The 144,179-nt window shown below is 36.4% G+C and overlaps 1 protein-coding gene and 1 pseudogene across 4 annotated transcripts; both read right to left on the bottom strand.

Annotated features, from left to right (window-relative positions):
- Positions 1-38,230: 38,230 nt before the first annotated feature.
- Itgb8 (integrin subunit beta 8) lies at positions 38,231-126,363 on the bottom strand. Of its 4 annotated transcripts, XM_063239240.1 has the most exons (15): positions 124,461-124,840; positions 124,160-124,302; positions 90,299-90,384; positions 84,894-85,068; positions 72,912-73,158; positions 71,855-72,020; positions 71,183-71,341; positions 62,389-62,484; positions 59,179-59,268; positions 53,883-54,017; positions 50,993-51,398; positions 48,334-48,559; positions 46,975-47,081; positions 43,742-43,905; positions 38,231-43,648 (listed from the first exon to the last, which is right to left on the bottom strand). In XM_063239240.1, exons 5-15 carry the CDS (start codon positions 73,136-73,138, stop codon positions 43,526-43,528), a joined length of 1,899 nt encoding a protein of 632 aa, XP_063095310.1. In that variant the 5' UTR covers positions 73,139-73,158; positions 84,894-85,068; positions 90,299-90,384; positions 124,160-124,302; positions 124,461-124,840; the 3' UTR covers positions 38,231-43,525. The 4 variants fall into 4 exon arrangements, with proteins under 4 accessions (XP_063095310.1, XP_063095298.1, XP_063095306.1 ...); XM_063239228.1 differs by lacking the exons at positions 124,160-124,302; positions 124,461-124,840 and adding an exon at positions 125,921-126,363; XM_063239236.1 differs by lacking the exons at positions 124,160-124,302; positions 124,461-124,840 and adding an exon at positions 125,925-126,159.
- On the bottom strand, positions 90,391-124,149 carry LOC134473762 (protein C3orf33-like; annotated as a pseudogene).
- Positions 126,364-144,179: the final 17,816 nt, after the last annotated feature.

The following is a 144,179-nucleotide window of genomic DNA, read 5'->3' as shown; positions in this document are numbered from 1 at the left end:
CCAGGTAACAGCCTACTGATCTATGTGGGATATTTTTGGATGTTCTAGCCTCAGAGTCAGCAGCTAGCTAAATAAAGCGTATAAGTGACCCTGGCCAGCACCTCAAGAAGCAGATAAATACCACCATTCAATGCTTAGGCTCCTGACACAGAATAAGTGTTTTAAATGTTAATAATTATGTAGCAATCATCAACTGAAAGAACAGTGTCAGTTCTTTTTTATCTACCTTACTCTTTTTACTTGCTGATTAGTGTTCAATTATGTGAATATGCGAGCATTTGTTTGATTAATCACTACTTAATGGATGTTTAGCTTATTTGCATCAATGACATTGCCATAGGCTCATATTTAACATTACCTTTATAAAATATCTTAATAAACAAATGTTCACTTATATCTCTGAATATTTCCTTAGTGTAATTTTTAGATATTTTTGAATCAGAGACTGGATGGTGTTTAAGGTTACTGACGATAGTAACACCCCTCTCCACCACAAGTAAGATCCTTTTGTTTTCCGGAATGGGCATACTGAAGGTAAGACAGAACATATTTAAGCACTGATAATCAGCTTAGCCTCTGTCCTGTTTATCTTAGCTAATCATTTACATTGAGAAATTGGAACATAATGATGAAGAAAAAGACAAACTTAAAAAGTATCTGTTGCAGTGAGGATCCACCAGGAACCAAGCATTATTGAAGCTGAAATTTATGTTTGACAATGTCCGTTAAAGAAACGGAAAGAGAGACTGTTAATTGGTACCTTTTTGAAGGGAACTTTTCAACATCTTAAGTCAAAGGTGCAAGTGTCATTTGATTTAGAAATTTCACTATGTAACTTACAAAAACTCTTGTATGTGGACCAAAGTAGAACATTTAGACTATTGCTCTTTGTAATGGCAAAGGAATTCTCTGTCAGTGGAAAAATGTTTGTATGCTGATGGAACAGTACTGATGGAATGGCTAATACAGATGTGCATCTCAACATCAATGAATTTCACAAGCTGATGGGGGAGAAAAAAGAAGAGACAGAAAAAGCAGGCTGTGATTGACTTCCTACTGTGTGAACCTGTTCACATCTAGTTTTGGAAACATGGAAAGTCCATGATGCGTGTTGTTTGGGACTGCATAACAGCATGAAGCAGAAGCACAAAAATGCACAGAAATAAATGGGGAATCCACAGTGGCTGTGCTATTAGAAAGTGAGGGGAATGTGGTCAGGAATCTACTTGTAGAAGTCTCCATAGTTCTGATAATGTGGAATTTCTTAACTTGGGAGATGGATATGTGTCTAGTTATTACATTTGTACAGATCTTTTAAATGCATTTTAAATACTTATACACTATTTTGAATTTTGCTTCAGTTTTTTGTTCTATTAGTACATGTTTTTTCCAGCCCATAGTGATTTCATTCATCAGGGGGAGTTGGTACTTGTGCTCAACATAGCTTAATTCTTTTGTTTTCATGGCCTTCCCCTCCTTTTTGCTCTATCTCTTGGTCCCCTTTCCTTTTGCAAAGGACCTTTCGTCCCCTCTTTCCTATTATCTTTCATTTTGCTCTATAATTTGTTTATATTTTGGGTTTTTCAGATAAGAAAACACGCAATATTGAAGCTCACGTTTCCAATTTACTTCACTTAGACTTACGACCTCAGGGTGAATTCTTTGTCCTAAAATGACTCATGTTTGTCCTTCTTTATGGCAGAATAGTAATCCACTGCATACAAGTACTATTTTCTTTATCCATTCATCTGTCAATATGCATACGGTGGGCAGATAATGGGAAGGTGACAATGCTCTTCTTGGTTTTGAGATGGGAAAATAAAAGTGGTGACTGGGGAATCCCCTGCCACACAAATGTTCAGTTCTTTGGTGTTTGGTCTCTGCTGAGTGATTGTGGAATCCCCAGTATTTTGGAAATGTTTAGGACGGTAAGAAAGTTTTCCAGTGGATAGGGCCTTTTCTTACTTCCTTTAAAGTACTTCCTGAGGTTTTTGTGTCATTACAGTGCATTTGTGGCTCATGTAGGAAATATTGTCATTGTTCATGTCTCTACCAGCTGAAGATCAATTCTTGGCAGAAATCAGTGAAGTGTGATGAACAGAACATGAATTACAAAGCTACATCATCATAGAACTGACTTTGGTTTCATGTCTTACATGTTGTACTTACTTAGGCAAGAGTTATATTACTCAACTATTCTGATTTATCGTAAAAAAAAAATCACAAGCAGTATGTTACATAATGTGCCTGTCACAGAGAGTCTCAGGGTTTCAGTTTTCCCCTTCTCTAATTTCTACATTCTTTTAATATCTGTAATCATAAAATTGAGTGATTGTATTTCAAAACCAGATTGAAAGACATATGTTGAAACCAAATCAAGTGTTGGCAGGATATTTGTTTTTTTCCTGGCTAAACATTCATGTAGTGTGCTGAAAAAGCCAATTAGGCCAATTAGAACACAAGACTCTTGGGTCTTGAGTGAGCTATTACTTGTGAAGTCAGAGGACTTTCCCCTCTGCACAGTAGAATGGTCTTCATTTATACTGAGTGTATGTCTTGGTATTTATGCCTTTTATTTGCAAATTTGTATTTGTGGTGAAAGTTTTCTTTCCTGAGAGCATTTAAATCAGAAGTTCATAGTTTAAGTGATCTTCAGAGACCATTTCAAAGTCGATCATGGCTACTGTTCCCAGTCTGTCTCTACACTGTCAGGACCCGCTAGGGGGAGTGTGATCCCTGGCAGTGCTCCACAAAAGACTTCTCCGATTCTTTGTCAGCAATCTCCTTTTCCTGTCTTTTCTCCTAGCTGCAAAGCCCAGGGAGGTTTCTTTTTTTAGTTGCCTCACTCTCTCAATTTGTCTTCTTCAGTCCTCAAGGCTGTTAAAACTTTATAAAGAAAACTTCGGAATTTAGAAGCCTGCTCGGCTTCTGCACCTGTTTGGCCCTGTTTCATCCTTCACTGCTGCTGTTTTGCTTTTATCCCCCTTTTAAAAGTGATTTTAATTATTTTCTCATTAACATAACTACTAGATAAGTAGTTTAATAAAACATGAAAAAGGTCAAGCTCCTTTGGTCTTGACAAATCTGAATGGTAATGAGTTGAATTCATTGGCTTTTTACATTTGCAATGAACTGAACAGAACCATTGCAGCACAAAAGCACTCTGCAAACTGAGACAGGGCAGGGAACAGAGAGAGAGAGAGAGAGAGAGAGAGAGAGAGAGAGAGAGAGAGAGAGAGAGAGAGAGAGGATGAAGAGGCATCACTCAGATAAACACAATTCCATTAGTTTGAGCGTCTTCCCCAACATTCTGGAAGGGCAACCTAGTCCTATTTGGCTTGTTAGTGCAGGGAATATATACCAATATTTCAGAGCACACACTTTTTTCTGTTTTGTATCCTCTGGTTGGAATATCATTTTGATCTAGATGTTTTGTTCTTTCTTCTTATTCTCTACATATTATTTAATGAACTGTGTCTTTCCACAGAAGGAAACTAATCATCAGGTGAAATTAAAGTACATTGAAGTTTCACATGTTTACATTAAAAAGCAATCTTCTCTGCATTTAAAAAAAAATAAAGGTAACTGTATTAAGCAAACTAGAGGAAATAATAAATAAATCTGTATAAAATTTATTTTTTCCCATAGTAAATGACAAAGAAGTGTTTTTTTGACAGATGTTTCTGTAGAGCAGAGATGACCATGAGCTAGAATGTTTAAGATTTTAGAAGTCATATCTTATTTTCAAAGGTCTTCTCTGTTTTTGCTTCTTACATGTACAGCTTCTTTTACAAATTCTGCCCACCTTTAACCACCTTCTTTGAAACTGACACATTTTCACAGTCTGCAGATATTCAAATAACATGCCTGAAAATGTTCCTGGTACATGGAAGGAATTCTGTAAATCTTAACTGATGAGAAACTTGTATATAATTAGTTCTACAGTAAAAACTAAAAGATTGATTTTGAGAGGTCTTGTGAAAGTGACATGTGTATTTTATTGGTGAGTTTTTGTATATATTTTGTTTTGAGGTTTTTTTTTTTTTTTTCTTTTTTATTGCTGACTTCTTCAGCTGATAATCAAGTGAAGGATTGGGAAATATTTCCATAGGAAATCATGACAAAATTTTCAAAGTAGGTTTTCCTAAATTATATAAACCTTTGTGTCAATCCTAGATGAATATTCTACCTCTGTGAAATTTACTGTTACTGTGACCCCCCTCCCCATTAAAGAAAGAACTGTATGGGTCAGATGGAGCAATTGGGATAAATTAGATGTTGATTGTAGTTCAAGAAAAAAGGACAAATTCCTTACCTTAATGAGAGACTTAGAGTGCAGAGTCTGTAATTAGATTTTTGGAGTTTCTTTTGTTTTAAATCTTATTTTATTTATTTTTTTATTTTAAAGAGATTAAGAGAAAACAGGACATAACAAAGCAGATCAGAACACAACAATGTAAGCAACACAGTATTTCACCAGAAGGCAACCCGTAATTAACAGTAACTACCATAATGTCTCTTTCTTTGAAATAGTTGAACATAACTTCATATATAATAGTATCAAACATCACAAAATAGATAAAACAATTTAAGAGAATAAAAGTATCACAGGGCATTCAGAACCAAATAACAGAAAATGAACAATGGCTACTATATTATCTCATTTTCCATAGAAAATTTGTTTATATGACCACACATAATACAATCCAATAAGATACAACATGATAGAACCAATGGAAACAGAAGAGCAAAAGCATGGTAGGACTTCAGAGTAAGATGATATTAAATCAGCACTGGCTATTATAGTGACTTATTTTCTTCAAAATAGCTGTTCATACCATCACACATAATAAAGTCAAACAAACTAGGATAAACCCACTCCAACTAATGAATGCAATCATTATAAGGTTTCAAAGCAATGTAATGGGGAATCATGATTACCATAAACTCTTATGTACTCTTAATATTTCTTACACTTAGGGAGACTATATGATATTTATATATGTGAGTTTGATTTATTTTGCTTATGAATATGGTCTCAAGTTGTGCCCATTTATTAATAAATATCTCAATGTGATTGTTCTTTACAGCTGAGTAGTATTCTATTGTATAAAAATACTCCAATTTTTTTGTCCATTCCTCAGTTGATAGACACTTAGGTTGTTTCCAAGATCTGGCTATTATAAATTGTGCTACTATAAACATGGGTGCATATATATCACTGTGGTATAATGTTTTCAGTTCTTCTGGGAATATGCCTAGAAGCGGAATAGCTGGGTTGAATGAGACTTCCAATTCCAGATGTTTGGGGAATCTCCAGTTTGACCTCCACAGTGGTTGCACCAGACTACACTGCCACCAACAGTGCAGGAGAGTTCCTTTTTCCCCACATCCTCTCTAGCATTTGTTGTTGTTAGTTTTCTTGATCCTGGCCATTCTTTCTGGCGTGAGATGGAATCTCAGTGGTGTTTTAATTTGCATTTCTCTAATGACTAATGGTGATGAACATTTTTTCATGTGTTTATTTGCCATTTGTATTTCTTCATCTGAGAACTGTGTATTCATCTGAGATGCACATTTTGGATTAGATCCTTAAATTTTGGGGATCTGATTTTTTTAATTCTTTATATGTTTTAGATAGAAGACCTTTGTTTGAGAAACAGTTCACTAAGGTTGTTTCCCAGTTTATAGGTTTTCTTTTCACTATGCTAGAGGTTTCTTTTGACGTGCAGAAACTTTTTAATAAGACATGAGCAGTGATAAGGGATATCCTTGTCTTATGCCTGATTTTAAGGTAAAGGCCTTCAGTTTTTGGCCAGTTAGTATGATGCTGGCTGTTGGTTTGTCATAGATGGCCTTTATCATATTTAGGTAAAGACCATGTATTCCAATTTTCTGTAAAGTTCTTGTCATGAATGAATGTTGGGCCTTATCAAGAGCTTTGTCTGCATCTATACAAATGATCATGTGATTCTTACTTTTGGCTTTATTGATATGGTGGATTGCATTTATTGATTTACGTATGTTGAACCATCCCTGCATGACTGGGATGAATCCCACTTGGTCATGGTGTATAATCTGCTTGATGATTTGCTGTATCCTATTTGCCAATATTTTATTGAGGATTTTTGCATTCATTAGGGAGATTGGCCTGTAGTTCTCTTTTTTAGTTGGGTCTTTCTCAGGTTTTGGTACTAGAGTAATATTTGCTTCCAGGAATGACTTAGGAAGGATTGCTTCCCTTTTGATTTCATTAAAGAGTTTGAGGAGTGTCAGCATTACGTCTTCTTTGTATTTCTTGTAGAATTCCACAGTGAATCCATCTGGGCCTGGGCTCTTCTTTGTAGATAAGGACTTAATTACATTTTCAATTTCATTAATCGAAACTGGGTTACATCTTCTTCATCTAGCTTTGGTACTTTGTATGTTTCTAGGAATCTGTCTACTTCTGTGTTATCAAACCTATGAGAGTAGAGATTTTTGAACAGGTGTTGATGATCTTCTGTATTTCTACAGAGTCTGTAGTGATTACACCTTTTTCATTCCTTATTACATGAATTAGAGCTTTTTCTTTTCTTTTTTAAATTAGGTTGCCTAAGGGCTTATCAATTTTATTTATTCTTTCAAAGAACAAACTCTTTGATTTCTTGATTCTTTCGATTGTTTTCTAAGTCTCTATTGCATTGATTTCTGTTCTGATTTTTATAATTTCCTCCATTCTTTTGGCTTAGACTTGACTTGCTCTTCTTTTTCTAGAAGTTTAAGGTGTAGCATCAGATTGTTTATTTGTATTCGTTCTGTTTTCCTGATGGAGAACTCAGTGCAATAAATTTTCCTCTGAGGACTGCTTTTATTGCATCCCACAGATTCTGGTAGGTTGTATTTGTATTTTTGTTTGTTTGTAGGTATTATTTAATTTCTTTTTCATTTCTCCTGTGACCCACTGATTGTATTATTCAATTTCCATGTGTTTGTGGGGTTTTTGCAGTTTCTTTTATCATTAATTTCTAGTTTCATGGCACTATGGTCTGATTATATGCATGGGATAATTTCAACTCTTTTGCATTTATTTAAATATGTTCTGTGGGATAGTATGTGGTCTATTTTAGAGAATGTCCCATGTACCACTGAGAAGAATGTATATTCAGATGTTTTTGCATGGAATACTCTGTATAGGTCTATCAAGTCCATTTGTTCACAGGTGTGATTCGGTTCTGTTATTTCTTTGCTGGTTTTCTGTCTGGTTGATCTGTCCCTTGGTGTCAATGATGTGTTAAGGTCTCCTGTTATAATTGTGTTATTGCTAATTTGATTTTTCATTTCTATTAATACTTGCTTTGTATAACAAGATGCTCTGGAATTTGGTGCATATATATTTAAGATTGTTATCTCTTCCTCTTGCAGTTTTCCCCTAACCAGTATGTAAATGACCTTCTTTATCTGTTTTGACCATTTTTGGTTTGAAGTTCACATTGTCTGTAAAGAGAATAGCTACTCCCGGTTTTTTTTTTTCGGTTCCTGTTGCATGAAGTATTGTTTTCCATCCTTTGACTTGCAGTTTGTGAATATCCTTTTGGGTTATATGGGTTTCTTGTATTTAGCATATGTTTGGATGTTGTTTCTTGATCCATTCTGCCAGTCTGTTTCTTTTAATTGGTGAGTTGAGACCATTTACATTAATGGTTAAAACTGTTATATATTGGTTTATGTAATCTGTTGCTTATTGTTTACATGTTATCTTTCTGCTGTTGCATCTTTATCTTTACATTTTGTTTAATTGTCTGTCTTGCTTAGTGTTTTTTTCCTATGTGTATCTAGTCGGTTTTTCAGTATTTTTTGCAGGGTTGGCTTGGTGATCTTGCAGTTCTTCAGCTGTTCTTTGTCATGGAAGTATCTTATTTCTCCATCCATTTTGAAGGACAGTTTTGCAGGATAAATCAGTCTAGGTTGGAAAGAATCAATGAATCAAAAGTTGGTTCTTTGAAATAATAAATAAAATTGACAAGCTCCTAGGCCACCTAATTTAAAAGAGGAAAGAAAAAGCTCTAATTCATGCAATAAAGAATGAAAAAGGGGAAATCACTACAGATTCTGTAGAAATACAGAAGATCATCATCTGTCTTTGAGATATGAAATTTTATTTTCACTTTCAATGAGGTGGCTTTGACAACTTGCAATGGAATTTTTGATTTCCTATATATCTCTTTGAATCTGCTTTATGTATTCTGTTTGTTTCTTATATTGTTCATCCAGGGAATCTATTTTTTTTTTTTTTGTTTTGTTCCTCTAATTTTTTAACTGTGTCTTCCTTAGATGTGTTCAGCATCTCTTTCATTACTTTTATCATTTCTTCTTTTACCTGAGAGATTATTTCTAGTTTGAATTCCTTTAAAGCTTCCCAGAGTTTCATCTTTATTTCAGCTGTTATTATTTCAGGTGTATTGCATGTATTTTCTTCTATGTCCATGGCTCCTAGGCTTTCTTGGGATGGGCTGGATGTTTGAGATTTCATTTTGGTCTTTCATTTTGTCATTTGCCCATATTTCATGTTCAAGTGTTGTTCCAAAGCTTCTCTGGGTGTGCTGGAAATCATCTCCTGTGTCCTGCGCTCTCTGGGACTCCTCTGGCATCACAGCTCCCTCCTTGGGCAGCGAGACCCGGATTAATAGAATGTTGCGGGGTGTGGCCCAGGCAGGTACAAAGCCTTCTCCAGCAGCACAGCTCCCCAGACCAAAAGAAGGCAACCAGGCGTGGCCTAGGCAGGCCTGAAACCTCCTCTGAAATGCTGCTCCCTCCTCGGGCGGGCGGTGGTGGCAGTGGCGAAGCTCCCCAGGCTGAAAGAAGGTCACTGGCACAGCCCAGGTAGGTCCCAAACCTCCTCCACAGTGCAACTCCCTCCTCTGTCTTTTTTTTATTTTAAAGAGAATAAAACCATTGTCAGTCACAGAGTCCAGAGTCCAATGATGAGGCATGCAGAGGCTGTCTACACACTGGAGGCCGAAGGATTTAATGCAAGGTCTGGAGTTCACCCTAGTGCCTTGTGCAAGTCCACATCAGCAGCCTGATGGGTCTGAGCCAGTAGACTGGAGGCTCTACGATGAAAGGCTGACGAGTCTATGCCGGAAAGCTGGAGTCTACACTGGAAGCCAGGAGACAAGGTCCAAACCAAAGGCGAAGACTGCAGCTTCTCCCCAGAATGAAATCTTTTTGTTTTAAATCTAAAAACTGAAATTTCGTTTAACTTCAGCAGTTGTGGGGTAGAAGATAATCATATCCCAGAAAATGAGAATGACCAATGTAGCTAACAGTAAGGAGATGAATAATGAAGCATGGTTCAAATGTATATATGAAATATTACATGGCCATTAAAATCAATATTAGATTAATATTTATTAAATGCAAGATGCTATAATGAAATAAAGTCTAAAAATCTAGGGAAAACATGGACTTAGGTGAAATAAGCTTAGTGAAATAAAATGTATGTCTGCATAGGAAAATAAAAATAAAACCAAACAATACTTCATAGTTTTATTACTGGAGACTTCAATAGTTTCATTATACTCATTTCCATTTCCTTAATTTTCTGGTATAAATATCATGTATGAAATGTCTAATACATATATCCGAATATCTCTTTATAGCTAATATTAACATATATAAAACATGTATAAATATATATGTGTGTGTATATATATATATATACACACACACACACACATATATATATATATATATATATATATATATGGGTATTTTATTTATTTATATATATGCATATATAAGCAAAGACCAAGGTTATATGCATATATAACCAAAGGAATAGTTCTCTGTGTATGACAGCTGCCTATTTCTTTAAAGTAGTCCTTCAGTCATATATATATAACTATTCCCACTACTAACACATACATAGATGAATTCTTCTTAGTGCTTTGCATATATTAACAGTCAATCTTCCTAACAGCATACTGGAAATAGCCTTACCTGAAAAGCTTTGCTCACTCTTTACCAGGGCCACTTTTGGGGATCATATTTACAGTTAAAACCTTGGGAGATAAGGCAGGATCTCCCTATGGGACATGAGGAAGGCTTGCTTTTAGGCTGCTGTAACGCAGCAACTTGCCCAGCCCCAGTTTCTACTTCTGTGATACATGCCGTGTGCAGGCATCTCTCTCAGCAAACCAGCAGCAATTTATTCTCTTGGTTTATGCTTTCCTAGAATTGTACAGCAATCCTGACAATGCTTTCTAACACCTATATTATCTCCTAATTCAAATGCTCTGTCTTTATGAAGACTTTTATTTTTGATTTTTTGATGAATAATACATAACATAAAAATTTACCATCTTAACCATTATCTTCATATTTCTGTGCAATTTTTCATCTTACAAAACCAAACCTGGCAAACAAGCCCCTATTCCCCTCTCCAAAGACCCTGGCATCCACTATTCTACTGTTTACTTCTATGGATTTGATTAATTTAGATACCTCTTGGGAGTGAAATCAGACAGTATTTTTATGATGGCTTTTTACTTAACATAATGATTTAAGACTCATCCACGATGTGTCATTGTTAAGACTGGATAATATGATGTTCTATGTATAAACCATACCTTCTCTATTTGTTCACTGATGGGCACTTGGGGTGCTTCCACCATTTGGCTACTGTGGTATGGGTGTTTGTAGGGCCTTTTAAAATTCTTCTTCTACTTTCTCCTTAAAGAGTTAATTTATGCCACTGGTACAGGAATGCAGGTTCCTCCTCTTCTGTGGTGTGACTCTGTTCACTCAGTGATAGACAAACAACTTTTAAGGACAGGCACAGACGAATTTGAGCATGATTCTTGTGGATGGCCAACTAGTTGTAAGATTCTAGAAAAGAATATTTAAACGACACGAAGGCCAGCCTCCATTTTTTCAAGTGTATTGAGAATTCAGCATTAGTTTTCATCAGAAAAATAGAAGTGAGCAATTGAAAATTGTTAGGTGAGTTGTGAACCAGATGGTCTTCTAAGGAAGACAAATGTTTAGAACCATCTGCCACAATTACTTCTGCATTTCGCATGCTAAAGTAAAACATCTGACGTGTGAAACCATGTGTGTGTTTAAAATGTTTACTAAACAAATTTCATGTTTTTGTTCGGGTTAATTGCCCTCTTGGATTTCTGAAGAAAACGCATGGTTAATCTGTATCATTTTTAGCTAATAAACTAATTTCTAGAAGTACTTTGCCTAAGAATTGCAAACACCATACATGGAAGACATAACCACCTTCATGGAGAGAATGATTTTTATAGTCTTTTTCATTCCAGTGAGTGTTTTTGTAAATTTTAACAGTTATCTGAAAATTCTATAGGGTGTAGTTTCCTATCTTGCTTTCAGAAGCAAACTTTAGTTTTGATACTGTACAATGTGAAAGTTTTGTAAAAAGGAGAGTAGCAAAAATTATACTACTTGAATTAGCGGATATTTTTAGTTCATATTTAAGTAATTATATGTATGTAAACTTCAGTAACCATCATGATAAGTGTTATTTAATTTGTAATAGGATGATTTGATTAAAGGAAAAGGATTAATGATACATAGGACGCTGGTTTATAGTATCTATAGCTAGGGACTAAATCATACAACATACAATATAAGCATTATATAACCTAGAAGACATTCAACATTGCAGAACACCTTCTGGTATAGTGTTATTTCACTTTTTCTAACCTGGTGAGTATTTTCTGATCATTGGTAATTTGTTTGATCTAACCTTCCCAATTTATAGGAGGTTTTGTGTATTATGAAAATCAGGCTCTGCATAAAAGTAGATTAGTCCTCCAAAATACAAAATATTTGTTGTAGGATACAAAGTCTGTGAGGTCTGCTCTAATATAGAGCCCCTTAGATGAATATCAAATGGAATTTCTTCTTTCCTAGAATCTTCATATACAATGTCATATTCAGAATTAAAAAGCAAGTTTATGACAAATTTTCATACCTTTTAGAAAGACAAAAAATTCAGTATAGTGAATTGAAGATAATATTTGCTAAATTATGTAACTTTCAGTTTGAACATAAGGGTATAAACTCATGTCAAAACTGAAATTAACTTCCAGGTAGCCTGTGTCAGCAAACTAGGACCTTCCACCATCAAACACATGCTAAGGCCTCAACTATGTGTTCGTCAGAAAAGTGTGTCTATCTGTCACCCATTAAATGTCTGTGTGAGAAAGAGAATATTTATAGGGAAACATTCTTGGCATAAGCAGCTATCTTAAAGTTAAGCTCCATGAAAACAGGGCCTTTTTATGAGTTGCTCAATGCCCTATCCCCAGAAACTAGAACATTATTTGCTCACAAAGCATCTGAATACAGAGAAATCAATACATAATTGCTCCTTGTGTAGAGGTCATTGCTAGGACAGTCATGATCCAAATCTCTTGGCTCTAGTTCCCATGCAAATCTCAAACTTGCCCATATTTTTGTCACTACCAATAAAACTATCTTCATTACTTGTCCTCACATCTATTCCGATTCCTTCTTTGGAAGTCAGATCTCCAAGATATCAGTGTTGAACCTGTAAATATTGTAACATTATATGGTAAAGAAGAATTAAGGTTGCAGATGGATGTAAGGTTGCTAATCAGTAGAATTCAAGATGGACAGGATTATTCTGGATCATCTAGTCAGGCTTAATGTAATCACAAAACCTTGTAGTAGAGGAATGCAGAAGAGAATTAGAGTGTTGTGATGTGAGACTTAGGGAGTAATTGCTGCATTTGACAGTCAGACAAGACCAGGATCACAGAAGGAATGTGAACAGCCTCTTAAAGTTACAAAAATGTAAGAACGTGGTTTCTATCCTACTAGAGCCTGCAGAAAAAAATGTGTCCATCGACGACTTGATTTTAGTCCAGTGAGACCCATTATAAACTAACAAACAACAGAATGTTAAGGTAATCAATGTATACGGTTGAAGTCATTACATTTGCAATAGTTTATACAGCAGCCATAGAACACTAATATATCCTCCTGATAGATTTCATCAACAGTAGCTCCCCACCCTGAACCCCTTGGCATAACATCTGAGCATCTGCTCATCCTTTTACAATGGAGACAGTGTTCCTTAGTGAACCCTACTGGAACTGAACTGCCTTGACTCCATGATCTTCTTCCCAGTTCGGCCTCAACCTTTGTCTATACTTCAGCCACTGCAGCCTTTCTGATTATGGTCTCTTCTATACAGGGCCTGTTATCCCTTCCCTCTTCAGTCTGTTTGTTCCTGCTCATCTTTCACTTTCTCAAGGAGGTATCTGTCAGCTGTGTACCCAGGTAAATTTCCAATGAGAAGCTGTCAGCACTGACTAGTGAGTCTTTATGATGTGTGGTTCTCAAAGCTGTGATTTCATTTTTGTTCATGATGATGCTTGGTTAAAGTGTGCAATGTTTCCTCTTTTCTCATTATACTTAGCACATATCAGCCACTTTAAATACTTTCAGGATGAATGAATGATTGAATGAAAGAAAGAATGAATGAGTGGAGCTGGATCTCCACAGATTAGGTTCCAGGGTTGTTTTGGGGTTTCCTCCTTAAAACATTACTTTCATGGAGAAGCATATTGTTATTCTCTTAATCAAAGGATACTGTAGAAAATAACCTCATAAAATCTGTAAACTGTGTTTCCTGTAGGGCTTTGGGTGAGAATTTTTTTTCCACTATGTTATTCAGTTTTCTTTATACCAAGTAATAAAAATAATTTATTTTTCATCCTGTTTTGGAATAACTTTGCTTTCCCAGAGTAATCTGTTTTTGTTTGGTAGTGGACACTAGGGGAGCGGCCCAAGTCCATGACCTTTAGGACCAAAGCACACATAACCCAGTTCCTGGGATAATTGACAGCTGATGACTTGCAGCTAAAGTCCCCTCCACCCCTCCCTGGCCCTCTGCTGAAGAGAGACACCTGGCCAACACCATCTCACTCCCAGGAACAGCCCGCATTCCTGATGGCCCAATCTGAGTGGTGGGGTGCAGGATATAAATACTTGTATTATCCAATTGAAACAACTTTGCAGAGTCACCCCACTTGAGCTTTGCTGAGGGGAGGGCTTTGTTTTATGGCCTCACAGCCTGACTCCTCTCTGCCCCTCTGGTTTTCTTCACCCCCACCCCCTTTCTGGTCTCCCTGTTGCTAATCCTAACAGCATACACCAGAAAACTTCCCTAGTACAATTCTCTCTCTCTGAATTTCCTTCCTGGACTACGTGCATGTGACTCATGACCTCATCTTTCTTCAAAACAGGAAGTGAATGATCATCCTCCCCCTTAACTTCACCTGAAAGCTAAGAAACACAACTAACGGAGCTCAGGTTGCTCACAACTCCGTATTTGCAGATTCTATTTAGAATGTCTATTTGCATGCCTGACTGTCTAAATGTTCTCTTTTATATTATGACATAATTTTATTGGTCCTATTCTGACTTTAATATGCCTCAACTTCTTTCTAAAGCAAGACAGGACTTCAGTGAACAAACACAACATATAAATAGGAATATACTGTTTGGAAAAGAAAGTAAACTACTAAGCACAAAGATTAAAAATTAAGGGCGCGTTGAAATTTCTTACATTAAGAGGAGACCTATGTGCCTTAGTATCAAGAATCTCAATTGTTCTGCCACTGGGGCAAAGTTATGATTGCTTTGAGTAATAACCAGACAGAAAAATGGGTGTGATTGTTCTTGTCCTTTCCTTTAAATCTACTTTCTGACTAAGAAGCAAGTTGGAACAAGAGAAAAGCTAGCTGTGAAATGGGAAATTCAAGAGTCATATGGTCCATAGATTAGTCAATTTTCCACATCTTCTTCCTCTTAGACAGCTGTCAGAAATTACCTCCATCACAATGACTTGACTCTCCATCATTTTAAGCCATCATCTCCTGAGAAATGATGCAGTGTTCAGCATTAAATTGCTCCTATAAAGTGGGTGTGACTCTTCTCAGTTCCTATTTTTTTTAAATTTTTTTATTATTTGGAAAGTAGTAAAAAACAACAAAACAAGACAGAACAAAGCCATTTGAGACAGTGCAGTGAAATTGGTACAGAACTTCACAGCAGTTACTGGGATAACAGTAATAGGTACCATAGTATGTCTTATTATCTTCACAATAGTTGTTCTTTCAATCAGGTATAGCAAAATCAAATGAAATAGAGAACATTATAGAACTTACCAAAACAGAATATTGAATAGAGCAATACAATTAATCAGAACAAAGCACAACAGTGATAAGAATGTTTGCCTTCAGAGATGGTAGAAGAAACACCCGCCCCATGTGCTATATTGCATATAGTCAACCTCTCAAGAGATGCTCAGACCTCTGACTCTCATTTGCTAATGGGGGGTGGGAGATGGGATGTTTGATTCTCAGTCCGTGTGCTGGTAGGCTCACTGCTGCTTACCGGAGAGGCGAGCTAAGTGCTTGTTTCCCAGCACCCTAAGTTCCAACATGGCACGGATCTCGGGAGACGCTGGGTGGTTCTTTCCCTGGGGCAGCTGCAGCTTGCCAGAGCCACGGCTGCTTATTAGAGAGGCCAGTCCCTTGCTTGGTTTCCCAGCGCCCTAAGTTCCAACATGGCATGGATCAGTTCAGTTTTAAACCTTTGTTGCAACCAAAGTTACCAGACAAAAAGTAGCATGTGAATTAGATACTATTTCAGTTGTTCACCTTTTTTCATGAGTCTGGGAGAGTTATCATTTTTTGGCAAGCAGCAAACATTGGTTTTGATGCTGTTTTTTTTGCTGAGATAAGTGAATTACATGGTATGCTAACATTCTCAAAGAACTGTTTCTTGATCCCACAGCAAAGACAGCTATGTTTTCAGATTTTATTTCCTCATTTGAAATTATATTTAAAAATACAAAATCAGAAACATGAGCTTCCTTGATAGTGGAGAGGAAAATGCCAGGAACTACTCTTAGAGTCAAGATCATTTCTGAGAACACTAAATCCCTTGATAAGAGCAGCCTTTATATAACTAAAGGCATAAGCTGTGCATTTCTCATCAAGAGAAAACTACTTTTTGCAGCCAAGAGTCTTTGTATGATATTTAATGTAGACTGTTAAAATCATATTTACCTGGGTAATTTCTGAATGTCCTAGTGGAGAAAAGATATGAAATGATTCTAGACATTCATTAGATTATTTAACTTACTTGTTAACTTACTTGTTTGCTATTGTATATTACAAATACAAATTAAGATGTTTCTATGAAAATAGTAGAAAATAGTTAAAATTTGTTTGTCATCAATTTACATATCCATAATATTTGTCTTTCAAACAGGACTGATCTAATAATATAAGCGAGCACAAAAGGCTAAATTGTATTTTAAAAATTACTTTTAAAATGCTATTTATTCGGATAATCATCCTAAGGAATGTGCCTTTTCTTAGAAGTAAAAGATTTTTTAAACAAACTTGGGAGATTAAGATAGTTGCTTAGCAAAGTTAAGGTAATGTTCAGAAACAACTTGCAAAAATAAATCCTGACATAACATCATCCTATGCCTTAGAAGATAGTAGAAAAAAGTGATAGCATAAGGGTTTTGACTTCTTTAACCTAATATCTTTAAAAAACACAATCCCCAATTTGCCTATACTATAAAATCACTAGGAGACTCAAAAATAGAGAGTGGAAAACAAAAAAAGAAAAGGCTTTGAAAAGAACCTAAGAGAAAGTTATTTGGGCCTGGTATGATTTCTATCTTTAAAAATGTCTTCAATCAATTTAGGGCTGCTGGCACTAACTTTGTCAAATGTCACAAATTTAATATTCTGTAAGATTGCCCTCATTTTAAACATAAACCACAAATTCAAGAAACCTTGAGATACTCTTATTTTTTCTTTAACCATCTGGCTGTTAATTCAGGGTGTTTTATTCTGCTGTCAATTTTCTAGAATAATTTAAAGAAGTTAAGAAAGCACTATACTTATATTTATACTTTTATTATTGTACAATGATATAAACCAAAACCACCCAAAGGAAAAGATGCATAAGGCACGGCCTGGGAGGGTTCCATACACAAGGCTTAGAGGATCCTCTCCCTGTGAGGTCAGGAAATACTGCCTTTCAAGTATATCTATGTGTGACACTCCACAGTGCTCTCCAGAAGGCTCATTCAAACTTTGGTGTTTGAAGTTTTATTGCAGTCTTATTACGTACACTTAATTGATTGGTCATATTGCTGAACTCGTTCTCCAGCCCTTCTCTTCTCCCCAGAGATTAGGATGATGTCATCTAGTTCAAAGCCACAACCGCTAAGTACATGATTGGTCTTTCTACCTGGGTAGACCCCAATCTTGCATCATCTCATTAGCATAAGCTATCAAAGAGCCTATTCTGAGTCATATCATGAACAGGTCTGGTCCGGACATTCTTATCATGCTTGAAATTTTAAGAGTTTGGAAAATACCTCCCAGGGTCCAAGAACTAAGGCCAGCCAAATCCTTCATTATGCAAAGGGGAAATAAAATATGACAGAGTTGCTTCTTAAATAAAAGTTTAACAGCTTCATAAATAAAAGAAATTTGACATAGTGTTTGAATTTTGGATTATTTTTTAATTATAATTGCATAAATTATTCTGCAGCACAAATGCTGTATGTATTTAATGAGTCAAACCTCACGGCAAATACAGTGCTAAGCATTCATCACACTTACTGGTAACAAAGACACATTTTGTAGAACTTTTGTATTTCTGAGCGTAGAATTTTCTTTATATAGAATGGCTCAAATTATCAGGACTGTACAAAATATGAAAGGTGTTTTAAAGACTTTCATTTTGATGCAGAACTGTCTTACTGTATAAATTTATCTGATTTTGAAAATTAAACCATTATTAAAATTATAGCTTCTTTTGTGTTAATTAGTACCTTACCCAAGAGTATGTTCTATTAAAAGACAATAAAAATTAGTATTTTCTAATCTATGTTTAAGGCAGAGAGATTTGCTCACTGGGTTTTAAGTTGAAATATTTATGATTAAATGTTTTTATAATGTTCATTCATTTACTTTATTTTGTTTCTAGTGTTATGGTTTAGGTCTGACCTGTTCCTCAGAAGAGGATGAGTGATAAGTGATGAGTTCATAGAGGAATCTGCTGTTAAGGGTTGAGGTGTGGTTGGAAGAGGTGGATCGCTAGGGGCATCACCTGGTAAGGTATGTTCTTGTTTCTGGCTCCTCCATTCTTTCTCTCTGCTTCTTGGATTCTTTGGATTGAGATGCTTCCTGCCATCATCCTGTTTCTTCAGGAAGCTTGTCTACCACTGTATGCCATTTCTTGCCTTGGCTTAACCCCAACCATGGACTGAGCCCTCTGAAAGTATGAGCAATATAAATCTCTGGCTCTTCAAATTGCAGGTGTCTGGTATTTTGCTCTAGCATCAGGAAGGCTGACCAATAAAGCTAAGAATGCCCTGTATGGAATATGAGATTTTAAAGGTTGAGTGTGTTGAAAGAGAGTGTTTCAGATAGTATTCACTTGGTTCAAATTAAAAAATATGTACTTCAGATTTTATATTTTAGAGTTTTTAAGTTTGATGCCTCAAGGTTTCTAAAACATGTTAATGTTATTTTATTTTCTAAAATGGTAATAATTCTGAATATTTCTGAATAATTTTATAAAGGCTTAGCTCTTCAGCTGTAAAAGGAAGTTTTGATCTTTAATCTAAATACTTCCTAGAGGTAATCATTTTCTTAGCCTTTTCAAGATTTCAGAAAGGAGGGGCTGGGGATTTAGCTCAGCGGCATCAGTGCCTGCCTTGCAAGCAGGCAGTCGTGAGTTCAATCCCTGGTACCAGGAAAAAGACAAAAAATAAAACAAAAAAAAAGATTTCAGAAAGGAACTTTTGTATGCACAGGCCCTAAATGTTTCCTCAAAATCCTCAGGAAGTTGATTTGCAGAGAGGTTTACCAATTAAAGAAAATTAAAATATAAAATACAGAAATTAGGTGTGCTTGGAAAAATCACTTCCATTAACTGACTATAAAACTTTCTATTTTTGTCTTTCTTCTTCCTTTCTTCCCTCTCCCTCCCTCCTTCTTTCCCTCCCTCCCTCCTTCTCTCCCTCCTTCCTTCCTTCTTTCTTTCCTTCCTTTCTCTTGCTCTCTCTGTCTTGTCTTTCTCTCTTTTTTGCATGTTCAATCATATGGCCCATGGCGAGAAAAATATTTTTGAGTTTACAGATACATGTTTCTTATTTGTTATTGAATTATTTGAAAAGCTACAATATTCTACCTAATGACATCTTGTTCTGATTTTGAAAAATAGGCATTCAATATTTGAATACAGTAGAATAAAAAATAATGAAGATATTTATTTTGTGTATGCTAAGCATTAAGAAAATGCTACATAATCTAATTGTGCAATAATCAAATCCAGAGTGTTCTACTATTTATATCCCAAGCATGCAGTTCTGAGCTATTCAGGAAATGTGTGGGTTTTGGGCCAAACTCTTTGTAAAAGCATTTGTCATTCAGTTCTTTCTTGTCATCGAGTGGATTGGAAGCAGTAGCCAGATCAAGACCTGGGAAAGGGCCAGTTTGATAAGAGGGAAGGTCACTTGAGACAGGGGTTTCCTTAATCTTTCTGCAAAAGGAGGACATCGTTCTTTGGCATTTTCTCAGCCAAGCTTTGCAGCTTTGTTCATAACCTAAAACCACAGGCCTAGAAATAAGACTCAGCTTTTTGTTTCACAATGATTGTCTCTTTTCCCTGCTAACTCAATACCATAATTAAGTGTCTGCCTAGAAAGAATATAGTAAATTATTTCACATTAATAAGAATGACTGATAAAAGCCAAAATATGTTCTTATACTTTAAAGAGACATTTTTGTTTAAAAGAATAAATACATAACAATAGAATTTATGAGAAAGGGAGAATGATCTTTTTTCAGATGATTAGGAAAAGGTTAGGGTTTTTAAAAAATATATTTGATATAATAAGTTATGAAAAATTACTTTAAGTCAATTTATATTAGTCAAAAGATAGAATGAGAAGAACTGTTGGGAATATTCTTTTTGAATAGCTAAAGGAAAACTAGGAATATATTTTTAAAATAGGAACATGGTCTCTGAATAAAGCTTCAACAATATATTGAGAGATATTAAAGAAAAATCAAATATATGGTGTTATAGAACATAGATTTATACAAGAAGTATATTTTTGTTTTCTAAAGAGGTCAATTCTTACTAAATTTTGATGCCCTAAGATAATTGACCAATAGAATTTTTTTGAGATGCTAGACTTGATGAAAAATTCTATGTTTTACTTGAAAAAATGACATGAGCTAAAAAAAAAAACAAAAAAAAAAAAAAAAAAACCTTTTTTTGTGATACTGGGGATTGAACTTGCTACCTTGTGCTTGCCAGGGAGGCTCTTATGTCATTGAGTTAAATCCCCAGCCCAACTAAAATATTCTTAAGAAAATATAAAAAGACCATGGTTAACTGCTATGGTTAGAATATTGTGGCAGTGCAAGAATAAATCAATAGCGTGATAGATCATAAGAGATAGACCAGAGACGAATAGGTATGTCATCCTGGGAAGTATTCACCCTTCACATACAGTAATCACAAGGGACTCATTCTTGAAGACTTGCTGTAGTACATCAGCTCAATAAAGATTATTCTTAGGTGCATTTATCAATCAGCAGAAACTTAGTGCTCAGTCCAATCCCTTGTATATCACTTGTATTAAGTACCTTCCATCCCAGCCCATGTCCTGGGAAGTACTGTGTTAAGATCTCCAACTCTTATACGTCTGGTGGACAATTTTAAGTCACCAGGTCCACACTTGTAGGCTGGAGCTTCAGTTATTCAAAGCTGGAAAGAGTTAGTAATGTACTCTTTAGTGCTTGTTTTCTCTCTCAGTTCCCTATTTTCCGAGGTTATGTCTTTACTAAACTGCTTCTACCTGCATATTTATTGGTGATAACTTTTGGGGGAGTTCAAACTAACACACAAGCCAAAGTTATAGTTTCCGAGGTCAAGGCCAGGGCTGTCCAGACCAGGGGCATCATAGACCAGGATGCATAAGGCTGAACTTTTTGGTCCTCAGACCATATTGTGCAACACAGTAATGGCTATGTCCTTTTTTGGAACTACAGTGTTTTTACAGTTAATGTTACTCTTGCCTAAATTTTAGAATGCAGATATTAAATGTTCTGCACAGAATGATGCTTTGCTGGCATTATCATAGTAGAATATAGTATTTTCAAAATTTCATAATTCACATTTATAAATAAGAATGCATTTTCAATCTGTGTAGTCAAAGTAAAATTCTGTATTAGTAAAAAAAAGAGGTATAAAATAAGTGGTGCTAAACCAATTAATTGGTTAACTATGTGAAGTAAAAATGAAGTTCTCCCTACCTTCATATTCTAAAAAGAAAATAAATACCAAATTGATCAATGGATTAAACAGAAATATATTCTAGCTTGGTGTGGTGATGCACACCTGTAATCCCAGCATGTGGGAGTCTGAGGCAGGAGAATCACTGTGAATTTGAGGCCAGTTTGGCTAGAGAGTAAGTTCAAGGCCAGCCTGAACTGCATATGTTGTGAAACCCTGTCTCAAAAAGACCAAAAACAAAACAATCAAAAACAAAACAAAAAGAACAAAACAGAAAAAAGATACTCTAAAGTAACTAGTACATTTTGCCAAATATTTAGTTTATCTTGAGGTGGGAAATTACTTTTAAACATAAATGCAGTAAAACTACAATACATTATTAGATATTATAATAAAAATATCTGTCATAGTATAAATAAAATTATAGAATGGAGAAATGCTTTAAAAAGACTCAACAAAACCATAAAAATAATTTTAACATTATGGGCTTTGAGTGTACAAATATATAAAATGATTAATGTATGCTATGACTATATTTTCTAGGTGTGTGACCCTGGGAAATTAGTAATCTGTGCCAAGTTTATTATTTATCTCTTAAGTCTGTTAATAATGATATCTACTCATAAGATTGTTTGGAGTATTAAGTGGGATTTTCTAGGTTTTTCACTGTGCAGAATGCTTGAAATATGGCAGGATTAAACATCTATGATCCCTAGCGGAGCTGGCCCAGTGTGGTGAATCACTGTTTCCTGAGGGGTCCCACAGCACCAGCAGTTGGTAACTGATGTGAATCTGTGCTGTGTTTCTGTACGCAGCCACACAGAACAGAAGCAACTGGGCAAGGCCACTATTTTATTTCAAAGAATTCTAGGTGAATCCTAACAGGAGAACAGTCCTGAGTCACTTCACTGCCCAAAGTCCAGAGTAGGAGAATGGAAGAGCCATCTAGTCACAGTGGACTGCTGAGAGCTAAGAAGCAGATTACAGGGAACTCCAGGGCTACCTAGACTCAGCTCTGGTGCAGGCAGGCAAGCAGCCTTCTTTTGAAGTGGGACAAGGGCATGCCCCTTTCCAACAACCAGTGGGCAGAGGGAGCTAGTGGTGTGGAAAACAGGAAGCTGTCTAAGGTCTGGAAGGACCTAGCTATACACCGGTCTGGGAGCAGCCCCGGCATCTTCCTACCCAAGGACACCACAGCAACTGTGAAAAACACAGCAATAAGAAATGCACATCCAAAATGTCAGCTGAAGGCCAATCACATCCCCCCGCCCCCAGAGGCTGACATCAGCTCCGTACTCACCCTCCTTCCCTATGAAGTTACACAGCATATTTCTGGGACCTGACTTGGATACCTCCACAGAACTGTGAACACCAGAGGAAATATGCTAGTTTTCTTTGGTTCTTTGAGAAGTTTTCCTTTTACAGTCTGGTTGGGATTTGTTTGTTTGTTTTTGTTGTTGTTGTGTGTTTGTTTTTGATTTTTTGGACTATTTAGGGTTTTTTTTTTTAACTATGATTTTGTTTGTTCTATTTTTCTTCTTTCTCTCTTCCCTCAACTGTCTCTCTTGATTTCATGGTATGCCCATGTGAGTGAACATAGTCTCTTCTCTTTCTGGCTCTCTTCAATATTCTTTTGATTTTTTATTCATTCTTCTCTCCTGTAGTTTCCTAAGACTTGAATGATCATTTTTTGCCTTACGGCCTTAGCTCAACTATATTTCTCCTCATTTACCTCTCTGTTTAGTCCTCTATCTGTCTTAAATATCCCCCAAACAGGATAAAATTAATTTACCAAGATGAAACTCATTGCATACAAGTTCCTGGTATATGTTGGATTTTGTTATAGAACTGGAGAGCTTACTCCTGTGTCTCAAGATACCAAATTAATTACATAAACAAAGTGTCAGTTGCTAGGCTTTACTTGATGTTATTACTATTGTTAATTGTACTACTTTAGTCAGTATGTCATACACTTTCTAATCAACTTTTCTCCCTTTCATAACATCACTGTGATTGTCTGTGGTAATAACCATCATCATAGTTCAGTACTAAAGGACAGGTACTAATTTCTCATTCTTAATAAATTGGAAAGATAGGTTCTAGGGATAAACACAAAGACCAATAACCACTTATACCTAGAAGACATCTCTGAGGAATAGACATTTCCTAGGGAAACCTCAATACTAGTGATAAAGCTACCTACCATGTGGAATTTACAAGCATCAACATAAAAAATAATACAAAATAAAAAATTGAAAATTGAAAATGACAAGATGTAGAAGCAAAATACAACCTTAGACCTCCAGCCCACCAAGGACAATTTCAGAGTACAAGATAGAAAAAATCAGAAGTCACACACTGGAACTTTCTGAAATGATAGCAGTAGAAGTGGAAAAAAAAAAAGAACAAAGAAAGAAAGTGGCTACAGATAAAGTAATCTTTAAGTTAAAAAAAAAGAAATGATGATCAAAATGAAAGTCATGCCCAGAAAATCTATCGTAGACACAGATTAAAAAAAAAGTAGAGCAGCTTTGGAAAATCAGTGAAAACAGTAATGCCAAATTTAGGGGAAAAAATGAAAGCCATGAAATAGAGCCAAGCAAATATTCAGATTAAAAATTCCATTCAAAATATACACAACAGATTGACTGAAGGCAAATACAGAATATCAGATCTATAAGAAGGAATGGCAACTAATGATCATAAAAAGGAAGACCTCTTGGAAGAAGCAAGGGACCATGAAAAACTAATCCAACAGCTGAAAGATGAATCCAAGAAGAACAATATAAGATTTCTTGGAGTCAGTGAGCGCTGGAGATCATTCAAACATAAAAAAAACCTTTTCACAGAAGTTATGGCAGAAAACTTCCCAAAAGAGTGTAACAAATTTAGTGCACAAATAAATGAGGCATGTAGAACTCCAAATAGGCATAACCAAAATAAATCTATACCAGGACATATAATAATCAAGATTCCAGAAATTTAGCTCAAGAACAGAATATTAAAAGTAGTTAAAGAAAATAAACAAATCATTTATAAAGGAAAATCCATCAGAATCATGGCAGACTTCTCAACACAAACCCTCAAGTCAAGAGGATCATGGAGTGAAGTATTTCAAGCCCTAAAGAAAACAACCTCCAACCCAGACTGATATATCCTGAAAAACTATCTTTCAAAATTAATGAGAAATACAGAATAATTATTTATTTTTCCTTGACAAAGAGCAACTGAAGAAATGCATAACCACTAAACCAGTTCTCCAAAATGCTCTGAAGGATTTCTAGAAAGAGATGAGGACCACAATTCCAAGAATACCAATAGAAAGAAGCCATCAGGAAAGGCAAGAAGTTAAACCTAGGGAAAAAACAGGATACAAACAACAGGAAAATAATATGGAGATAAATCAATTAGATCGGTTTTAACCTTCAAACAAATCATCTTAATTCACCAGTCAAATGAAACAGAATGGGAGAATGAATCAAGATCCAAGAATGTACTTCATAAAAAGAAACACATTTAACTCAAAATAATTCATAGGCTGAATGTCAAAGAATGAGAAACAATACTTGGTTTGATGGGAACCCAGTAAAAAGCAGTGGTGGCTATTACGTTTGAGATAATGTGAACTTAAACCAAGACTAATCAAATGAGACAAAGACAATACTTGTCAAGGGTAAACTCCCAGAAGAAGTGATAAGAATAATAAGCATATATGCACCAAATATCAGTGCACCCACTACATAAAACAAACATTAACAGTCATGAAAAATCAACTAAGCACTAATACAATTGTAATGGGAGACCTTAAAACCCCACTGTCACAAATATAACAATTAGACAAAAAAAAAAAAAATCACCAAAGAAATATTGGAACTAAACCAAACTGAAAAAAGTGGACTTGGTAGATGTCTACAGAGTGTTCCACCCCACAATGGGAATTACTAAGGTAAAGAAAACTACTCATATTTTAAAAGTTTAATATATGGGGAAGCACTTCATGGTTTAGCCTTAGAGAAAGTTAGAGGTGCTCAACACCATCATCTGTAGTCTGAAAAAATACCTGCCATTGCTTTGCCCCAGCCAAGACAGCAAGATTTTGTTAACATGGGAATCGGAGAGGAGGTATCATATGGAAATGACCTTGATACAATGGTAGCATCCAAGTATATAATCAGGCAAGCTGTCATACATTTCAAAGAACAGAAAAGTTCAGAGATCAAATTAATATCATCAAAGTTCAGGGTTTGAAAGAGATGGGATAGGCCAGCACACTTAAGTGAAGGTGGACTGCTAGGAGGACTATACTCACACATCTTACAGTTCTCTCCACATTGCAGCTGTTCCCATATTCTTTGTGACTAAAAGGACAAGGGTTGAGGGTGAACAAGGCACTCAGCAGTGGGCAAGTATCCAAGTTTAATAAACACTTCTGCTGTGGAGGAGACACCGGGCTGCTGGACCTGACCTCCCCTGCGGTTTCTCATTAGCTTTCTGAGTTGGATGGATTCTATCTGTATGCTTTAGGTAGTGGACATTTAACTCATAATAGTTATCACCGTTGAGCAGAAGCAGTTAAAAAATTTTATGAATATTTTTTGTGGTTATTATATTTTATATCTTTTAAATCTCATTAACATGTAATAGATCATTACTTTTGGGTGTCTTTTGCTCTCCTATCCCTACCCATGTTTAAAACACTAGTCCTCTTTTACTTTACCTGTATCCAACATACCTCACAGATCACCAACTTACTATTTATGCTTAACGCCTACAAGGTTTCCTTGTGCTTCACAAGCTGACTTTATACTTATGATTTATGTTTAATATTTTCATGCTTTTCTTCAATTGTGTTTGCTTTTATTATTCTCCATAGGAGAATTGAATCTTGTCAAATAACACAGCAAACACACCTTACAAAGAGGAGAGTATGAACAGAGAGTGAGATGGCTCAGGAGATACACAGAGGGCAGCCTTCTGTGTGTTGGTAGAGATTTGTCCCACAATGGGCTTCACCTTCGCACTCACAGGAATCCTCACTCTGCTCTGGGTTTCGTTTTGCCTACATTCTCTCTGGACTCTGATATTCTGGGTAGACTCTTCTGATTTTCATAGATGATACAGGCAGGCAGTAACAAAGACTCATCTCATCTCATACCTGTATACTTTTAAAAAATCCTTTATTTCAGCTTTTATTAGTAAATGTTTGCATTACATAATGGTTACATTCCCATTTTGGAGTTGTTACATGTACATACCACATCCCAGTTCTTTTCACCCCTTCCCCAGTTCTCTTTCCTCTCTCGTCTCTTAATCCCCTTCCCATTTGATAACCCAAGTCTATCATTCTTCTTCCTATTATTTATCTTTTATTTTCTCTTTGTTTATATAAGAGAAACAATATGATATTTACACTTGTGTATCAGATTTATTTTCATCTCAGTCTAAGGTGCATTCATTTTCCTATAAAAACTCAACTTTATCTTTCTTTATGACATAACAGTACTCCATTGTGTACAAATACCACATTTTTAAAAATTCATGCATCTGTTGATGGACACATAAACTGCTTCCAACATTTAGCTATTATGACTTGTGCTGACATAAGTATGTATGTGTCACTGTAAAATGATGCTTTTAACTCTATCAGGAAGATACTTAGAAAAGAATGAGCTGCATCAAATGTAATTTTTAGTTTTAGCTTTTTGGGGAATCTCCACACTGGTTTTTATAGTGGTTTTACTAATTTATATTCCTACCAACAGTATGGAAGTATTCCTTTTTTTATATGCAGCCGTGTGCTAACATTTGTTATTATTTGGTTTTTTTGATGATAGTCATTCTTTCTGGAGTAAGATGGAATCTCATGTTGTTTCTTCTTGAGTAGCCAGCAATGTTGCACATTTTTTATTTATAAACTATATTATGGGTTTATTTTTCAACACTTACATCTTCCGTAGAACTGATAAATTATTTACTTAAGACTGAGAAGGGTAAATTAGAAAACCACACCAAAAATAAGAGACTCAGAAGACTGAAGAAAGGGGAATTCAGAGATTTCTCCAGCCAGAGGACTCTTACATTATTCAAGGTAGAACTGGGACTTGCATAAAGAATTTGATTGGGAATAACGTGAAACCCGAATCATCACATATTCTGCACTATAATTTCTCCTACAACAAACTAGAATTTTCTGTGCAAACTATACATTTGATTTTGACTGTACAGTGCTATAAATTTTAGTCAAACTTTAATCATCTCAGTTCTACTATAAGAGAGAAAAGTCCCCACTATTACCTCTTACATAAGTATAAGAGTTTCTTCTTTGTTTTTCATCTTGGATCATGGAAATCACCAAAGTTTCACAGCTGTGTCTCAGAATTCAGATCTGAGGGTGGAAGTGGTGTTAATCCAAAATTTGGCAATTTCTGTTTTCCCAGGCAGTTACTCTGAGATATGTCTCCCACACTAAATCAACTTTAAAAAGAAATATTTAGCAATCTGAAGTTCTTTACCCAGGTAATTTAATAATCATCTGGAGACTGTTGTTAAGGCCAAAGCTCAAGTTATCCAAAAGCATAGGTGGCCAAACACTTCCGTGAAAAGCAGTGCCAGTTTCATCACAGGAAATTCTGATATCGGTGCCAAAATTGATGTTAATGTGCTCTTGGGAAAAAATATTTTTGTATTTATAGATTGAATAGGGCTTTTCCATTCTTAGAAACTGAGTGCATTTTGGAGTGAGGAACTACAAAGGGATAGAGATTTCAACACAGTGCATAAGTATATATACAACATTATGCACAGCTGAAACTCAGAGAAGTTGAATAGGTTTTATTTATACATCCTGTTTAAAGCTTAGCGAAGTGTCTCGTACAAAGTGCTGCTAAGCATTTGTTGAATAAATAAGTGTAACATTTTACCTTATTCTTGAATTTAGACTTTTACAAAGGATCTTGGGACGAACGGGAGTTTCTATTTATCTCTGCAGTCTCACAGAAAGAAAAAAAGCAGCTGATTACAGTCTCCCAGATTACTGTTCCAAGAGCTGTAAGGGTGGGAGGAGGATTATCTGTGATTATAAATAACATTACTGGAATCTCCCCGGCACTAACACAAGCAATCCCCTGTATCGCACAAGGAGAAAAACATTCATTGTTATGCTCAGATATTCTGTCCTGTCCCCAGTCCTCTCCCTCTGACTCGTGTCTTCACTCCCACGCCTTTCTTTTCTCTCTGAAACTTCTCCCTGTTCGTGGTGTTACTGTTTGCAAATAAAGAATGGATTGGGAAAGATTTCCTATCTGAAAGATTGGCCTACAGCGAGGACAGTGAGGGAGGGTACAGAAGATTCATGAAGATGGAAAGAAAGCTATACCTGGAAGGGAGACATGGATCCATAGAGGTGAAGGGCAAAGAGCACACACAGCAGATCAAAGGACGGGCACCAGCCAAGCAGGAGGGTGAAAGATCACAGTGTAGGCCGGCTTGAGACTGTATCTCCTCAGAACCATGGTCGAATAAATAAAGCAAAGTCATGCTGTGGAAGGGCTTTAAACAGTACGTAGATTATTTGATCCCAAACAGTAAAAAAATTTAAACTTCTGTAAAAACTTTCTAAAAAAGCAGTAGGAGTGTGATCAGGTGTTTAGATACAATGAGGAATTTGACAAAATTCAACACGTGTCATGAAAGAGCCCTCACCAAATTAGGAACGGAAGGGTATCTCCTCAGCTTGACTCAGGGAAGGTGTGAGAAGGTACACCCTATAATTTAAGTGATGGTGAAGGGCTCAGTGCCCTTATTCTGAGGCTGAAGACAGTGTCTCATCTTCCCTTCATTCCTGCACTGCGCTGTCGGGGCGGGGGGTGTTCTGGGCACAGATGTCATGACTGTGTGTGTAGAAAATGCCAAGAATACATACAAAATAGCTATTAAAACTGGTAGGTGAATTTGGAAATGTCACAAGATGAAAAGTCAATACACAAAATTCATGTTTTCTATAGTGAGAATGAAAAAATAAAAATTGATTAAACAGTACCCTTAAGATACCTTTAATATATAAGATACTTAATCATTGTAATAAAATATGTATGAAATCTGTATGTTGAAGTAAACAGAATGATATACTATGCTCCATGAAGCAGAGTAATTATTTTCCTCATGCTAATTCTCCACATATTATTCTATATATTCAAAGCTGTCTCAGAAACATAGCAGTCTTTAAATAGAAACTGAGAAATATATTTTAAAATTTTTACACAAAAGGAAAGTAGGTTAAATAGCCAGAAAAATTTTGAAAAGTAAAAACAAAATTGGTTAATTCATAGTATTTGAGATTTACAGTAAAGCTAGAGTAATCAAACCAGTGAAACACTTGTAAAGACATACAGATCAATGAGACTGAACAAAGTCTATAAATGGAGTCATACATATGTAGTCAATTTATTTGTGACAAAGATACAAAAGTTAGTGTTTCAGAGAGACACTGGAAAATTAGACATTATAATAAATGAATTAGTGTCATTTTAAAAATGGATCATACTTCTAAACACAAGACTTACATTTATTAAACTTCTGGAAGAAAATGTAGGAAAAAAATCTAAGATTTTTCATTAGGCTAAGATTATGCATGTATAACATCAGAAAGCAAAAAAGCCAGACAAATTAGATTTCTCAAAATATAGAACTAGAAATATGCTACTAGTAACAGAAAAACTAATAAAAACAAAACATGCTAAAAATGGGGAGAAAATATTTTCAGAAAACATATTTTATGGAGGACGTAAAGTATGTAAGGAACACTTAGTTCAAATAACAAGAAGACAAATAACCTGATTTAAGAAACACACCAAAGGTTTGAACTGACATTTTTCCAAAGAGAAGATATGAATGGTATGATAGCTTAGTTTACCTGCTATAGCATGACAGTTTAACCACAAAGTTTGGTAAGTTTTGGTAAAATCGGAATCAGCACTTATTAACTGGAAGGTTTGGAGTTTAGGATATTGAAACAGCCTCTTGGTCCTTCTGGTTTCTCGGAAATTGTAATCAAGATATTGAGCAGGAAGGGGTCTTCTGAAGCCTTTGGGGTGCTTCAGGTTCTACTCTGAAAAGCTCTCACCCACATAGCTGGTACGTTGGTGTTGGCTAATAGAGCCTTGGGTTCTCATCGTGTGGATCTATTTATTTTTTTAAATTTCATCATAGGATGATAGCTGGCTTCCCTCAAAGTGGATAAATGAAAAAGAGTTTAAGGAGGAAGCAACAATGCCTTTTGTGATATCCTAAGGAGTTAATACCATCACTTCTGTGATATCCTCTTAGTTACACAGTTTATTCAATTTAGGTGGGAATCTCTGCATCGGAGGCCTTCTTTGGGGCTTTATCTTGGAGCCTGGTCACTGCTGGTGGTAGAAAAACACATGTAAAATCGCTCAACATTGTTAGTCGCTTAGAAAGTACAAATTAAAACCAGAAAGAAAAAGTACTACATACCTTCTAGAATGGCTCTTGGAAACCTGACACTACAAAGCCCTCGCAAGGATACCAAGCAACAGAAGACTCATTTATTGCAGCTGAGAATGTAAAGTGGCACAGCTGCTTCGCAGACACAATTTGGTTGTTGCTGATAAAGTAACCATATACTTAGCATTTGACCTAATAATCTTATCCCTACATATTTAATCAAGAGACATTAAAACACATGTCTGTACAGAGATCGGGATAAGAAAGTTTGTAGCAGTTTTCTTATAATCACCCCCCAGAAGGAAATATTCTAAATACTCATCAACCAGCAAATAGATAATCAAATGCAGCACATCCATAAACCAGAACTTTATAATTCAGCAATGAAAAGGTAATACACATGCAAACATGCTTGGATCTTAAAAATATGCTAAGTGAAAGAAGTCAACTACAAAAGGCTATATGAGGTACAATTCCATATTGATTACTTTCTGTAAAGGTGAGACTATAGGGACAGAAATCAGATCATAATTGCTCGGGGCTGAGAAAACACAGGCACAACTGACTCCAAAGCGGCATCAGGAACTTCTGATGTTAACAGAAATATTCTATTTTCATCATTGTAGTGGTTTTATGACTAGATGAAGACATTTGTCAAAATCTATTTAATTATGTATTCCCAAAGAGGAACTTTTTCTGTAAAATAAATTAGAGCACAATATATCTGACCTAAAAGCAAATGCAATTTAAATATTGCTAGCGTTCATACTTTGTTATTACTACGAACAGGTTAGATATAAAAATGCGGTGTGGTGAGATTATTCTAAGGGAAATTACAGCAAGAAAGCTGATTATGGTAAGAGAAATCGGGAAGGTGAGGTGAATTAGATCTGCCAGAGAAACGGAATCAATAAGATGTCTACTTACAGTAGGAGATATTTTAAGAAATTGACTCATGTGATGGTGGAGACTTGGAAAGTCCAAAATCTGATGGGGGAAGCTGGCGGGCAGAAGACTCGAAAGCGCTGCGGTTCAAGTCCAAAGGCAGCCTGCCTCAGAACCAGGAAAAGCAAGCACTGTAGCAGGCTGTGTGTGTGTGTGGGGGGGGGGTCTGCGTTTGCTCAGTGAGGTCAGCATTTGGTTCTGGGAAGACCTGTAATTCCCTGGATGGTGGTGAGACCTTACCCCATTAAGGAAAGCAATCTGCTTTACTCAGACTCTGCAGACTCCAACACTAACCTCATTCCAAACTAATAATCTGGGTGTGATGGCCCAGTCAAATTGATACATAAAGTTGATCAACACTGAAAAAACCCTGGCAAACTGTGTCATGACTGCTGTGATGTCGCACAGTCTGTGTGTGTGTGTGTGTGTGTGTGTGCGTGTGTGCCTGCCTTTGAAAGATGGTAAAGTAACTGACGGGGATTTTTCCTGTAAAATTTTTCTCCATTTGACTTTTTCCTTATTGAGCCACCTACATCAAGCGTGAAAATTCACTGCCGCCTTCACCGCCACCATTTTTAAGACCTCATTTATTTTCTCCCCAGTTCTTTGGAAGTGTGTGGGCTTCTGCTATTCTGTTCTTGTTTTCAGGTGATTGCTGACTAATTAGACCATATTCTCTCCCTTACCAAGTAAGAGATTAGATGTATGCTTATTCTTATTACATGACTAAGACAGTAGGAAGAAACTTAAATTGCATATGTATTTTTTAATAGTGGAGGAAAATGAGAAGATGGCAAATATAGTTTCCATTCTACTCATCTGACTTTTTTCAGAGTTCTGCATGATTTTCTTCGTAGAGTTTGTGTCAGCAGAGCACAAGGAACAAGGTAATGGAAACTTTGAGCTTAGTCCCTGGTACTTTTACAGTTTATTCCAGGACAAATGGATACCATGATGGTCATTTTAAGTATTTTGATTTCTGTTTTTTAAACAGAATTTCTGTTTTTAGTTTAACAAAAGGATGTAGGAAATTAACAATTGAGAAATAACCAATATTTGAAGAATAAATCTGTAAATTAAAAATTTTCATACAAAGTAATCTCATTAAATTCAAGTGTACAAAATTATATATTTATATGAATTTTAGAAAATCATAGTTTTATTGAAAAAAGTTTAAGTAAAATTTTTTGCTTTTTTAACATTTTTTGGTCAAGGGATAAGGATTTATAAATTATATCAAAGTGATTTCTGGAAAGAGTATGATATTATTGTCTTGATAATAATTTTTTATTGTTTCAAATACTGTTTTAACCTGTAGGGTAAGAATAAAAATGTAATTGTAATTACGAAGAACAGAACAAAACAAGTACAGTTTTCCTGTGAGGAGACAGAGTCCAAGCCATAGTTTTATGTATTATTCATGTTCCGCTATTGCAAAGATTTTCTCAGGCTTAAGGCCTAATTGTAGTGAATAAACTTTAAAGTTTCTATTAGTTTCCTTTGAAACCCAACTGGGTTGAAGGTGGAGGGAATATGCCTTACCCCATCCCAAAGAAGGCAGAGGGGAGACTCACAGCAGGGATCTTTCAAACAACTCTGTCTTCCTTTCTTCTGTTTCTCTTTTGCTCTCTCTTTATATACTGTGTAGTCCAGAGGACTCAGACTCCCCAAAACAGGTTCTCAACACCATTTCTTTTGACAATCTGAAAATGCTGAATGAAGGCCTCGTACTGTCTTTGACATTTTCATTACTACGATAATATATCCTATAGAGTATCACTGTACACTGAGCACAGAGAGATAGATGCCCTTTGCATATCCTGTACCTTCTTATTCTTTCAGAGGCTCAACGGGAATTTTTATGGCAACTTTCTAACTTACTAAATTTTTAATGACTCACCATTGATATTAACTCATAGAAAATATGTAAGCAATCACATTTTGTTGGGAAAAGACTATTGCTAGAAATTGTAGACCAAAAAACTAAAAAAATGATCAACGTATCAAACAAGAGCAAAATTTTCAATTGTCACTTGTAGTAATATATTATTCTTGGTAAAATGCAAAAATCTTTAGAAGGAACAGAAAGCAAAATCATCTTTTCTTAATCATCTGGGGCTTATTAATTGACTTAGAATGCCACTCCTCATTTGTGAGTCTTTACTAAGTGGTGTTCTTGGAGGTGAGGTTTTCTAAACTCACACTCAAGCAGAATAACCAACAAAATAATAACAAATTTTAGTGAAATAATGATAAATTTGAATGCAACTTTGAAGACTATGTTTTTGCCTCAAAATCTGATAAAACTGTCTATAAAGCTGGGTATGGTGGTGCACACCTGTAATCCCAGCACTTAGGAGGCTGAGGCAGGAGGATTGCTGTGAGTTCCAGGCCAGCCTAGGTTGGTTACAAAGTAAGTTCAGGACCAGCCTGAACTATGTAATAAAACTTTGTCTCGGGGCTGGGGATTTAGCTCAGTGGCATAAGCGCCTGCCTTGCAAGCAGGCAGTCATGAGTTCAATCCCCAGTACCAATAAAAAGGAAAAAGACAAAAAAAAAAAACAAAAAAAACAAAAAACAAAAAACAAAAAAACTTTGTCTCAAAAAGACAAAATAAAAAAGATCAGTAAATTGTCTACAATAATGATCTCCTGATGCCAGTCTTTACTCTTTATGGAAGTGTTTTTTAAACCTTTTGGGAATGAAAGAGCTTGTTAAAGCACATTCTTGGGCCTCATTTCTTATGCTTCTGCATTAGATAGTCTGGGCTAGAGACCAACTCTCTGTATTTCTAACAGATTTTCAGGTGATGCTGCTGCAGCTGCTGCTGACAAACAGCCCCCTTTAATAACACTATGCACTTATCGATTATATTATATCTAATAGGAAAGATGTAAAAACATTGTTAAAGATTAATACAAATTTTCTAAAGTGGATAATTATGTCATAGAACTTTAATGGTAGTTAGGGGGGATATTGGAAAGGAAGAGCAGTACAGAATATGCTAAGCCCAGTGCAGAAAGAGCATTCCTTTAACAGTGTAGTTTGAAAATGTTTTCAGATTTAAAGCAGTTTTAAAAATGCATGCATGCATGCATGTAGGTATGTATGGATGATTGTATGTAATAGGGCTTAAACCCAGGGCTTTTGAGCAAAGTTACATCTGCAGATCATTTCAACTTTTATTTCCAGACAAGGTCTTTCTAAGTTACTGAGATATTCAGGCTATATTCAGATTTGTGACTCTCCTGCTTCAGCCTCCCAGAGTGCTGAGATTACCAGTCCACTCCATCACATCAGCCTAGTTTTTCAGATCTTCAGGTGACTCAGTGGAAGAAGTCAGAGCAACAATCATGTACTAGCTGAAATAAGTGCCACAGGTTGCTGTGTTGAGACCAAAAGTGCAGTTTAGCTCTCAGATCCCCAATGCTTCCAATTGTGACCATAGTATTGCCATATAAATAATTATACTCAAAGATACGGTTCTTATACTTCAATCGGGTTTATTTTCATAATATTTGAAAGCATGATCATTGACATGGTTTAAAAATTCTCAGCTTTAGTTTTGTCTGACCAAATATTTTGATAAAATGAGAATTTAGTCTGAAAGTCATGGATTGGCAAGAATAGTGTGGTTTGTGAGACTAGACTGGAAGTTTTATCCAGGCTGGACAGGCGCCTGCAGGGCCTTTTGGAGTTGACATTGCAATTCTCTTTCACAAATGTCTTTATCACCTTTGTCTAGCCAATTCCCAACTTCTCTCAAATATTTGGGCAGCAGGTCATACTCTCCCCCCATCTATGTCTGACCTTTACTTCTTCACAAAAAGTCTTCATGCTCAGCGACCTGCCTCCTCTCTGTCGTGATTTGAAATGGCCTCCTGTTGTGCCTAGATGAACCCAAACCTTCTCAACACGGACATTTCCCTCAGTAAGCTGCCGTTTTCTCTTCTACACTGTCAATATGCAGTTCTCCCCCATTCAGAAGCAATTTAATTAATGTCTTCTTATTGGATAATGAGGTTGGTCCCAATGCTTTGTACGTGGTACCATATCCTGTGCATTCTTTTCTCAATGGAAATGAGGTACAGCTGTGGCATATTCATAGCTAGGATGGTTCCCACCTATTAAAACAGTTGCAAATTATGGACATGAAAGAATATTTAGTATACTTTTGAATAAAAAATATGCCTCACTAAATAAACCCCAATAATCTTTAGGAAGAACAGAAGGCGCCCATTATTAATAGTGTATTTATTTCTTAATTATAAATGGAGTTGTGTGCGTTTTCCTGGAAATATATGGCAATGATCAGCTGGGTGATTGAATGAAAGTAAATTATTAATTTATTTAATTTTAATGTTTAAATATTTTGAAGTTTTACAATAAATGTGTGACACATGTACAGTATCTATACTTAGTGCTTAGAAACATTTAAAAAATACCCATGTCCACTCTACAATCTTTAATTTTGTGACTTGAACAATAATTTCGAAGATGGCAATATGTAATCCATTAACTAGTGATTTCCTACTGTTTATTTTTTTCTTCTGTAAATCTGTATAACTTGTACCCTTTCACTGTTTTTTTTTCTTTTCTCCTTAAATAAAAAAAATCAAAAAAAATACGCTTGTATTCAAAAGCAATTGCCACCAAGAGGTTAGATTTCTAAGATCTCTGTTATTTTACATTTTACTTTCATTTTTTCATACTGGTATTAAATGGTATTTAAAGATAGTACTAAGAGGAATTTAATTTGTTAAATAGTAAATCATATTTCAACTGGATTAGACAGAATGAAAATTCATGTTTAAAAATTATGGTTTATGTAAATATATGCCAACAAATTTAACTCCAATAATATGACCTGTCTCTGCAAAAACAAGTTTCTTTCTTCCTAGTAATCAAATCTTGATATTGCTAGCCTGGAAATCAAGCTCTCCATAATCTAGGACTTACTGTCTTTCACTATCCATACTTTTTGTGTGTGTGAGATAAAGTCTAGCTATGTAGTTCAGGCTGTCCTTGAATTCACTGTGAACTCAAGTGGCCCATTCATGGTGCTTTTCCTGCTTCTGCCCTCTGAGTGCTGGGATCTCAGGCCTATTCAACCACACCCCGCCCATGCTTTATCTCAACAAGAATTAAATGTTGTTGGATGCTTCTCTGCCTTTGATCATGCTTTACAGGGTCTCCCTAACCTCCTCTTTCTGCGTGTACACACTCACCTTCCCTGAAATACCAATGCCTATCTTTATGGTCCTCTACTCTCTTCATGCACCTGACTCTGGCATTTGCATGCCCTTCACATTTCATCTGTCATTTTTAGGGCCTGATCCTTTTTTATGTGTGATATTTGTGCATATATCTCATCATCTCTAACTTTATAGCATATATTTTATAGGGCATAGGGACAAAGATTAACCTGTGATAGCTGAACTAGTATCTCTCCTTATAATGCATACCAATCACGTTCAGAAAGAAACATGAACCTTGGGTATGAATTTAACCTTGGCTACTTGCTGACTATATACAGTTGTTTAAAATCCTTAACTTCTCTGCATCTCACTTTTCTTATTGGGAAAAGAGTGTTGGTGTTGCTGGGGCTTCAGTGAAGTAATACTTCTTCCATCGCAGTGTACCCAAGGGCAGCTGCAGAGGTATGGGAATTTCAGTCTCAGTGGTGTGCTTTGTGGAAACTCAGGAGTCAGAGCCTATTACTAAAGGAGAGGGATAGAGGATGGTACCAAGTAACAGTCATATAAGAAAATGAGAGTTCTGAGTATGACAGACACAACTGGGATGATTTCTCCAAAGTAAAGCCTTATGAGACATTCTGATAGCTTCTATCTGATCTCTCACACATAAGCTTTCTATCTAAAGGGACCTTGCACCATACCTTCTTCTTCAAACTCTTAATTAACACTTCACTAAGGACAGGGGGCTACGGGTTAATGTTTTACATGTTCCCCTCCCCACTCTTTTGCCTTGTTCTCTCCCATAAGTCAAATGAAGAATACACAATGCACAAGAATTCAATATGTTTCATTTAAGTGTGACTCTCTAGAATGTGCAATTGAAATTTATGAAAACATTCCCTTTGTATCAAGATTTCTACCATACATTTATTGATGGAGGTCCTATGTAGGTAGAAAAGTCCTGTTTTAACATTTAGCCATCTTCTCAGTTCTTTGATGTTAGATGATTTCTTTTAATCTCACTGTTGAGCAGCTGTGAAAAGTGAAAGGGAAATTAAAATAGCCCTATGCTTCATTAGCCTCACAATATCTTACAAATAGTAGCTTTTAACAATTATGTTATGTCATCTATTGATAACAGTGAACAGATGTTAACCACATTTCCTGATGTGATAATTTACTGTTGTCTGGTAGCTTTGAGGGTCGTGTAGAACATGACAAATAAAGAAGAATCCTTTGTATTCTTAAATCTTTACATTTTATTTTAAAACACAAAATTTCATATTGATTAGCAACTACTTTTGAACAGAATGGTGCATTAATTAAATGCCTTGTCATAACGGTAATAAGCTCTGTTAAAAAAATAAACATCTCACAACAATCTACAGTGTCAGCTCTTTAATAAATACATAAAACCAAAGTTAGTAGTCAGTTAAGAGTTGTGTGAGCAGGTTCATAGTATATTATGTGAAATTATCATATTCTCAATCTTCTGTATCATTTAAGGCAATGTAGCTATATGTATAATCCAAAGCCAGAAACAATATGAAACATGTTCAGGAAGAATTTACTTCTTTCTTACAGCTATTCCATATTCAAATACTTTAATTTAAAAATATATTCTATATTAATTTTTTTACAAAGGCAGTATATGTTATGTGAAACACAATAAGATTATGTTACTGATAATTTAAAAACATTTTTTATTTTTGCAGAGGTTTAAAAACCTTAGTAAAGTAGCAGATACATGTAAAATAATTTTAAAAGTATGTTAAATATACACAAATGAATTTCTATATTAATATGTGCAAATTTGTATTTTCTTATAATTTAAAATTAAAATATTCTATACTTAATATTTTTAATAAAATCTATGTACCATAAAGTTGAAGTCTTATCAAAATCACATTTGTCTGTTGGATAGTGTAAAGTTGTTAAACTCTATATAAATCACATATTTTCAATTCTTGATGATTACAGTTTTTGTACTGTTTTATTAGACAATTGTAGATAAAGTTGGTTGTAGAGGCTGGAAACCTGATCAATAGAGTTAACTTATAGACATAAAAATCTTATGCAAAAGAGTATTTCAGGTAGATTAAGAGTAGTGTTATGACTTTCAGGTATTTCATTAAAAGCTGCTCTGAAAGCTGAACAATTGTTTTACATAATGAAAATAATGTAGGTATGCAATTTTACAACAGTTATTACATGGGTTTGAAAGAAAATCATAAAAAGAACAGAAAGGATGAAAAGCAAAAAGTAGGAGAACTGGAGAAGACAGATTTGTTGTATTTTATTTTCCTCCTGCAGTTGAAATGAGACGTAAGATGCTATAACACCTAATTATGATGGCTTGATGGGACATTTATCCAGTTAATTTTATTTAAATGTGAGATGATCTTATAAAAATTCCTTAGAATTAGAAAGAATAAAAATTTTTTAACAACAGTTGGAGAAACTCACCCATTCTTGTCAGTTAACTTAGGTTTGCTGAAATCATTATTCATGGCTTAAAATATGAATAAGAGTTCTTTGGGGCTTTCAACTTTTGTAACTTAAATATATGCAGGATCAGAGCTGACAAAAGGAAATTGTTTATAATGTAATTTTATTGAAAATTGGCCTCATATATTATGATAAATGAATTCACCAACATTTATAAGGAGTATTTCAATAGTCATGAATGTTTAGTTAAAATTGAATTAGTGTAATATTCATTCAAAACACTGCACCTAAGATGCCAATGAGACATTGCAATTTCAGGAAATCACAATTCCAGAGTTATTAAATTGAAAAGGTGTGTGTTTTAAAATCAGTGAGACACATATGGATATGTACAGTCAGTTATACATAATAAATTTGCTATGTAAGAAATACAAGAGAAAAAGGAAATGATCTGAATGCAGTCTCCTTCTATACTCCTTTGAAAAAGTTTGCACTGCATTAAGTGGAGGTTTAGATAAATACATTTATAAATTAAATATTAAAAGTAAAAAAGAGAATATAATAGAAATATAATTGAGCTTCTAAGTAACTGAAATTCATTTTCTACACTTATGACAACATATGTATTGTGAATCTTTGAGAATGGAACGAAGCTGACTTGTAAAAATTTAAAATTCTTAGTTTTAACAGATCTGTCCCTGTTTAGAACATGGACGCAAATGAATATTAAAATCAGCAAGCAATATTTGGAAGTGAAGAACTTATTTATACCATTACATTCTATTATTTTTCATAATTAGGCTTATTGACCTTAAAGTTTTAGGGAAATCTCTTGGGAAATAGTAAGTAGATAAAAATAGGACTCAGGAAAGTAAGGAAAAGCCTTGCATCTAATCTAGTAAATGGGTATCAGGAGGAGTACAATTCTATGAAGTAAAATTTTCAAAATATAGCACAGACTATTTCAGTGTCTCATGGATGCCTGCTTGTGTACATAAAATATTTTCAATGGAAATGAAGTACTTTAAAGATTTTTATTATTTGGTGAAATGTTCTGATGTATCCACTTATTTTATTTTATCTATTTTTTTTATTTTTTTCTTTAGTTGGCAAGGATTAAACTCAAGACCTTGCACTTGCCGGGCAGGTGTGCTGAGCTAAACCTTCAACCTCTAATTTTAATATTTTTGAATTTTGAAAAATTTGCTCTAGAAATAGCTAGTTTTTTTGTTATATTTATAAATCAAAACTAAGTCGAACATTTGGGACATAAGATTTTTAGTTAATTTTTAAGTTTTCTACAGAATGTCTGTGGCATAATAAATACCAGCAGTTTTCCAAAAATATATCAGATACGTATAAACACATGTATACTACAGTGTGAAGATGTCCCAGAGAAATCAGCTGCATGCAGTTATGTTGTAGTGTATGTATGGTACATTTCTTATTAGTCATTAGCAGATTTTAGGGCACAAACATGATACTGTACCAAAGTGTTTCTCAAGTTCCTAATTTTGTTAGCAAGTTAAAATTTCATTAATTGCATTTAATATCCATGAATCTCAAAAGGTTCCTGTGGTCACTGTAGCTGAAAATAGGTTCTATTTACATAAATTATTTAATCTAAGAATACCCTGTTTCCCCTTATCTTTTAATTAATTATAACTAGTCAAATATTAATTATCTTCTCACAAACCATTACACAGAAAAAATATTATTATTCAAGTAAAATATAAGCCCTAAAGTCTTTATGAATTAGCTTTTTAAGTAAATAAAAAAAAAAAAAAACACACAACACATCCCAAACATAAGTACAATCACCATGTAGCACTGCATTGCCTACAAGGAAGTTTAACCCTTCCCATGAAAACAGACTTGGTCCACTTGGAAGTTAGTGCAAATTAGTGAGGGTTTAAAATATATAAATCCTTAATTTTTAAGGATTTAATTTTATTACGCTGTTTTGCTCATTCCTTATAATAATTTATTGTTCACAAACACTGTAATGTTAATTTTTAAACTGTCAGCACTTTCAATGATAGATTATCTTCCCATGTTTTGTTTTGGTGAGTTCTCAAGCATCCATTCATTTATGTATTCATAAAAGGGTGTGTATATGTGTTAGACTACAAGATGTAAGATATATCGTCATTAGTAACCACAATTTTCTTGTACAAGTGAGTCACACAACAGAAATAAACAGTGTCCCCAACTTCTTGTTTGGGAAAGGAAATTATATTCAATTTAGCATCATCATAGCTGCTAGCTATAGAGGACAGTTAATGAAGTTGTTGTGTTTGTCAGCCTTAAAACAACTTAACATTATTTTCAGCTCTCTCTGGGGCAGAATACAGGATGGAAGTTAGTTTTCATCTAGAACTTTCACTCAAATATTGGAAGACAGAAAGTCTGGGAATTTCAAAGGAATTTGAAATAATTTCCTTTGCTGTTTAGGTAAAATTGTACCTCACACAGGCCAGTTGTACTGCTAGCCAATAAACTCAAACTGAATAGGTCTATAGGGGTATGCAATGTGAAGGAGTTTCCTTCAAATAAGTTAGGGCTCACAGACCTTAAAAAGAAATCCGGAATTGAGCAAAGCACAACTCCAGGGGGCGCTGTTTGTAGGCTATAATGTGAAGAGATTTCTCTGGGTTATGCCATGCTGCTAATTAGTAGGAAAGAATGGAAATCAATTAAGGACAATTTAGTTGGATTGTTTTCTATCCTGCCTTGAAATTTTCTCAACTCCATATATTTACATCAGCAAACCAGATTTTAAAAACTTGGCCAATTGAGTATTGTAAAGATTCAAGAGGTAGCATGCTATTGTGCAATGAGTACTAGCTTGCAATTAGAAGACATAAACTCTCAACCTAATGCTGCCACTTCATCACTTGGATATTTCTTTGAGAAATCATTTAAATTACTGAGCTTCAGTCCCCTTACTAAAGAGAACTAACTTATTTCTAAAACATTATATTTTCTTCTTCCAATTTTACACTTTCATGATATCTGATGGGTTAGATTGGAATGAATTCAAAGAAAGAATATCTTTAGGTTGCATTAAAGGGCAAAAGATTATACATAGCTTTTTGTTAGAAAAAATTTATATCTATTTGGAGCAAATCTTAGCAAACTCATCTACAAATGAGGGACTTTGCTTGAGGCAGTTTCTCATTGTCTTGTAAATTTCAATTTACATATTAGACTAGTGAAATGATGAAACAATCCATCCAGTTTACCAGGTAAGAAAATACCACATCTTTAAATACTGAAGTTGTTCAGGTTTAGATGATACTTTACAGTGTCCTTTCTTAACATTCAGTTTTTAAAACCAGTTATTCTAGTAAAGTGACATTGTATTACAGGTTTATGGCAGTAGTACCTTAGCACTTATTTAATCCAGTCATCTGTGACATATATAAACTTATCCCGGAAAGAGTAAAGGCAAAGTATAAATGCAAAAAGGAGAGATTGTTGGAATTAATATCCATTTTGTAAAAAGGAGAACACATAAACACATGCATCAAACCACATAGCAATATTCCTTAAGATTATGGTTCTATCTGTTCACCTTCTGAACGAGCCTAGGATTCTTGGCTAATCACTGCCAATAGTTGAAGGGTTTGGCAATTTTAGTATGTAACTGCCGGGTTATGTTTTCATCCGCATGTTCAGGGCAGGATTGTTGCTGCACCCTTATAGTGACACAGTACTAATCTATCCAAGAACATTGTGTCTCTGGGAAGCGCAGGAATGACAGGTACCTGCAAAGTGTAATCAGTGCTCTTCAGATGATCTACATTCTATGCTGATCTAAATAAGTTATATATTACAGTAAAGTGCTACATGACACTAGTCTCAAAACAGTAGTAAGACACATTTTTTTTTCTGAAAAATTCAGCAGCTATGTGAGTCACATGGCAATGAGGATGCGTGTCAGTCTTCATTCAAATATACAACCAACAGTTGTCATGGTCTTGAACAATTTGTTTCTTCTTGTGACTTTTACACTTAATATTTTTTAGGAGCAATATTTAAAAATCCAGTTTCCCACAGAATATTTTTAAAGTCTTCTTTTAGAAGTTGCACCTGAAAGTCTCATGAGCATTTAATTTGTTGATATCCATTTTTATTTCTTCGGGCTTCTCACGTCGGTAGGTGACTGCTCTTGTGCAAACACTCTGAAGAATCAACTTATCCTTGATGGAGAAGAAATACTATTATTAATTTAAGGCCTAAATATTGTTAGACATTAATACACTGATAATCACCATTTTGTAGAATTCACTGACCTTTTTTGAGGTGGACATTCTGTAATCTGATGAGGACTTGACTTTACTACTATTCCACTGTAGTATCACCTGCCTAATGATAAGGACCTTCAGCAACCCAATCAAGAAAGTAACTATGAATATGATGAAGAATATTCGTAAGTAGCTAGGGCTGGATAAACATTCTGTAATAAAACAAGAAAGACCTGATTGAAAATCAGTTTAATAAATCAAAGGATTCTATCATGTAAATGAAGTTCACATTTCAATTTACAAATCCATATTTTCAAAACAGAAGACATCTTTATTGCACATTTATTGCTAAAATATTACAACCTTCCTTTGGAAAATAGCTACAATTAAAGTATTTAATAACATTATTTCTTTGCAGCTTGAGCCTATAATTGTATTAGTCCTTTGGGAATATGTCTAAATTGTTAGAGTATTCTCTCTGGCATGATAGAGAAGCAAAAAGTACAAAATGAACAGGTTTATTGAATTGAGGACATGGTGAGGAGAACACAACCCATGGCAGCTGGGCTGTGTCCTTCGATCAGATACAGACAGGCAGAGGGTTCTATGGCCTCTAATCAGAAATGGCACATGGAGCAGATATTGATGACGTGGGAGGAACTGATTGGAATTCTCTGTGCATACAAACAGGAAGGGGAGGTGCAATTAGGGCTGAAGAGGAAGGAGGAAGTAGTAAGTGTTCCCGCTTTGGCCTTCTGCCACGTTAGACCACTGCCATAACTGTACAGTCATTTATACTAGGGCATTTCATAAGTCCTTTACCCAAATATAATTTTTACATGATAGAACAAGGGGCAATTTTTGTAGCGTGTATTGTTGAACCATAAGTGAAAAATAGGACTTAAAAAATTATTTAATAACTGGGCATTAGCATATGTATCTGTTGTTATGCTTTCTCTTCATTTCTTGCACACAAGTAATGGAAAATAAAGTAAACATCTGCAGAAACTAAAATCAGTCATCATTCTAATAGATAAATATTTCCTCTGAAATTGCAGCATAAGTTTTCATTATTAGCACACATAGGAAATAGGAGTGTCCAATTTGAGACAACATACAAATCTCTTTTTTATTAGTTTACATCTTACTTCCCTTAACCAAACCTATGCTATGTGCTCCTAAAATTAATTATGTATTTTTCCAAGAACAAATAATTACTAGCTGGAGAAAAAAAAAATGCTGTTTTAAGAGGACAGGCATGCTAACCCTCTGTGTTAGCACCAGTCCTTGGCAAAGTCTTACTGAAAAATATGCAGGCTATGTTACTGCCAGAGGTATCACCCTACTCTTAGAGGAACACCATTGCGAAATAGCAAGTATTCCACAGAACTCACCAGCTGCCCCAAATGTGTAAAATCACTTCCTGACCTAAAGAAGCCTGTGTTCCTCTGCCTGTTCAGTGGACCTTGGGAGCTTTCGTCAAAATGTTGAAGTCTCCCTTGTAGCTGAGAAGGCCTCTTGGGAGAAGGCCAAGGCTGGGAAGGGAGCATTATCCAATCATAGGTGACGTGGGTCCAGATTTGTAGTGAAGGCTAAGTGTGCTCTTTGTTGGGAAAAACTCAGTGACAAGGACAGGAGGTCCTGTCCCACAGAGCCCAGATTCTTTTGGTCAGTGATAAAGGACCTTGAAAAGAAGGTCAAAGGCAGACCCCTGGGCTACTTATTGGTATGTAAATGCAAGATTGGGGTGTAAATCTTCCATTGTTACAATTCTCAGGGAGACACAATTTAAGATGCTGTGTTCAAAGGGAGTCTTTGAGTTCTAAACAGTCACCTTCTGGTTAATGACCCTCCTGACATTTGTGTGGACAGACAGTCATTTCCCTTGGCTGACTCAGGGTACTCAATTGCTAAGGCAGGGCCTCAGAGGGGGCACGTGGCTTGATCTTACTTTCTGGCTCTTCTCCAGGTGGGACCTTAGCCAGAGAAAAAGAAAGACCTTTTAAGTGTGACTGAGTGCGTAGATAACAGAGGTGCCTAAGCAACACCCTTTCCCTCTTCTTGCACAATAGTTGTCAAGAGGAGGGAAGTCCTCTAACTACTGAGACATTTCAGAAGTACTTCTCATGGCTTAAGACAGAGGACATTTCCAGGGTTTAAATCTGCATGCATTTTTAAATGCTGTCACACATGGTCAAACATTTATTCCTGACCCATGCTTTTTCTTAGTTTAGGTCAGGCCAGGGCTTTTCCTACAGAGATTTAAGGGAATACTATTTGTAATAACGCTTAAGTCACAGTAATGTTTACCCAACGTAATAAATGACATGTTAATAGTAAGGGCCCTATTTATTAGAAAGGCACTTGGCTTTCTGGAGTGATTGCTGCAGCCCCAGCTGGCAGCACATGGAGCTCTTTTCGGTGCCAAATTCGTTATGGACTAAGATCAGTATGGATGTGAAAGAAAAAGAAAACAAAGCTTGGGAGAAAGCTTGTTCTTCTCTGCAGCTTCATTTATGTCTTACAGACTTTGAGGCTGTATTACCTTACTTTCACAGATGAGTAAATTGATGTTCAGGGAAATTTGTAGGAGGGCTGATATTTCCTAATAATGCTAAAGGCTTTAGGCCAAGATCCTCAGACTAAAAGTTCCAAATCCTCTCCATTATGACACAGTTATATGCCCCTAAATATAAATATATCAGAATGAGAAGTTCAGGAATGCTCTTTTGAAGTTACATATACTGTAAAAGCAGATCACTGTTGCTCAGAATTTTATGGCTTTACTTGAAATATGAGAGCAAATGTTGATCTGATGTAAGGATGGTCAGAATCAGAAGCAAGTTTGAGTTATGAAGAAAAATGATGGTCCCACAGGGCTTATCTTTTAGCGAAATGATTCTACATGGGGAACCGTATTTTGGGTTTAACTGAGGCCTTGCTAGCCAATTCATTTGGAGGCCGCTCCATGGAGGTGCTCAGTGTGGAAAGACAGCTGTGAAGGTGAGGTGGGAAACCTAACTAGTGAGCAGAACCATCTTTGAGAGTTTTAAACACACGAATTACAAGTTCACCCAATCCCATACAAGCACATGTGCAGTTTTCATATACCTAAGAAACCTCAATAAAACTGTTTTAAAAATAAAGCAGTGTTTAATAATAAAACAAAAATCAAAGCCATTGCACCCCCACCCCCTTTAGCATGGTTAGTTACAGGACCTTTTAGGGAACATGACCCTAACACATGCTCTGCATTCTTGGAGCACAAACGTCTGGCTTACCTGATGCTTGGTCAACATAAAGTTGATCCAGGAGAGCACATGAGGTTTTACACTGAGCAAGTACAGCTTGAGACAGATTGTGAGGGTGAAGGCATTGCATGCAGTTCCTATAAGGGGATATATTTATTCTTTAAATGTGTAGGCTCTAATGCATTGTATGGAGAAATACAAATAACAATCCAAATTTTAATAAGGTGCACTACAGAAAATTCACATTGTTATTTTGAAATACTGTATTTCTAAATGACTTAAATCATTACACACAATTTTAAAATCTTGCAACATGAGAAAGTAAATGTTCTAAAATTTGAATAGAATAAATTAGAAGGTACAGTGATGTTTATAGATTAGTGGTCTTCGAACAAGTCTATAATTTTTACTGGAAAAATTTTAATGCAGAATAATAATGTTACCTTCATTTAATGTATCACCTTTCACATGTGTATCATATTTCCAGACCACTTCATAGCCATCGTCATTCTTAATCATAGTAAAAGTAAAACACGGTAATAGCAAACATTTATTTAGTGATTGTCATGCACTGAAGATTTTTTAATATAAATCATTTACTTCTTTCATAGAACTATGGTAAGGCATTATTATTATCCTCACTCTCTGTATCAAGAAATCAATCCACAGAGGATTGTTTTATTAGTACATATTTGGCATACATAATGATCATATTCATGGGGATTTTGTGCCTGTGCATAATATATCTTTATTTTTTTCACCATCCGCCTCCCTTGCCTTCAGCTCTTCTTTCCTTCCTCCTCCTTCTTTATTTAGTTTATTTTACTTTTTTGGTACCAGGGATCCAACTCGCAACCTCAAGCTTGCCAGCCAAATGCTTGTGCCCTTAGGCCGATGAGCTAAATCCCTGGCCCTCCTCCATTTACAAGTTTGGTTTCCTTTTTTTTTTTTTTTTTTTTTTTTTTTTTAATTTTTTCTCTTTTTATTTGATTCCTTTTTCCTTTCCCCTTGTCACATATACTTTTAAAACTTGTCCTAAACATACAATTAACTCGTAGCCAGCTGGGTAACAGGCAGCTCTTTTCAAAAACTTAAACAAAACAAAACAAAACAAAACAGCAACAACAAAAAAACCAGAAAACAAAAACAAAACAAAACAAAAAACCTAAGATAGTGAATACCTGGACTTATTTGGTTGCTCCAGCAGCTATTTAGTGGCCAAATATTGGAATCCAAGTACCCTAATTCCTCAAATCCCCTATTCAATTACTTTTTGAGCATGATGGAACAATTTATCTGAGTCATGAATTTTAAGGAAGGGATAATAAAGAACAAAACCAGCTGTGCTGAAGGACTGTTTTGTGTATACAGGGGACAGGAACCTCGTACCAGTTGTCACCGCAGGCTGAGTGGCAGGTGGGGCAGTGTTCGCAGAAGCGGCCGATGCTCCTGGGGTCGGTGCACTCGCATCTGCCGCACACACACGTGCCTCTCCCGCTGCACACCTGGCCCTTGGAGTTGACACAGTGCTGAGCGGACGCTGACGGGCACTGGCACTGATCCCCATCCCAGCCACTGAAGCATCGGCATTTGCCAGCTTCACACTCTCCATGCCCTGTAACAGAGGCACACCGGGATTTAACTGATAGAGACCACTGGCTTTGGGAAGAGTTTTTGAACCTGGACTCCCCCATCCCCATCTCCATGGAAACACACTGCAGTCAAGTGAATGGAAACAGCATTGTTTTGTATCTGTCTGAAATAAATGGTGCCAGCGTTTAGGAATGCCTGTTTCTGAAGTTGTTCCATTGTAGATCATCTCTCCACACTAACGTATTGTTCTAATGAGGCTGAAGGGAGCTCCTGCTTTGGTGGCTGCCAGACTACTTGAGTGCACTGTACATTCAATTTTAAATTAAAACACATAAATATACAGAGGTTACAAAAGCTAAAGTAATGAAAAAATACAAATACTTCATTAGTGGTGTCTACAATATATGCAATTACTGCAGTCTCACTATTGCCAAGGGGCGTTTTTAAGTTTGAAAGATCTCGGGATGTGATGCTTAGGCTGGGTTTAAATATCAGATCTGCCGAGAAGTTTAAACTATCTTTTCACAGCTGCCGAGCATCATTTAGTAGGTTAGCAGGGTGGCCCTAATCTGGGCTGTTAGATGGTACACGGAAGAGAACAAGGAAGACGGAGTGCGTGCGTGTGCGTGTGCGTGTGTGTGTGTGTGTGTGTGTGCGTGTGCGTGTGTGAGTGTGTGTAAGGTGATAGTAGTGAAGGGCATTTATGTGATGAATATTATGAGGAAACATGAGTTATACATAATTAAGTGGATTTTAGACTCAGTGACCAAAATTTAATATGCCAGTGTGAACTAGAAATCTCCACGAGGGAGTAAACTTTACAGGATCATATAGTATTTCTCAAATGTATTTGGCTACAGAACCACCAGCTTTTTTTTCCTCTCCTTTTTCTTGCTTTTTTTCTTTCTCTCCCTCCTTTTCTTCACCCTCCTCCTTTCTCTTAGTGTTGAGCTTAATCTAGGTTAAGTGTCTCTCAGAGTCTAACATTGAGTCAGTTCAATTTGCTAAGTGTAAAACTAATGAGATCTAGGCCAAACATCTGCCAGACCCCGATCCTCGTACAGCCTGCACGCCAACTCACAGCTAGATGACCTGTGAACATGTGTTTTTATTCCCAGAGGAGAGTAGTGAAGAAAATGCAGTTTGCACTCAGACACAATCATCTGAGTCAGATTCTCAACTGCTTGTGGGTCGGTAGTACCACATTGTATAGGAGGATTAGTACATAGATTTTTGATATTTCATTGCAGAGACTGGGACTCTCAAATGTATATGAAACTTTAAGAGATTGCCAGCTATAGGAAATGATCTCAGAAAATTCCTTCTTTTCCCTATAAAACAATATTTCCTTGCTCTGTAAAATGCAGTAGTCGACTGTTGGTTCATTCTGAAGTCATTTTTAAACCCAGCCTAGCCACAATTCCAGTTACAGCTGACTAAATGTTTGAAATATAAAACGTATAGATATAGATATATACTATTTGCCCTTTCACATTGATGTAGTACTGGCCACATTTTTAACTTACACAAGAATTAAAACAATTTTTTTAAATGTTCATTACTTTCCATATGCTTAGGACAATGAATTATTTCTATATAGCATAATTTAACAAATATTTATCTAATAAAATGAAATTATTAAAAAAAAGCTTTCAAAATAAGTGAATTTTCCATACTGACGTGAAAAAACTGCAACAGAACTCAGATACCAGTTAGTGTAACATTTGAAAACTACTTTGTACTTTTAAACAATCCAGATTTTTTGAACTCTAACCTGTAGGTGGCAGTAAACTGAATTAGCCAAAAGTAACCCTTATACTATTTTTATTTTAACTTAGTTCACTTTAAAATTTGGTCTGTGTGTGGCCAGAGGAACTAATTTTCTAGATTAGTTAGTAATCCAGTATTTTCTTTCTGAAGAATGCTGTCTTTTGGCAATTCCCTCGCTGGTGGTGTTCCAAAAATAAACTGGCAAGGTTTAAATTACCACAAACTTACAATACCATCTATGATGATGCATTAAGAATTTTCCAGTGAATGAAAAGTATATTTTTATAGTTCGCTTCCCCTTATCCTGACAGAAATAAAATCCTCTGAGCAAGCTGCAGGGAGTGACCATTTGCCAGAATGAATCAAACTTATTCTTCTAGAAAGTGTGTCAGCCACCCCCATCATTTCCTTCTCTGGTATCATTCTTTTTAAGATCAAGGAATACATGAAAATACGAAGTAATTTTAGCTTTTTATTTGAAAGTATATCTTGTATGTTTAAATTATAAACATACAGATCATGTGCTATAAGTCTACTGCTGTGACTTAATTTCACAGACTATAAAACTTTGAACATTAAATTCAGATTCAGTGGTACTAATTCATAATGCGATTTAAATATAATTTAACATATATGCTACTGTGGCAGCAGTTACTCAAAACTACCTGTATATATTTATACTCACCCGCACATAGATTTCCATGGTGATACGGACAGGAAAAATCATCCTTTTCACAGTATTTTCCATAAACTTTTCCAAGCTTAGTTCTGTGACATACGCACTTCCCACAAACACAAACTCCTCGGCCACTGCAAGCAGGTTGGTCCTTTTGTGGCTTGCAACTTTCAGACAGAAATCTGTCTTCTTCCAAACGACAGTCACTCTCATCACACTGCCAGCACTTGGAGTCGAGAAGAGTCTCGTCTACACACTTCCTTCTTGGCCTTTTGTGGTCCTCACACTGACAGCTGCAGCTTTTATATATGTGAATTTTAGTGGTTTCATTGAAACCAATTGGTTTGATTATTGCATAGTTTTTTCCTCCTGTGACATCACAGTTTTTCATTGTAACTGTTACATTGAAAAGAACCTAAATTCAGAAGAAAAAGGAAATATATTGACATCTTCTAATTTTTCATTGACAATATTGCATCTGTTAATAACATTTGAATCAATGATATACCATTTTAGAGAAGCTAACAATATTTATAAAATATATGTATAGTCTCTTTTATACGCAGATGAAAAATCCTCCCTTTTGTCATTTATTTAGATAATTATTTATTTAGAAATTAAAGGAAGGGATGATTGCTAATTGCTTAAAGTATATTATTAAACAGAATTGAGTATGCCTGTAGAAGTTACAAGTGTCTATTCTACTTTTTTTGGTCTATTCTACTTTTGATGACTACTTTCTTAGAAAACTTGACAGTGGACTTATCAGTTTCTGGATTTAGCTCTGAAAATTTGAGGTTCCTGAATATTGGGTGTGCTCTAGTAATTTTAAACTCTCAGATGTTCAAATGCAGTTTATTTATGTGTTTATTTATTTATTAGGGCCCCAAGTAAAACTTCAGAGATAAACTGTAGTAAAATAGAGATCGTCAGTGGAGATAAAAGATGAGGTTTTCTCTTGTATTATCCAAGGAATACAGGCTGAGGACTCCTTTTCAACTCTTAAGACTTCAACACAGGGTGAGAGATTAGTCCAGAACTATAGAACCAGGATGGAAAGAACTTGGTTTTTATCTCCTGCGAATTTTTCCTTTTTTTTCTGTTTCTTTATTTTTCTTTCCAAAACAGGATTGATTAATGTGTCTATTAGTATTTTGAGCTACCTTATCATCCATCATCAGATACTTTGGAAAATAAGTGTGTGTGTGTGTGTGTGTGTGTGTGTGTGTGTATTTTCATGTTGGACTGAAATTTGTTACAATTTAAAACTAATATGTGCTAGGTTTTTTCATTGGGAATTACATATCACATGATACAAAATATCTAAATTTAAGGTCTTCTATAAGTTAAGAATTTGAGTAACAATTGCAATATTAGAATTAATATACAGTTGATGCTAGTATTTTACTTGAAATGTTTTTGTCTTTAAAAATATTAGAGTAGGGCACAGAGACACATACCTATCAACCCAGCAACCCAGCAGCACTAGGGAGGCTGAAGCAGGGGCACCACTATGAGTTTGAGGCCAGCCTGAGCTACATAGTGAGTTCAGGGCAGGCCTGGACTACATGAGCAGACCCTGTCTCAAACACTCTCCAGCAAAATAATATTAAAAATTAGCAGATGTGTAGTATAATATTGTCAGTGCCATTACTAATAGCAGAGTTAAACTTGGGGCTCATATAATTAAGAGACCAGATGACAATCTTGAAAATCAAGTTGTTTATGATATTTGGTTGGAAGTAAAGGGGAAAAGGGATTTAGGCAAAGAAAATAAACAAAAAAGTCATACGAAGTAAGGAAATCCATTCTTCTAAATTTGAGATTTTGTGAAAGAGTTAATTTTCTGGGAAATAACTCTGTTAACTTTTGCTAGACAAAAAATTCCTCATAAGTTAATGGAAATAAAATGTGTAGTTTGTAAACTGGTATTTATCTTTGGAATAAAATCCAAGGGATTATGATAAAGGGAATTAAAGAATTAGCAACTTGTGATAATTAAAGTATAAAAATTGTAGGCTCAGTGACATCACCCACCAATTCCAAAATCCAAGAGTAAAAAACACACTTTAAAGAGAAAGAAAGTCCTATTTTATTAAGTTTGGAATCTTAGGATATTCTATCTATTCTAACAATTTGTTTCTTTATAATATGATACTGAAGTAATTAATAACCTTATAAGTTAGAAGAAATATTAGAAATCTTCTAGTCTAGGCCATTCATTTAAAAATGAGATAATTAATGTCTCAAAGGGCAAACAACTAACTAAAAACCACTTTGCCCTACAAGGATTTCCTCTAAAAGTACTTTCTGTTCTCTTCTTTGCCAATTCTCAGAGAATCCTGTCTCCTCTCACCCTATTTCCTGATGCTTCTGTGATCTGAGCTTCACCCTTTTAGGTTAAATGGTGCTCTTATTCTTTGTAACGGAGTTCTCTCCTTCATTATGAATATATTAAGACAGTCACAAAGTGGAAGGTTTTGGAATTCTTAGCCTTTTTAAACTTGTCCATTATTTCCCCTGGTATTACACTTTCAACCTCACATCTACTCTAAGAATGAGCAGTTTGCATCTAAAGAGGTATTAGCATCATTATTATAGTCACCACTTGTTAAAGGAGAGGACCTTTCCTCATCTGTACCAGTTGTGACACCAGTGTGTGAAGTTTCTACTAATATCAGTGTTTTATATGGGATGTTTATTTATGAACATGAAAATTGGAGAGAATAGTTATTTGAGTGAAAACAAGAAGGAGCTGTTGGAAAAGACACTAACAATTACTCTGAAGTGTAAATATTCTTCAGAGGAACTGGTAGCTTTTCAGAATGGCCTGGAATTCTGCAACAAAGCATGCCAAAAATCAATGTATTTTAAATGAGGAAAATGTGTGGCTACATACTTCATCGCTGCTTGTCACGTTTCCACACCCATCCGTGCCTGGCTTTCGGGCGCCATCTGGACAGATGGCAGTTACATTAAAATAGACACCTTGTACCTGGTTTTCCACTTGGACTTTCACTTCTGAAATGAGCTTCTGCAAAGACATAATTTTTAAATAACTTTACTATAGAATTTTCAAATGTAAGCAACAATGCACAAACAAGCTTATTAAATGTTCTAGATTTAGCTTTTTAACTAAATTAGAATCTGTTTGTATAAAAAGGTGAATAAAATCTGTTTCCATAAAATGAACCAAATATATATATATATATATATATATATATATATATATATATATATTGGCACTGGGATCAAACTCACAATCTCATGCTTACCGGGCAGGCTGGTGCCACTGAGCTAAATCCCTGGCCCCAACTAATTGTATTTGAAATGTGCAAGAAATAATACTGATGCATTAGATTATCTGCATTTAAATTTCCTGTTGGTACCGACATATTCATGACTGCTTTTTGATCATTTTAGAGTTATTTCTTATCCAGCCTGGATCACAAAAATGAGATACTGTTTGTATTTTGATAAAGTGTAAATAACACATTGAGAACACATATCGTAAAGAGTGGATTTTGACTACTTGAGGCTAAAGAAATATTTAATTTTAAGCACTCTGAGTATCATGAATTCCAAAATGACTTCCTCTTGAGGAGAACATTTTTATATTGTAGGCACAAGCATTCTCTGACATTCTAATGGATCTCCAACAATGGCCTAGAATGTTTTTCAAGTTCTCTGTGCTTGCCCATGTCAATTAAGCTAGTTTCAAGATTTAATTCTAAAATAGGGTTTCTTACTGAGCAGGAACCCACCATTCATTCACTTACTTTTTAAAATGGTCATTGAGCAAACATTCATTTAATGCCCATCATGTTTTAGGCACTCACTAATTTCTTCTTTCACAATTCCTGACTTCCAAAGTTTTCAGCTACCTTAAACATATCCTTAAGATCTGTTTGCAGTGTGTTCCATAAAGTTAAGACCCTACGCATGCAAAAATCCATGTCTTATACGTGTAAAGAGAAAGGAAGGGAAAATATGTATGTATTTACATTATACCTGTATCTTATATTTATGTCTGTATCTAAAAAGAGTGGCATATATGAAATTAAAATTTCCTGTGGCTTTTAATTCTTTCCTTTAGCCATTTTATTTCTTAAATACTATGTTTTTGGCCAGTATGGGCATAGAGAGCTAGCAGATCTGCCTCTGCCTGGTGGTAGAAGACTTGCTTCCTGCGGCAGACAGTGGGAATGGGGACACGCAGCCAGGTAAGCCCCATGCACCTCACCTGCAGGCCAGCACTGGAGGTCCTTGCATCTTTCAGGGAACCATCACCCTCCAGGAGAATCAGACAAACACAGCCCTGTGTGCCTGCCACCATCATGGGAGTTCTGGTGTAGACACACAGGCTGAGAGAAGCAGGCCCCCTCCACACATGCCTGGCCATCGGGGAAGGCCCAGTGTGGCTGCACAGGTCTGGGGAAGCCTGCCCCATTCCCTGCTACCTCCCTGTGAACCTGGGGTCAGAGGAACCCAGGTGCCCGTCCCATTCCTCTACACTGTTGGGGGGCCGCCAGTGTGGGAAGTTCCTGGACCCGCCACAACCAGCTTGTTGGGAGGAATCCAGGAGAATGTCAAGATGAAGGAAGAAGAAGCAATCTCAGACCTCCAGCCTGCACAGAACAAGTCTGGGAGATACAGTCATGGAAGAAAACAGAAGTTACACTCCTGAAACCTCCGCGAGGATAACAACTGAAGTAAAGAAGCAACTCCATGAGACTGTAAAAATAAACAGATCACAAATAATGTCTCAAGTAAGAGAAGAAATTTAAAAAAATGAAAGAATTGCTCAGCATATCTAAAGAAGACACAGATAAAAAAGTAGAAGAGCACAGGAAAATGATGGGAGCATTGAATGAACAATATAAAAAGGAATTGCAATGCATGAAACAGATTAAAAAAAGATATCCAAAAAATTAAAAAGTCAATTGAAAACTGGCAAATCTGCTTACAAGAGACTGAAGATAGACTATCAGACCTTGACGACAGGCTTGCAGCTAGCAGTTGTGAAAGGAAGATCTTTTAAAAATAACAAGGAAGTAGGAACTAACAATTCAATGGCTTCAAGATGATGCAAAGAGAAATAATTTAAGAGTGATAGGTATCACTGAAGAAGCAGGAGTCAACACAAATGAAATAAGGCTATTTAGAGAATAATAGCAGAAAGCAGCCAAACATGGGAAAAGGATCTGGCATACAAATAAATGAAGCATATAGAACTAGCCATAACCAAAGTAAATCTAAACCCAGACATGTAATAATCAAGTTCCCAGAAGTTCAGCCCAAGAATAGAATATTAAAAGCTGTTAGAGAAAAGAAACAGATCACCTATAAAGGAAAACCAATCACAGAAAACTTGTCAACACAAAGTGTCAAGTCAAGAAGAGTATGGAGTGAAGTGTTTCAAATCCTGAAAGAAAACAACTTCCAACCCAGATTGATCTACCCTGCAAAACTATCTTTCAAAGTTGATGGAAAAACAAGATACTTCCATGATAAACAATAACTGAAGGAATTCATGACCACCAAACCAACCCTACAGAAAGCGCTGAAGGATATTCTAGGGAGAGAAAGATGACCATGATTCCAGGAACAGCAGCAGAGGAGGACCCCCAATCAAGACAGAATGAAGAGGCAAAGTAGAGGGCCAACAGCAGGAGGACAGCAGGGCAGAGATGAACCAATGTGTGCTGGTAGTAACCATTAATGTAGATGGCCTCAGGTCAGCAAGAAAAAGAAACACAAAGAAAGTGGATCAAGAAAAAAGATCCATCAATATGCTGTACACAAGAAACACATTTAACTCAAGAAGAAACTCATACACTGAAAATCAAAGGGGAGAAAACAATTGTTCTATGTGACAGGAGACCAGAAAAAAGCAAGTAACTTGCCCATCAGCCTCAGAATGGATAAGAAAGATATGGTATTTTTATACAATGGAAATCTACCCAGCTATTATGTGGGATAATCTCCTACATGTAGGAGCTCCTATAGGTCATGTTCATGGGTGAAATAGTTTGCACTCATACGGGTGAACACTAGCACAACAAACAGAAGGAGTTAGTGGGATTCAAAAACACAATAGATATTATAAAAGTGATAGGGAAGGAAACACCTAGAAGGAGAAGGTGGTACTGAATGTTAATTTCTTATTGTCTTGAAGTCTTGTAATGTTTTCATAATTTTGTTAGATTTTACTGTGTCTGATGGTAAGGGCAGCTATTTTGAACATAATGGGATGCATTATGGTAATCATGGATGATTTCCTATTATTTTGTTTTGAAGTCCTATAATGCGTTCACTCCTTTAGTTAGTTTTATTCTGTTTTGTTTTGTTTGATTTTATCATGTGTGATGGTATGAACAGCTACTTTGTAAAAAAAAAAGGAGACATTATAGTTCGCTTCCTGTTACGGTTTTGAAGTCCTGTAATGTTTTCATTCTTTGTTTTGATTGGTTTTAGTCTGTTTTCTGTTATTTGACTTCATTGTGTAAGAGGGTATGGGTAGCTATTTTGGAGAGAACAAGAGACATTATGATAGCCATTGTTTATTTCCTATTGTCTTGTTTTGAAGTTCCATGGTGCTTTCATTTTTTAATTGGTTTTATACTTTTTTTGTATTAATTTATTGTGTGTGAAGGTATGGACAACTATTTAGAAGAAAACAAAAGACATTATTGTAGCCTCTGTTGATTTCCTGTTGTCTTGTTGTGAAGTCCTGTGTTGCTTGCACTTTTCTGTTCTGATTTACTTTATTCTATTTTGTTTTATTTTCTTTAAAATAAAATTTTAAAAAATACTGCATTTTCTAATCTCCTGGAAAGCTCATACACTGCAATTATTAATTAATTTGAGCAAATCACTAGAAATTTCCAGTTATATACAAATAATGTTGACAGGCAATGTTTTGAAATGTCAGAAGGAAATGCCTAAAAGTGTTCTTGGCTTACCTTTATAAAATTTAGCATCTCTTAAGACTTTAAACCAGTAAAGCCAATGTTTTTCAAGCTGTGCGTGACTGCAATCTCTAAATGTTTTCCAGTTTTGAAATTTAGAAATTAAGCTCCTTATGTGATTTTAAACTTTCCTTTTCTGGGATGGACCCTTATTTTTCCCTGATACATAATTCTTCAGTGAATTGTGCATTGTTTCAGTGGAACTACAGAGACATGATTTAGAATAAAATCAGAAAAGAGAAGAGGCCTGAGGCTTTCAGCAGCAATGTGGCTAGTATTTACTTGGTTAAATTCTGCATGTATTGGTGGTAGGGTCAGTGAATGTGGGGAAGTGAGACTTTATAAATGATCCATAAATTCAAGGTAGACATCATACATATGAGATCATACTGCAGGAAGCACCTGGGGCATGGGATAGAACACCTGCATTCAGATCCTGCTTTTGCTTATTAGTTGTGACTTATTTGCTTCACTTCTCTGAGCCTTGGTTTCCACACATATACAATAACACCTGCCTTAAAAGTCAGGTATGAGCATCAAATGAAGTCATCTAGGGGAAGTGACTGCTTCTTAGTAGTGTGAAAGTAACAGTCACTATTATTACAACATCCTAACAGTGATTATTATATCTGAGCCCTGAGAAAGCAGATGTTTCTTCAATATTCAGGCATTCACTCTTTGCAAAACTGATGACAGCATATGACCATTGGTTCAATGCAACACTGTGTCTATCAGGATGATTCTTTCAATCAAATTTTTTTGGCAAAACTGCTAGATAATTGTCTGAACAATCAAACGATCATAGAGAAGCCAACAGAATCTTCTTAGCAAATTTAACATTCCTGATAGCAATTCCAGGCAAGATGTTTGCTTTAAATGACAGTGTGAATTGTTTACTTTATGACATAGGGATTTATACACTTTCTTGGTAATAAAACACATTTTCCAGCTATGATTTGTGACATCTTGAACACCAGATTTGGAAAGAAATTTAGCCAAAGTTAAGTTTATTGTCAAGGAGCACGGAAGGCATAGAAAATTGAAGTCAGTATCACAAACACACTGGCAACTTCATGGCAGAGCCAGAACTGAACTGCATGTCCTAGTTCCTAATCTTATGTTCTTTCATGCTACCACTGCTTTCAAGATATCACTTTTTAGTTTGTACCTCACTGCAACAATGTGAAAGTTTCTTTAAAAAATTTGTGTGTAATATATACATACCTTGTAGGCATCTACTACCAAATTGTTGAGGTTGGCCGCTGTTGATTCTATTTCACCAGCAATGGTGCCAGGCAAAAGGGGTAGAAGTTCCTACAAAAACATATGACAAGTGTTTACATAACACTGTGTCATGGGTTAGTGATCAACAATAACAGTTTTGTAGTTACCAGTGGAGAGTGAGCTAAATAAACGAAAACAAGTTTAAGACGTGAAAAACAGAAAAGCAGTACAGAAATGGTAGTGTGCTCATGTGTACATGTATGTGCATGAGTGTGTGTGCTTCCTGAATTACATGATGATCTAACAATCCAATCAAAGTATAGGCCAGCATTTCCCAAAGTGTCTTCTGTGGGACACAGCCATGGAGACTTTAAATATGAAAAGGATTCCGATGTTAAATAAATTTGGGAATTCTGTATGTGGTGTCTCCTACTTAAATATTCACAATGCACCTTTGCATATTAAACAGGTCAGAGTAGTCCTGAAATTTGGAAGCAATTTAATGCAGCATTTCCAGTACTTCTTTAGTTACTAAACTCTTTTCTCACATCACAAAGATAAATATTTTCTAGAACTAGTGTTGTATAGAATGACCTTTGGGACATATTAGGAGGAAAAGACATGGTTACAGATGGGAGTTTCATGGAGCAGATGTTCACAATGGATAATACTTAGTACCTCTAGATATTCTTAGACAGAAAGTGACAATAAGCAGAGGCTTGCTGTTTTGCCTGAGAAGAAACCGATTCGAGTAAAGGGCACTTAGTTATAAAATCCACTTTTTTCACATTTTTTCTGCTCATAGGCATCACTAAGTTCCTGCTTCATGCCAGACGGATTTAGGCACTATCAATTTGGTATCTCAAATCATAGGGAAAATATATCATATCAATTTCAAAAATTCATTTATTCAGCTTTTAGTGAACATCTACTATAGACTATCTTGGAAATGCTAAATTTCTAGGCCACATAATTCCCATCCTTAAGGATTGCATAAAAGTGTACATAAAAGTGACATTTTCATAAACAATGTGCATGTGAAGCAGCAGAGTTATTCACAGACACTATTAAGTGTGTTCTCAGCAAGCATTTCAAAGTAGGGGAAAGTTATCAGGGACTGTTTCTTTGAAGAGGTGACTTGTGAGTGCTATCTTAAAGGATGAGTAAGAATTAGCCAAGTACTGAAAGGGAATGCCTTCCAAGTATGAGCATGAAGGAAAGGCGGCAGGGAAAAAGGTACGCGGACAGAAAGAGTTCTGCTCAGTAAGTAGGCACAGGACAGCTAGAATCATGAACAGTAACAAATGAGGGCACACAAACCAGTAGTAGAGGCCTGGAGGCCTCATATGCCATATTAGTCTGGTCATCTAAATCAGCGTAAGCTCCTGGAACCTTTTAGTTTAGGCAATTGTATGAATATACTTGTAATTTTAGTAGATCATCCTGGCAGTGATGTGCAGAAAGGACTTGGGAGATGGGTTACAAAGCTGCTTTGAGCAAACAGAAGATGACCCATAAAAAAGATCCCTGTGCAGTAAAGCAGGTGACTTTGTGGCATACACAGCACTCTCAGCAGAGTTCTTTAAGCTTCTAGATCCGCATGATTCTTACTTTGCTTGCAATTTAGTTAATATGATACTTGGTTTATCATTTAGTTAATATGATACTTGGTTTAATAGCTCATCGATCAGTGGCAAATTTACAAAGGAGGAGGGAGAAACTGCCAGAGCCAGTAACATTCTGAAGAAATAATAAATGGCCAGGAAAGAGAAGAGAAAATCTAATTAAACAACATGTACATAAACTTAGCTAGTAAGTCTAGAGGTAAGGAGCACAGGATAAGTACCAGAAAACTCAGGACAAGTACTTAACTTCTCTGAAGGTTTCCTAATCTTAAAATGGGAATATTAATAAAAGTGTCCCCATTATTTGGAATAGCTACGATAAGTATATAGATTAATGTTTAAAAGTTCATTTCTTGACAATGGTTAAGCACATGGTAAATAAAAGCTGTTCCTGTTACTATTAAAGTATTCTGGATCATTTAATTTGAGCCAGAGTCCTACTTTGGTGGATGTTCATTTGTTGTTACATTTAAAAAAATGGTTCTGTGGTATATACCTTTCGGAAGTCAGGAAATTAAAGTTTCACTGTAGATTTCCACAGGATGAATGACATGATTAAAGCAGTTAATAACAATTAGATAATTAAGATGATTCATAGTATAGTTACATATTAGGCAAATGGGTGGATGAATGCAAGCTTTTTGGCAAATGCAAATAAGTTCAAGTATTTGTGGAAGCCAAGGGAAAATATAGTTTTCTCTAAAGTTTTAAGGAATAAATATGAGGCATTGGAGATTGAGCACTGAGAGAGTTTACAGTCACAGAGTGGAAGGAAGACATAAAGCAAGCAGGGAGATGAAACCAGTGAACAATGATGCACAATGCAAGTCAGGATACTGAAACATGGTGGAAATTATTCTGGGAACAGAGACCCTAAAAGACTGCAAAAAATGCTGCAGCAAGGGCACAAGTGAACAGTTCTGTGCTGGGCACTCTGTGGCATCTCCAGAGTGACACAGCTGCTTAGCATCTATGCTATTTGCAAATTCCACTTGGCCCAAAGGATTCTGCATACTACCAAAATTATTCTCAGGACAAAAGGTTTAAGTAGGTTATTCACTTCTATGGCTTCTCTTGGTACAGTCTAGTTACTTATATCCATCTGATGTGAGATGTTTTGTATGTGGCCTGAGATAATTTCTTCCACCCAAGCAAGACAAAGGTTGGAAACACCTTACCTACTCAGTGTGCTGGTGGCATTGAAAATTACTCTGATGTTCTCCAATTTTTAATCTACTATAAGGACGTGCCTATGGACCACAATATAAGCAGGTCTTTGGACATAGAAAGTGCAGAGTTGAAGTGTGAAATAATGTTCACTTTGTTATTATTATTAATCACTTGTTATTATTGTCAAAACCACGCTGTGTTGAGGTGTACTGAATATAGTTCCCAAACAGCACTTAGTACACACACTTGGTTCTAGATGTTATAAATCTAAACAGAATTTGTATTTAAATGCTAATGTGAGATACTATAATGTATATTTCAGTTAATGCAGTATTGCATTTCTGATTCCAAGAAGTGTCCTAATTTCAACCACAGTGCAAATACTGTAATTTTTATATTTTGGGAATTAACATACCTTATACCAATGAAACTGTTTTCCTTGAACTGCGAAAATGACATTAATGTTGTTGTCTATTAGTTTTTCTGAAAGTTGACCTAGTGAGGGATGTTCCTGTAATAGAAGATGAAAAAAGAGAGTGAACTTTAGTAGCTCAGCCTCACACATATCTGAACATATATTGCGAAGAAAACTGTGCAATTTATATAACAATGTACCTACTTGGTAAATGTAAATGTTTTACTAGAGGCAATTGAATTATTTTCAAATGTAACATCAATATCAATGTGTTAAGAAGACTTTTATGGGAAAAATTCTAAAAAAAAAACCCTATAACACAAAAATGAAGAGGGCCTAACTAAACATGTACATATTCTTTTTTTGGGGGGGTGGATGGGTACCAGGAATCAAACTCATGACCTTGTGCTTGCCAGGTAGGCACTGCACCATTGAGCTACATCCCTGACCCAATATGTACATAAAGCTATCAAGACATCTTTAAAAAATTAGCATAGACTCATGTGGTGGAATTAAAAGATAATTAAATATTCATAAATAGAGACACATTAATGACAATTACATTTGAAAGCAAAATTCAGTAACAAGTATTAAAATGTAAGTGTGTATATGTATAGGCCTATAAACATATGCACATATAGATCCACACATATTTACATACTAATATGTGTATATATACATATTTGACTTATGACGTGATATAGTATGAACTTTCTTTAGAAATAGAAAAGTTTGTACTCAAGTCCTAGGTTTGTCACTTTATGACAGAAATTCTCAGTTCCATTCTCTGTGAACATATGAATAATATCTGCTTTCCGTGACTAATGGTAACATTAAGAAACCACAATAGTATGTGAAGAATTTGCTGTAGTTTCTTGTATGCAAAAGGTACCCAAGAATAATAGCAAATATGGTTTTTATTTCCCACTACTGGTACAAAATTACTATCTAGCTAGACATAGTAGTCTCATTTTTTTTTATGTTAGTGTTTTCTAGAAATTAAATTGATTGTTTCAACTCTCAGAGTGAATTAAATTGATAGTTCATCTCTCAGAGTGATAAAGTCAGACTCTACCTGGAGGCCTCCTACTGGCCTGTCAGTGCCTAACTGCAGGAATCAAAGCTCTTGTGACTTAGCCTAACCAGCATCATGAGACTGAACTTCAAATTATTTCATTGCCTTTGCTCCTTATTACACCCTTTAGTCCTAATGGTGCTTGTTTTATTGGAAATTTTTCCTCAACCAGCTTTGTTATTAATATCTCTGTCTTTTGAAAACTGTATGAATTTAAGAAAAAGTTAAATGGAGTAGTTTCACTTACAACCTAGGTTCTATGGCCCACCAACTAAATTTATAAATACAGACATTATTGTCTGATGTTTAAAAATATTACCGGGGCTGAGGATGTGACTTATTAGCATGCATGATGCCCTGGGTTCAACCCCAAGGAGAAGCCATGAATATTCTTTTATTTCTTTATTATCCATATTTGTTGTGGTAGCAATAACCCATTTTTTCACGGATTGCATTTAAATGTGATATGAAATCTACTCATGAAAAAGGCTTAAAAAGTATTACTACGTGGGTTTGCATAAGAACAATTCTGCCCAGAGCAATTGCCCAGAGATTATAATTTTAAAGTAATAGAAAAAAATCTTCCAAATATAAATTCTGCCAGTTAAATTCTTATTACTGTTCCTAATAAAATGCATAATCTTAAAATAGATTTATAACTGCTTGCATAATACGAGTAAATTAGAGAACAAGAGAAGGCAAGGTAAGTCTAGCTGTACTGGGAATATTGTTTTAATGGCAGCAACTACTTTTCAAATAATTTTGCTTTGACAAAAAATAATTGCAGCTGCCAAGCACTCACTTTCCTTAATTTTAAAAACTATTCATATTTTTAAGGAAAATGTAACCCATATGTTTTTAACCAGCTAATGCTTAACTCAAATAAAAATCAGTAAAGAACAGTTGAAAATGTAAGCAGCTTTTGGAGCCTTCTTAATCTCGCTCCTTTTGCAAAAACAGAAAATCACATTGGCTAAACGTACACAAAATTTAAATCTAGAATATTCTAGTTTGGTCAGAAGTGCATTTAAAAGATTGGTCAGAGTTTTAAGCTTAAAAGAACACATGTTTCAAACCCTAGAGAGAAATCTATTTTAAAAGAAAATTCCAAGTACCTTGAGGCAGATTTCTAGAAATTACAAATGTATAACAGATGTTTAAATAAACCACCATTGACAAGAGACCTATGGATTAATGGCCCCTTCTGAGGGCCCTGCCCCCTTCCTCCATGAAGCATATTATCATTTAGGACTTTATCTTTTATGTGCTTTGTTTTGCCAGCAGGAGAACACACTCCCGCACAGGCAGCTGGGTTCCTAGTGCCGTCATTGCCTCTCAATCTAACCCCCGCCTCTAACCCATTACATGTTGTTTCTCTTAACCCCGAAAATAATTACTAGAGATAACAAGCATGTCAGGGGCAAAAGGGAGAAGGGAAAGCAATATGCCAAGCCAGCTGCTAAGTAATTAAGGCTGTGTAAGGAAGTAAGTTATAAATGTCAGAAGGGAAGTGGAGGTAAGAAAGTCTTTGGGAGCAATTTCAGTTAAAGTGATAACGCTAGAGATGCACGGTAGAAGTTTAATAACCCATGTATCTAGGTGGATAAAGAGAAACATTTACATTTCTCTCCACCTTAAGTAAAAGTTGGTAATAAAAAGCTTATAAGATAATTGAGAATTTGTAAATTGAATATTATAATAATATAGCTAAACAGCCCCAATAATTTAAATGTCAATTGTATGAATTATATTTTAGGCTTTTCATATAGAGGAAAGACACAAATAAGATGGGAGCAATCTGAAAGCAGAGATTTATCTAGAGATGAAAACTTTAAAGTATATGCTGTCAGTTACATCTACCCAGACCCAATTTTCTATCTATATGGAGGTACAGTGATGGCTGCCTAGATCAGGGTTTCTCAACAGAAGGGTTTTTTTTAACATTTGAGGATGGATATTGCTTGTTGTGAGAGCAGCTTGTAGAATGCAGGAAGTTAGCAGCGTCCCTGACTCTACCCACTAGAGAATGATAGTTCTTCTTTGCCCTAGCTGTGACTACCATGTCTCTGGACATGGTAGAAGGTAAAGTTGCTTGATTTGAGAAACACACCAAGAGCAGGAACTCTGCCAACAGACCACCTGGAGCTTCATCTCCTGGCTCTGTAGTTGCTTGCAATGTGCTATGGTTTGGACCTTCAACATTCCTAAGGTCCATGTGTTGAAAGCTTAGTGCCCAGACAGGTGCTGGTGGGAGGGAGTGTAACATGAAGACCTGGGACCTAGTGGAAGGTCTTCAGGCCATTGGGGTGAGTCTCTGAAGGAGGCTGTGGAACCTAGTTCCTTCTTTCTCTCTTTTCGTCCAAGGTCATGATTCCAATGGACTGGCTGTGCCATCAGGACTGTAGCCTCCAAGACTGTGAGTCCAAATAAATCGTTTTTCTTTTTAAAGTGATTATTCCAGGTAAGTGTTGTAGTAATGAAAATTTGATAGATACACTATGTGCCTGAGCAGCAGTCAATATTCCATGGAATCCTATTTCCGTATCCACATCTATATCCATATTGATATTTAACAGATATAAACACTAGCATCTACCTCTCAGACTTATGTAGTGATAAATGAGATAATGTAAAGACTTTCATTTACCACTCTACAATTATCTCATCCACGTTTATGGTGAACAGGGACTCCTGTCTTGTTACACTGGCTGGTGTCGGTCACAAGCACTGCTCTACAAAGGCATTGTGTAAGACAGGACACTTATGCCACCGTACTTACATTTCCTCATTTTCAAAACAGAAATGAAGCAATATCTCACCTCTTTGTGGTATTCAGTGGTTTCAATAAACGATTGCTTACCCAGAGATATTTGGGGCCATTATTTAATATGTCAGATATACTCTTGGTTCTGCTTGAGTGGATCTGCTTTATATATTTACCCTTTATAACTGGTGCTGGAATCTATGGCTCCTGCCAAAAGCAGGGATTGGTTGGAATCATGGTACTCTGCCTCCTGAAGGAGAGCATGGATTACAATTTTTGTAAGCATTTTAAGAATGGTAACACAAATTTTCTTCCTTATATGATTTGACCAAAACATCTCATTTAATTATAATATTACATTCCATAAATTTCTAAATCAAATTTAAATTCTGTCATGTTACCACTCTATTCCTCGGTTGCATTTCATTCCATTCCAGAGGCACCACAGAGGCAGAGGCAGGCTCCTCAGAGCCTGCTGTGGATGATTTCTGCGTGCAACATTTGCTTTCAATAATAATAATAATAATAGATCCAGCTAAATACTGTTTGCAGACATCATTTTCTGGCTACTTTTCTAAGAACATAAAAAGCATTTAAATTAGGTTTCTTAAGTAATGCAGAAATTTTTACACTATTTATAATTTACAGCAGATCAGCAAACATTAATATGATATCAGGCATTAGTTTTAGAACCTCCATAAAATGTCGCATTATTTAAATGAACTTGAACATTGACATAAATCTTTCTCATTACGCTCAGTCCCTTGCACAAAATCAGTGCTCAGTGAATTATCATGTTTATTAATATGTAGCTGAAACACAATGGTGGGAAGCAGAAACCAAGATACTAAACATTCTCCAAAAGTGAAGAAGCTATTTCTTATAGAGCAGCAAAAATAATTAAGAGACTTCTTTACTGAAAGGTTAAAATTCAACTCTACCTGGTATTAGTATTAGCTACAAATGTCTTCCAGACTTTGAAAATGTCAAAAATATCTTTTGCAGAAAAAAGAGCATGGAAATATATTTAATAACTTCATAAAATCTTAACTCACATAGGAAAGTATACAATTGAATTAGTTTATAATGTCCTTAAGCTCTTTTTTTTACCTGCTGTTATAGAAAAATTCATGGTAAAAAAAATAAAATAAAATGAATAAAGAGCTTCCCAAATAACATACAAAAGTTAAGTAGTTGACTATTTATCCACAAGGAAGTATAAGCCTGCACTGAAACATAATGTATTTCCTGAAACTCTACCTTTTTTCTTTTTATTGATGTGTTTCGAGTACATAATAAATATGCTCATCATGGGGTACTGGTATTGGAACATATACCTAAATATATTGCGTCTTGATACTATTCTGTCTTAATCATCTAAGATGCTGGTATTCTTGCACCCCAATACAATTGCAGACAAAGGAATACACTATGAAGTAAGCAGTGGGGAATTCTAAGGAAGAAAAGCATGGAAATATAATGTAATAACTTCATAAAAGTTTGTTAACTCATGTAGGAAAGTAAAGAATTAAATTAGTTTAAAATGTTCTGAAGCTTTTTTTTCATCTGCAAACATGGACTTGAAAAAGATATATGGAAAAGGAAATATCAAACCTAACTACAAGATACTAATAAACTGCTTGCATTCATACTGTACATACAGCAAGAGTAGGGCATTTTCATCTATCTATTCAGTCTCTCTATTCAGGAGTGAGACTCACACCAACATCTGCAACTGCCATTGATAAGGTTCACTGCATGACCTCCATGTACTTGCTCTCCCTGTGACTGACAAGCTTTGTGCTGTTCTTGGCCTCTGCCAAGGGTGGGTCAATGGTTTCTGGAGGCCTCATACTAAGGCTGGAATAACCCTGGAGGAGCTGGGTGGGGAGGCCCGATCAAATTCCAGGCCTTCAGTGTGAATAGCTCATCTTCTGCATCTCACTTCTTAGGAAGGATGTCATTCTTTAAACTGTCATGATTATAGGGCAGGTTCTAATGCTACATTACTATTCAAGTTGTTTATCCTGGCATTTAATCTTAAAAGGCAGTGAAAATGTCATTTATTCAATACCGTAACATCATTTGCCAACAGCCATATGCAAATTTGAACAGTTTATAAACAGAAATTATTTTAAACTATACAGTATCTTGTTTTGTAATTTATGGAAGTCAAATCATCTGGCTTATACTGTCATATATTAAGGCTGCGGCTGAAATGTTAGAAAGAAGTTATACAAAGAATGTATTTTTTGTACTTTTTCTACTTTTTGTTGAGACATTGACAAAGTGGTCAAGAACCCAGATTTTATTCTGAATTTGTGGTGGACTGTGTCCTAGATCTGTAATTTATTAATTTTTTAGCCATCTTGAGGTAACTTTAACTTTTCCAACCTTCATACTCTTTGTTTGTAAAGGCTGATAATTAGAATTACCCTATGGAGTTTTTATAAAGATAAATGTGCTAAATGTTTTTTACTGGTAGCTTTTACCAGTCTAGGGGTCATATTGACTTTTATGAAATATCTATGTATATGAACAGAACTATGGATCCTATAATTTAGACATATAAAAGGTCTTTTATTAATTATTCCCCTCTTTAGAGAAAAGAGCTGGAATTTGGTTCTTTTTCTTAAGAAGCTCAGATCTCATTCAATGTTATTAGCATTGGCTGCTGCAGATAAAGTGTTTATTTGTGTAACTTACACAAATTTTAAGATGCCTCCATCAAGGCTAAATTGAAGAGGACAGAAGTCACATTAAAATAAACATGTATAAAAGCTTAGAGTTAGAGTAAATGTAGCCTTATATACAGGAGATTTCAGAGCTGGTGCATATCTTTATGCAAATAAATCCATAACCATGGGTTCAATACAAGTACTTTAACGTCTTTTGCTTTAGGGTAGTTTTCTAGAAATGTGGGAATTAGAGTTCCCACGGAAAAGATCTTTTAAAATATAGACTTGTGTTAACTAAGATAAAAGTCATCTAAGGTATCAACATGCAGACCCCTCCTTAGTTTACTCAATATATTAAATCAATGACAAATAGAAGGCTCATTCCTTTATCTATGTTGAACAATGACAAGAAAGTAAAAACAGCTCATGATAGATTGTCCAGTTTCCTGATATCACAAGAACCCAACACTGTGGAATCTAAGATTCCACTGGAATTACAATTTATTTTCATAAGGTTCTATGACATGATATGTCTAAAATTATGATAGCTATTTTTTCCCTAAGGGATCCTCCCTAGATAAGCAACAGCATCCTTTCAAATACTCCGATGGAGAGATGGCTTCAGTCGCTTGGCAAAACTTCAAAAAAATAATGCAATTTGAGAATAATGTCACTGGTATTTTTCCTTTTAAAAAATGCTTCTGGGTCTCACAATGGAATAGTCCCTCTTGTCTCTTCCTCCTCTTTCAATAAATAAACTAGACTAACTAGGATTGGAAGAAGTCAAACAGGAGGAGAGATACACAGGAAGTGACTAAGTAGAGGTCGGTGGGTCTGTCAAGGTGAATGAGACTGCACAGAAGACAATTAGCAAGGGGACTGACCCTAGTGGAGCAATTCCAATCCTGAATTTTTAAAAACTCTGAGTGTTGAACTTGTTTGAAATGATAATACAATTGTGCCCTCAACCTTCTGTGAGCATGATGGGGTGTTCTAGATAAACTGATGATTTAAAAAAATTTTACCATAATTGTGGGAAACCACACAAATTTCAGCATAACTTACATTTCTAATACTGTAGTTTCTAAACTATATTCAAGGTGCCTTGGAGCACCACAGCTCACTCACAAGAGTAGCATGAAAACTTTTAAATTTTCAAGGGAAACAATATAGTGACCATAATTTTCAGGGATCCATAACTTACTAGCTGGAGGTTGGCCACAGTTTTAAAATTATGTTTGGCTTTGTCTAAGTAACATGTATTTGCTAAGTGACATGCAGATCAACATGAAAATAACGTGGAACAGGAAATTAAGGTGGCAGTGCCCAGTCTATTTACACAGTTTGAGAAATTCCTGTTACTCACCTATTAAAAGATATATATCATGGACTTAACTATGTAATGAATAGAATTGTTAGATAACTTCTTTTCTTTTTTTGTCTTGGTACCAGGGATTGAACTCATGACCTTGTGCTTAGCAGGCAAGTGTTTGAGCCACTGAGCTAAATCCCCAGTCCTTAGGTAATTCCTTTGGCCTGAGAGTGTTGTGGAGATAACTTCTGAGACAGTAGAGTTCATGAATTAAGAAAGTTTGACAGCTTATATCCTGCCATTTGCAAAAATGTAGAAATAGTTATCAACATTTATGCCTAGACTTACCTAATCTAGAGTTGATATGGTTCTAAAAGATTGTATCTAAACATATAATCCAAACCCTATGTCAACTCACAGAAAATAATTCAGATCTTCATAGCTCTAAAAAGCTGCCTTACAGAAATATAAGTTTTAGAGGCAGGAAGAGAGGTGTAAAGTAGATAAAGCCTGCCTTGTTTTATCTTTTTTTCACTTTGTTTCTGGTCTCTATTGAGTTTTTATCTATTGAACTGTGAAGATTACTCATGGTAGTTGAATTTTCTTATCACTATTTCATATACTTGTAAGTATCAAACCCATAGAAGTAGTCTATTTATGTAAAGCAAAGGCAAATTGTTTTCCTTTTAAGGGTCCTTAGATCATACAAAAGTAAGCTCTTTTATCACTTTTACATTGAAAGATTATATACAGTGCCTTTTAGTTTATCAAAGAGTCAGGTCCTAGATGTTGTCAAAGTATGATGGCCGTGTATTTTACTGAGGACCATACGTTGTCTTTCATAGCTAATCTGGTTCTTTAAGTTGCCTCTCTTGCTGATTTCTGGCGAGAGATTGGAGTTGCCAATGTAAACTTGTACTTTAACCCCCAAACTCATAGCTATGAAAGAACCATTCCTACGTTACCATGGTTGTTGATTTGACGTAGACATTGTTTTTCAGATGGCAGTTTCCGTCATTTGGCACCACTATCCCTGCCAGTTTGCTATCAAGAGCGAGATGAGATGTCTGATCTGTCATCACCAGCAGCAATCTTTTAGCTTCTTTTCTCCATCCAATATGACTCTTAAAATAAACATGTAATTAGACCTTGTACAATAACATAGATCTGTACTGTGGTTTTGCCTCAAGTAAACGATATGTTTGAGTTGACAAACTTTAAGATGGGCTAGAATGATGTACTTAAGTAAAATGCTGCTTGCTTCATAAATAGCATCCCCATTTATTTGTGTATGCTCTATTTCACCACAGTCACTTGACCACACTGGTTCCTGGCTGCAGATTTCTGGTGCTCCACTGGTGCAGGGGATAAACTGGGTTACAAAGAAGGTCAATAAAGTCATGTGGGACAACTAGCTTTTTCTGGTTTTCCCTTGGAGTATGGTAAAAGAAAAGAGTAGCCCTTTTGGAAAGACTTTGTGTGCATGGTCCCTTCCTAACTGAGCCCCTTGGACCTAAACATGTGCCAAAATGAATAACACTGGTGATGTTCTTCTATGCTAAAGTTTCACTCCTTAAGTCAAAGAGAAAATAAAAATGCCCAGTCGTGTTAGTGTTTAATGACATGAAACTTCTTACCTCACAGACGGCTGCCTGAAGCATGGCATCAAAACCTCCTTCGGGGGTGTCAATATTTCCAGAGATCTTTTGTCTGTGAACTGCTTTTTCAAACTCAGTGATATTTTCTGTCAGAGACAGTACATGGATATACCCATGGGGAGGCATACAGTCTAAATTGTAGTCACTATATGGGAAAAGAAGTGCAAAGTCTATTTTGCTATGATTCCTTAGAAGTTACAGAATACTCCTAATAGTAAATTCGTGTAGTTAATATGAGAAATAAGTAGAATTCTGGGGGGGAATCAGGGACATTTTGTAACACAAAAACGTGTAAAATTATGTTTAATACTGGTGAGCATTTCTTCATGAGGGGAAATAAGAGCAGTAAGGTTTGGTGTGTAAAGAGTAAAGAAGGTTAAACATGTTCTTTAGGTTCCAAGGTAACTTGGAGTATGTAGTGTGAGGCAATTTTAGCAGTTTATGGAAGTCTGAAATATGTTAAAATAAAAATATATATGAGGAAAGTTATACAGATTTATTCCTCTGATAAGCGAACAGATAAAAGGTATATTTGAAAGTTGTGCATTTAAAGTCAGTTCTGCTTTTTCACACTGAGGCATCTTCTATTTATAAATAGAATTCCAAAAGGCTAAGAAAAAAGCTTTCTAAGTCATCAATGCTAATCTTTTGACTCCCTCTTTATGTATTAGCTGAGCTGTTTTTGTACTCATATCAAAAGCAATGTAAACATATACAGTCACGATACAGCGATGGAGAGACTCATTAAAGATACTTTAAATTGTACTAAATCTGAATTCCACAAAGTTGGAGCAATCACTAAGGAGAAATATAGAATCTCCACAGAGGTATTTATATACATACAGCCTGAATGTTGGAAGTTTATAAAAAGCTCACTAATATGAAGTAGGGCTATTTGTATGAGTGATAAAAACATACAATTCCTCTTTTAATGTTTTTGATTGTTTAATAAAACAAAATTATCAAGCCTAAATTCTTTACAAAATGAAAATTTATAAGACAAAGATTTATATTATACACACCAAATATTAAATACCTGCACTGATTATGGATCCTCTCCGGGTGGATGCTAATGTATGGAGAAACGGTCTTATCAACATATGACCCAAATCCAAGGCGGAAGTCATGGGAGAAAAATGCCATTTTTCTAGATAAGTCATTTCCGACAGAATTTAATTTTTCTATATTATTGTGCATTGATGCTGATACATCAACCAGATAATAAAGATCTACAGGATATTTCTTCAGAGGATGAATTTTCATAATAAAATTAGCCTCGGCTCCTAGTTCAAAACAAGAGGGAAAAAATATCATGTAGCTTTCATTTTATATATCTCAGGGTAAGCTGTCAAAAAGTCAGTCACACTTTAGAATGTAGAACAAATATCACAAATTTGTACATTATAAGCTCTGGATGATTCTAGAATAAGTATAAGGCTTTTCAAAAACCAATTTATTAGTCTTAATCTTCTGCAATGCATATCTCACAATCCTGAAGATCAGACAGGGCTAATAATCAACGAACCAACTGAATGTAAATTTGATGGGGTGTCATCACATAAGCCGTTGCCCCAAGTAGTTAAAAAAAACGCAGAACAAACGCAGCAAGCAACATTCTGTCCGCAATGAAGAGTGTAGGTAGCTGTGCTTGTGGAGTGACTTGAACCAAACCAGAAAGATACACTCAACTGAATGTAGATTTCAATCTTTTTTGAGTTCAAATATACTTACATATGAAATGTAAAACCTCTGATACTGTGTAGTACCATAAGCTATTCAAAACAATGAGTATTTCCTCACGAATTAGCTAATGAGAAAAATGGTGGAAAGAAAGGTTTCTAGGGGTGGTACAACGAAGATCTGGAGCATATTTGTCCTGTACATAGTAGGGGCTCAGTAAATATATGTAGCAGATGGATTACAGAAGGAGGCATGAGTCTTGAGAAAAATAACTGGGTGGGAGGAAGCACCCCAATGAGAAATGTGTGGGGAGTTTCCCAAGGACAGCTGTCTGTGATGCAGTTTTATTTAGCTTTCTATCCTATTATCCTTTGATATAAGGACCTGGTTATTCCCAGAGGGCTCTACAGAGTTAGTTGGTAAGTCTGTTTTTAATTTTAATATATTGGGAAAAGTCATCTATTTATAATCTGTGAATTTTACTTTTTAAACAATAAAGCAAATGGATCTGACATTCTAATTATTTGTCCATGGAGAATATGTTAAGTGGAAGGCATTTTAAAAAATTCCAACTTGTATACATAATTGGAGTCTGAGCTCCTTCTGAGGGGAATCCCCTAGGGCATCAACTCATAAAGCAATTAAAAGTAGCAATATTTTTCTTTTCAATTATTTCACAATTCAGATGTTTTCCAGTTGGATCACCTAACATACAAAATAGTAAACTTTTAAAGCTATATAATAATAATTACTAAAGAAAGAGGCTATTTATTCATGCCTGATTTTATGTGCAGGAAACCTCTTTAGTGTAATATTTTCCTACTTTGGCAGCTCTGGAGTTTGGAAGGAGCATAAGCAGTCCAGCCCTGCCTATTCCTCCACACCTTCTCTTTAGAACTGGGTTGCCTTAGAGAGCATTTATTCTGCTCAGCTTTGGGGCTGCCAGTGAATAGACCTATCTGTAGGAGTGGAAATGTTGGAAACTGGTATCCAGGGTAAGCTAATGAGAAATACACATAGAACAACTGAGCAGAAGAGTTCATGTTGAGGGGCTTGAACTTTAATGCATATGTCAATCTTCTTTTAAATTTTTAAATTTATAAGCTGTGTAGTTGTTTTTGTTGACAGTTGACTTGGGCATATGGCTGAAAGCCTTAGGCACTAACCACTCGGTATTTTTCTGTTGGAATCACTGCAGTTTATGAGGGCACTATCTAGAGATGAATGGCTGGTTGTTTTTGTAGAGGCATTGAGAGCAGTAAACATTCAGCACATTGTTTAGGGGGCTCACCATAAGTATGGTTTGGTGACCTAAGCAAAACTACAAGAGTCTGTGTAGTATCAGCAAAATTAAAATTCTTGGAGGTCCAAGCTATTCAAGGCACTCCAGCCAAATGCTAGCCACACAGAGAACCTCTGTAGATGCCACCTGTTCACAGCCTATAATCATGCCCTGGTCTCAGTGGCCTCCATGAAGAAGAGGCTATCAGGAAGCACAGTCAAATGGTCAGGGGTTAAGCATGTAGGCTACGGTGGCTTGATTTGGGATTACCCAAATGCCAGCCTTAGCACAGGTCCCTGGATTAGTTGAAGTCCTTAACATGGGTAAGATGAATTTTAAACAGTGGGGGAAAGGACTGGGGGTTTAGCTCAGTGGTGTAAGTGCCAACCTGACAAGTTTGAGGTCCTGAGTTTGATTCCCAGTATGAAAAAAAGATAAAAATATTAATAATAATGGAGGAAAGGAGAATCTTTAAACACGCAAGTCTTTCAATCATTTCTGGAAAGAACAATAAAATGCTACATTACATTGCAAAGGCCCTGAACTTCCTATGAAGTTCATGTTTTAAGTGCTAGCTCAAAGTAGGGGGCCCAGTTAGGCTGATCCCAAATTCTACTTTATTTTCTAGAAGGAAACAGAAGAGGTCAAGCTTGAGTTACCATTTGTTACCCACAAGCTTATTTCCCACAGTCTCTAACTGGTTATGGACTGAATAATTATATGAGAGGAAAAAAGTTTTGGATACAAGATTTCTAGACAATAATATTCCATAGTTAGAGACAGTAGAAATTCCTTCTAGCAACATGCATAGTTCATATAGGAGTGCTACCAACAGAGGGCTCAAAGGCCAAATGACATAAAAGCTATGGAACATATTGGTTCATAGAGAAACATGTCTAAATATGTGACTTAATATTGTGTATTACCAAGATAGCTATGCCTTTGATACTAGTTTTAGAGCTATCTTGATTGATTTTGATAGATTGTGTTTATAGATTCCATAAAATGGGCAAGGAATCAAGAAAAAAATCATTATTAAGCTTCTAAATACTATTGAATCTTTGCCAATGCTTTTAGGAACTGCCTTTGGGCTAGAATACTTTCTTAGTTCTGGAAACATAATTTGGCCTCAAGGCCAAATTAAACAGCTTGGGATTTACTTTTTTTTTTAAAAAATTGGGTTGTTACAGGTCTGTGCTATGATAATCTAGTATATTCCATTAACTTTAAAATCTTTTAAAAAGTGAGACATTTAAGACTCTGCAGTGAAATTCAAACTGCATTAAGCTGGTAAAATGTTGGAGGAACTATTAATCTCCCTTTAAAAATACTCAAGATTTAGCTTAGAAAAGATCTCAGGCTCACTGGAGCATCAAGAATCCACACAGGTATTGAGATAAAGTAGATTCAAAAGATGAGGATAAAAAATTGTAGGTCTGAATTAAAAAGAATCTCACATAGGCAGGTAATTTGATATTGAACTTAAATTCCTTTGATTATTCACTGAAATATTTGTGTATTGCATATCTTTTAATTTTGTCAGAAGATTTTGAATTTCAAATTTCTTGGAATGTTCAACATGATGTGAGATTTTTGCTGCAATTATATTATTTGACTATCTGAACAGTTTTGTAAACTCTCATTATAGAACCACTACATTGGACAAGGCACGTAGGCATAATTTGAGATGAGAAATAAAATGAAACATGAGAGTTACTTAATTAACAAAGCACTAGGACCCATTTCAGGGGTTCAGGCAAGTCTTCACTTTCAATCGGTGGGCCTGCAATTGGTACCTAAGAAATGATCTGGCAAAGTGGACTGGCCATATGAAAACAACAACATAACTATCCCGAGACACCACTGCCTTCTTTCTTGAATGAAACCATACCTTCAGGTTTATCAGCTGCTTAGGGATTATATCCAATTGTTTAAAACAAAGTGGCTGGCATGTTGGAGATGTGAGGTAAATCTTCCTACAAAAATAACCCTCCATAGTTTACGAGGTAATTTTATCTAAAGAAATTCATTAAATTTTTACAATTTACATTCAGCATATGTCCATTACTACTTTAGAACTATCTAGAATACTCCAAGCATTAGGTTTTATTAAGGTTACATTCAGTGGAATGTTTTACACTGCCAAGGATGAACTTGACTGGAATATAGTCTCCACAGATTTTCAGGTGTTATGTGCCACGGGCTAATATTTAGATTGGTTTTAATAAAGAATATAAGTCAGTGTGCCCTTTTTGTCTCACATAAAGTTAATTATAGCTGCTCTTATCACGTTCTGGGGTTGAGATGTTGGAGATAATGGGTAATAATGACTATTCTCTTTCTCTTATTTTTAACAATCATAGAAAATAATGAGTAATTTTCTATGATGAGAAATGAGATTCTAGGGATGACTCAATTCTTTTTTTTGTTTCATCTTTTTTGGTCATGATATCAATACTACCTTCTTTTGAACTGCTTTATATTTTTGAAAGACAGACAATGTGAATAATCTGTTTGAGTGTGTATTTAGGTGAATTTCTTTAAAATATATTCATATTCTCCTGGATGCAATTCTCCTTTTTTTTCCTCTGGGATTTAAATCATAAAATCAGGATATATTCCTATGCATTTTGTTATTCTTGATTTTTTCTTGAATAATTTCCATGGTATCTTCACTTGTCCTATTCTATAATCCCACTTTCCTATGATAACTGTTTTTACCACAGAGTCCATGTTTTTGAAGGTTAAAATTACTTACGTCACTGTCTGTTTAAATGTGTCAATAACTCTCCATCAGTATGTTCAAGTCACTGAACACGGCAGATTAAATAAAGTGCCTAATAACTCTGTCTGCATATTTAGCTCTATCAATACAAAACTGAATGCAGGTCCCCACTTACACTCCCTAAGCACATGTTCCATGCTTTACTTTTGTTCCTTCCTCCACCAGTTGGGCCCTAATTCCCCTTTGTCATGTAATTACCATCTCAAGGCACTACTCAGTAATCTGCACTTTTCTGGACTGGGTTGAAACACATTGTGGTATGACATTTCAAAGGGTCCTGGAAGGAGGTGTATCTAGGACTTCTGTCCCAGAGTGCAAGGTTTCTTTAAGAGGAAAGAGTATCCTCTGGTCCCAAAATATTCAAGGTGCTCAGTGTCCTATTTACAGGAAAGCTCTCTCCTCGTATCTTTTCCAATTCTGAAGGATCAGATTCTTACTTCCTTCAATTACTTTCCAAGGGAAGAAGTAAGTCTCTGACATAGAATGAGAAACAGGAGTTGGAGGGCAGTTGATGGCCTGCTTCTAGCTATTGCCAGTGACTGGTTTGAATAACCCAAAGAAACAGGGTTAGAATGAGTTTTAAGCAACTCAGATAATGATGTGAGCGTCTCTAACGTACTGGTAATAAAAATCATGACTGGGCACTGAGAACAGAGAATGGAAAAGTGTTCTGCACAGATGAAATGGAAAAAGCATAGAAAATACAGAAAAATGTAGCTGGAGGAAAGAGTGACTGATATTTATTCATTATATTTGAGTAGGGTAATGAAAAGTTTCCCCAAATAAGATTCGTTTAAGACAGCAAGACAAACTCTAGCTCATTTCTAAATAGGTGAGGGGGATGTTAAAGGGATGTATGTCAGGGGCTGGATTTAAAATGTTGACTTTCTTTTTTAATATTGAAATGAAGGAAGAAGAGGCATCTTGCAAACATTTAAATTTAAACTTAACTATACCAAATTAAAGGAATTTTTCTTAAAATATTAAAGTGAAAAAATATAACATTTTCTTAAATTAGTAAGGTATAGGCTATACCAAACTTTATCAAATACAGTACATTGTATTATTTTGAATTAAAATTAGAGCATTTCCTTTTTTTTTTTTTTTTTACCTTCCTAAAGATTTAAACTCATCATTTTTAGAGCACATCAAGTAGGATCATCAGTGTTTCCCTAAGACATATAGGTAATTTTTTTAAAGGTAAAATATAAGGAGTGAAATGTGAAAGAAAATGTTATTTCTAAACCTCACTTATTCAATTTTAAGTGTAGTCCTACAAGTCTTCTTTAAGGAATCCAGCCAGTATATGTTGTATAAAAAGTACCCAAAATGAATTAAGAATGCAGATGTACTATATTGCACACTATGAATTTTTATCAAGTAAGAATAACGTGGTAATGTATAACAAAGTTAATATTGGAGAATGAATACATTTTATGCTTTTACAATATATCAAGTCCTCAATATTTTATTTTATTTTATTTTATTTTATTTTGTCGGTACCAGGAATCAAACTCAGGATCTCACACTTGCCAGGCACACCTGTGCCGCTGAGCTATAGGCTCTGTCTGTCAGCTCTTTTTCCCGAAACATTGTTCCACATTTCTGGAGTTGGTAAAATACAGTTTATATTATGCTGTGCCCCAATTCTGCTGTTTCTCTGGTGTCAAAACTCACTATTTAGTTTTCAATTTAATTTTATAAGTATTTGCTACCTATGAGGCTAATAAAACACCGTTCTGTTGTGAAAGAGCTCACAGCTATGTTGGAAAAATGATTTATATACTTTAGACAATTAGGTTAATGTGCGCACAGTAATTCAAATAGTGAAAAATTGAATAAAATCACAGTGACTGAAACAAAATTAAGCATTTCTTATTTCATTCTCCTAGTCCCTTAATCTCGCCCATGCTGACTTCACTGTCTATCTCCCATTGATATCTCCAACACATTTTGTCTCTAAGGTAACCCTTCCCTGAGATTCAGGCTCACTTTGCATTGAACCCCAGTCCCTCCGTGGGGGCTAGCAGTCCCCACCTTCCTGAGTGACTTCAGCCCGATTCCAGGAGTTCCTCGTGACCCACCAATCACCGACCCTAATGATTCCACCTTCCCATCATCTCTCACATCCATCCATCTGCCCCGTGAGCTCCAGTGTTTCTTGTCTACAGCGCTACAACCATTTCCCAGGGTTTGAACTGTTAATCTACTGTTTCAGAAGAACTAAAGCATCATTGTATCTAAAAAGGGGAAAAGGTCAGATGTCACTGACATGTATGCATTAAACATAGCATATGAGTAGAAAAATATAATTCAGTTTTCAAATCTCAAATGTTTTTAGAACTCATAGTATAAATAAAAGGGGAAATAAGACCGATAGATATTAGAAAGTAGGCAGATACATCTTTTTCAAATGGGGAGGGAATTAAGACTGGGTGGGAGAGGGAAGGAGTTGAAAAAGGAATTAAGCTGTGCTATGTACATCGCCCAGCTCCCCACAAAGAGAGTAATCATTCTGCACAGCAAGTATGTACTAATAAAAATAGAAACTGGAAAAATGAGCAGGATATTTTAAGGTAAACTCACATTTACTAAAGGTAAAATAATATATTGATAAGATTCTTATATGATAATCTATAAAAATTAGCATTTAATTAAAACATTTTTATGGAGAAGAAAATCACATTGATAGAAGACAAACATGGCTCATAAGCTTAGAAATATATTCATATTTTCTACTATTAAGAAAAAGGCAAAACAAAACAACTAATGACTAATTATGTCCAATAACCTGAAGATACTAACAATGTAGAAGGCCAAAGTTGACTCAGGAAAGGATAAACTGGACCTCAACATTTCTTGTGAATTGTATGTCACTATATTATTATCATTTTTTATTATTATAATAATTATTATTATTATTTGGTACTGAGAATCGAACTCATGACCTTACTCTTGTCAGGCAGGCGCTGTGCCACTGATTTATATCCTTGCCTATCTCTAGATATTAAAACCTAAATACATTTACATACATTTGACCTAGGGTTATGATTTGTGTTTAACTGGTCCATAGGTTGAAGGCTTGCTCATGGCTTATGGGTCTGTGGGAGGTGGCCAACCTCTGAGAAGAGCGACCTCTTTGCAGGAAGACCACACTGGGATCCTAGTGCCTTTCTTGATTTCTCACGGCCATCTTGAGATGAACTGGTTTTGTGGCTCATATGATACACTGCCTTGCCAGAGGCCCAAAGGCAACATGCTAAGTCACCGTGGACTGAATCGTCTGTCTGAACATGGGCCAGAATAAATCTTCCTTTTAAACTGATTATCTCAAGTATTTTGTGATGGAAAGCTAACCTAGCACATCTAGTTCTAGTAGTGTATCCTGGAGAAATATGCTGTTATGTTTAAAAATACAACCACAGTGCATTTTAATTTGTTAAAAACAGCTGCTGGAATTCATTGATTCATTCAAACTTCGATATATATTATAAAATCAGTATACAGAGAACTGTTAGTGTTGTAATACTATTTTCCTCTTCTGGAATATTAAGTTCTTCTCTATTTATTTATAATTTTTTTAGGTAGAATAATAGCTCCAACACATTTTTCAATAAAGATGTTTACGGTTTAAGTTGTTATGAATTCATCTTTTTCATTATTTTTAATATTAGAATTTTTTGAAACAGTGAGTCATACCAAAGAAATGTCAGTAGGTACTTTGGTTTGATTGGATTTTACAGGCAGACATATAATGATAATTTGACTTTGTCTTTTCAAAATATTTATAACCTGTATGTGGCTTTCTTACCTAACTGTATTTTGTGTAACACCTTCAGGAGGATTTTTAATATAAAATAAGAAGTAGTCTTGAATTTTAGTGCCAGGAATTAGCACTGAATTTTATTGAATGATTTTTTATCTCTATTGAGATAACAATGTGCTTTATTATTTTCTCAAGCTGACAAAAATATTAAATTACAAAAATAAAATATCCTTACCTCACTAACTTAACTTTTTTTTTTTTTTTTTTTTTTTAACTAGATTGCTATTAGCACAGGCACTCTAATTCGAAGAATTTAACAGTGGGAATTTATTAACCTTGTAACAACTGAGGAACTTGTTGGCCTTTTAAATCAATCTAGTTTATAAGAAATAAAGACAGTGTGTTCCCTGAATGTTTGAATGAAACAGTTCTTACCACAAAAATATTTAGAACTAAGATCTTTAAGATGTATTTCTTATTTTATTTAAGGATGTTTATAATGTTTTAACTTCTATTTATTTTTAGGTTTCCCATGAATCAACTTTAGATGCATATATTTTCCCTGAAAATTATCTATATTATTAAGATTGAAACATTGAACCACAAAATTTGGAGGTTTATATTTTCTTAATATTCTCCTTTTAAATACTTGTTTCTGTGGTTACAATTTACATAACTAGGATATTTTGTCCTCTTTTCTTAATTAGATTTGCCCATAATTTATTTATCTTATTGGATTTCACAGAGAACCAGCACATGGATTTATAAATTAGTTTGGCTTTTTATTTTCCATTGCATTAATTTTCTTGTTTATATTTTTACTTTAAGAACTCCTTTCTTTTGTTTTTATGGTTACTTTATATTTGCCACTATTTCTCCAGATCCTTCGTACATCTTTATTTATTCTTCTTTAATAATAAAAAAATTGAAGTTTTGTGTTTTCCTCAGAGTAATCTCAGCCACATTCCATTTATTTTGATGTGTTTTCTTGTTGTTATAATTAGTCTATGACTGGAGTTTTGATTTCTTCTTGCAGATAGAGTTATTTAAAGAGGTTTTCTTAATTTTGCTGTTCTTTGATTTTTTTACATTAATTTCAAAATTTATTGCACTGTGCTTAAAGATATTAGCCTACAAAAATTTTTCACTGTTTGGAACTAAATTTTCTTGCTTAGAATATAGTAATTTTAACTATATTTTGTATGGCCTTTAAAGTGTTATTTTTATATATCAAATACTATGTACTGAATTGTATCTCTCAGATTCATATGCTAAGAGTCCTAATTCGTAATGTGACACCCTGGGAGACATGGCCTTTTGGAAATAACTGAGTCTGGGTGAGGTCCTGAGAGTAAGCAGGCGCCTTGATCTTGGATTGCCCAAGCTTTAGTACTTGCAGCCTTTCTAAAACTATGAGGAAATGTATTGCCATAATTGGTGTCATCCAGGGTGTGCCATTTTGTTATGGCAGCCAAACAAAGTAAATGGGAATGTCTAGCCTTCTGAGGGCAGATGGCATGTGACTCTGGAGAACTAGTAATGTGACTGTACAAGATTGTAGATCTTTAGCATTATTATGTCTATGTTAGAGATTTTTTATGACTCGATTCTAGAGTGTTGGAGTGGAACCTGCAGAGCAGACAACTGCAGGCTGTGTAGGGGAGGGTACTAACCCCTCCTCTTGTGCCTATTACGCATGTTTGAAATAAAACCCATATGTATAATAGATTTAACATGTATAGCTTTGTTACTTATGTACATTTCGTATACAATATATTTTATAAGTAGCTCAAGACAGTTCCACTCACTGTGGACCAAGCAAGCAAAAATATTGGAAACCCATGAACAAAGGCATCCAGTTTCCTGATTAAGCTGAATTGTTCTGTTGTGCTACATGACTTCTGTTTATTTCACCAGAAAATATTAAGAGGTGCTTTTTAAAATTGTTAATATGAAGAACATGTTGAAGGAAAATGAAGAATGGAGAGACAGGAGTGTAAGAACACTGGAAGACAGAGCTGTACTAAAGATTAATAAGTAACTTGACCTCAGATTCAAGTGTGCCCTGGGGAGCACACTTGAGTCAATGTTGAAATATAACCGACTGATTTGTATGCTACTGTTCCCTGTTAATACAATCCGAAATGGGCAATGTCTAGATTAAAACTTCAAAGACTCTTGTGGAGGAACAGTGGGAAAGTTACTACATAAAAGTGCTGCTGGGGCTATGGAAAGTTAAAACCAATCAGGGGATTTAGAAAAGTCTAGGAGAAGACCTAGACCTAGATCAGAAAAACTGGGATGATAAACCTATTACAATATCAAGAAGATAAAAAATAAACCATTAAGGATAGTCGGGCAATCATAACATAGAAAAGCTGTATGTGTAAAAGAGATTCATGGGTAATTATAGAAATATTAAGGATGTTTTAGTGAACACACTGCATTAGAATTAGGTGAGCAGTATATAATTTCTCTCTCAACTCAGCTGTGCTATTCTTTTTTTGATGCAAAGTGACAAGATCACAATCTCACTACCTTAATTACTTGAATGTTTGTACATCCTTCCCAGCTGTTGCTCATATGTGTACACTGAGCTGTATTTTTACTTTATACGGTGAAGAGTGTAGTTTTAATTGGAAGCTGGGAACATGCCTAGGGCCAAGAAAGAAGTGGATTTTGTTTTTCTGGTAATCAAAGAGTCTGGATGAAATAGCTCTGTATTTGTAATGGGATGAAGAATAGGTCAAGATTGATTATTTTAAAAATTGATGACAAGATAAGACCACCCACAATGAAACAATGAAAAGTTTAAAGTAATTTCATACTGCTTTACTGATGGAATTGAATCATGTACTGTATCTAACTGAGTGGTGCATACTCGTGTACCTTGAATTCTCTTGCAAAATGCAGTTCATGCACTGGAATTCTCTAGCTCTGGAAGAAATGAATACTTTTTCGGAGGTCTCAAACAAGTATCAAACTGCAGGATACATGGAATGGAATGGGAAGTATCAGAGAAAGAGAGGAGGAAAGATGTATCTTAACCTCAAGAGTCGCCACAAAGCTGTCCAAGGCAATTATGATAATAATGAACTTCAATATTCTGTTTAAAAGTTCATCACAAAGACCATAATTATTTAGTGTAATTCATGTCTCTTACTAATTAATTGATCAATGTATCTAATAAATATTATAGAATTCTTTCTACATGGCAGAACTCTGCTAGGCACTGGAGAGAGAGAGAGCGCAATAAAACATGCTTCCTTTCTTGCAGAACTGCAGAAACACAGTAACATCACAATGTGAATCAGAACAGTTAATTATATTATGATCAGGTTTGCAGAATTTCTGAGGTCATAAATTAACTCTATGATAAAGACGAGATTCCTTATTTCTTGTTTCTGAGCTCAATATGATTTCTTCACTAGCAATGCTGCCTGCTATATATATTAAATGTGAACAAATTAATATTAGGAAAATTATTATTTGAAAATCACCAAACCTGGACGCAGTTGGATTGACACTTCCCCTGGTGTCACCTGGGTGTTAATTTCATCTTCATTGGGTATAATGACTTGTACAGATGGGTATTCTATGGACTCCACTGAACAGCCTTTACTTATTAAATTGGAAACAATATCACAACGTTCGCTTCTTGATCCACCTGAAATGAAATCCTGTTTAAAAGAAGGAAAATCACTGATTTTTTAAAAACTGCACATCATTTCAGTTATAACCAAAAAAATCAAAGGTCGAAAATACTGCCACGACATCATTTCCAGTGTAGAATAAATTATGCAGCTGTTTAAAATAGCTGCATGTTTCCAGTAAGAGTGCTGGCAAATTTGTCACAAATAAAACTTAAGTTTCTAAATCTCATTTAAAGGAAGAAAATGAATTATTAAAGGGGAGATTTAAACCAACCACTTTTAATGCTAAGTGAGCACTGTAAAATTATGTCAATTTGATTCTTTCTAAATACTCTATTTCAGAAAGATATTTCCAAAAGTGTTTAGCCAAAATAGATTATTCATTGCATCCAAATGTGAGTCTCAGTTCTCAAAAAATTAAATTGGTATGTTTATTATGTATTGCTGTGTTTAAAATCTGAGAGCTAGTCTTTAGAAATCATATGCCTAATTAAATACTGAAAATTCATCATAGAAATTTAATGCCTTAGGCCATAAACTTGCCAAACTTCTTATACATACAACAGCCTATAAATGATTCAATAAACTAAGAAAAATGATAAGATGGAAAGATATAAGATTAGAGCTCAAATTATTGTGACTTGGAACAGATTCTAAAACTTACCATCATTCAGCATTGAATAGCTAATAGGTATCGAGGACCTACGCAAGCAACCTGGAATTAATGAAATATTTTAATTTTTTCTAACTCAGAAAAAAATAATATTTTTTATGTAACCATTCTTATTTTTCCCTAAGAATAGAAAATGTATTGAAAAGTATGTATATATATATATATATATATATATATATATATATATGTATTTGTTTGTTTTGAGATGGGGTCTCACTATGAAGTTTAGGCTGACCTTGAACTCAGTATGTAGCTCAGCGTGGCCTTCAATTTGCAGTGACCCCCCTGCTTCAGCCTCCCAAGTGCTGGGATTACAGATAAGCACCACCACATTTGACCATGTTTTACCTTCTATCTTGTTGCTGTAAATTATTTGGGATGTATGCTTATCTAGGAGCTGGATATTTGCTCTGTGCTCTTCATGATAGTGGCTATTTCGATTCCACATTAACTCATTTCTCTTTTATTTTGGATAACTCACAGGACTAGTTTTTAATCAGTTAATCATTCAGTGAAAGCATGTTAAATTCTTGCTCACGGGCCATACTCTGTCAGGTGCTATGTATGTGAAATACAGCAAGGAAAATTGAGTCCTTATCATTAAAATCAGTAGGACACAGGTGATTTTAGTCACTAACCAGGTAAACAGAGTTAGAATAAGAATTAAATTTAGGATGTTCAGAATGCCAAGAATTATATAGATGGGACCATCAAGTTGATGTGAACATGAAGGTTGAGTATGAGGTCACTAATGAAAAACAGGGACATTCTGGCACAGGTACCAGCTAGCATGATGGTATATAAATAATGTGGAGCTCTTCAGAGAAAGATGGCAAATACCTGTACAGTATGAGTCACGTTTGTCCAGAGAGCTGCAAGCTAAATTGGAAGACCCATGTCTCCCAAATGCAGGAAACTCTGAGAGTATGCGAGGCTCAGTACGTGTGGACTGATTCATGACTCACATGCCTTGTCACAAACGACCGTGTGCATTGCATGGATGTAAATGCCAAAGATTTCAAATCATGGAAAAGAAATAATGTACCAACAGCTTTAAATTTTCTGGTCAACCAACCAGGCAGGCTATTATTTGTGTATACAGAATGGAGAAGAAGAGGGGAGGTTAGTTTACTGTAACCATGCAGCAAGCTATGTCATGTGATCTTGAAACGTCAAACAGTTTTGCTCGCTTTGTCAAAATATTCTCAATTATTTCGCAATGTCTGAATCAGCATGGCTGTTTTTACTCCACTGTAAAAGCCAACTCAGGAAAACATTGCCAACAGGCCAATCAGGTTTGAAAAGGGAAGAAAAGACCCGTGACATCAAACTTAAGAATGGAATGCTGCTCCTACCCCTTGTGGTCTACTTTTCACTTTGTATAAAAGAAAAGCAATTTGAAACCGCACCCTCTTAGTTTTTTGTATTTTGTGCCATTTTACTGTGTTCTAATCCTTATGTTTTTCCTTTTTCTACAAGAAAAACAACACACAGGCAACTTTTTGAATCTAGAACCTAGTTGACACTGAAAAGTCCCAGATGAAGTCACTGAGGCTGGCTTTGTATGCTTTATTATTTTTATTCATTTTAATATAATGTTATGGTGACATAGTAAAACAATATTTTTTCTCTGATTTCTGTCTGAGTCCTGGGGACTTCCAAACACTGCATCCCGCACAGAAGTGGAAGAACTTTGTCGTCTCCCGTTAGACAGTGAACGTCTTTCTTCTCATAGTTTAGGACAGTGGGGACATATCTATACATGTGTGCTGCAACAGGCTGCTTGTATCAATGAACTTTTTAGGTTTGCCATCACTGATTTAGGATAACTATCCTTTGGAGTTACCCTCTGAGCTTCTATGAAACCTGTCAGATGTATCAGTCAAAAAGAGAATTCTTCAAAATGTAATATACCTAGCATAGGTGTTAACAAGAGATATGAGAAATTGACGTAGGTACTGGATAAGATCTTTTCATAGTCATTTTCTGAATACTTTTACGTAGCATAAAAGAAAAGGGAAAACAAGATATGGAATGGCAGATTAACATGCTGCATAAGAACCCAAGCAAACTCAGTATACCCTGTGTACAATTTTTAGTGATATTTTTACTTTGGACAAATTTTGAAAATTATGAAGCAGGTTTATTTTGTTACTATTCTTGTCATGGAAAGAAGAAACTTCCTTATCCTTCTTTTTTCTTCCAGCCTTGCTAACTGTGAAATAAGACACCAGTTATGTCTGTGCTTCAGTGATGGATGATCTTCCAAAATTCAGCAGTACCTTCTGCCTGCTGATGATGTCAGGTCTGCCAGCAGGAAGAGCCAGGCCCTTTCCTTAGAGCTCAAATTATTGTGACTTTGGAACAGATTCTAAAACTCACCATCATTCAGCATTGAATAGCTAATAGGTATCGAGGACTAGGTATCAGTGATGTGCATGATAAAGGAAGCCATGTCCAAGCATGCTTCTCCTGAGGTTGTGCCACTAAGCCAGGCAATGTTCCTTGTTTCCTGAACTACACCAAAGTCTGTATAGTTGCCAGTCTCATATCTTAAGCAATGCCTATGTGCTATTTGCTCCTCACATGCTTCACTATATCTTCACAACGGTACAAGGGAGCTTCTAATATTTCTATTTTAGAGGGAGGGAAAACTGAGGTTTAGGATGATCAAGTAGCAAGTCCAAATTTACACAGTTAAAAACTGGCTGAATTAGGATTTGAATCCAAGTCAGTCTCTCTAGAGCCTGGCTTTGGAATACATAAATTAGATAGACTACATTGCATTGTAGAGAATATTCAGGGTCATGCACAACCAAGCGACTTGCTCAGTGTGTTTCTTGAGACCCCCAACTGAAAGATTTGCCACTACGGGACATAATTTGCCTCCTTCCCTTGGACAGTCACTCTTTTCTACTCATCTTTCTGAAAAACTGAAATCCCTCCTTCTGTGCCGGAACTGTTATTCCCAGAGCTGTGACTTTGTTGACGTTTTGTGAGATAGATCAAGGGACATTCTGAAATCTACCATTAAAATGACTGAAAACTAGGTTTCAAAAACACTGTTTGGAGTTCTTCCAAACTCCCCTGCCCTAAGCAGTTTCTAGCCTAGGTCAAGTTGGCTCAGAATTCAGGGTCTTTCTTGGTGATACAGTAACACTTTAAAATGCAGTACTGGGTTAGAGCTGGGAAATATTAAGCCATAAAACATTCTTAATGAAGAGAAAAAAATAGAAGTAAATTCTAAATTTGAGATTACAGAGATGACAGAAGGGAGACTCCCAGAATGGATGAGTTCTGACTTGTCCTTGACTTATCAGAGTGATGGGACTGGAGCTAGACATTCTAGAACTGGCCTTTCTGTGATCTTCATCGCCTGTCTCCAGGGATTGTGGTGAATCATTTCCTAGTGTGTGAAGGACATTGAATTTTCTCACTGATGGAGCTCAGAATATATCAAAGGACCTTTGGGGTGTCAGTAAGAAAGGGTGACCCGCATTGTGTGTGCCCTTTTCCTGCCTCTACTGTGACTTGGTCACAGAAGGAGGTGATGCCAACACTCAGTCTCTGGCTAGTTTTCTCTTTTCTTTTACCTTCCAGGGGATGTCCTAGGACAAGCAAAGGGTGGAGAGATGATGGTAAGTATAACTGAGTTAAATTAGAGGAGACAAAACCTAGAGATTTATCTCCATGTCAAACAAAAGGTCCTCAAAACCTTACCAGTTCCAGTTCCTAGAAGTTACATAAATAACTGTAAAATCACTTAAGCAATTTCGTCAAAGAAAAAAAAAAAACAATTTAGCAGAAGATTTTTCATGTAACTTTTTATATACAGGTAGCTCTAATTAAAAAGCATCCACCAAAGGGAAAAAAATCTACAGAACAAATTTAGAACCAGGAAGTAATGAATACATTATAATTGTTATACTAAGAATTTTGTCATGAGGAATTTTTTCTCTTGGTATAATACAAAGATACTAATTTTGAACAATAAGCATTTTCTAAATTATTCTTCATTCCTTGCAATTAAAAGTACACAACAACTCATGAATAGGCTCATGTGCCAAAAGAAAACCATATTTTTCATAAGCAACCAGTAAAATGATGCACAATGTTAGGAAATATAGTACATGAGTTATTGTCAAGGATTTCAAATAAAAACAAGTGAAATGAACCAATAAACTAGCTTACTTTGCTTTTATAAGCAAATAAAAGAGAATAATCCAACTTAGGTAAAACCTTACACCTCAAGCTGAAGCTTGAATTTGGTGCCAAAGCTTGCTGAACTATCAAAAGTGACTGTCTGGGTTTGCCAAATCCTTCTATAGAACAGATGGAAACCATAAAATGGTTTGCACTTCATTTCAAAATTATTTTAATTTTCCCAATAAAAGTTATATTTAATTTTATATCCAGCCAGATATGCTGTTTCCAATGGCATAAAATCAAATAATTTTTCCTGATGCTCAGCATTATCTTTTTTCCTTCTTGCTGCACCATCAAAGCACAAAATATTAGGGCAGTGAAATAACACAAAGACAAAGTCAAGCGTGAGGGCAAGAAGAAAGAAAAGAAATGGCTCACCTCTTGAGCACACCATCCGCATTCAGGGCCCAGCTCAAGGCAGCTGGTGCACGATGCTGCGTTTGAAGAGATGCATCTATTGTATTCTGCAACACAGGACAAAATGAAGCTTAAAGGTTATTCTCACTGGGAAAGCAAACGGCCCCAACCAAAACGTATTTTCAAAACTGAAACAGGATGACCTCATATAATTAACAACTTCAATACAGTTTCTATTGCTCATGTAGATAATCAATATTTAGTTTTATTAAATTGGGGAGAGAGAGTAACAAACATGATTTTAGACAGATTTGAGGATTGGCTTGAATTCCACTGCCATATAACAAGATCTTCCAAAAGTTTTAGTGCATCCAGGTCTTGCTAAATTTCATATTCTCTGAACTGAGTAGGTTTTTTTTCTTTTGGTTCTAGAGGGGTTTTTTTTCTATAAAAAGGTTATTATAATTTTTACAGATACCAATCTTAACAAGTAAAGCACATTGCGTCATAATGAATGCAGCTTCTAAGAAATGATCTAGATGGACATTTTGAAAATTAAAGTGGAAACTGATTGTGTTTGTGTGGATTATTATTATTTTGCTGTGAACAGTATCAGAAACGAACATGATTCAGTATTTCAGAAGTGAAGTAGTTAAACCGAATGAATTGTTTGAATTAGTGCAATTTAATTTCTCAGACTGGATCTTTTGAAGGTCACTAACAATTTACTTTTCCATAGATACCTGTATCAGAATATATTTTAATAACACAATTATGCCAGCAAATAATTTACTTTTATTCCTGTATACATTAACTACTTAATGTTAAAATAAGCTTCATTGTTACAGAGTCAAATATGTAAGCTATCATAGAGCATGAGTCACATGGTATTTTATCGTGAGATTACAGTGAACAACACATCCTTTCCATGGTCTTTCCTTTACCATAAGCAGACCTAAGGACACTGGAAATCTCATGTCACTCTACCCACCTCACTCACAGGTGCACAGTAAATGAGATTAACATCCTGGCTCCACGTAACTCAAAAATAAAACATAGTGTGATAAGCCCAAGAGCGATCTCACCAAAGTACTACAGGAACCTGGAGGAAGGGGTTTCCCATTTTGCTTTAGAAGGAAGGGCAGGCGTCGGGGGAGAAGGGGGTCCTTCTGACTAAATGCAAGGCAGTGAGTGACAGCTGGTACCTCTCTCTGCTATATCCATTTGGTTCTTGTTAACTGCTTAATTGCTTTTAAAATGTAATAGGCATTAAAGAAAAATGTGTACGTGTGTATCTGTGTACACAATCACACATGGCATGGAACCTTAAGGGGTATAGAGAATAGCCTTATCCTGTTCCAGTTGGGTTTTTTCCCTTCTCTCTCTCTCTCTCTCTCTCTCTCTCTCTGAACTTTCCCCTACATTATGGAATCCAAGGTAAAGAGTTGCTAAGTTTGGCACGTTGTGGGTGTTGGCAGTGGGCAGAGGGAGAAAGGGAGCTACGGTAGAGATGCTCACTGGTGCAGCAGGAGCACCTGTTCCTGAATTTCCCCATGCCTGGTTTGGGTTAAGCTGAAAATATACTCCCCTAAACATCTTTGATGTCTTATTATTTATTTACTTTTTAATAAATGAGTCCTTTGTTATAAATAATGAAAGTTTATAAAATTGGAAAAGTAAGCAAATCTTCTCTTTGAACAAAAATTAAATACAGCTGCCCAAAGTAGCATAACACAGTTCCAAACACTTGGGTTTTCTCTTTACACAAAGGCACTAAATGGAAGCAAGCTGGTAAGGGGTGGGCAGTGAGGTGGCACTGAGGACTGAGACCAGGGCCTTCACACCTAGCTGTGCTCCTAGTCCTTTCTATGTTTATTTTTTTTTTTATTTTGATACGGGGTCTCATTGAGTCTCTAAATCGCCCAAGCTGGGATCTAACTTTGCTGCTCCCGCCTCAGCCTCCCAGAGTACTTGGATTACAGGCCTGTGCCACCCAGCCCAGTTCTGGCAAATTTTTGTAGCATTTCATTGTTCCTAAAAGCATGTCGCATTAATCCTTATTTAAATTAATCCTGATATTACAACACTCAAAATCTTTTTAATAATTAAATACCATTAGAATTCAACTTTGATCATTTGTGGAAATTTCCTTGTGAAATCAGTGAAAAATGTCCATGTTTACATATTTTACTCTTCAGGAGTCACCTCTAGACCTCTTGGATATATCACCCTTTCCTATGAAAATGTAAGCAACTCATAAATTCTCTGAATTTCAGTATTAAAATAGGAGTAGTTACTCATGCTCTTATATTTCATAAATTCTTCTAAATTTGTCATAATAACTTCCTTTTTTCAAGTTGAAATCAGATCCAGTTGTTTTTAAATTTTCTTTTTTCCTTATTTCTTTGAACTTTTTAAAATAACTTTCTTTTTCAGATTCTTCCTTCCATATTCCATCTCTTTGTTGTTATTGTTCTTTTGATTATGGCTGCTAATTCAGCTTTTAGTAATTTTCGGTGAACCGTCCAGTAAGTTTTAGAATCGTGGTTCAGCCCTTTAACAACAACAGTTTTATCCTGGCCTCTTTGCAAAATTTCTTCATTCAGATTCACACTAAATAGCCACCCTTATTAACTAAAAGATAGCCAAGAGTACTGAATTCTCCTTTCTGAGAATTGGAACCTTGGTAGTTGGGGATCTTTGAGTTATTTTTGTAACTATACCTTCCCCCTTCCTGCGAGTTCTACCCCAGCCAGTTTAACCAGCAAAACACCGCATGGCTCTTTTATCCATGAAGATATAATAGGTAAAGTGATGGGAATCACCTTCAATTTCTAGACCATTCTCAGTTGTAGGGTGTGATTTGTCCATATAGATTAACATTCTTTTTTAATGAATTCTACTAGAATATCTGAAGATCTAGTGAATTCTGATGTTAGTTGAACACTGCTTAGAAATAACATTATTCCAGTTATGGCCATCCCAGTGCTGATGTCCTGGAAGAGTGCAAGTGATCACCCACCCACTGCGAGACCCACGTTACCCTATTAGGGGCCGCTTGGTCTCATGCCCCGGGAGCCCTGCCAGGTTGGCGCCTTTCTGCCAATGTCTTATTATTTAATCTGCATCTTCTTGTATCCTTTGCCCTTGACTTTATATCATCTTTTCATATACATTAGCCACAGTTCTTCACTGATCTTTACTGAAAGATCTGGCCTAGAATTCTAGGAACTAAAAATAACTAATGTTTTGGCTCCCTTCGCTTCCAACTTGGCCACTTAAGTATAAAGTCTCCCTAGCCTAAAAATCTTCCATCTGCCTTGGCCTGCAAGATGTAAAAATTTCTTAGTCTAAAATACTCAGAGGAGTGAGTGCCATTTTTAGTTTTGTTCCCAGAAAAAAGCAATATAGGTCTAGAAATAAAGCACTCTGGCAAACTGCCACGGTCTGAATGCATCCCCTGAAAATCATGCTAAACTTGGTTTCAAGTGCGGTAGCGCCAACAGGTGCAACCTTCCGATGCTAACTAGGTTTTAGGGCTCTTCTTGTGAATGGGATGCAGGCCCTTGTTACACACAACCTTCACATAGTACTTGGCTCTGTTCTACCTTCTGCTCTTCTGCCCTGTAAAGGCAGAAAGCCCACAACAGATATTGAATGTCAGAACTTTATCTTGGATTCCCCAGCTTCCAGATCTCTAAGAAATTTGTATAAAGGTTAATGATTTAGCTCAAAGGTAGGGTGCCTGCCTAGCATGCACTAGGCCCTAGGTTTGGTTGCCCAGTCCTGCAAATAAAATAAAATAAATTTCAGTGGTTTATAAGTGATACAATGTCAGGTATTTTGCTATAGGAACATGAAAGGATTAATACACAGAGCTAACTTGACTTTTAGCAGCTGTGAAGCTTGGGCCAAGTGGAACATAAAGGGAGGACCATTTCAGTTCGTACTCTACCAAGCCCTTCTCTCAGCAGAACCTTTAAGGCCACAGTCTCATGGAAAGGAAGCTGCAGAGCTTCACATTCTGTTTCTAATGGTTGTTGGATTCTGTCCTCGCTGGACCCAGATGCAAGCTCAGTTTTGCCTCCTGCTTTCACAGCACACATGGTGCATAATAAATTAACAAACAAAATTGTTTCTCAATATTCGTTTTTGTTCAAAACTCCTGGTGTTACCCTCTGTTCTCAAACTGCAGACACCTAAATATGACTGAGAAAGGGTAGAGACTTTGGTCCTGTCAGTTTCCAGGTTTCAAAGCTGACATTTCTCAGAGTTTATGTAGCTACAGGAAAAAAAGTCCCATAAATGGATCTGGAAGAGGTAGGCTTTGTGGTTCTGCAGAACTGGAGGAAGGTCATAAATTGAACTCCTTGGGAACAGTGTCAAACATTGTTTCTAGAAAGTGTCACCATTACACTTTCCAGGAGACATGCCAGATACACTTTGACACAGCATTTAAGGATTTTCTTTTTAATTTTAAAATATGCAAGTGAGTAAAACACTAACATGCATATATTGCATCAATTATAGCAGTTCTTGTCACTGAATAGGCAGACTTCACAAGTGCTGTTAGGAAGCGTGCACTAAAATTCTCTCTGTGTGTCTCTCTGTGTCTTTTTCCTTCTCTCTGTCTCTCTCTATAGCAGGAATCTCTGCACTGCACACACATCAATGCAAAACTCCTGTTTACTGACAGTGGTATCTTCATCAGTCTCCAGATCTGCCTAGCCTATTGACCTTCCCATCCCTGTGCGAATATGTACATGGGAAGCCTACTTTGCAGTGGTGGTTTCCTAGCCGCTCTTGGCACCGCCCTGACACCTCAGGAGGGTGTGCGACTCAGTAGTTCTACTTCCTGTTCTACAATTGTGGTTGCTGCTGTTCAGTCATTTGTCCAACGATGCTTCATTAAATACTCTATTCTTAATTTTCTAGCATTGTGTTTTATGATGGATACTTTTATTGATTCTAATGAAAATTCTTAACACACTTGAAGAATATATATGTCTTCAGCGTCTCCTTGTGCCTATTTATTTTAATGCTTCATGCTTCATGTCACTGAAGTGTGTTAGCCTGAAAAATCAGTAAAAGATTCAATGGCCTGTTGCCAACAAATGCATACATTCTAAGCAATTTGATTTCTTGACTTACAATCATCAGTTTGTGTCTTACTTTTTCCCTTTATGTTACAATTGGAGGTAACGGACAGGATGAGAAAGTATTGCTGAATAGTTACTAGGAGGCAACTTCCAAACTTCCAAAGCAGTGGCACTGACTAAATGGCTACTCTTAGGCTAGTTACTTCACATCTCTAAGCCTTCATTTCCTCTGCTGCAACACAGGGCTGGCTATAGACAGACACAGTGTTAATATGAAGATGAGGTGAGGCCAAGAATTCTGGGACAGTGCTCAGGGCATAGAAAGTATTTAGCCAATCAACTGTTATAGTGTTATAATATTATAATAAATAACTGTATACTAAATTATATGTGTCTTTCCCCCAAAACTCCACAAAAAGACTTGTAGATTTAATAACTGAATTCAGTGGTGTAGCTGGATCCAAAGTCAACACACAAAAACCAACAGCATTTCTGCACACAAACACACATGGAGAGAGAAATCAGGGAAACAACACCTTTTATAGTAGCATGGAAAAAAATGAAATACATAGTAATCAATCTAACAAAGGAAGTAAAAGACCTATACATTGAAATTACAATACTCAGAAAAAGGAGATTGAAGAGGATATTAGAAAATGGAAAGGTATTCCTCATTCAGGTGTAGGAAGAATGAACACGGTAAAAATGGTCATACTTTCAAAGTTGTTATACAAATTTAATGCAATCCCAATTAAAGTAACATTGAGATATCTCAAAAATTAGAGAAAACACTCTCAAAATTCATTTGAAACCCAAAAAGACCTAGAACAGCAAAAACAATTCTAGGTAACAAAGACAAGGCAGGAGACATCACAATCCCTCACCTGAAATTATGCTACAAAGCTACTGTGGTAAAAATAGTACAGTACTGGCAAAAGATACCCAGAACTGAGAATCAATGGAGCATATTAGAAGATGTAGAAGCAACTCAAACATACTCAGCCACCTTATTTTTGACAGAGACCAAGCACATTCCCTAGAAGAAAGATAGCCTCATTAATAAATGCAAGAAAAACTGACTTTCCCCTTGGAAATGGATCTAAATATTAAAACAGAACACTCAACCTGCTAGAAGAGAGAATAGGCATAACACTTGAAGATATAGGCGCAGGCAAAGATTTTATGAGCAAAACCCCAATTTCATGAGAGATACTATAAAGAATCAACAACTGGGATCTCATTCTATTAAAAAAAATTACCAACAGAGTGAAAAGACAGCCATAGAGTGGTAAAAATTTTAGCCAAATTTTCCTCAAAGAGCTAATATCTAAACCATATAAAGAAATGAAAAATTTAGACCCCCTCCAAATTAAAAGACCCAACTCAAAAATGGGCATCTGAGATGAATACATATTTCTCAGAGGAAAATGGCAAAAAATACACATGAAGATATGTTCAACATCTCTGGTCAATTGAGAGAGGCAAATTAAAATGATGCTGAGGTTCCCTTTAACTCCAGATAGAATGGCAATTATCAAGAAATAAACTAATAATGAATGCTGGCAGGGATGCGGGGGAAAAAGGAACCCTTTTCCACTGTTGGTGAGAGAATATTGGTGCAACCACTGTGAAAATCAGTGTGGAGAGTCCTCAAAAAACTAGGATTAGAGGTCCCATTTGATCCAGCTATTCCTCTTCTGGGGTTGCTGCCTGGAAGAATTAAAAACATCACTCTACATCAATACATATGTCCATGTTTATAGCTGAAAGGTTTGTAGCAGCTAAATCTTGGAAACAACCAAAATGTGGGTTTTTTTTAATGCAATGGAGTACTACTCAGCCATAAAAAGGATATAAACATGGGCCATTTTTTTTTTGTTGTTGTTAATGGATCACTTTGAGATTATACTCTTGAGTAAAATAAACCAGACACACATGTGTAAGTATTGCATTATTTCTTTGGTGTGAGAAACCAAAAAAGTAAATAAGGACTAAAGTGTATAATAGATATTTGAAATAGGAAGAAATTGTTCAAAAGAAAGGGGGATTGGAGGTGGGTGGAGGAGAGAAAAAATGATAGAAGAAGGATAAAAAAGGACACAAAGCCTTGTAAATAAGGAGTGGAAGAGTGGTTGGCAGGGGGAATTGGCAATGAAAAAGAAAACAGGATATAACACGTGCAGGTACTAATTCCTTATGATGAATGTGATCATTATATATGTACCTAATTGTACCAATAAAATTAATAATATGTTATATGTCTCTATATGTATAGACATGCATGTATGGGTATGTATCATGATGGATTCATAACTGGTGGTCCACTTGTAATACCAGCTGATCTGAACAAGCGTGAATAGCCCCCCCAAGGGTTGTTGCCAAGATAAAAAGAGAAGTGGAGAGGAAGAATTAGCACTGTGGGTTCTCCTTAGTGTTCGTGTTTGGTGCTGCTGGTTCTCCTGTGGCCACGTGTTCTCCTGGAGGAGCTTGTCGAGCTTCTTCCCTGATATGAACTTGGCTGTTCTTACTGTCAGAGGAGCTTGGGACCTCATTATCACTAAGGATGGCTGTGGTAATTTTTGGGGGAACTCTGGCTCTTCCTTTGAGTGTTGCTTCTTGGCTCCAGTGTGGAGCACTCAGCCTACTGGCACAGATCCTTCATCCCATTGGCACAGACTCTCTAGCTTCGGCCACTGACCTTGGGGCCTTCTCAGCTAGATCTGTGAAACAGACTTACATGAGTCATTGTTGTGGGCTCTAGGCCTCCAGCTGGACTTGGGGGAGGCACTGTCACGAGCTTTAGGTCTTTGGCTGAACTCACACATGATATTGTGATGTATTCTAGGTTCTAAGATGGATTCTTTAGGCCGTCAGTGTGTGGATGGATTTCCTGCACTTCTTGGGTGACTACCATAAAATAGTAGTATAAATTATGCATCCTGTATTGTCTCGTTCTTCTTGCAAACCCTGACTGCCAACACCTATATATGTTTGTGCATCTGTGCATGTGGTGTGTATGTATGCATGTATATTTAGTGCTCAGAAGAGGAAAGTGCTATGTGACTTTAAATTGACAGTAAATGGGAAAAAAGAAGACTCAAGATATATTATGTACAGATAAAAATTCCCTATAATTATGTGACCATTATGTTTATTTAGGATGTACCAATAAAATTAATCTAAAAGCTTTTTTATAGTAAGTGTAATTTTCTGTCTGCAATATGAAAATTCTTTAGGTTACAAAGAAAAGTTTTAAAAATATAGCTAACATAAAAACACATACCTATTAAGTAAGAAGTTACTACCTTTAGTTTTCAGTACATATCAGTCCACTCTAGAGCCAATACAATTGTGACATTACACTGAAAAATCCTAGTTTTTTTCTTTTTATATTTATGATAAAAATATTGACTAAAGAGGACTCATTTTAAAGTTATATCCTAGAATTACATGTCTGAGATAGTTCTAAAATTTCTTTTTTTTTTGTCTTTTTCATTTTTATTAGTACCGGGGATCGAACTCATGACTACCTGCTTGCAAGGCAGGTACTTATGCCGCTGAGCTAAATCCCCAGCCCCAGTTCTAAAATTTCTGTAATTCCCATCATAATAAAGTAAGTATCCATAACCAAATGGATTGCATACACACAATTCAAGAAACAACATATTTTTGATTAGATAGTCTTTATTTACATGGCACTGATTATTCATGTTATTTTGAGAATAGTCTATAGAAATGAGAAGGAGAAAAAAGCCCACAGAAAACATGAAAGTCTTAATATTTAGATTAGGATCATTCTATAAGTTAAGTGATCAGATCAACTGAAAGCTATGAGAAATATTGCTCTTTTTTTCTGCCATAAAATATTTACAACAGATTTTCAAAATACTTTAATGAGTGGTGTAGTTATCTGAAAAACGGAATGCATGAGGCTGATGAAAGATTGTAGTCCCTGATATTCGGAATTATTCCAGATTCTCCTATTACTTCTAGAGGGAATGACTTGTGAGAAATGCATTTTTCCAGGCAGCTTCCCCTAACTGCCTTTACTATACAAACTAAATTAAAATTAAACCTGCATAATTACACAAAACCACTGCATTTTAAAAAAGCGAAGTGAACTCTGTTACACATACTATACTAACAGTCAAAAACAGATGAATTGAGCACCCATAAGGCTAAATTTGGAGTGTAACTTTAGCCTTTTCTCATATATCATTGTCTTCTCAATGTGATAGATGCCTTCAAATCCAGTAGCTGATTGTTAACACTCTCATTCACCTTTGAGTTGATATAAAAATTAAATACATGGGTGTTTTAATCACTTGGTTATTATTGCCTAGTTATTACAAGTTTTGATTTGAAGTTTCCTATGGACCTTTTCAAACATGCAGAAGGGAAAGGTAGGTGGTTAGATCTGCTTCTCTGAAAGTCAGGCACAGGAAACAAAAGAGAAGTCAGCTTTAATATGGATTTATTAGTAGGAGACTGGTAGAAATAGAGGAAGCATGGAAAGTTGACAGGAAAAGGTAGATCTGAGCAGGGAATCTCTAGAGAGCAAAAGAAAATTTTAAATTTGCTGTTTTTAGTACTCGTAGTATAGGAAACATAACTATGTAATAGACATAAAATCAGATATACTTAAAATAATTATAATACATGTGTGCAAAATTTTGTCTACCAAAATAATTTATGCAACAAATGAATATTTTAATTGTACTCATATCTATACAGTTGAAAAATTCAACACAATGTGTAGTTTTCTTCGAAGTTATAGATTCAGAAAATATTACTCTATAGTAGTAACACCTTCAAGACTCTTTTTCTTCTATCATATTGTTTGTTTCAAGCTTGTATAAAAAATATTCAGCCCGTATCAATGAAAACAAGTATCTGTGGGAAAAACTAGTTTAAAGAAATGTGTCTCTTCTTTTTACTTGAAAAATGTATTATAGTATGTACATGTAATAAAAACGATCTGAGTTCTTTTCTTTCTTGCCTGTTATAAACTGTTCAAGGGACTTAAGTTTGGCAGTTTGAAGGCATATTTGGAAAGAAAAGTAATGATATATGACAATTCTTACGTGGTCGGTAAAGAAAAAAACCAAAAGAAGAACAGTGTAAGATGAAATTTGCCTTAGTTTCCCAGAAGAATCTAAGATTGAGATTCTAAGCAAGCAGTTTATTAATAACAAAACGAGGTAAGAAAGTCAGAGAGGAGAAGGCTCTAAGCAAAAATATTGGTGCCACTGAATCCCAAGCACAAATGACACCTCAGTGCTGTCCCATCCTGAGGCAAAGGAGCCTGGCTTTAAATCCCTACCAGAGACTCGTTGGTCTAGGCAACTGGCAACTGGGTGGAGTGGGGTACAGAGGTCTGCAGCGCGTCACCTTCCCAAACATTTCTGAGCATGTGGCTCCTTGTGCTGGAGGACAGTTCTGAGAAGGCCGCAGCTGCGACCAGCCACAATCAATGGGCTGCTGGGGATGAGTGCTCCCCAACTAGAAGTCTGGGCGGGAGCCAGCAATGCCTGCTACAGTGGTCTAGCCCAGAGTGAGAAAAGGCATACTGTAGCCGAGATTGTGATTTGCCTGCCTCCTCTTTCTTATTAACAGTATTCAAGATTTGTTGAAGTCAGCACTGAGAAGACTGGAAATGCCACTATGCTCAGCCTCCCTTTACGATGGTGGCTGTATGATTAATTCTGCGGTTGCAATGAAGCTAGAAGCTGCTTAATGAGGCTTCCTGGAAAGCTCCTTAAAAAAGATTGTTTTCCTCTTCTGTTGGAAACATGGAGGTGATGTTTCTATCTGCAGCATCCATAATCAAACCTGAGGAAACCTGTCTCCTAGATGGCAAGCTCATGATGCAGAACTGAGGAAGCAGAGTTCTCCGGGTATCATAAGGTGCCCCTTATCTGGGGTAATTCTCACAGCTGCATCTGGTGGCCAACAGAAATTTTACCCCAATCTTATTCAATCCACTGCTTTCAGAGACCCTATTACTATCAGATTAGCTCATTTTCTAATAAATTTTCATACAAGTTTTGAAAAATAAGTTACTAAGAGACAGAAATAATTCAGGTACATGTTTTTAAAAGAGTTGTTAAGCCTGACATTACTCACTATGAAATAAACCATTTGTGATTTTCATGTTTTGTTTTGTTTAGTTTTTCTTTGGGAAAGTAAGACTATGAGATACTTCTCAGAGGACTGGATCCTAAACATATTTCCTTACCTCCCCTCAGTCTTTAAGCTTAGTCCTTTACTCTTAGGAAATGTGTAGTGGATGAATGGCATAATAATTTGAGGCTAAATTTGCAATGTAATTTCCAAGGTTCCCATTTACATTTTTGAATCTTCACTTCCAAAATCTATCTATTTTGGAAGGGTAATATAACTATGCTTGTTTAATGATTTACATCTGGATGAGTCTTGATGTTCCAAACTGTGTGAAAATAAACATGCCTGTAGTGATATTTTGTGACATATGGTCTTTTGATGGTGTATAGTTCTGCTGATGTATTATAAAGAATAACAAGTTTCTAAGAACTCTATATGATGCAATGATCCTGTATTGGAATAGAATTTTTAATGCTGCTCTCACTAAAAGATTCATTTATTTTCTTACTGCTGCTGTTTTAACCAAACTTCAATTTAGCAAAATATTCTCTTCCCCATTAAACTGGAGTAATTTCTTATCAAGCAGAATTTTCTTATAATGCCAACATTAGGAAATAGAATTAATTAATATTTTTGCTTTTTAAACTAGGTTTGTAAAGGCTTTTATAATATATAACCTTTATGTTCTAGAGATAAATTTCAACTTTTCTTCTGATATAGTAAATATTTCATGTGATTATAATATCATTTTATGCTGGCATAAAGATTTTTGGAAAGTCAGAAGGGAAACAAATGCCCTTTTAACTTCAGGCAGGTTAAGAAATGCTGGTAAAGCATTACAATTCCATTTGTCTGCCCTGCCCTCACCAGGGTAATCCCAACATGAGTCAGAGTTTAAATGGGCTAGGATGGCATTAATCAGAACTCTGCTTCGTGATGGAATTTACAAGAACAACCATTGTTTGGCCACTAATGACATACATTTGTTTTGAAACCAGTCATTACAAGAAGCCCGACCAGATCAGATAGGATCACCCCAGAATTTTGCATTGTAATTCATTCACACATACTGCAATCAATTTTGTTTTGGAAAAGCTCTGATTGTAGCACACACTGCCTGAATAATTTGTGCTCTATCCGGGCTTCTTATTTACCTTGAAAAGAGCACTATCAATTACTGTGGTACAACAAATGTAGACTGTACTCCTCAGGTAAGCTACAGATAAAGTCACCCCAAATGTACAATTTTTGCTGATATAAACCAAAAATAAAACAATGCAGAGGGCAATTTATGAAGAAGTTAGAAGAAATGTGACAGTGTGTGACTGATGGGGGACTCTCCACATGAAGGTTGGCCTAGCATTGGTTTTGAAGGATAGGTAAAATGTAGCTACCTGAAAGTTGTTGTTTAAAGTTATATCTTATGCATGTCTTGACTTACATTATTTTATGCTTGAAATAAATAAAAAGCATAAAGAATATTTATCATTATCATAGTTAGGTCTAAAATGCTACATGGAATTCTCATGAGTTCAGAGGTGGGAAAGTTGGATCATAAGGGCTCTGACCTTATTCAGAGACCAACCTATTGATGAGTTCGCAGATGAATGGGTTCTTAGGAGTTGGATCCACCTGCAGAGTGGGTCATTGTGGATGCATCTTTGGAGGGTGTGTCTCCCACTCTGGCTCTTTCCTTCCCTTTCTGCTTTGGTTGCCATGAGCTTCCTCTGTCATGCATCCCTGTCATGATTCTGCTTTGGAACCAGCCAACTATGGAGTGAAACCTCTAAAATCATGAGCTAAAATAAATCTTTCCTCCTCTCAGTCACGTATGTCACATATTCTGTCCCAGCAGTGAAACGCTGACCAATAGAGCCATCTACATTTGAAAATGACATTTTGGTGGTTAGTTTCTCCTAGGCCATGAAGTTTCATGGCCGGGCCAAGTGGCCACTCAGCATACCACAATAGTAGTTCCTGAAAAGGATCCAATTAATTTTGCAGTTGACTGTTTAGCAAAGCATATAATTTGTCTTCTGACAATCACTTAAGAGAATTTATGATAGTGAGAAAAACTTATGAAGAAAAATGGGGTGCAAGACCACGGCATCTCTTAGGACATACTTCCTACTTCAGACTTAAGATTTTGAAAACCACCAACATGTCAAGGAGGGTTTAGGAGGCCACTCGGAGGTAAATTCTGGTTAAAACTGTATTTGTATAACTCGGGAAAGCAATATTAGTCATGTGCTTAGTGTCTTGTTTTAACTGGAACTTTTCCATACATTCCAACTGTCCTGTTTATGAGGCACACTCCCTTTCTATAAAAGCCAAACTATTCCCCGGTTTCCTACTCTGTTGATCTAAACAATATTTTCAATTTAGCATGCTACATTGAAAGAGTTCCAGGGTTCTTCCTATTTTTCTCTCCAACTCCTGGCAGGTATAAATTTCCCTTCTCCCATTTAAAAAAAAATGCACACTATTTCTCAAGTAAAAAATTGAAATGCCTTTGTAAAGTAGGTTTTTTTTTTTAAAGCCTTGTAACAGGAGAGATGCATTTTTAAAGTGTATATTTTAAACCTGATGTCACATTACAGGTGTGCTTTTGATTAGATCAGCAAAACAACATCCTAAATCATAAAGAATTTAGTTTTAAGAAACATAATTATGTGAAGCTCAAAGTGAATTTTAGTCCACCCAGAATTTGGTTTGGCTCACCTTACATTTTAAAGTTCAAACAAGTCTCAAAAACTGGACCATCATTTAAAATTTCAAATCCATATAATACTAGGTTAAAATTAAGGAAAATAAAATTAGTTATCATGTGACTAATCCCTCTACAAAGCTCTGCTTTTCCTCTGAAGAAAGCACTACTATGGCCCATTTTTTGGATGGGGAACTGAACCCTGTTATCTGCAAGGCACAGAACCAGTAAGTACTGGGACCAAATTGAGCTCAGCTTTGATAACAGAGCCTTTGTGATCACCTTCCGACCCAGTATAGAGAAAAACATAAAGGCAATTATTCCAAAGCATGACCAAAGCCCCTTGGTATTACTATAATTAGTCCACAGGTAATGACTCAATAGTAATTCCCATGTGTCTCAATGTAATTATTTAAGTAATGTTCCATTAGTTTTCCTATCATCGCTGCTAAGGTAATCTCATTTTCCCACTGAACAAGTGAGGATTTTAGATTTTCCTCAGTAGGATTATTTTGTACCCCCAGTGTCAAAGACCTCCCTAAGTATCTCAGTGCCTTTTATTTCTATAAACTATAAATAGGGAAACTCTTAAGTTTTAGCAAGAAAGTCCTGGCCTGAACCTCTCTCTTCCCTGGTGCATGAATCAGATTGGCTGGCACTTGTTCAGCATGGAGGAGAGAGGCTCCTTTTACAACTGTGTTTCCCCAATCTCTTGCCAGGGCACAGCTCTGAGCTGCATGGTAATTAGGCAGAAACACATGAAATGGTGTTCACAGTTGCTGTCTCCATTTGCGAATTTCCAGCTCTGCCCTGGAAGTCAAATCTGGGACAGGGAAGAAGGCAACTTGTTCTTGTCCTAATCCTGCTATTTATCTGACCTTGGCTTCATAGTTTAACTCTACTCAGGCTTTACTTCCTTGCTGTTGAGGTAGGGAAACTGCTTCAATTCACCATGTTGTGTGAAAGCCTTTTAAATAGTAGTAGTTGAGAGTGGGGATGCATAACTGTATACCAGCATTCTGGGAGGCTGAAGCAGAAGGGCCATAAATTTCAGAACAGTATGGGCAGCACTGCGAGTCCCTGTCTCAAAATATAAAAAATAGGTTGGAGACGTAGCCTAGTGTGAAGTGCTCTCCATGCTAAAAAAAAAATTCCCAGTAGAGTATAAATCAAAATGACATCATTGGTGGAGAACATTTGTTATATTATAGTATCTATAGTTCTGTTCATTTATGAGACTGTCTCCAGATAAGATTTATAATAAAAATATTAAAACCACCCAAATCACTGTATTTTAGATAGAATGGCTGCCCATGATGCACAGTAATTATTTACCGTTTCATGGTTAAAATTGTTGGTGAAGAGACACAACCAAAGTTTTGGGGGACAGAAGGGTTCTGCATGTTGATTGCAGCAGTAATTTCCCAGGTCCATCGATCTGTCAAACCTGTGCACTGAAAATTTCAGTGGTTGTAGGTTGGTGATTAAATTATAATCAAAAATTTATAAAAGACTGACATTGTAAATCAATTTGGATGTTGTATTATTAGGGTAACTAGTGCATAATGAAAAAATATATTTTTCCTGAGAGTATGTTGAAAAACTTTATATTACATTATATGATTTTTAGGAAGCAAGCCAGTGATACATTTATGTTGTCTTTTGACTTACAGATCACTTAGTGGATAAAGTTATCAGTACATAATATTTGACTGACTTACATGACTTCTATGTAGAGTTGAGTGGTAACTTATTCTAACACTCCTTCAAATAGGTTAATCTCAGTTGATGAAATGATAAAAATATCTTCAAATATTAAAAAATGTCTTTACTCCACTTGGAATTTCTTGCAAACTCTCAGCAGTGTGAAAAACTGATTGGAACATGTTATGATACCAATGTAAGATTATCTCTATAATTTGTTCTATTATCACTAATAATACTAATGCAGTTTAAACTAAAAGTTAATAATATATTTTTACTCTGTTCTCAAAAATAAATTGTTTGTGTTTTCAATGCCAAAGATGATTCTAAATATTTGTGCCCTTTTAAAAATTTCTTCAGGGGCTCAGGCAAAAGAAGACTCTAAATTATAGTAAAAAAATTTTAATCTAGCCATCTTATGGATATTTAACCCTTGATAACCCCTGAAATATTTTAAACTCCTTCAGTTAATATTTGTTGAACTTAATTTTATTGGCAAGAATTTTACATGTAGCAGTAGAATTGTTATATTTAGGAAATTTAATCTTGATGCTAGTAAAGGCCATACTGCTCTTTAAAATTCTTGTGCCTTTGTCTGCATATTTTCCCAAATAGTCTAGTTAATATTTCTCCTTTGTCATAACTCAGCTTCATCCAGATTTCATCATTTTTTTTTTTTTTTTGGAGATTTAAAGGGGGTTAAACAGTTCTCTTTGCTCTCACTGGCTACTTGTAGGATTCTACCTCAACCCCACCTTCCAACATGTATCAATGTCTATTCTTTCCAGTTCACAGCTCTGATTTACAAAGCCTCTGCCTATCCTTGTTTCCATAACCAGGCACTCTTTAAAATTTTGTAGTGTACTCATCACTTTGCTCAGGGTTTTCCTGTTTCACTCAATCACTTTTGCACCTTTCTGCCTCCACCATGGACAGAGGCAACAGAAATCTCAAGGGCAGCAACTTCAGTGCACGTCCTGGGGGCTGTATGAGGACCACTGGAAGGGTTCTCGGCTCAAAAACCAAGAGTAGCAGGATAAATGACAAATTCAAAGCAGCCAGAGGATGTGACAGAAGGAAGGCTACTAAACCAAGAATTCTAAAACACAGAGTTGAAAGTAAACAGAAATAGGCAGGACCAAGTTCTGGGATACATGCTAACCAACAGTGAGATCCTTGGATCTGACGCTGCCCTGGGGTGCACTGATAAGCCTACTAGGAACTGAATCCTCTCAAATTTCTTTTTCCCTTCCCCTAGTTCCAAAATCCTGCTTCTATTCACTCTTGCTGACTTTCCTTCAGTTGATTTCTCACATTTATTATTCTAATTCTATCTTCCTAAACTCCTAAGCATAGTCTTACCAGGTCTTTCTTTTTTGTGGTGCTGAAGATTGAACTCAAGGCATGTTAAAGTATATCCCCAGCCTTTTTGAATTTTATTTTTATTTTGAGATAGGGTGTCACTTAAGATATAACCCTCATCTTACCTATATATTACAAGCAATATGTAAATTGCTTTCTTTTCAACTCAAAATAGTCTTTGTTCTCCTTTTACAAAAAGAACAGTTCTCCTCCCTGCCCAGATCATTTCCTCTACGTGTTTAGTGAATTGCTGATTCAAAGCCAGACAATAATTTCCTAATTATATTTAGCAACTAGCATTTAGCAATATTTAAATACCCTCTGCCTTTGACGGTGTTTGGGCACTCTCTGACTTTTTCCACGTTCATCCACTTCTCTTTTTATGTCTTTGTCTATTTTGACATCTCTCTCTCTCTCTCCACTCATCTCTGTGAGGCTCAGTAAACTAACAAGACTCTACGACTCAACCTCCTCACACATGCCACCAAATTAGTTTCTTCAGTTTCAAACTCTCACCCAAGATCCTGCCTTGGATTTTTAACAACCTGCTGGACATCCCTTTGAGAGTCCAAATGCATCCTCCAAATCACAAGTCTCAAATAAATGTCATGCTCTTCTTAAATTGAATGACCTATTTCTGTTAAGTCCATTATTTCCTTTCTTATTCTAATTGAAATCTTTGTGGTGAGCCTGATACCATCCCTCTACCACAGATCCCAAAACCTATTAGTCATCAAGATTCTGTTACTTCAGTATCTCTAGTGTTCCTGTCCCCTCTTTTCATTAACATTGATTCCATCCTAGTTCAGACGTTCATCATTTGTTGGCTAACAATTTTCTCCGTCTCTTAAAAATCAGCATTCGCCACTAAAAATTCTTTAATACAGTGTCGTCAGATCCATTTCCTCAAACAACATGACCACATTACTACCCTATTGAATAATCAGAGAGAGAGAGAGAGCGAAAGAAAGAAAATATCAGACAAACAAAACTAAAAAATCTTGGGTGACTTCTCACTATGTAAGTTGTAGGAAAATTTTTAGTCGTTTCCACCTTCCATCACAAACTATGCTGCTAATTTGTTAACAACATACTGTAACTTACTGATCAGTGCTCTAGGATCCGGGAAGTTTAACATCAAGGTGCCAACAGACTGGATACCCGGTGAGGACCTTCATAAGAGTTGGTATCTTTTTGCTGTTTCCTCACGTGGACAGAAGGGGCAAATGAGCTTCTCTGGACACGAACAGCATTCGCAAGGGTTCTGCCTTTGTGATCTAATCATCTGTAAATCCTCCACCTCTTAATACTGTCGTATTGAGTATTAGATTTGAATGCTTATATTTTGGAGGTGCACAGCATTCAGACCATAGCATAATGTTCTTAGAAATCTACTTCTAACTCTGCAGCTATTGCTTTCACTTTTACCCAGTGCCCCTTGTGATGGCTATTATTCCTCTCTGCTTGCAGAGCCATCCTGTGTGTGGCCAGGTGTTGCTGTGTTGCCAGACACTAATGTCACTTATACAGTGTCTCTGACCTCCCTTTAGGAACATTTGATTTCTTCACTTTCTAATCCTTATAGAATTTGTATTGGAATCCTCGTGTTCTGCATAGTCATCTTGATGACCATTAATTATTTGTTTTGCTTCTTTACTTAGTCATATGTGTATAATTCATATAATATAAATATATAAATATAATTATCAAGAATCAAGTTTCTGAATGGGGAGAGAACATTAGATCTTTTGTCCTTTTGTTCCATAACTTTTATGTGCACATTGTTGTCATTTTGAAAAAAAAATTATTAAATGATTTAAGTGGAAATTGTAGAATCTCCCAGAGTGTAATATGGGTTTAATCACCTCCTTTGAAGTGAAAGATGCGAAAGAAGCCATCCTGTTCATATTTCCCTCCTTGAGGCCTAGGCACTTGGCTCTGATGTCAGCTTCTCAGGGGTGGCTTCCCAACCCCTCCTTCTCCCGCACACCTCATCCCCATCTGAATTTGTTTTTCTTGGTAAAAAAGATACTAAACAAAGCACTTTCTTACCATGCTATGCATTCTATCTCTTTATTTTGTTTGTTGTCATTAGAAAGCGAGCTCTAATACAGCAGATTTTTTTGTCCATTTTGTTCACTGTGATCTCAGGGCTTAAAGAACTATCAGAATATATTTGTTGACTGAAAGGATGAATGGCTGTCTCCTCTGCATTGACCAACACGCCCTATGTGGGAACGTACATACTCTCTCACCCAGTGTGTTTATTTCTGTGTCATTCATGTAACTTTCTCCCACTTGTGGCCCTTTCTCTAGGTCAACTCAGAGAGAGAGAGAGAGAGAGACAGACAGACAGACAGAAAGACAGACAGACAGAGATTTTTCTGCAGACGGTCATTAAATTTTGCTTCTTTGGTATCCGCACTCTACACATTTGATAAATTAACCCTCATATTTCTGTTCTTTCTGCCTATACACACACAACTCCAATTTCTAATAATGGCTAACAGGAACATGAGTAATTATGTGTGTCACTACAGTGCAGAATATACAGCCTGGATTCTACTTTTTTATGGTGTTTCTCATAACAATCTCTAGGAATATACTATGTGTAGAAATGTGGGCCATGTGCATTATAAAGCTGTGGTAGGTGGAGCCTTCCATTAACCAGACCTCTATACCCCATGAAAGAAGAGGAAAAACTAAAAGCAAATATTAATATTTATAAAAGATTCTGAGGCTCTGTCTTGCATCAGGACATACTTACCCTATAGCCGATCTGCCTGGGCAGTCCAAAGCCTGATAGCACTGGTGGCCAAAACTCCAGCCTGTACCACTATCTGAAAACTGTGTGCTCACCCTTCTGCAGATGCAGTCATCCTGGCTATAGGAAATCTTTTTCTTTGTTCCTAAAGTAGCTATTCCAATGCCACATATGCTGAATAAGTGATCAGGCAATATTTTCTGACTTAATGATTAAATGGCAACCATGAGACCTTGCAAATCCAATCAAATAACTGTGAGGTTTTTCTCAAATATCAGAAAAAATTTAAATGACTTACTTTACAAGGTAAGAAAATGTACATCCATGTATTAAAAGATTTGCAAAAGAAACAATCAGAACTTGTATGATCATAGAATTTAATTAATTAAAATACCTTTCACATGTGCTCAAAGTTTTACTATGACTACTTTTCATCTTCTCGTGGGCAGCTCTGTTAGTATTATTAAAAGGTGCCGAATTAAAAGAAAGAGATGGGAAAAGATTTAATGATATGAGTAACATCATTTGGAAGTAGGGAGCAGAAAACAGAATTTCCTAAGGAATACTGGAGTTGTGATAATTTGGATGATGTTTTCCTATCCATGAAATTTTTGGTAGTTCTCATATACATGCTGTTAAGTCATGACATTGTGCAGGGTCTTAGGGATATGAAAGCTGTCTGTATAAAGTTTAGGTAGCAACAGAACAATCTGACATAAGCAGAGCTTTGAGAAGTGTGCCATGAAAAGGAGCAGGCAGGGTACTATGGCGTCAGAGGATAGGAACGTGTCACCTCAAGGGAAGGCAGGGAGGGCCAGAGAAAAATTCCTTGGAGAATTTCCTGGGTGCTTTTATTGCACCTTTTATTACACTGGTTCCATTTTAATATTGCTGGACCCTGTTCTTTCTGGCTTGCACTATGTACTATCTGCTAAAAATCACAGCATATTGTTGGGATGCTTTTGAGATTCGACACATTCAGCCAGATCAGTGATAACTGGTCAAACAGTAGTAGCATGTTCAGAGACATGAAATCATTCCCCCATATCCTGCATCCCAGGTCTAATCTTCAGCTCTGAGACCCTTTCAATCCCAACTCAGTTTCCACTTAGACCTCATCTGTGTCTTGTTTCCCAACACTTAACAGCTCCTTTCAATTTCAACCCAAGCTAGATACCCAAAGCTACCTTTAAAGCTACACAACCAAATACTATTTAAAAGGACAACATGGAGAAAATTCCCTGACCAAGACTTCTCTTCATTTGTCCAACCCATGTTGCATTACAGATGCATTGGTCCATGCAAAGAAGGTTCAGATTATCTACTCCTTCTGGTCTGAAAGGCATCTGCTCAGTTTCCAAATGAGGAAAAAGTAAACCTCAGACTTGGTGTTTCTAGGCTTCTGTGCTCTCACAAGCAGCATAGTTGCCTATGGGCACTGATTTCTCCACTACTGGACAAACATGAAGCCCCCAAATTCTACCATACTTCACAAGTGAATGCTAGTGGTTTTGAAAAGAAATGGTTAAAGGGTTAAAAGGCCTTTTGCTAGATATGCTATCCATGTATTGTGATGGATAATGCCTTCTTAGATTCTGGAATTTCTTACCAGCCTCTCATTATTTATGCTCTAATCTCTTATGACATTCTGGATGGAGGAGATTGTGTCCTGTGCCTCTTCTGTATAGCATCCTCAAAGCTTTAAAATGACGAACTTACACTATTGATAGAATTTAAATTCTTCCCAGGAATGTCAGGTGTAAGACTAACATCATGCTGGTGAAGTGCTCATCCAAAAGATGAGGTAATTCAGTATTTCTTGAAATTCTTCAGGGCAGATTCCTGCTTGTCAAGAAAGCCCCTTTAATGAACAGCCTCAAATGGATTGACCATCTAGTCGGTCTCTTCTGCCACAATGGCAGCTTTACAGAATTTGAAGTCTGAACTAAATCTGATATATTTTATGGCTGATTGTTCCTTCATAGAGGCCTAGAAGTATCCAGTATGGACAAAGAGCCAAAAATACCTGCATTCCAACCATGGGAGTTTTTGTGGAAAAAATGAATCCAAAGGAATTACAATTTTCTACTATAGGAGAAAAAAAATACCCTGCCACCTGGGCAGAATTTAAAAATGTATCCATGAAAGACAGTGTAACTTCCAGTGATAATTCTACCTGATCAAGTGTTTCTACTCTGCCAAAGAGTTCAGTCAGAAGCAAGAGATCTCTTTTTTGTGACTTTAAAATTAATGCATCTCTGAGAGGCAAAATTTCTCCCCAAAGATCAATGTCTGATTTTTTTATTAACCAATCAATACGTCAGTCTCTGCCCCTCTAAATCTGTCACCAGTCGATTTAGTCTTAGATAGTTATGTTGCCATCCATGTAGACAAGGGTTGGCCATGGTGATATACACACATTAATATCATATGCACTTGATGAGGAGTGAAGAACCTCACTCTCTGGCTGCTTACAGCAGGACACAGACAATGCCAGCACCTCTCTCCTCTTCTTCCACCCCTTCATAAGCCCTTCAGACGTCACAGTGCACCAGGTGGTCTTGGATTCTTCACAAGTGATCCTCCAAACTAAGGGCTGGTACTAACAACATTTAATGCTTGCATTTCTATTACCAAACTCAAAGGTCTCACTCTGACTTTAGATGTTGTCCTTCACTTCAGGGTTCTCATTCTAGCTGCTTGTAATCAAAATGCTCATCACAAGGGACTTATCCACCAAAACTCAGGATGCCTGAAACTCTGACTTCCTTCTTTAATGTTTGGTTGTTTTAAATGTATCACCTTTCAGGTCAATCTCATTGGCACTTAGGCTCTATCATTTCTAGAGTTCTGTTTTGCAAATTATGACCCAGTTGTGTTTAATTTTCTATGAATATTCAAACCAAACACACAAAAAGACAATGGAGGAATACCTTAGGAAGTGTTTTGTACTAATAAAGAGAGACCAGTTCAGTCATGGTCAGTTTTCTGCCAACAATACCCTTTGCCACAATGATTTCTTTGTTTCCAACTAGAACAGCCAGTTCTGCAGCAATTCCTGGCTACCTCATAACTTTCTTGCATTCTTTGTTCTGCTGCAGTCAATGAATACCTTACATGACTAGGCACAGCCATCCAGGTCTTTTAGCTCCTCTCCAGAGGCAATTAGAAAAGACATCCTAGTTTGGCACTCTTTAAGGTACATTTTCTCAACACTGTTCTTGTAAAGAAATTTTGAATTTTCAAAATTATTTTCTTTGCTTGACCTCCAAATATGCTAAAGTTTCTTTATTGCATAGTGCTAATTCCTCAGTACCTGGGAATAAGGCTTTCCACACAGATGCTTTTTCTATTTAGTTTCTGTGATAGTTATTAAAGAATTATACTAGATGTATGCCTCTTACTGAAATCAGGACCACTGCCTGTACCTGGGAAAAATATTTGTGATTCAATTCCAAAGAAAGCACCTTGGAACTACACACACATGTGAGGCAATAGTACTTTTACCTGCAGTTGCATTCAGCTCAGGCGTACGAGTGGAGGTTCAGTTCAAAGCTCTGCCAAATATCAAAATATCACTGGTCCAATTCCAGTGCACATCTCCTACATCCAATAAGACATAACACAGCTCTTCAGAGCTCAAATATTTCTAGTGACCCATACTTCTGTCTTCATTACCAGTCTTCTCCTCACTTCCAAACTCAGTCTCTTCCAAGAACTTTGGCTTGAATTAGCCCTTGACAGCTACTCTTATTTCATACTTGGGACTATCTAGGGACCGTGGTTTTGGCAAGTCCCTAGAATAATCAAACTGCACTACTTATCTGGAATGGCAATAGACTCTGTCTTTGATAAAAATAACAGTATTCATCAGTTAAAAGAAGATAAAACAACGAGATGCCTTAAAAAGAAAGGTAATCTTGTCTAAAACTACTATAATAATGATAAGTGACTGATTCCTCACATCACCATAAAGACCACTTTTTCAGTCCTTCTATGGTGTTTTAAAATATGAACTTTTACTACTTTAAAAAGCAGCTCTCAAAATAAAAGCATCTTTTAACATCATTTTAAGATTATATATCTGATAAGATCACTATAATTTGACATTGTAATTTTAATTTAATTAACTTAATTTTATTTCCTAAACTATTTTTAGTTGGAGACATTTCAAAATAACATAGAGAAGATAATTTTGATGCATCTGTTTAGCATTACAATTTCTTATTAAGAACTGAGCTCTGCACTTTGTTGAAAGGTGGAATCGTTTTTATTAAATATTAAAATCCCAATGAAAACCACTTTGACTTTCATTAGTTTTCCTTGGTGTATAACTTTTACTAACTTACTGACTGTGAAAGTGAAAAATGGTCACATTAAGACTGATTTAAAATTGAAAAAATAGTGCTTTTTCTCCACGAAGGCGAGAGTAGTGTTTTTCTACATATTCTACATATTCATTCACTTATAGATATTAAATAAAAGTCACCTAAATAATTTAATCAAATTAAGCTCAATCATGTCAGCACAATGCTCTTTCCTGTGGCAAGTTTTATTTTTTTAAATTTTATTTTTTATTTATTTTTGGTACTGGGGATCGAACTCTCGACCTCATACTTGCCAGTCAGGCACTTACACAACCAAGCTAAATCTCCAGCCATGACAAATATTAAATCATTATCAAGAAATAAAAAGTAAAAGCTAATTTAACTCTCCGGATAACACTGCAAGAGAGCAGAATTCAGTGTAATATGTACGCACATTGAAGTTAGCAAAAGGTATGTAGCTATAGAAATACAACCTTGATTTGAGGCAGTTCTTCCATGAAATGGTACCTGAAGCTCTCACTGTTTGTCTCCTCTAATGCTTCCCCACCTCCATATTAAATCAGTGGAGGAGTCTTTTCTAACTTCATCAGGGCCCAAGGCAAGAATCAAAACAGCATTGGGTATAACACAATGAAATACTGAAGCTACAAGCTAGACTAAGAAATCATTGAGTAAATTCAGCCTTCCTTCTTTGATAAATACGTATTTGTAATGTCCCACAAAGCTATATCTGAATTTCAGATTTCCAACACTTTAGATTTCTGGCTGGGAACGTGGCAATGTGTGAAGCATCTGCCCTTCAGACTATGATCTGCTTCCGTCCTCCCACCTCTGGCTTTCTCTCTGCTCTTTACCTGTATAGACGCTCCTGTCTATGTCTGACTTCTGTTTACTTCTCTGGCATTGCCTGCTCTTGGCTACCTTTGGTTGGGATCTGGGATATGGGTGGGATGATTTGTCCACACAAGGAAGGCTCGGTAAGTAGCTTGGAGCTGGTGGACATGAAATTCTGGAGAAGACCTAGAAGAGGCTGACAGACTCTAAATGAACATATCATATGGATGCCTTCACATCTGGTTAGGACCATGACTATGATTAAAAAAAGGCAACGACTGGACTTTCCAAGGTTAGGATAGGCGCCCCTTTCACTCTTAGAAAGAAATCTATAATGGCACTAAGACTCTGAGTTCAACCAACACAAGTCTGAATGCAGATTTCTATTACTCAAAAGTAACAGAGACCTTAAAGAAGTTATTTAATGTTTCTAATTAGTTTGTTTATTTATAAAGACAGAATAACAGTACATAACTCAAAAGTTTGTAGTAGTAGAGGGTATACTGTAGTTTTATATCATGCATCTAATAGGGTTCCTGGTATATAAAAATTCTCTATAAATTTTAACTGTTTTTATTTTTACTTAGCACTTAGTATATACTATAGCTGTAGGAGCTTTTAGAAAGTCCAAACGTATAATGTTTAAATGAGTTTGAATAGTTTGTCCTTTATTACTTTTTTGGTATTTGGATAAAATGCATACAAATTCTAGTTTGTGTATTCAAAATATGAATCAGTTTTAAAATTAATACTGAAGGTAAATGATCAACATTGTTTTTCACACTTATTTACCAACAATGAAAATACTTGGTACAGAAATCTTGAAAGCAGGAAAAAAAAACCCTCATTAAAAGTGAATGTTCAAGAATAAAAAGTGTCAGAGTTTTATCTTTGCTAAAGATTTGCCTGGAAGGTCAAGAGACTGCTTGTTGGAGTTAGACTGAAGAAGAAGAAATAAATGATGTTCTTCTTCATTTTTTAATAGTGCAATTCATTTTTAAAACAGAACTTTATTTCTTTGAATTCAAACTCTCGTAAGGATTAGAAATCATTAGGGCTTATTCCCTTTATCTGCCCAGTTTTAAACAGTTCATTACTGTCTTCATATCAATCATAAAGTCATTTATTCCAAATGATTTACCAGGACCTTTTGTGTGCCAGTCACTGTAGACACACAACAATCAACACAAGTCATCCCTCACTGATTTCCACAGGTAGGTAAGGAGAGGGAATCCACATAAGGCACAGGGCACTGGACACACAGTGCTCTGGGAGGGAGGGACTCACAGGTTGCTCTGAGGAGCCAGAGGACAATGGAGGAGGGCGAAAGCATGGACAAAGTTTTGAAATGACACAGATTGCTTGGCAACCTCACATAGTCAAAGATAAGCCAGACTTTCCCTACCTGCCGGCATTGTATTGTTATTGGGGACAGAGTTGAGAAACCATTGTGTACAAAGCTTGATGTCAAGAAACTTGTAAAGAATCTCCATTTTACTGGGATCATCTTATCCAGTGACACTCTTTTATTCATTACAGATATCAGTTTGCAAATCCTAACATTTATCTCTCTTCTGCTCCCTTTTTCCAAGTAAGATTGTGAGATGCCTTAAGTAGACCATATAAACAAAAATGTTATAGAAGTTTAATGTCATCTTATTAGTCTATTTGGTCATTATACATATAATAAGGCCTGTCCTCAGTCACTTCAGTCACAGGGTTTTATTTTTTCTTCTTTTTACCCTACATCCAGAATCACATATGCATATGTGTGTGCACTTTTCTCCTGGATTAGAATGCAAGCCTCGTGAGAGCAGGATTTATTCTGTGCTGTGTCCCCAGCACTTACAACATAATCTTTGAAGTCAGCTTCAAACCACTGCCTTAAGAAGTGCAGCAGTACGTGCAAATACTTAATACCTAAGAAAATGCCTAATTTAGTAAAAATGTGTGGAGTAAAAATAAAATGAACATGTGTCTTTGTTACTTTTCTCTCGTACTTGAGATAAAACATCTGACACCCAAAATTAGGGAAGGGAAGATTTATTTCTTATAATTTTGGGGGTTTCAGTCCATACTCAGTTGCATGGTGGGGCCCCCTTTCATGGTCACTGCAAACAGCAAGTGCAAACTATGCAAAAGAGAAAGATAGGCCTTCTTCGTGCTTTATGGGGCTCCACCCCTGGGCGGATGTAGCACTCAAACCACCACTCTGAGTGCTGGACAACAAACCAATCACAAACACTGGATTTGGCTGTGTCCATGATTCTATGAAGCATGTGGTGGTGGTGGTGGGGCATCTGAACATAAACCATAACAACATGTTAAGCAACATGGAACTTCAAGCTCTAACAGATTTGCTCCAAGCAGTTAGAAATATAGCCCTATGCTGATCAATGGCCTGACTATGACATGAATTTATTGCTCTGAGCACTTCTGATTGGTTACTTAGCTTAGCTGGTCAGTTTCTTTTGCCTTTTCTATCTTACATCACAAATCATACACACCTATGACATATTGGGAATCTAGTATATTACAGGAAGTTAGAGTTTGAAGTTGCTTTTCATAAAACCACGTATTTTCATTCCCTTTCTTATGAAAATATGAAGCTTTCCATAATGAGGTGAGCTAAGGGTGTCTGGAAGCCTCTATAGGAGGGATGCTTTCACCATACCCATGGTTTAAGAATCTGAATCCTTTCCTTGGAGGTTGCTCTGCTTGGCAACAAGGATTTCACGTTAGCTACATTACAGGTGGGCTCCAGTGATCACAAGTGACACAAACGTGGCAAGGTCCTTAATCACCTGACAGCAATGCTGAATTCTGAAAATTCTTGAAGAAATTGTGAAGTAATATAAATGAATTCAAATCCTTTCTCTCCTACATACTAACTGCTTGTCACTGGGAAAAATGTTTACCTTCTCTGTGCTTCAGAGTCTTCATTTCTAAGACAACAATTATAATTTTGCTTCTCTTGTTACTGTAAATATTAAATCAATATATTAAATCATTTAGATAAATACAAAGCATAGAATGAGAGGTACCTAAATGTTTCTTAAATAATATAAGCATCTCACCTTCTCTCCTCCACTATACATAAAAGCCATACTTATGTGATATCTTTAGGATATAATTGGAAAAATTATAGTTTTATTTTTGAAAAATTATACTTTAAGAGATTAATGTCTATTTTAAAAGCTAAGTATTTAACCACTCACTTTAATCCAATTCAATATGGGCTAGCGTAGTTATATTTTTTTTTTTGGAATTTTTATTAATATATAATTTATAGAATATATTTCATATGTGATTGAAGGACATACATTGGACCTCACAGTCATCTGATGACAAAATAAATGCATACAATTGAACTACAAAAGGAACAAGAGTTCAGAGGACAGAACAGATTAAGCAAATACACTGAAGATTGGATACAAGGTTGTCAGTTTATTCAATGAACATGCAAAGACATCATGTAAAGAACATGTAAAGTTTGGCAAGGTAAGAGTTAAATATAGCATTAGTAACAGATTTTGGATGAGTTACTTACTTATGAGTCATGTCAAACCAACAAAAAGGACAGTAGTTCAATGATTGAAGATGCTATATAAATGGGCACTTTTAAAGAGGATACTGTCTGTGTGTGCCTTTACTTAGTAAGTATAATCATTACAAAGACTGCATTAAAGGCTGGTCATTTACTGCTCTTCAGGAAAACCTGATGGTGTCTACATAGGATCAGGGCCTATTAAAGTTTAAAGAACCTCGGGTCAGAACAGTACCCTCCGACATCTACTCAAGTGGTCCATAAAATGGCCTGGTGTGGGTTTCAAGGGGGTGGAATTTGAGAACAATGTGGGGAATTTACCACCAAAGTATTTACACCTGGGTATATCAAATTAAACTAATGGAAAGAGAAAAGGCTGTTGAGAACAAAGACCAGATTGCCTCAAAAACTGCATTTTCTACAAAGAAGGTTCATTTTAAAAAGAAGTACAAGGAATCTGGCAAAACAGTATAGTGTTTTTATACCAGGGCATGTCTCAGGTATCATTTAAAAAACCACAATTGAAACAAAAGCTCATTATCTTACTTATTTTTTGAATTGTCTTTTTTTGCCTGTACTTGATTCTATTTTAATTTTTTCCCTGTTTTTCTGAGCCATATTTCTTGACTTCTCTTGGCTTATTAAAATGGAATTAATTTTCTTTTAGTTTGTAATTATGTCAAAATTAGCTTGGCAGGAATATAAAGTCAAATAACTGCAAAACATAAACACTCACTTTTAAGAAAGATCAATTGGTGAATTATTGTGATTACTTTTTATATCGGGACAATCTTCCTACCTGTCACAATTTCATATGTGGCTCTAACATCTGAAAATATCTTATAGTTCTCATAGTTATTACAAAACAGAGGTTGTAGGAGTAATTTGGCTTTTATTAAATCTAAACAGACAAAAGAAAAACACACAGCCAAATTGGCATTATTATGGAAATTCCCTCACCTATGTTTATATTAAATAAAATGTTTTCTTTCTGGAAGAAGATGGTATTTTTTCTATTAAAATATAGCAGAACTTGATTTTTGAATTCATCTGTTTGTGTCAAAGAGAAAAAAATCAATGAAGACTTGTCTTGGAATGAACAAGGAACCAATCTAAAATTCTACAGACAATAAATCTGCTAATTTGCTTTTCTGTTTTTCAAAAAGCCCCTATTGGATGCTTTTTAAGTGGTTGGCATTTTTCTGCAAAGGGAACAAAGCACCTTCCCTCACAAGCTGTATTCCAGTTTTAGGGTTGGGCAGAAGAGAGGAAAGTAAATAAACCAGGGTTTGCTAAGGGCTATAAAACAAGGTGCAGAGCAAATGGCTAGATAGGGCTGACAGGGAAGACAGAGAAGCCCTCTCTGATAAGCTGGTATTTGAATAGGCACTGGAAAGAAATGAGGTCTAGGAGTAAGCAATATATCTCAGGGAAGAACATTCCAGGGATAAGGCACAGCACATTCAATACTTAAGATAGGATCATGCTTGGCACGTCCAGTACCCAGGATGGGTATTGCTACAACAAGATGAGAGAAGGAAGGAGCCTGTAGGCATGCGGTCAGCGGGGGTAGAAAGCTCACATAGGTTCTTACAGGCTATAGGACACCTTGGCCTTCAGTCTGAGCCAGATGAAAAGCTATGGATCAGCCTGAGTGTAGGAATGAAAGGTAGGTCTGGCTGTGCTGTGGAGTAGGAAGCCCTGAAGCAGACTTTCAAGAGTCTGGGCAAAAAATGGTGCTATGACCCAGAGCTGTGGCAGTGGAGATGGTGAACAATCTGCAATGTGAGGGGAAAAGAGGGATCAAGGGTGCACTACGGTGTTAGCGTAAGCTACTGGCAGACTGACTTGTCACTGAGCAAGATGATAAAAAGGAGGAAAAGAACAAGCTTTGGGCGAAAATTGGGAGACTGATTTTGAATGTATAAGGGTAAATTTTGTTTTGTCTTTTTCTTTTTTAACGGTACCAGGGATTGAACTCACCACCACACACTTGCAAGGCAGGTGCTTATGCCGCTGAGCTCAATCCCCAACCCCTATAAGGATAAATTTTGTGCCGAGGCACACTGGAGATGTCCAATAGGCAGCCTGCTGAATCTTCTGAAGATGAGATAAGAGGTAAAGACTGGAGATACTATCTGGCGGGTGTCACCATGGAAATGGTACTTAAAGGATAAGACTGGATTAGTCCATTTGAGGACTCTGTGTATATCAACAAGAGAAAATTGGGCCCCTCCTGTATTTGCAGTTTGGGAGATGAGGATGAGCCAACATTAGAGATGCTGAAGGAGATAAAACCAGGAAATTGTAGGAGAGGAAGTTAAAGGAAGAAGCATTTTCAAGGAGGGTAGAGTCCACAGCCTCAACTCACAGACCAATGAAGGTGAAATGGGATAACTGGGAACTTTAGATGTGGGAATGCAAGGTGTGGGGATGGTGAATACCCGGTGTGGGAATGAAAAAGTCTCCCGATCTGAGGGGAACTGTGGAGGGGACTTTAAAAGTGTGGCTGCAACAGACTCAAGGCAAGGTGAGGGCAAGAAAATGGGAAAAGCCTGGTGTGGATTACTTTGTTCAAGCACTCACAGCAACAGAAGAGTGAGAGATGTTGCACACATGTAAATATTTCTATAGCTAATTCAGGAGAAAGGAGAAATCTGACAGGGAAAGAAAATCCTTAAAACAATCTTTAGCAAGGTCAACCAGTTGTAATTTTACTGAACAGAGCAATCAACATTTGTTTGAGCAAGTAGATTTATTTGTACATTTCTTTTCCTTCATATACATGCATTCCAAAAAACGGTTACACAGGCATACCTTTAAGAAAAATATTTATATATAGAACCATGAAAGAGTAAAAGGCTGAAACCTCGTCTTTATCTTTTTCTGTCTCCTGTTCTTCAGTTCATCCTTTTAAAGTTAGGCCCTCACTCTTGAGATCTAAATTCCATTTAAAAGTTAATGTTTTGAGATTAATGACAATATATTACTTTCTCAATAGTGCTTAAATTTACTGAAATATCTTACAATAATGAAAACATGCGAGAGTTGCTCAAAATAACTTATTTGGAGAAGAGGATGCTTGGGGTGGGGAGGAGCTGGATTAAAGAAGCTGGTTTTGAGTTGATAATGAAGCTGGGTGATGAGTATATAGATGATTCCTTATGTCATTCTGTTTCTATATTTATATGAAAGTGTTCAGAATACAATGTTCCAAGTTAACAGAAATGCAGGGTCAATACTATGTTTAACCCAAAGGAATCCAGTAGGTGGTAAAATTTCAGATAACGTGGTAAATGATGGGGAGCTACATTAGGGCACAGCTTTCTTTTTCTTCGTGTTTTTCAAACTATATGAGCTACTTTGTTTTCATATACAGCCCAGGCAGAGGTGACTTTTTATTTGATTCTAAAATCACTTAGTAGCTTTCAGATAGAAATAATTTGGATGCTGTTTATGCAATTGATTTGGAAGACTGGAATTTTTAATGGAAGTTTGATCTCTTAAATATCTGATTGCTTTAGGTAAGCATGAAGAATTCTGAGAACACTTGTGCTATGAAATATGTTTTGAGGGAAAGTCATGAAAATCCAGTTGATTGCGATTTAAAAGAATGAATGCTTGATAGTTGGATGAACGAAAGATAAAATTTCATTGCAGGATTAGTTACTGTTTGTTTTTAAAAATGCAATTGTGATTTTGGAAATTTGTCTCATAATGCTATTAAATATCTATGTAGCAGAAGTTCTTAAATTTATTTCAAGTTAAGCAGATGTGCAAACAATCGAATTGCTACATAAACTCTTTAAATATTCACTAATAGGTATTCTTTGTTTCCTGGTTGCTCATTAACCAGTTTACAGCATTATCTCTAGTTTCTGTTAAGTTCCACCAGAGAAAGTTAAAAACTATGATAATTTTTTCCATATAAGAATCGTCAGATTTTATTCCTTATACCTTCCATTCACTATAAATTCATTCCTAAAAGTGTACCATGCATTTGAAACCTATAAATTCTATTTCAAAGGTTAAATCCAAATTATGTTGTCTTTGTATAGCTATGGTCTCTTTAGTATAGTTTTATTGCCCTCAACATTTTCTTGGTGTAAACTGCATACTGAACATGGGAATAAGATTTCTTTTGTAATTGATACCTAAATTTCTATTCTGATTTGAGCATCTAATTTGTACTGTAAAGGCATATAATTTGAGACTTGTAGCTATATCACAAAAGTACAACAGTTTACTCTGATCTCTAATTTTCTGAGTTGTACTGGCTATAATTTAAATTTTTTGCATGTTTTAACTGCCATGTAAAATCAGTATACATCAGAAAGCTTTGTACACTGACAGAGACCAGGAAAAAGATGTCTTGTTCTGATTTCAGAGCATTCCCTTTTCAGGTCTGCAGGTGCATGGGAACCCATTCATAATATTTGCTTAAAAAAGCTACAGTCACAGGAAAGAAATGCAGTGCTAACACAATAGAACTTTACTAATCTGTATAAGCACAATGAGTTTTAAAACATTATTATTATTAGCAAATTCTAGAGGCAAGTGGAACTTTCATTTGACTATGTGTCAGGGACAAAAATATACTTACTTTGTTCACCTAAGTTTTGGTTATTTTGCTAGTATGTGTTTACTAAATCTAGAAAAGCACTTGTTACTTATTGAAACAGGATGGAATTATGGTTGGTGGAAATTTTGCTGTCACAAATATATGTTCCATTTAAAAGATAATTGATAAAGAATGTTACTTTTTCCTTCACATTAAGTTTCACTTGTTTTGAAAACAATATGTAAGCCAAAATATAACCACAAGACAAAACAGTTACTCTAAGTGAACCCATTTCAGATAACTGGGTAAATCTCCCTGAAACATGTAACAGACAATTAAATAAGCAAAAACTAAATTAAGTCACCTGAGGTTTCCATTGTAAGCCTTTATTTGTAATACTATGACTTGTCTGTCTTAATAGATTCAGCAGAAAGCTGGCACATCAATTCAAAGCACACAAGCTAATGTTTGTGTCGAAATAATTGCAATCACTGAATAAGCTCTACTCCAGTCCGAGAAGTTAGATTAAAGCTCTCCATAGAGTTTAAGGGCTCTATGGTCAGAAAGAAGTAAAAAGTCTTTAAAAATTATATAGTAATAAGTCATTGTCCTTGGAAAACTAAATATTTGACCTACATGGAAATCCAATAGTAACTCAGTCCACTTACCTTGTTTTGTACTTTGTTAACACCTTACATTTCATAAAAATCAAACGACCCTCAATCCCTTCTCATTTACTATTTGAACTTAGCTTTGCGATGGGAGGGGAGGAAATACATATTATTATCCCATTTTACAGATGAGGACAACTAAGTTAACAGAGGTAACAACTCCAAATCAAGGTAATGCTGACCTAAGAGGTCTGATTGGAATGAAAGCTGTCAGTCCTGGACTAGGATTCTTTCTGCTTCTTGAGTCTGACACTGAGCTCAGTGAAGGATTAATTCTGTAGGAAAGTCAACTTTTTCTTTTTTTCTTTCTTTTTTTAAGGAAAAGCTAAAAGAGTGGAAAGTTAAAATATAAATATTCTTCAAGAGTATTTAATTCATTCATCCTAAAACCCATAGAGAAGAAACTTGTATGCTGCTGTTCTTTTCTTTCAGGGGGCCAAACCAAACCAAACCAAACCAAAACAAAACAAGATCTCTATTTACAATTGCTTTATCCACATCCTTGAATCAAATCCAAGTTGGTGGTTGCTGGACCCACATCCTAGAAAGATGAGAAGTGCATCGTGTATGGAGGATGCCCCAAGGATGTACCAAACCTCCACACTGATGGTGTAACACAGAACCTCCCTCCCAAGCTCCACTCAGTCACTGCTCCCCCAGGACCCAGGAGCAACACCCAGTGTCTCCAGGTGTAACATTCTTGTCGCTGTCGTTCCGTGGCAGAAATCCTTGACACCGCCACACGCCAGCCCTCCTAAAGTTCTCAGGGCAGACTGTGACTGGCATCTGCCACTTACCTGGGCGCGATGCTTTGGTCAGGAACCCCTCGTGCCATCCCAAGACGTTGGGTCAAGAAAATACAACAAAATAAAACTACTTACCGCTTTGGCCCAGTCCGAGAACAAGTGAAAACACCCAGGCCGCCCGGAGAAAGGAGGCAGGACCTTGCCGGCAGTTTTGCACGCAGACAAATGCAGCGGTGAGCAAAGCCAGGGCCGAGCCGCACATAATGCACAGCAGCCCGCCCCGCGCCTGCCGCCTGGCCGCTTTCCGGACGCGCGCTCGCGCCTCGCGGGCGCACCTCGGGGCCGGGCTGGGTGTCGCTAGCGCGGCGCCCCCCACGGGCCCTGCAGGCGGACCCCGCGGCCGCGGGCGAGCGGTGCAGGGAGGCGGGCCGGGGCTCGGCTGCGCATCGCAGGGCCCGGCGGCCCTCCCGGCTCGGCGGGCGCAGCGGGCTCCGCGGTCCTGGCGAGCGGCAGCAGCGCGGCCGGCGGCGACGACAGCGAGGGCTCCGCAGCCGGCTCCCGGACAAAGAAAAGAGCTTTTGTTCCTCTGCAACCGACGGGGCTCTGCTGCATAAATCAGCTTAGCGAGGAGCCAAACACAATCAGACCCAAACAAAGCCCGCGGCCGGGGGGAAAACCGCCCTGATGTGCATCACTGTGATGCTGCGGCGGTGGGAGGGGACGCCCGGACGGCCGGGAGGCCGAGGCGGAGGCGCACCGGCGCGGCCAGCGCCTTCCACAGGTGGGCAGGCAGGAGGCGGCAGCTCTGCAGCCGGCAGCCCGCAGGGACCAGGCGGCCGCGTCCCGAGCGGCGAGGGGCAAGCGCGGGTGCCAGCGGCCGGGGAGGCGCCTTCGCTGCGTCCTAGAGGCGCCCGTGCACGCCCGCAGGCGCAGCGCGAGGCATCGCCGCTCCCTGCCTGGCCGGGAGTGGAAGGCACCGGGCTCGCGCAGGAGGGAGGTTCCCGGGGTGCGGGAGCCCGGCCTCGCGGGGCGGGGGCTCCGTGCCCTGCTCCTTTGGCTCCGTGCGCGACTCCGGCGCCTGGCCGCCCAGCGCCCTGGCAGCTGGTGCTCCCTGCGGTGCGCCCGGCGAGGACGGGACGCGAGCGCAGCCGGCGGCGGCTGGGTGGTCCTCCCCCGGCCCCCCGGGGGGCTCCCTACCTACGTTTCGCGGGGCGCTCTGCGGGCCGCGGGTTGCTAGGAAACCGCCCCACGCTATGGAGCGCCTGGCCCGGGTCGCCCGCAGGCGCAGCGGCCCCAGGCTGCAGCGGCAGCAGCCCCAGAGCCCGTGGGCGGGACATTGGTGAGGCATGAAGTCACCGCGGCCCACACTCGCTCTTTGTTTTGCTCGCTCCAGCTCTCTTTCTCCCCTTTGGATCTGATAGTTGCCATTCCCGTCGTTCCCGAGAACTCCTGATGCGTGGCCGCGCCACAGGACGTCGCATGCCGCGTTCCCCATTCCCTCCTCTGCGGAATCCTGCACCCCTACGATTGCCCGGCTGGATGGGGTGGAAGACTCGTTCAGCACAAGTGGCCACTCTGAGCAAACTCCAATCTCACCCCCGAGCTGCGCGCTACTTTGTTTAGAGATACTCACTGCCCTGCAGCTGCTGCATGTAAAGTGGAGTCCAGGGCCTCTGCCCGCCCCCAGAACTCTCTGTTCCCGGGGTGCGCAACGCCTGCTGTGCTAGCAGGATTGGGAGCTCGCCCTCTGCCCCATCCCAAGGCTGTCCCGGGTCTCCCCAGCCCTTGGAGAGTTGCATGAGTTCGCAGGGACTGTTCCCGGGGACACTGCCCGAGATTTCTCACTGCTCCTTCCCGAAGTCTCAGCTCTGGGCTGGACAACCTTGCTTTTTCCCAGGGTTTGGTGGTGACTCTGGGCTTTTGCTGGCCACACTCTGTCTTGACATTAAACCTCGCCTGCCCAGCAAACGGAACAAAGAAGTCTAGAGACCACAGCCAAGGAGTGAAAGACGCTAAGGCGAGGGGAAGGGAGGGCGTTTCTGCCTGGTGGCAGCTCAGAAATTCAGGTGCCAGTGGGAGCGATGTGTTGCGGGGCGACTGGGGAAGCCACACGCCTCCTTCGGGCCTTGTCACCATCACTCAAAGCGGAGGGAGGGGACCCAGTCCTCCCCGCCCCCAGTTGGAAGAGGGGCGCTGTTTCCAATTTGAGACAGGGTGATGATGGTTTCCTTTTCCCCCGTGGGGGCAGGAGTGCTGTCCCAATTTTGAAGTCTGGCTTCTTATTTTTCCACTAGTAGCTTATCCCATCTCTGAAACAGAACTCCCGTCTCTTATAGGCAGCTGACCAGTCCAGCCAGGTCAAGGTGAAACTTGCAGGGACTTTCCCTTCTTATTTAATAGTTTCCGTCTCCTTATTTGGAGTAAGAAAACAAGTGGGAGGCAAGCTCTTTCTGTCTCTGTGACTCTCTCTCTTTTTCTGTTTTCTAATTAACTGAGTGAACGGAAAGTACCTGGTTAATACACCACAGCATGAAAAACTCCCTTCTTTCAGGTGTGGACGGCACCTTGGGGTGCGCCGTCAGCTAAGGAAACTGGAAACCGAGTTGCAGAAGTGCGAGGATCCACCAGGAGGCAATTCCACTGTGGGGCAGTATGCGCTACACAAGTAGAACTAAACCTGCTTCGTTTCACTTCTCGAAGTCTCTTTGTTTTCATGTCTGAAACACCATAGTGCTACTTAACATATGAAAAATCTGATATGTGATTCACTGGGGCAGTGATCAGGTCACAGACCTAAGCAATGCAGCTACTCTTGAGATGGCACAGTGCAAAATAAAGAAAAATATCCCAAATTCCCCTGAAGATGTGTGAGCCTACCATACACCTTAAGGTGACTGTCATCTCATCAGAATTTTATGGCAGTTTTCATCTACTTCTTGATGCTGGATTGTAAACGGAGGTTATGATATTATATGCATATAAATTTAGGCACATAAGAATTGATGTAATTTTGCAGAATAGATGGGGTATGCACTAATTTTGTATCCCTGTATTGTTAGGTGCGGATATATTCTGTAGAGCAGGTCACAACAGCTGTGTAGCAAGAGGAATAGGATAAAGCTCATAGATGTTTCAGGAAAGTTTAAAGCCCTTCAGGAAGAAGGACATCCACAGGCTGTGAAGTGAATACTCCGCAAATAAATTTCAGGGTGCCAGCTTTATGGAGTTATTGAAGGAAAAGCATAGCACCATTTATTACCACTTTCCAGTTGAGAAGTGATTTTAGGTCTGGTTATTAAAGAAAAATACAGCACAATATCCTGGATGTGAGACTGTGATCCTGCAAATTATTTTTAAGCAACTTATCTGTACTTTGGGGCTACAAACTTGAATGTAAATTCCCCCAAAATCCTGCAAACTATCATGAGGATTATTTTTACAGTAACCATAATTTACTTAGAAACAAAAATTTTGCTTGCATCCAGTAAATAACTCACGTCACCAAAACTCATCTTTTTTTCCTGTAAAAACTATACAAAGTATTGTGAAAAAAATGGAATATTATTACCTTTATCATATCTGAAGATGTTAACAGAAGAAAAGATGTTCAAGACTTGATGATGTCACTAATTTCTGGTTTTCAAATGTATAACTGCTGTTTTATGCTGAATTTCTGACAGCTAATTTTTCATTATTTATGGTAATAAGAACACATGAAATTCACAGTCTAAGAAAAACATTTCAGTCATTCATTCTAACCTTCCTATCATAAGATTCTTTGAGTTGTAAGTCATTCAATTACATGACTTAAAATTCTTCCCTAGCCCTTTTGATTTCTCACCAATTCAGTTTTTAATGAAGTTAAGCCTTAAGCGAGAAAGAGGAGGGAGAGGATCATTAAGAAGACTTTTTTTTTTTTTTGAGTTTGCAGACTTTAATCAGATTTTGCTCAAATTGTTGACCTCATAGTTGTATCTATGATCAGACTGACATTATAGCATTAGTCTTTCTGAAACTGAGATTGCAGCTCCTCAGTAGCTTTTTAGTGGACAGTCTACATTGCATCTGAAATTGCTGACTGGTGGCATCAGCTATGTCACAGCTAATATGACTTCTAGTTTCTTGTAGTGATAATGAACATAAACCATTGAAATGTTCTTTTCACTGAAGTGCTCTGTAAAATAGTGTTTCTCATCATTTTGTGGACCGAGTCTTATCTGCAACATAATTACCTGCAGAGTAAATCTGAGCTCTAATTCTTTGTCTCAGTGCCAGGAGATTCTGATTTAGTAGATCTTGTAGAGTGTCCAGCAACCTGCATTTTAACAAAGCTTCTTAAATTGTTTTTACATACCTGGGAGTTTAAGAACCTCCCACTAACTGGTTAATACAGATACCTCAAATTCTTTATAGGTGTTTATGGACAAAGTTCATTGTCAGATAGAAATTTTAAAAAAGAACCAGAATCTCTTGCCAAGACAATCTTTGGATGATTGAGTTCATGAAATGCTAATGATTTCTGAAAAAAAGACTTCCATGATTAAACTTGAGGAATGCTAAGTTAAAGTTAAATTAAATTCTTTCCTGTAGACATTTCCAGAAACTCAAGTAGGCCAGCATGTACTGAATTCTCCAGAAAAGCCCTTTATTTAAAGAACATCAAGCAGACTAATTTTTGATGAATCATACTATTGAGCTGGTCCCATTTTATTAATGTGGAAACTGAGACCCAAATTGGCAAAGAAACCAATCTCACGTCTTTAAGAAAATTCTTGAGCAGGCATGAAATAGAGGTCTGATTCTTTTGATCATCACTTGTCAGGGATGGATTTTGATACCACGTAGCAGAGTCCTATTGTGGTTTGTATAAATTAAAAAAAAGAAAAATGTTGGAAGGAAATTGGAAATTCACAGAATCAGGGGGAGGCCGATTGAATAAGACCAAAAACAAAAGATAGAGAAATGCAAGGAATAAATTTATAATGCACAAGAGGGAGTTCTAGTCACCCCCTTCCTCTTTGAATCACTTAAGATTCAGCATCCTGATTAAGAATATTTGACTTTCAAGACTTTATCACCTATCAGTATCCAAGCTTATTGAGGTAGAGAAGGGCAGGAGGTACTTTGATCTTTGGTTTCCTCAGTGAAAAATATAGTGTATTTTAAATGAAACTTGGTATCTGTTCATAGCCAAACCTTAGCTTTCAGTGATCCCTTTATGGCATGCAGCAATCTAATACTTCTTTAACTTTTAATTCACTTCCCAGTGACTGTAGAGATGAAGTGTTGTTTGAATGAATTCCTTAGCTTTGAAATTCTTTGTTGACCCAAATCTGCACAGACACCACCAGTGACCTTCTCTCTTGTGACCTGCTGCCGAGTCACAGCACAGGGCTTGCAGTGTTAAGGAATGAACATTCCTGGGTGCGGTCTCAGCTGAAGGCTGAGCAGCTGGGAAGTGAGGTATAAATACTACAGTTCCTTTGTATCTTGTATGGACTCACTTCGGATCTTGTGTTCCACACATTACTTTGGGATGCGTCTTGGGCTTTCAATCCAACACAGATTAGTGCTTTAAAAAGTAAAGTAAAATGAATTAATTAGAAAAAGGAAAATCACAAAGTAATAAATTGCTACAAAGTTTCTGGGTACTTTTAATCATTATACAGTCTTCATTCTGGGCTGGTTTTAAACAGTGGAGTTGTCACACACCACATTTTGAGTTATATTAAACACATTTTCACCCAAGTCACCCTGCCTGGTTGTCACAGTGGTAACTGAATCCAAATGCAGCCTCCCCTGGCACTTTCCCCTCCCTCATTTCCCCACAGCTGTCTGGAATTTCCTTTTCTCAGGGTCATCTGGGTAAACATAATCTAGGAAGAATAATAGATATGACGGGAAATTAGCATTTCATGTCCTGCATATGCAAATTTGGATTCCATTCTTGCTTAACTACGACTCAACCATAATAAAAGCACAAAGTCTTGGGAATCTGAAACAAACTGAAGTTTAAATCTATTCCTTAGAACATAAAATCATGGATGAGTTATTTAATTTCCCTGGATCTCTCTCTATTCTTTTATGGAATGACAATATTAAAATAACTACTCAAGTTGCAAATAAAAATGAGATACCACTACATTTCTATTAGAATAGTCCAAATTCAGACATGGACCAATGAAAACCTTCATTTGCTGCTGGTAGGAATGAAAAATAGTACAGCCACTTTGGAAGACAGTTTGGCAGTTTTTTTTTTTAAACAAAACTAAGTGAACCAGTAATCATACACTTGGGTATTAACCCAAAAGGTGACTATGTCCATAGAAACACCTGCCCATGTACATTTATGCCAGCTACTATTATAATTGCCAAAACTTGTAAACAATCAAGATGACCTTCAATAATAGATAAATATACTAAAGTAATCTAGACAATGGAGTATTACTCAGCACTGAAGAAATGAACTACTAAGCCATGAAAATACATGGAAGAAGCCTAAATGTTTATTACTAAGAGAAGGACACCAACCTGAAAAGGCTATATACTACATGAGTTCACCTGTATGGTAGTCTAGAAGACACAAAGCCATGGAGACAATAAAAATATCAATGGCTGTCAGGGGTTAGGAAGTGTGGGAAAATTATTCTGTACAATAGCACAGAAGTGTGTACATGTCTTTATGTATTGTCCAAACCCATAGAATTTAGAATTGCAAGAGTGAATCTTAATGTAAAATATGAACTCTGATTGATGATATAGAAATGCAGGTTCATCACTGTAACAAACTTACACTCAGGATGTAGAACATTGCTCACAGAGGAAGCTGTATGTATGTGGAGTTGAGGACTCCCCTGCTCAATTTTATTATGAAAAATCTGCCTTTAAAATATTCATATTAACACACATACAAACTCATAACACACAAAAACTTCACAGATTACTAAGAAAATCAAGAAAGACTATGAACAAAATGATTAGATTTCATCATACACTATCTCAAAGGTTTTTACAATGAAACTAGAGTTATTTTAATTTCACAGTACAAGCAATACTTACAATGCATAAATACTTATTTCCAGACTTGCATAATTGTCATAAAAATAACATCAAATATCTTTGGTCTTACTGAATACATAACTTTCCTTTTCTGGTAACTCTATAAGTCTTTACTCACATTAATAAACCTAGTGAGTGTGTCTTTATATAGAAGACTACACCCTTAACATTCTTTATGATAATCTAGTTGTATACCTCTTTAATCAAACAAAATTGTTCTCCGGTCTTTCAGTCTGCAGTTATCTTTGTACCATTTGATATACAGCTATGTGACAATTTCACTTATATGTACATGGCAGAGGCATATATGCTTATTGCTTTTTCATTAAAATCTGACATGTTTAAAGTTATATGTGACTAGAAGGGTAAGTGAATATGTGATAAGCATTAAATATCATTACTTTCTTTAAATGTATAGTAGTTTTAAGAAGCCACGGATGATTCTCCCATATCGAGGTACTGGGAGACATTATAAAGACAACAATTCACCACTGACATAGTTCATCTGTTGAGCCACTGTGGTATGCAGACTGATTTGCACATCATTACACAGCTCCAAAGGCCTTTTGGAACCTCAGTAACTCATAGTGAACCCATGATTAAATTCTCCCTCTCAGCATTTTCTCATGATCACATGGCCTCTGGAGAGTGAAGTCACACAGAATTTACATTATTCTAATCAAATTCACATGGAGTTTTTATACTTGGAATACTGCCATTCTCAATCCCTTTCTCTAATTTCAAAATTACTTCATCTTTCACCTTGAAGAATGTGACCTTTTAACATAGCAAGGAAATTCTTTGTAAATTAGGCACAGGACAGTCAATTTAAGCATTTGTGTATTAAGTATACATATTTATTGAGCATTTACTGTGTATAAAATGATAGGCTTATAGAAAAAATAAGCATCAATGAAACACAACCCCTTTTCTCAAAGATGTTGTAATCTGATTTGAAAAAAAAATGATTGTTCAGCTGGTAAATTGGTAAATAGGATGGCTCAGAAATAAACCCTAATATCAGATATTATTTAATATAATAGAAAACATGATTTAGGAATTAATGCAGAAGGGACAAATAATTTAAAACATGGTGTTGAAAAACTAGTTAGCAATTTCAAAATGACTTTAGAAGCTTAATTGATACCAACATATTTATGATGGATTAAAGGACTTAGCATAAAACTCTGAGACTTTATCATATTTTAGCATTAGTAATAATGATCTTTGCTAAGCTTCCAAATAACAAACCAATCAACAAATTTCATGATTTGTTTCTAAATCTTATGTCAATAAACTCTTACAGAAAAGAATATGCTCATCGCAATGTATTAGAAATCATTTATTCTATAAAAGATTTGTAAGGATAAGGGAATACAAGTACTTAAGGGCATGGAGGGAAGCTCAGTTTCATTAGTGATCAAAATATTAGCTTAAGAAATGATATGCTATGTTTATGCATTAAATGTTCAAAGAAGCCTAAGGATGCATCATGGTGAAAAAGCACTAAGCACATCTTCATATGGATAACTTCCCCATTTGCCAAGGCTGGGTAATTCACAGTTGGCTGGGATGTTTTGCTAGAGATTGGTGCCTTCTGAGAATGGGTGTCGCAGGGTGAGTGGGTCCTGTGCCCGGACTCGATGCTGGAGAACCCTAACCATGCCTTTCCAGTGAGTGAGCAGAGCTGACCTGAGACTGAGATGGACTTTTCTTTCTCCTTTATTCAGAACACTGCAGGATTACCAGAAATCTGTCATGATTTTTTCCTTGGTTTCTTCTGATTTTTCATTCTTCTTGAGCCTCTCTTCCTATCAATACTTGGGAAATCATAGAAATCCCACATATTCAGGAGTCCGCCATGTTTTCCTTCCCTGCCTTCTCCACAGTAAGTCTCCTTGAAACAAACCCTGCATCCTTCTCTGGAACTCCAGCCATCCCCTCTCTACAGGGCTTGCTGAGCTGTCCTTCTGAAACATAAATCTCAGTCGTCACCTTCTTCTTTGGTGGTTCAGTCTGTGCTATTTCCCTACTTCTCTCCTAGGCTGCTAAAGGGTCAGTTAACACCAACAATGAAACCGTGGACATTCTGACCCAAATCACATTCACGGTGCCCTTTTCTATGTAATTCCCCTGGCTCTTCCCAAATCCATCTACAGCGTGCTCTGCAGAACAGAACTCTGGCTTTGTGTTACCACTTTCACTTGCCTTTTCAGAGCTTTTCTTCCCAGCCAGCCATGTTTTTCCCCTTTTTCTTACTCGCTTACTTGGCTTGTCAAGAATTCTTTCTAAAGCCACTTCTACAAAATCTTTCCAAATTGCTCTAGGCAGGATCTTACAATATCCTTCATTTCTAAGTCATTAGATTCTTTTCGTTAAAAAAGTAATATAATTTTATTATTAAGAATTTGGAAATCTTATTGAGGTTTCATGATAGATTTTAATTATTTTACCCTTGCCCTGCTGTGTTCATACTGGGTTTATAATTTCTGTTGTATTCTTTGTGGACATCTTTGTATGTTAAATGCTCATCAGTGGCAAACTAGAGGGTAGCCTGAGATTGCTGCAGGGAATGAAAGGGGAGAATAACAATCCCTACTTTGCTGTTCTCTCATTCTTTGATTTTCTCTGAAGACGAGACTTTGGTAAAGCTCATCCCAAATCCAGGAATAGTGGACTTAAAGCCTGAGCTTCTCCTCCATTAAGTTGGATTTACTTTTATAAAACTGAAAAATTTCTATCTTTTGAAGGCCTTGTGTTTCTTGACATTCAATTAAGTTTGAATTTTTGAAAATATATTATGGACCTTGCATTTTGTAAGACTGTTTCCTGATTTTCAGACGGTATTATTTATTAAATTGATAATTCTCATGAGAAAAAACCTGACATTTCTCTAAGTAAATATTACTGAATCCTTTTAGGACAATCGTTTTTAACTTATAAATATAGGCCTACACAAGTAGTATCTGCCTGATGTTCAAACTTAGTCACTTCATTGTATGTTAAACATTATGTCATAAATATGAACCGAGATTAACAATACCAACCAATACAAATGGGGGACGGGGATCTAGAGGAGGAGAAGGGAGGCAGAGGAGGAAGGGGATTAAACAAAGAAAAAAGTTGTGTTAGGTACATGTATTCATTCCCCAAGAGGAATATAAACTGCATCTATGGCAAACATATACTTAAGGAAAAGAGCCATTTTGGGGGTTTTTAAACCACTTTTTTTAAAAGCAAGATGAAGGAGAGGATTTGTGAAAGGGAAAAGTCAAGATATTCAAAGAGGATGGCAGGAGTGGGGTGGAAGGGGAAGGAAAAAGAATTAAGTTATCTGAATGTAATCATTGTGTGCTGCAAACATACACTTAATCAAAAATTTAAAATAAAAATATAAAAGACCTGCAGTCCTTGCCCAGTTGGTGTTAGGTTCTGAAACTGAGTAATAATATAGCTTTACAGCGTGGATCCCGAGGTCCATGTATGAGACGTTCATGGGTAGATGCAAGTACAAACTCAGCAACCTCGAATCTTGTTACTTAGGTGTTCAGTAACAAGTTAAGCTTAGCACCTTTAACCAACCATTAAAACAGTTCTCAGAGTATTAGAAAGGTTACAATGTAGATAACGAGGATTTGAGTCATTTAATATATTTTATATCATTTCAAATATTTTAGACATTCCATTTAGTAGCAAACAGTACGTCTCTAGAGAATAAGAAAAGTCAAGATATAATTGCTATAACTGATACGATGGCCTTTTTCTAGAAGATGCGAGAGCCTGAAAAATCACTTTAGATACCTTACTCTGTCTGAGTGAAGTGGCACTAGTGGCTAGTGAAGGAGTGTAGGAGGAGTAAAGTTTGGAAGTGGCCTGAAAATTTTCAGTTGGAGGTATCCAGAAGACCATTGGAAACATAGGTCTAAGGTTTGATTGAAGGTGAATAACTACAGGTTTGGAAGTGAAAATATACTCATTCATGAAATGCATCTTATGTGTGAGAGACTGTGCTAAGATCCTATTCATTTTATTTCTCACTCTTTGGAGGCAATTCTGAAGTTAGTACTAACTATTTTTCATAAGAGGAAACTGAGTCACATGAGATAAAATAACTATCCAACACCACATAGGAAATTGCGGAGTTAGGATTTAAGCCTAGACAATCTGATTTAAAAAAACAAAACCCTTCATCATGACTGACTTTTATAGGATATAAGCACGCACATTGAGCAGCTTGGTGCACAAAATTATTCTAGATATTCAACTGGCATAAATATGGCATCAAAACGTCTTTCTAATTTGGTATTTAACAGGAAAAAATTAAAAACAAAAAAGTTACAACTTGATAATTATTAGGAAATTTATTAAATTGGTGCTTTTCTTTGATGGATGCATTTGAAAAGAAAATCGTAGTTTTGAGTTTTTCTTTTTACCACAGTGTAATGCAATAATGACACATTCAGAAAAGCTCATTGTCATGATGAAATAACACATTTTTGCTGAGGTAATTATTATAATAATAGGCTAGTACACATTTTCTCCATCTCATGCATAAACTTTTTTCTTTTTAATGAGCATACGTTCATCTATTTAGCCTCTGAGGCAGATGGCAATGCGTTTGCTTTGTGAGGGGGCCATGTATGCACTGTTTAGAAAGGAATGAACTGAATCAGCAGAGTAAATCTTACCAGCAATTTTTGTTATCATATTGAACTATACAAATCATATAAATTTAATTTAGATAGATATTCCAGTCATAAAATTCTTAGAATATTAGTTGATGTTTTCACACACTTGTTTTGTTTTTTGGTACCAGGGATTGAACTCACAACCTTGCCCTTGCCAGACAGACGCTTAGGCCACTGAACTAAATCCTCAGCTCCAGCTTCATACACTTCTTACGTGGATAATGGGCAATATAGAAAACAGAGCTTATTAGTGAGAGGCACACAGCAGACTGGGTCCACTGTCCTGGAATTGATTGCTCAGCATGTACTAAACCATATTGCCTATGGCATAACGAACACCATTTAACTTGAGTTTGCGTCCATCCCAAACTGATATGGAGGAGTGAAGCATGATGGCTCCAGACTTCTTCATGATGGAATGTGATAGGCTGGATGCAGGGTGTCACATGGGCCACAGGCTGTCAGTGGAAGATAAATCCAAATCACTGATCGGGGTTTTAAAATTTTACCCTTTATCGTTCAGTAATGTTCCTGGAGTCACAGTCCCCAGGTAAAGGGGCCTGTACCTCTAGTTCTCATGCTTAGCTGAACGTTAGAATTGTATAGGAGCTTTTAAAAAATGCTAACACTCAATGATTTTGAAATCAGAATCTCTGGAGTTGGGACTTGAGCACTGGGATTGGGAAAAATGTTACTTTAATTCACAAATATGGTGGAAGACTTCAGGCCCAATTGTTGTATTAGTCCATTCCTGCGGCTGTAACAAAAGTACTTTTAGTAATTTGGAAAAGTCAGAAACATATTGTTCACAATTCCAGAGGCTGAGAAATACAAGATTAAGTCACCAGCAGATTCTGTGTCTGACAAGAGCCTCTTTCTTCAAGATGGGAGTTTATGTCTGGGATTGCACATGGCAGTCTAAATCCTTTTAACATGGCAATAGTCCACTAATGGGAGCCTTCAGGAACATGTCACCTATCAATACCCCCACCCCTTTTCAATATCATCATATCCAGGGGTAGGTTTTAACTCTCTAGTTATGAGTTAGATTAAATCATGCTTTAGAGGAGCATGAGCGTCCAGACCATTGTACTTACATAGATAATCCTAATATTCTAATCTCCTCTTTCTCTAATATGTAACATTTCTTTAATTCCTAGTTTCCAAGCACCAGACCTCTGAGGTGGTAAAGAAAGTCATAGGTGAGAGCTGAGGAGCTCACAGCAGTGAACCAGATGTGGGTGAGTTTCTCAAACTCGCTACTCTTTAGGTTTCCTAAGATTTTGTTCCTGGAGTAGGGGTTTTGCTATACTTTATAGGATGCTTAGTGGTATTTCTGGTACTCACTGGATGCCAGCTCTACACCTCTCCCCAGCTGTGACAATCTTTATATGGCCCCAGACATTGACAAATGTTTTGTGGAGAGCAAAATCACTCCTAGTTGAGATTGGTAGATCTAGGCAATTACCAGTGCAGAACGCAGTAAGTTGGTCTTCCAGGCTGGCAGTGGATCTGGTTGGATACAATTAGAAATCCTTAAATGCAAACCAGAAGGAACCAAGGTTTATCTGTGGCTTTATCTTTCATCTGAAGAAGTTGAAGAAACCTTTGGAATTTGTTGTGGTCGATTGACTGCTGCATTAATAAACTGCCACAAAACTTTAACTTTAAAGATTGGTGATTTGATTTTATTTACACATTGGAAATTTGACCAGAGCTAGGTGACAAAGCTCATTATTACTTTACTGAGGCAATATAAAACAGAGGGGGAAATGATCGCAATGCCCACTCATTAACCACCAATGTCTGGTGGTTGGTGACTGGCTCTTGTGAGAGAAGTGGAGTTGTGGCAGAAAGACCTACATATGTCTTTTCCACAAGAATGCTTGGCCTCTTTACAGTATGGTGGCTGATTCCCTAAGATAAGCGTCATAAGAGAACCAGGCAGAATCCATATTGTATGACTGTTCTTAGTAGTCACAACGCATCACTTTCACAGCAATCTAAAGTCTCCCTATATTCAAGCAGAGGTAACGTAAATGCCATCATTTGATGGAGAAATGTCATTGTCCTCTCAGAGGAAGAGCATATAGGATGTAGGTCTTATGTTTGTGCAGTCACCTTTGGAAAATACAGTTTAGTATGAAGTGGAAAAAAATTTGCTGATTTCTTAGCCGAAGTCTACCACAGTGCTATCTAAGGGTGGTCTTAAGAAATACCAGTGTCAATCATGTGGGGAGCATTTGTTTCAGATAGCAATTTCTAGGCCCCTTAAGGATTTTCAATTGGCAGGTCAGCCATGGATACCTAGGATCTGCTTTTTCAACAGGCCCTCAAAATAATGCTAATGCATGTTAAGAATGTTCTTTGATTCTGCTAATGCTTTGTTTATATATTTTTGTCACACATTTTCTTTTATGCAACAAGGCAATTATACATAGATAAGTTTGAAGAATGTAATTTGAAGAGGCACTTTAACATGGTGCTGGTCCAGGGATGTAGCTCAGTGTCACAGTGCCTGCCTAGCAAGCATGAGGCCTTGAGTTTAATTCCCAGTACCAAAAACATCTTGCTTTTGGATTTGAAGTGTTCACATGTTACTTGTCAAAAGACATTGAAAATTGTTCTGGTGGTTGGGAATTAGTGGACATTTGATTAGACTCTCCATGCCATATCAAAATGGACAGAAAGAAAGAAAAAATTACATCATATTCCCAGTCAATGAATTTGGAATCCTTTTTAAAGCTAGTTTCATGGTCAAATTTTATTTACACTTGAAAACTATACTTTAGCCATCAAATTAAAAAATAACCATTATAATGATGTAGTTGAAGTTGTATCATAAGGAGGAAGTCTTGGTAGAATCTTAAAATGATAATATATATGGTAATATGAATTCCATTTTTAAGTATTATGGAAATGTGGGAAATAAAATGTTATTATAGGGACATTTCCCTGACCTGAATGTTGCTGATCAAGCAACTTCAAATGACCTAAAATATATCTGAGAAGTCAGCATGTAAAAAAAAATCCCTGTGCAATCAAAACAGAAAACAAAAATACACACCCTTTACTTATAGCCTGAGTACTATTAGCTTACAGGAAAACGTGACAGTGAGGTTCCCACTTCTAAAAAAGCAAACCCAACATATTACAGTGAATCAAAAGTTAACAGCTACATCAGGCTTGATGAGAATTAAGAACCACTGAGGCAACAAAACAAAACAAAACAAAACAAAATGGAGTTAATTGTTTCAAAACAATATTTTTTTTAGTTTTTCAGAGTAGGGGAAACCCTTTTTTACATCTCACTAGTTCTAGGGGTACCATAGTGATATAAGGACAAGTGTGAAGTTTTCAAAAACTTTACTTAAATATATTTTGTTTAGCAGATTGGAGAAGGATGAAACACTTCAGGAAAAAAATCCTAGAACAGGTTTAAGTAAAATAATCTTTGATGTTTATAATAGATACACTATTATTTGTAAAATTATTTTAGCAAAGTTTTTCATTTGCAGAAGACTCTGGATAATAAGTGTTTCTTGATATACAAATTGATCACTGTATTAAGATGTTTTCTCTAAAAACCTTTTTAATGAATAAAAATCTAAGGTGTTATATAAATCTAAGATCTAAATCTAATATAGAAAACGGTATACATATGTTGAAGCTTTGGTAGTATCAGAAAATGCTAACAAGCTGAGAAAGAACTAACAGATCATATAATCTACCATTGTGCCCTACTGAATTCAGCTCTAAAACTTGTCTCAAATATACATACTATGTTTTCCCGCCACTATGTTCCCTGTCGCCACCATCATCGCTGTCATCTTTCTCATCTGCACTTCATCTCCCTATTCTCTGGGCCGTCCCTAATTCTTTCTCTGTGCAGCCATCAGATGGTTACTTCTTCTTTAACCTGCAGCTGTGACTTTCCTTCAGCTCAAACCCCACATTCCTTACTGTGGCTCTCAAGGCTTTGCCTGATTTGGTTTCTTCTTACTTTTATGATCCCACCTAGACCCTCCTGTTTGTTCAGTCTGCTCTAGTTCTTGACCCTCTCAGCACTTTGGACACTGAGTACACAGTTGCCTGTGCCTTTCTCGATATTCTTAGCAAATCTAGGTCCTTATTTTTCAGATCTCAGTTTAAACATGGCCTTCGCATAGAGGTCTTTCTTGACTTTCCTGTGCAATTTAGGTTTGTCTCTCTTCATTGTTATTTTCTATCTCAGTACAGTGTTCAGTTCCTTTGAGTCATATCATGTGTTTTGCTTATTTATATATTTATTTAGTTTCTTTTGCAACCTCTTTATGAGCAAAAAAATCTAGTCCACCATATTGAACTGATTGGCACATAGTAGGTACCTAATGATTTAATGAGTGTGTTACTATAAAGAAATTAAAGACTAATTGTGTGGAATCTATAATAGCAAGGACATGTACTAATACGACATGTGAACATGATGAACCAGGGTTTACATGATGGATAGATGCTCTACACATAAGGATTTTTAAATGAGAAGTACTTAGAGTTCATAATTCCTTTTAATATACTATTATAGTTGACCATGATTTGATTCTACAGACATGTTTTTGCCTGAGTCCAAGAAAGAAGTTGGAGATACTTAAATTGAGCCAGTGTTTCCCAGGAGTAGAATAAAGGGAAAGGAAATATTAGATGGATTTGGAATAATTAAATCTGACATCTCATCTACTCAAACATAATCAAAGAGATTACAAATATTATTAATATTCTGTATGGAATTTGAGGAATTTAACATGCATTGTCCCACAACAAATAAATAAGGTGAAAGTGAAGTGAAATTTCATGAGTGAAACTGAATTTACCTTAGAAAGTCAGAAATTAAAAGTATTTCTCTTTGCTTAGGCCTTTTTTAGATTTGCTCAGTGATAACTCATTAATGACCATTTTAATATAGATTATGACAAAAGAAAAGCCAGTTTCTTGTATCAGTAACTGGGTTCATACTTCTTGCAGTTTAAGAATGTGACTTAAACATTTTTATGTTTGCAAAGTGGACTTGGGAGTGGGATAGTATGTAATACGGATACTAAATATTTCTTCAGTGAACGGAAAATTCTCAGACCACTTAAGAGGATATAATTTAAATTGGTTTTAAATACCAAATACATCAAAAAGTAGATGTAGCTACAGGTACACTGCTTTTTCAAAATCATAAATATAAAAAAGAAAAATAAGTTCCTTTACCTTATATTTATGCAGAAACCTTTGATAATACAAGTAGCAATTTTATTATAAAAGGAATGCACAGTAGGTCTCACGTAAAATAAAACAAGAAACCTTTAGATGGCGACCAAGAGCTATGATATGAATTCCTTAGTCTGTTTTTATAATTTATGATCTTTGAAAGGGGTCATGTAAAGCAGGCTATTTAAACCATATTAATTCAGTGTAAGCCAAATATAAATAATAGTTCAACATTGAAATGAAATGGATTTGAATGTTAATACCATTAAATAATCAAATCTTAATTTTGATTTTCATTGATAATGAGGGTCATTATTATGAACATTAAAGAACCCGACTTGGGAAGATAATTGTATTGTTATTAAGTTTTGGGGATTAATTACACCTAGCAGGTAAGTAAAGATTGTTATACTCTTTAAGTAAATCATCTTTAAACAAAATGGTAGGTTTTCTTTTTCAAAATGATAGTTTTTAAAGAAGTCAAAGAATATAAAAAAGATGTCAGAACTGTTCAAGTGCTTATTGTGCAATTGGAAATTTCACTCAAGATTAACACAAACCCCACAAGAAAGGTCAGTTAATCTAAGTCATTCTTGCAACATTAGGAAGATTACTGCTTCCTTGACTAAGAGTGTGTTTTTCCTCCTTCCAAGTGCACATTCTGATGAAAATTTGTGATCATATATCCACCTTTCTAGAGTCTCTTTCAGCTCTAGAAAAAACAGGAAATAAGAAAGCTAATTGCAACACAGGACTCTGGATTGGATTCTAGACCAGAAAAAAAGGAACTAATGGGACAGTTTGTGAAAGTTGAATATGGTTTGAAAGGGCTAATAGCCTTGAATTGATGTTAATTGGTTGGTTTTGATAACAGTACTGTGATTGTGAAAGATGTTAACATTCAGGGGAGCTGGACAAAGGATATACGAGAATTCTTTGTGCTATTTTGGCAAAGCTGAAATTATTTCAAACTGAAAAGTTACAACATAAAATGAAATAAAACCAAGCAGAAAAAACAGAAAAGGATAAGGTATTTTAAAGTTAGCATCATGAATTTTTTGTGGCATACATTAGTTTTAATTCCCTGCTTGTTCTTTATATCAGTATGCTTTAATCTGCAGAAAGAAAACATTTTACGTACTACTAGTGGAATTGTCTTATAATAATTTTCATTTTAAGTTTTCTAACTAATGACCAATTTTGTTAGTATTTAAAATCAGCCCACACTCACCCTTTTCATACTCTGTCATTCTCACTCAAGATGCTGATTAATTTTTGAGATCAGTTCATGCTAGACTCTTTTTCCCTGTCACTATAATGTATTGCTTATTAAACTCTGACCATAGCAGTTGAAATATTATTCAGCTTTACCCCTGACATCATTTTATTCCTGCTTTTAATTCATTATATTGTAATTATTTATTCAGTGATTGCTTTTACTATGCTGTGCTCGTTTACAAATTCTAAGGGCTCAGATTACTATCTGCACATTGCCCACTATATTAAAAATGAAAAACGTTTTAAACTCACAGATAAGTAAAGTAAAAGAACAAATATTTTGTCAAATAGATACTCATCTACAGGGATGTGATATTTTCAAGGGAGCAAGCTTTAATCTTAGTCATGTGTACAGAAAAGAGGGAATAATCATCTGACTACTCGGAAGATGCCATAAAGACAGGATCTACCATGTAACTTAATTTTTGTCACAACTTCCAAATGACAAGAAAGACATCATATATTGCATTGCATTTTATAGTGTAGAAACAGCTTTAAAATGTTCATCAGATTAGTTTTTTCTTTTTATCGTTATCGTTAATATATTAATTGTGCTACTTAATGGGATTCACTGTGACATTTCCATTCATGCAGAGATCATGTCCATTTACCCTGTCTCCATTTATACCTTCACCCTGGCACAATTGCAGATTCCTAGTCATCTTTCTTGTCATCTACTTTTCAGCCTAACCTTTTCTCTTAGTTTCCTACATGAAAAAGAATATGTGACATTTTCCTCTCTGTTTCTGGTTTATTTCTCTTAGGATGTTATCCTCCAGTTCCATTAGTTTTGCTGCAAATGACAGAATTTTATACTTAATGGACTAATGCTCCATTCTTTATATGGCCTCTGTATTTCCTTTATCCATTTGTCTGTTGATGGGCCTTTAGATACGATTCCATGTCTTAGCTATCATGACTAAGTGCCACAGCAAACTTGAGCATCCAAGTACATTTTGTATGCTAACTTCATTTCCTTCAGAAGCATACGCTGAGGTGCTGTTGGGTGGGTCATATGGTAGTTCTATTTTTAGTTTTTGAGCAACTTCAATGGTTTTAAAATATAGTAACTGTATGAATTTATATTCACAACAAAAAGGGTTCATTTTGCTCTATGCACTAGCCAGAATTTTTTAAAAAAATATTTATTCTAACTGGATATAACAGGGTGTCTCCTTGTACTTTTTTGTCATTGTTAA

The sequence above is a fragment of the Cavia porcellus genome, unplaced genomic scaffold (assembly GCF_034190915.1).
Source record: "Cavia porcellus strain 051 isolate PalLab524CR breed Dunkin Hartley unplaced genomic scaffold, mCavPor4.1 scaffold_2, whole genome shotgun sequence".
Taxonomy (NCBI): Eukaryota; Metazoa; Chordata; class Mammalia; order Rodentia; family Caviidae; genus Cavia; species Cavia porcellus.
This window is presented reverse-complemented; position numbering and strand designations above follow the sequence as displayed.

Excerpts from the sequence above, each read along its gene's own strand:
- Itgb8 (XM_063239228.1), bottom strand. The coding sequence starts at position 126,218 with ATGGGGAACGCGGCATGCGACGTCCTGTGGCGCGGCCACGCATCAGGA. Across the intron at positions 54,018-59,178 it reads TGGTAGTAGATGCCTACAAG|AAGCTCATTTCAGAAGTGAA; the intron begins GTATGTATATAT and ends ATGTCTTTGCAG. Across the intron at positions 51,399-53,882 it reads ACGTGACAAGCAGCGATGAA|GTTCTTTTCAATGTAACAGT; the intron begins GTATGTAGCCAC and ends TTCTGAATTTAG.